Source organism: Pagrus pagrus (assembly GCF_965226575.1).
Source record: "Pagrus pagrus genome assembly, chromosome: 17".
In the NCBI taxonomy this organism is placed as follows: domain Eukaryota; kingdom Metazoa; phylum Chordata; class Actinopteri; order Spariformes; family Sparidae; genus Pagrus; species Pagrus pagrus.
In genome coordinates, this window is record NC_140201.1 from 156,735 (window position 1) to 300,574 (window position 143,840).

Here is a 143,840-nt window from a genome sequence, read left to right on the forward strand (position 1 = left end):
ATGTGGGCCCCCAGCAACAGGTGATGCACTCACGGAGGGATTAGCGGAGGCTAGCATATTGTGGCTAACTCCTGGGACACTGGAGGTCAAAGCTGATGTGTCCGCTGGCTCTGTAGTGGATGTGTCCGCTGTCTCACCCTCCTCACTAGCTTGAGAAGATGATGAGCCGGGTGGTCGCGGTCAACGTCCTCCACCTCCGCATCTTCTTGACCCCGACAACCAGCAGCCTTAAAATATCCCGTTAATTTGGGAATCTTCGCTAATAGTTCTCTGTCCCTTTTTTCCTTTCTCCCGCTGCACTTTTCGCTTCTGTGCCCGCTGGGTTTTGTCAGACATTTTGCCGCTGCAAAATTTTGGTTGACAGGTAACGGCCGGTGATGTAGGTAGGTCAAATCGAATCGATGAGCTTGATTGGATGAGGTGACCCATGTCTGCCCAATCAGTGCTGTTTTGTTTGTTTATTACCCCACGGACCAATAGAGGTCAATGAATTTTTCCATTTAAGTGTATTTAAATTTCTAAAAAATAATCTGACTAATTCAAAGGACCCTCCACACGTGGGGCCCCTAGGCTGCAGCCTAGGGAAGCCTGTGCATTATTCCGCATGTGGGCGTAGCGGTACATTGGCGCTGTAGATCCAAAAGAGGCATGGCGGTACACGCCATGATGTTAAGATCTATGTGTTTCTCCCGGTGTCCTCCTGTTAATCTAAACATGTCTCAGCTGACTGTTTATGATCATATGATGCTGTTATAATGTGTTGTGATGAGATCCTGACCCACCAAACATCCTGGAAAGAGACAAAGTTACTTTTTCACTCTAAATGACACCATCACATGACATCAGCAAACTATAAAATAGACTAAATAAACAAACTAAAAACCATATTTTCAGTATTTACATGAGGTGCAAAAAGCACTGAAACAATATTTCTGTTGTTTGGTTCTGAAGACCATCAGACTGAACACCATCAGACTGAACTGATGAAGATGATTCTGGTCACAAGTCAACATTAAATATTTAAATATTTAAACTGCTGATTGGATTAATTCAAACATTCTGACTTTCTTTAACAAACTCATGTTCATTTATTTTTATTCCCTTCATCATGTTTTTTTTAACGTCCTGAATTAAAATTAAAACAAGTCAAACATGAAACTCACCTGACTGCAGCGAGCTTCAGGTGTCCTCAGAGAGCAGTGCTGAAGTCTGACCAGCAGAGGGAGGCACAGTGACATCATCAGGATCTGAGCAGTGATGTCACTTTTAAATAAACTTCACCGTAATATAAACTCCACCGTTAAATAGACGTCACCGTTAAAATAAACTTCAATGTTAAATAAACATCACTGTTAAATAAACTCCACCATTAAATAAACTTCAATGTTAAATGAACTCCACCGATAAATAAACTTCAATGTTAAATAAACATCACCGTTAAATAAACTCCACCGTTAAATAAACTTCAATGTTAAATAAACTCCACCGATAAATAAACTTCAATGTTAAATAAACATCACCGTTAAATAAACTCCACCGTTAAATAAACGTCACCATTAAATAAATGTCACTGTTATAATATATATATCATAAACCGGATGTGAGTCAACAGACTGAAACAGGAACTTTAATCTTTAGTGCAGCTAAACAGTTTTTTTTTACTTTACAGACTCAAAGAAAAACTAAACACCAAACAATTTGAATCATGCAGGTCAGAAAAACAACACAACAAATTAACAGAATAATAATAATGATAAGCACAGTCATATTAATAACAATAATAATAATAATAAATACACAGAGTCACACCAGGTCAGCGGAGTACCAAAAACAAACATCATAAATACAGACGGTCCGGTTCAATGGCTTCAGTTTGAGGACAGAAACAGGAAGTGGACAGTTCTGTTCAGGAAATGATGTCACAGGGTGTGTCGTGTAAAGACGACTCGTGACCTTTGACCTTTCACACACATGTAAAGTTCTTTAAGCTGCTCTTATATTCTCTCTTCTTAGACAGAATAGTCAGAACTTTTTCTGTAACAGTCTAGAACCTAGTCTTCCCTTTAGAACCAGGCAGAGAACCAAACAAGTCCAACATTAAACACCAGGTGGGAACCAGAACCATGTCCTGTGAGGAGGGTCACATGATCTGTTGAGGTAGCACACCTAGCATTAGCATCAGACTTTAGCAAACTGCATTAGCATCAGTCGTTAACAAACAGCATTAGCATCAGTCCTTAGCAAACAGCATGAGCATAAGTCGTTAGCAAACAGCATGAGCATAAGTCGTTAGCAAACAGCTGTGAGGATGGTTTTATAAAGGATGGCTGAAGTGGGAGTTTGTGTCCTTGTGCTTCAGTTTCAACACGTATTGATACAGAAGTTCATCAATTAAAACGTGTGAGGATGTTTGATGAGGTGATCGTCACATCACACACACACACACACACACACACACACACAGGTCAGTACCTTTAGCTACCTCCATTGGTCACATGACCCTCGTCATTCTTTAAGGGACTCAACAACCAGCACAACAGGGGGACAAATGAAACTGTTGCATTTGATCAGGAGTGCAACGTGTTCCTGGTTCAGAGTTTAATGTTCTCAGTAAGGAACCATCAGTTTGTTCTGTCAGGACACATTTTACAGTACAACAAGCAGGAAGTCAGCGTTCATGAAGTAGTACCGTCTGCCTGCAGGGAGGAGGGGAACGCTTTAACGGACGGACCAGAGAAACAACGCGAGAGTTTTCATAGTCGTACCAGCATCAGAATTCAATCAGTGACATCACTTCCCTCAGTCTCTGATTGGTCTGTTCATCTCTGACATTACTGAGAGCTAACCATTAATCCAGCTAACATGCTAACATAAGGCTGGTTGTTACCCAGGCTAATCTGTTAGCCTGTCTGCTGATTATAGTTAGTATGAGATGTTAGCATGTTGGCTAGCTGTTTGAAGTCTGAGGTGTTGAGTCAGGGTAATATTGGAGGTGTAAGCCAATCAGCTGGCTCATTAGCTAACTGTTAGGAGTAGAGAAGTGTAGTATTAGCAGGATTACCAGACCATGTCAGTTAGCATGTTAGCCAGCTGTAGGTGTTGGGTCAGGGCAGTAATAACCTGTCAGTTAGCATGTTAGCTAGCTGTAGGTGTTGGGTCAGGGCAGTAATAACCTTAGTAATAACCTTTCAGTTAGCATGTTAGCTAGCTGTAAGTGTTGGATCATTGTGGTATTAGTGTTAGCTCGTCAGTTAGCATGTTAGCTCATTAGCAGAGCAGCAGGAGCTCGTCGTCGCTGCTCTCCGTCTTGCCCGTGGCCTCCAGACAGGCGTCAGGGATCTGAGCCGTGTGGACAATCCCGCAGTGTTCGCAGGGGCCGTCCCGCCCTCCTCGACAGCTTTTCCCATGGTGATGGCGGGAGGCGTGGCCTGTGGTGGAGGAGGGGTGTGGCTCCAGCAGCGGCTGTCGGACGTCGCTGATCGAGGGCGAGGAATCCGAGTCGGAGACGGGGATCAGGAGCTCCACGTCTTCTTCTTCTTCTCCGCTTCCTCGTCGCTCGGCAGCCTCGGCCCCGCCTCTTCCCGTTTCCAGCTGGCGAAGTGGGCTGTGATTGGTCCAGGTCTGGTTTTGGTGGTTATGGCTGGTTCTGGTCAGGTTCCTGGCCAGGCGGTGCAGGTTCTGGGCCAGTCGCTGCAGGGCGGATGTGGGCGGAGCCTGGAGCTCTGTGGCATCACTATGACACTCTGGATCTGGACTGGAGGTTACTACGGCAACAGGGCTGGAGGGGGCCGGTGTCTCTCTGGGCCCGTCACAGCCTCTGTTGCGGCCGGGCGTTGAGGTCAAGGAGGTCGCTGACGTTGTCATGGATACCACAGCCTCCACAGCGGTAGAGGGCGGGGTTTTCTGAGGCAGCGAGGCAACAGACCCACCCACTGCGCCCACGCCGCGCTCTCTCCCCCGCTCGCCCTCCGTGTCCGTGTCATCTGAGTCTGGAGACAGCAGGTCTGAACCAGAACTCCCAGTGCTCCCAGTACCAGCACTGTCCTCCAGGTCAGCGGAGACCAGAGCCAAAGATCCGGACCGCCGGGACCGCGAGAAGGTGAAAAGACGGCGCCACAGGTTGCTATGACGGCTGGAGGAGGGGAGTCTGAGGGAGGTGAAGCCGAGCTGAGAGCGGACAGCCAGACGGAGGTTCTCCAGGACGGACGCCTGAGGACGCACAGAGACAAACATATTATATATTATTAGAATATACAAATTTTAAATAAAGTTTTCTGTTGAAAAACATTTATATACAGAACACAGACAGACAAACAGACAGGTGGGTGGTGGACAGACAGATGGGTGGTGGACAGACAGGTGTGTACCTGGCTCCCAGAGCACACTGGGAAGTCCTCCACAGGTGGGATCAGTCCCTGGGCGATCAGCTGACCATATGAGGGCGGGGCTTCCCTCCTCAGTAGCTCCGCCTCCACTCTGGACAGCTGTGTTTCAAACGACCTGTAACGACCAATCACAGCTCATCAGGACCAATTACAGCTGAACAACAATAGTGAGAACGATGACCAATCAGAGGCGTCCGTCCTCACCGGCGTTCAAACATGCGCAGTGAGTAGAGTTTGCAGGTGCAGCCAAGGGCGATGACCAATAGGAGGCCACAGATGAGGCTGCCGATGACGGCGGCGGTGATGACTCTGGTCGGGACGATGACGGGACAACTCTCCTCGTCGCTGCCGTCGCCGCAGTCGTCCTGAGCGTCGCACACCCACGACTCAAACACACAGCGGTTATTCTGCAAGAGGTCAAAGGTCAAACACACAAACATTCAGAACACGGAGAATGTGGAGGACGTGGAGAACATGGAGAACATGGACAACGTGGAGAACGTGGAGAACATGGAGAACGTGGAGAACATGGACAACGTGGAGAACATGGAGAACATGGAGAACATGGACAACGTGGAGAACGTGTTCATTTGTTCTTGGGTTATTTATCAAACATCTTTCTGTGCTTCAGCTTCATGTTCCATAATCAATAATCACTTCTGGATGACATCATACTTGTTGAGTGCCGTAGATTAACGCTGTGCTCTGGTCCTTCAAAAAACAAACAGAACTACAGAACCTGTAGTAAATGGACCTGAAGCAGACCATACAGTCAGTTGACTGAACATTTGTGAGGTTCTTCATCCAGCAGACATTTGGTACCTTGCAGTGGAAGTTCCCTGGCTGGCAGAAGAAGCAGTTCTTCTCATCAGAACCGTTGGGACAGCGGTTCTGGTAGTTACAGCGGTCGGATCGAGGGTAACATGCTCCGTTTCTGGAACAGGGGAACTCGTCCTCCTGACACGAAGAACAGTTCAGCTCATCACGACCGTTCGGACAGTGCCAGTACCCGTCACAGCGCTGCTGCTCGGTGTAACAGCCCCAGTTCCCCCCACAGGGAACCTCCCACGGCAGGCAGAACCCGTCCACCTTAAGAACATGGAAGGAGAGTAGAACCAAGTTAAATAGAACCAGTCCACCTTAATAACATGGAGGGAGAGTAGAACCAAGTTAAACAGAACCAGTCCACCTTAAGAACACACCTGGTAGGTGACATTGAACCCTCTGGCCGCATTGATCTTATCGGCATAGAAGTGAACTCGGAGCTGGCCAGACGATGACACCACGGCGACTGGCGCTCTGGAATCGAAGGCGGTCAGAACCCTGAGGAGACGGCGAGGGTTCTCCTCCAGACCGTCGTAGACCTTCACGTAGTCACCGTAACCGGTCCCATCCAGTTTGAAGTCTGTGAACCGGAGGACGACCTGCAGGAGGAAGAAGACGGCAGCTTTCAGGGAGGAGCTCATGGGAATTCTCCACCAGGTGTGGTGTTAGACGGAGGTCAGGTACCTTCCTGTGGTCTCCGGTGTCGATCAGCCAGGTGCAGTTACTTCCTGGAGGGTAAAAGTCTGGGTAGTTTGGAGAACTGAAGGAACCATAGAAGTTCCTCAACCATTCTCCACACGTGGGAACGTCACAGTCGATCTCATCGCCGAGGTCCTGAAGAAAACAAGATACAAATAAATGAGACGTATTGAAACTGTTCCTGCAGGGTCCAGTCCAGGACCATCTCAGCAGGGAGGAGAACCACTGTGGTCCTGAACGTAAAAGGCAGAACCGGAGGACATTTGTCTCTGAGATCAGCAGGCGGATTACATATCCAAGTGCTGTACCGGACTGTCCTGGTTCAGAGGGATTAGCTCAGGGTTAGGGTTCTCTCTTCCAGTCCTCAGCTCTGTTCCTGGTCCTGGTCTGTTCCAGTCCTCAGCTGTGGTCCTGGTCTCTGGTGGCATCTGGACTCAGAGGAAAACCACTGCTCCTGAATCCTCCTGGACTCCCTGTGGAGGAGGAGACCCGGTGCAGACCAGGACCCACTGGAGGGGATCCTGAGGCGTTCCCAGGCCAGATGAGATATATAATCCCTCCAGTGAGTTCTGGGTCTGCCCCGGTTCTCGGCCCAGGATGGATCTTGTTCTGATGCTTCGTTCAGACGTGGAGGAGCAGCTGAGTCCAGACACCATCAGTTAGTCGGCCGTGTGTGAAACGTTAGCAGCTGAGCAGCTGATATTATAACGGACTCTCAGCTGGTCTGAGCTGAGGGGCGGCCCGCAGGTCTGTAACTGGGTGAACTGGTTTGTTACCTGACAGTCGATGCTGCCATCGCAGCGCAGGCTATGGGGCAGACAGGTGTAGATGCGGGTGTAGCGGGACAGGCAGGGGAACTGGTTCAGGCTGCAGGGCTGGAAGGAGAAGGGCGAGTCCACACACAGCTCCTCGTCCGAGTTGTCTCCACACTCGTCCATGGAGTTACAGCGCCACCAGTCCGGGACGCACTTCCCATTAGAGCAGTGGAACTGGTCCACGTCGCAGCTGGATGCCTCTGGCTTACCTGCAACGGCACAGGATTATTGATCACTAACTGTCTGATGGAATGTCTCTCACATTTTCACCTCAGTCCCTTCAGGGTTCATGGATCAGCTGACACTCATCCTGAGTGATGTCATCCTGCCACTCTGTAAACAACGGCTACATGACAGTAGAGGATGAGCTGCCAGCTGTCCTGCGTCCTCACCAGTGATGTAGGACAGTCTGAAGCCTTTCCCCGTCAGACTGTCATCAGAGTGGAAGTGGATCCACACGTGGTCCTGGGACGAGATGTAGGGGGGCGGCAGGGACGACCCGCAGACCCGCAGCCCATCAAGGCTCCTGTAGCTGCTGATTGACATCCAGTCTGAGGAGCAGCGGTGGGACCCCTGAAGGTCAAAGTCCTGGAAACTACGACAGGAGAGAAGAACAAATTGTTAAAGGTTTTATACTGCATATGTAAATAGAAGACTAGCGTGGTTCTGGTTCCGTAAACCACGGAAACAGGCCGTCTGTCACCTGATGGTGATGGTGTCACCAGGTCGGGCTCTGATGTTCCAGCTGCAGTTCAGTCTGGCCGGATACTGAAAGGGCCAACCGGGGCTGGTGATGACACCGCTGGAGGCCCGGAGGAGCTCCGCCACCTCACCACAGGCTGGACAGACAGACAGGCAGAGAGTCAGACAGATAAAGAAACAGGCAGACAGTCAGACAGAAAGTCAGTCAGGCAGAGACAGACCCCCCCCCCTCCCCCCTGCCGAGGAAGGGGGTGGATGAATGGCTGTATATGTAGTGAAACTACACAAGTGTTATTTTATATCCTGTCCAATATTTTGTGCCCATATTCATTAGTCTAACTAATAGGACGTAGTGTTGTCACGATACCAACATTTTGGTATCTGTACCAACATGTATTTCGATACTTTTTCAAATAAAAAGAGAACGCAAAAAATGTCATTACTGATTTTATGTTAATAGAAAATCTTAGTAAGTAAAATAAAATACCACAAAGACAAGCTTTTCTAATGCACACAATTTTAAAATAAATAAACCAGACTTCTGCAGTGAAAAATAAAATTAAGGTGATACATTTATCATACAAGCTGAGGCCTTAATTACATTGAGATACATAACCTAAAAAATATTTTCATTAGATATAGCCTGTCTTTAGTAGGACCAATGTCTTTAAATGGTACGTTACTAGTCTTTATAACTATTAAATGGCTAAATGTGTAAGTCAAAGTTTGTTACTTTATAAAGATCATGCATGTATGCATTTTACAGCTCTGGAAAAAAATTAAGGGACCACTTCAGATTTATTGTAAATCAGCATGTCTACATGGCAAAAAGTTTAAAAATCACTGTGAAAATATAAATATAATAATATAATATAAATAAACCAGCTCTACTTTTGTTAAGAGTGAAGGGGGTGGCTTTTTTTCTCCCCAAGCTCAGGCTTGCTCCTCGTCCTCTCAGCTGTAGTTACAACACGGTGACGTCACGTGGCGAGGTCGCTGCGCTGTTGCGGGCGCTGCCGGCGGCGCTGCAAGTACCGGTCCCATCCAAATGCAATATAGTACCGTTTTAAATGCCTCAGTACCCCGGTACCAAATTAGTACCGGTATACCGAACAACCCTAATAAGACGCGGAGTGAGCTAATAAATAGGCCTAAGTACTTCTGTGTTAAAGATGTGAGTCAGACCAAGTTAACACATAGCCTTCTTCTGATCACTGAAGGGAAACGAAGTAGTCTAAGTTATGATTTACTCTTAAAGCACCAACTTCATATAGGCCTTAAGCAACTACTACAAAAGCACAAGATTTAAGCCTGCCAGACACGATTATAGGCTAATAAATAACATGCCTCAGATCATTTCAGATAGGCTTTTAAAAGGGTGACATTGCATTAAATGCCTATTGTGTCAGTTGCCATCACACTGGCCTAGATGCTATGCATCATTAACTTGAGCTACAGTAGCTTGTCACAGCTGGACTCCTGTTATGATGTCGTGGTCATTTTTAACGTTCGTAAATTCATTTAGGCAAAAAAAATAAAAAATAGCCTAACTATAACCTAAATCCTGTTCTGTAATTATTCTATTTATTTATCTTACGTTATTCAGCACCTAGCCTGTCTAAAACCTGCCCCCCCATCAGTGGGGAGAGCTGAGGTCCACCCCTCCCCCTCCTCTTCTTCCACAGCCTCTGTATGTGTGAGACTCTCAGCAGCAGCAGACGCACCTTTACAACACAGGGCGCCCAGCCGCCCGCTCTCCACACGACAACATGACATCACTGACTTGGCGTGTAAATGAGCAATACAAAAAACCGGAGGAAATGAATGTAAACAAATTTAAGGCAGCCGGTACAGGTCGGCACCGGGGTCGAGCCACCAAGATAAGCCCAGAGGTGGCTGCTACAGCCAGTTACTGTGGGCAACTGTCTGCTCCGTATTTTTTTTTTTTTTTTTTTTGCGGGCGCTCATGCCGCCCTGGGCAGCTGCACATACTGCCCATATGAGGAACCACCCCTGCCCCCCACTAATGGGCGAAGAGGGATCGGTTATCCGGCCAGCCTTGCTCGCTTGAGGCACTGAATTGAATTGAAGGCGCAAAGCATTTGGCTAGGAGGGGCAGGTGGGCGAGGGTGTTCAATGTAGCCCTCTGATTGGCCAAAAGCTTTTCACTCCACTTACACACAGATTGTTGTGGCTCAGCGGCAGAATCAACTTCATAGATTGAACTTGCATAGAAACTGAAACCGGCGAACTGCGAGGTGCAACAAAATGCAACAAAATTAAACAAAATGCAACAAAATTAAACAAAAAAAAACAAAATGAAGGCAGGCAGTCAGTCAGTCAGTCAGAAAGTCAGTCAGACAGACAGACAGACAGACAGACAGACAGATAGGAAGTCATGCTGCATTCCAGCCTCTATGAGCATTATCTGCCACGAAACTAGTTCATTTCACCAATATTTTGTCATGATACGCTCGTGCTATTCCCCTCTGAGTCCGGGCTCGTCTGTTATCAACATCCGGGGTCAAACTAGCAGCAGCAGCTACAGGTAAACAAGCCGGCTGTCGCAGGTGCGCGCGCAGCTCAGAGACGACATCTTCCAGGTCAGAGGTAGTAGGTCAACCTACAGACCCCGGATGTTGACAACAGACGAGCCCGGACTCAGAGGGGAATAGCACGAGCGTATCGTAACAAAATATTGGTCAAATGAACTAGTTTCGTGGCAGATAATGCTCATAGAGGATGCACTTCAGTGCCCCGTCACTCGCATTGTATGGATATATCGGCGCTACACTGGATCTAATTTCGTCCAAACGACGCCAAATGACACGAAAGTTATCCGGGTGAGTAAATGATCGTATTTTGTGCTAGAAATGCTGGTTTGCTAAAGAGGCTAATGTAGCTAACAATAACAAAACAATGACTAGCTTGCTACTGCCCTGATGGCGTCCATGTTCTTCCGACTTGTCGTGTAGCGATGACAAACGGGAACGCTGAAAGTGCTACAAGCCAGGAAATGACGTCACGTTCTCGCGTAAGAGCAACTCGGGCGAGTGGTCTCCATGTAACTGGAATGCAGCATTACATCCCCACTTTAGATGTTTATCTTTTCCTGGTGTTTGTCTGCTGTGACATCATCGTGGTTGTGACCTCACCATTAGATATTCCGGACACGTAGACGTTGTCGCTCCTCTGAGACGCAGCAATGCATCCTGGGAAACACACAGCGAAAAATAACAGAAGAAGCTAATGTTAGCATTGCGCTAATGCTCAGAATGACATAACATGAAAATACACAAAAACCCAAACTCGCGTTAAATTTAATTTTTTATGACTCACAGCAGATTTAACTCCTAACATGTTACATGGACCCGAGGTTCTGATTAATATGTTCTACACGTTTATTATTTAAATCAGACGGATCATTTAACAGCACGATAAAGTTCAACACACTTTGTATGAAAATCCCAAATAATAAAAAGTAACAGTGACAATGGAAACAGAACTGAGACCAGAACAGAACTGAGACCAGAACAAGTATTAAGTTCACGTCTTGTCTGGCCGCCATCTTTGTTTGGAGGAAACATCTTAAAATACACAAAATGTTTTTCATTCGGATGTTCAAAACTCCAGAACAGGAAGTGATGTCTTTATCTTTTACTTCCACACTTTAATGAGCAGGATGATGATAAATGACAGTCTGGATGAGTTCAGAACCTTGAGCTGGGCCTGAGCCGGTGAACTCACCTGAGAGGATGAGCAGGTAGACGACACTCTGCCTGCAGCCTGATCTCAGGGCCATAGTAACCCTCAAGTCTCCAGCAGATGATGATGATGATGATGAAGGTCAGCACACAGCTGGACGAGCTGACAGCTGCATTTCACCGACAAATCAAATCAAACACTGAAATCTGACCCCAGCTCTGTGCTACTGAATTAGCTGTACGCTTACCATCTGCTTAACTCACTAACCTTAAATATTTCGGTAAACCGGCTGCAAGCTAAGCTAACAGTCAGAGCTAACCTGCTTCACATCGTAAACTGTCCCCCGATGGAAACAAAGACATCAGAGTCTGTTAGCTGCGGCTAACAGCTAGCGTTAGCTCGACAGAACAGAAGCATTAAACAGACATTTCAGATGATAAACCTCTGCTGTCTGAATACAGCGACACATAACGGGAATAACCCGGAATACGTTTTAAAACAACAACACACAGCGTACAGCTAAGCTAACTACAACAGCAGCTAGCTAACGCTAACTGGATAACATACGCTAGCTCTATTTCTATAGATACAAATTAACCCAAGGCTAACGGCTAACCAGTCTCCTCCAGCGGAGCCCGGCAGAAGAGGCTAACATCAATAACACTGGTCGATTAGCTGGAACATGCTAACGGAGCTAGGCGGCTAGCTAGCTCGTCGTTCCCCACAACGACGACATAGAGCCCGGAGAGGGACAGCTAACCCGGGTTAATTTGAGCTAACCCGAGCTAACGAACATCACCGGTGAGAATTTAGCTGCGCGAGCGTCGCGCCGCGTGTCAGTCTGGCGACATCTTCACAGTTTGTGTTAGCTGTTAGCTGTTAGCTTCGGTGTCGAGCTGAACAACAACAGTCCGCAGGCAGCTGCGACCCGTGCGTGAGTGTGTGCGCGTGTGTGTTGATGAGTAGCTAAGCTCCTCCCGTCCGTGTGTGTCTGTGTGACGTAATGAACCATCAGTTTTATTCTCTGATGTAATAAATCATGACGTGGAAACAGTTTAATATTTATTGTTTCAAGTCGTTCAGTGATTTATAAATAAAACTGATTTATTTTGTTAATACCTCATTTTATTTTGAAAATCGTGTTGATGGAAAATGTTACAGTTCAGAAATGTGAGTTTGTGAATATTTATATGAAAATATTTAATATATATATAAATGGTATAACCCTCACCACAGTGAAAATAATGTGCATGAACAATCTGTGTAGCCAAAGCCCTGTGATGTAACTTCTCTGATTAACAACAGGTCGTTAACAGTTAGCAGTGATGAGCAACTCTATAATCTGTCTTTTTAGCAACAAGTTCAGCCTTCAGCTGAGTTAGGCTCAAATTGATGGAGATGAAAGCTGCAGTCATTTTCAAAGCATAATTTAAAAAATTAAACCAATGTGAAAGCTATGGTGGTGTGCTATTGCACCAACAGAAAATAGAAGTGCAGACTGCTCACCACACGGTTCAGTGCATCAATGACAAAACAATCAACAAAAACAGACAAACAAAAAATAAAATATAATCAGCCGTGGCACATTGAGGCCTGTTACTATTGGGCCTGATCAGGACTGCTCTCAGGCTCAAAGGATGTCCATTTCAAAGTGGTTGCTGGACAGGATGTTGTCAAAGTGCTGTCCAGCAGGAGGGGCAAGAACTGTACGTACACGGCACCTCAAGTGTAGCTCCACAGGTATGAGCACTAGACTCCAGGTATGAGCACTAGACTCCAGGTATGAGTGGAGGTAGGAAATGGGAACCCATCCTTGTAAAAAGGTCGAGCAAGTCCTCTTCATCACTTTCCTCCATTGTGCCTTGGAGAGCCTTCTCAGCAGCGGATCTCTCAACTGGAGGAAGGTAGTTGAGAAACGATGACATCAGGATGTCTGCATCACCCGAGTCAAGTCCATGAACGCAGGCTAAAATGAAAGCCTTCGATAGCCTCACTGGCATGACACCATGGTCTAGTAATGCTTTCAGCCTAACAGAAATCTGGTCTCAGCCTTGAACTCGCTCTGTTTCTCCTTCACACTGTTCAAGAAATTGCTCCCAGAATGCAGTGTAGACCTCCCTTGATACTCTAGCATCATCGATAGCTTTTTCATTTACAAAGTCCATGTTTAAAATCTAATTCATTGTGCTGCTGTCCATAAATACAGCCAGAAGATCTTCAACAACCTTTATCCTGCAAATTGACGCACGTCGTGGGCTCTGTGGATTTCCTGGGCTGCCGGCTGCTTGAGTTTAAAGGCAAATGTTGTGGTAAGAAATTCAGTCCACTGTCCTGCTAGAAGAACAAAACATACACATAACAAAAACAGAGTGGTCAGAGGCCAAAGTATCCTAACTGTTAGTATGTTTGTGTCATGGTCGAAATAATACTGGATCCTATGTTTCCCATAATGCAACTCAAAAGCATCTCTTACAAACTGCACACCTCCGGTTTATAACACAGGCTTTCTATTCAAAATGACAAGGTAACCCTGACAACATCAGTATGACATCATCACAGTTACTTTTTCAGACTGGTCCACAGCCTCGCAGGACAGAATATACATGATATAAAAAGCTCATCACATCTTTACAGTTATGTAAACTCATACAGTAGTTTAAAGGATGTGTTCAGGGTTGCTTACCTGTGCAGTGTGCACTGCCTCCTCGTGTATGACTGCACATCTAGTGTAGGCCAGTGGCTGAAGGCAATGGGAGTTGTAAATCCTGCATAGGTACTCCATTCACCTCAGCACTCTGAAGGATATATGTATTTGTTTTTAATACAAGTTGTGCATGACATACCACCATAAAAAAAACATTTGATACAAAATGTGAGAATTTTGAAGTTGTGAAAGCAAACATGGCTGCTGAAGAGGGTAACATCTTACACTTACCCCATACAGTGGCATTCACAGGTTTTCCATCAGCTCTTAATTGATTTTTTGTTATTTAAATGTTTTAAAGTAGCATAAGCAATTAAATGTTAATCAATTATTGCTGCAGCAAAATGAAGCTCTAAATAAACATGGGGTGAACTAAGTACAGTAAGTGTAGGTTATTTCATTCACGTGCCCATGTAGTGCTGGGGGAACAGAACAGTATGAATGCACAATTGAATTTTTGAATTCATAGAATCAAATTTGCTATTAATATAATACTACATTTCTGTATTTTGTCTAGTTTTACTGGTTTTAATACCTGTATTAGTATAACCCCAAAACATTGCTGATCTTATCACATTACCTGTGTGACATCCTCATTGTTGACGTAATTCAATGTTATCACAACTGTCTCGACACCGTCTGCTCCGCCGGATCCCATTCAACTGTATCTGCCTCGTCTACTTCTGGACCATCTTCAAAGGTCTCATGACAGATGTGCTCAGGCTGTTTGTGGGAAGTCATGAGGAACTGCACTGGTCAGATCAATGATTTCAAAGCAGGAGTCCGGGAAATCATTAGAAGGCTGGAAATCATCATCACCATCACTTGTGTTGGTGTCCTGCCCCTCGCCATTGAGTGTTTTTAATGTCTGTTGGGGTTGAATGAGAGGGATGTGATTTTCCTGGACCTTGTGCTGTCACCGTCTCAGATATTGCTCTTTGTTTTTTGGATCTTGGTTGCATCTGGAAATGCAGATTCTGCAACAAATAAGACAAATGTTTTCAATGTTGTTGTCAGCAGTCATTTAAAATCATGGCAAGGAGAAAGACATGTTCCACATTTAATATTAAATGGTGTGCAAAAAATACATATGGCTCAGGGAAGCTCCACTAAAGTCTATTAAGAAGAAAGGACAACTTTTTTTTTAGATTTTCTTCCATCTCCCTCAGTCTGTATGATGCACTCAGCCAATGCATTAATGAATACAACCGAGTAAGCTTTGTACTAATATAGTTATCCAAAAATTAAAAAATGTATTAAGTTGCAACAAAAAATGTATCTGACCACACATGTAAAGAATAAAGTCCACGAGGTGCACGTATATGCAGATAAAGGTTCCTGACACACTGGGTGACTGTCGGCACTCAGGGGAACCGCTCTCTCTCTTATGGATGAATGAAGTTATTACCTGAAGTGCAATCTTTGAGCAAATTCTCTTTCCGTCGGTCCCTATCGCTATCATTACTTTATTTATTACAAATATATTTCCTACTGCCACTAACCTGTTCACTTTTGTCACTGTCGGATGATCCAGCAGATCTGTAATCGAATCATCTGCATCGATGTGAGATCCATCTTCAGTCAACTGTGAATCTGCTCCCTCAGGGACGCTGCAGATAAATCCTCAGATAAGGAATCTTCAATACATTCATCCGCTTCAGATGAGGATCGATCTGTTGAAGGTTCTTCTTCTTTTGTGCAAATGTAAAATCTAAGCAGCTTCAGTTTGCTTTGTTCATACAGTCTGCCAACAGTGTCATCGAAAGGGAATCTTGTTTCTTTTAAAATCACAGACGTCAAAGGTAAACTCATCAGCTCGCCCTTTTGATGAGTGTCCATCTGGGAAAAATAGGTCCTGTCCCATTTCCAAAATCTGAGCAACAGCTGTCGTTTTTTCCACAGTTGCATGTCTTGTTCCTCCGCCATTGCTGGTCCTCACTTGATGGTATTCATCACTGGCAAAATGAAGCCATCCAATTTCAATGTTCCTGGAGGTCTTTTCTCCTGCAGAATTGTTTTGTCTTGCCATCCCTCACCTCTCTTTTGGAACACACCTGATGTACCACACAGCGCTCCTTTTGTCTTTGATTTCATTATCTCTTAATCTCTGTATAAGAGTATCTTTATCGGTGCTGCACTTTGTTTTTTGTTTTTTTAACTTAATGTTTATTCCACATATTCGAAATACATGAAGATGTACATAAGATCATCATATTCATCTCAGTTACAGCCCCTTTATAAAATAACATACACACAATAACACATATGCAAGTCTTGACATTTTGCATACATATAAGCATTACTTGTTCAGTACTCCAACTTCCTCCTGTGTAACACATATAAGTGTACTCTACAACTCAGAAACATCGTTCGCTGTTGAGAATAAATACGTATATACGCAAAGAAAAATAATAAAAGTAAATTAATAATAAAAATCAATAGTCTCAAAGAGCTAAATGATTAAAATACATAAGGAAAATAAAATTAGTAGAGGTGCTTAAATTCCTGATATCATTCGTATTATTGGTTCCCATCTTTCTCAAATGTGTCTAGTTTCAGTTGTAGTCTGGCTGTAGTTTTTTCCATAATGGTCACCTTTCTTACTCTGTCTCTCCATTGTTTTATATTGGGAGGTCGTGGTTTCAACCAAGAAGTTGTGATAGTCTTCTTTGCTATTAGGAGCAAGACTCTCAGCAAGTAGATGCATTCCCTGTCCGTCAGATCATCAGGCATTATACCAAGTATATATATGGATGGATCCAGCTGTAGGTTGATACCCAAAATTCCACTAAATCCCCTTTGAACAGATTTCCAAAAGTCTAGAATTTTAGGGCAATCCCAAAATATATGCGTAAAATCACCCACTTTCCCACGGTTCCTCCAGCATAAATCAGATGTGTTACTATATTTAGAAGTGATAGACGGGGTGTTAAAATCTTCACCTTCCAATCAAACTCCTTCCACGTTGGACTGTTGGTTAACTTATGTCCAGATTCGAATGTTTCCTCCCAGTCATCGTCCGTTATTATTATATTAGCTTCCAATTCCCACTTCTCTTTCACATCCATATTATTCACGCTGGATTCACCCTGTATTGCTTTGTACAATTTCGAAATAAGCCCTCTTTTTGATTCTCCCTCTGAACATGTCATGAACAATTCCTCAACTTTAGTTGGTTCTTGGCACAGTTTTTCCCAATCATTGTGTTTTTGGAGGTAGTGTCTTAGTTGTAAATATTTATAAAAGTCCTTATTTGGTAAATAAAATTCATGTTTGAGCTGTTCGAATGATTTCAAAATCTGCCCTTTAAAAATTTGTGCTATGAATATCAACCCATCATTTGTCCATTTCTCAAATCCTGAGTCTAGAGTACATGGTATGAAATCTGGGTTTTTTGCAATTTTCGTTGCTCTGCTTACAAATCCTGAAATATTTAATTTCCTTCGTATTATTTTCCATATTCTCATCGTTTCTATAACCCAATCATTCTTTATCTTGAAACATATCTTGGACACATTTGGACATGCACTTTGCTCCATTTCGGTGCTGCACTTTGTTTGTTGACAGAAAGAGAGGACAGCTACTCGGTCATTTGCTCATCAGCCATGATGGATAGCACTGCCTTGTCGACCTGCAAACATAAAATAGAAAAAATACATTTAATGCTTACTTTGAACATGAATGATAAATACACACACACATATGCACACACACCGATCCAAAGCCAGGACCCTCCTCATTCAAAATAATGTCCGTGTTTCAGTGGTAGCCAGCCCCTGGACACAGCTGCTCGTACAGTAATAGAGATTGTACACAGACACGCCAGATAGAAAGCTGGCTTACTTCACATGAAGTCATATGCATTTCTATTTAGCAGAAATCTAGTTTTGTTTTCTTTTTAATTTATTGGGTGCAGTTTCCAGTTTAATAGTAAATGAACAGCCCTGCAAGTGGCAGCACATTTATTCATTCTGCTGCAGAAAGGTGTTCATGCTAGTACGTCAGCAAAAGACAGTGCTCTGTCAGTGATCATTTGGTTTATCCAATTGCCTGCAGTTATTTTGATGCAGTTTTGGTCTTGTTAAAGCCTGGCCAATGTTAGGTCATTAATAAAGTAATCTGCAAATGGAGATCGAATTGTGTTATTAAGGTTTCTGCTCACTGCTCCCATTTAAGTATGATCGCTGGCAAGAGTTGCTTCGCTAAATTCTATCTTGTGCAAAGCTTGTTACACGTGGACGAGCAAGATCAAAGCTCTTTAAGCCACCTGTATCACAAAACATGTCACACTATGTATATTATTTTCTCTTTAGTATTTGTAGTCACCGATAAATAACTGGCAGGGAATATCTGTAAGCCTGGTCACAAAAGAACAGTTTCGTGATAGAAGTAACGATATTTAATTAAACTAGCCTCTACAGTAGTTTCTTGCCATGGCGTCCAAAGTTACCATGGTAACCACTTTTGATGGAGATAAAAGACACATAGCTTGACATAAAGCAAAGTACAATTCACCCATCACCTATAACCATAACGACGTAACGTTATGATTGTTGGACTGGCATAACTTAACGTTAGAGCAGGGAAGCATGAGCGCTGACATTAGTTTCAGCTGGCGTAACATTAATGCTAACTCCATTTCCCCCTATAGCAGTCACTATCCCAGGCTCTGTGTTGTTACGTCAATTTATTGAATACATTTTATGCACACCTTGTCTCTTTGCATACGCATAATGTCCTCTTCTGGGACCTCTCTTGACCGCAGGAAATGCTCCAAATCCTCCTCCATGACTCACTTTTTGCTGATTCCCAAATGGCCAAGCGACCAGCAAAGTGTTACAGCTTTTGCGAGATCTACAGGTACCAGAGAATAAACACTGTGTTACAGGTACCAGAGAATAAACACTGTGTTACAGGTACCAGAGTATAAACACTGTGTTACAGGTACCAGAGTATAAACACTGTGTTACAGGTACCAGAGTATAAACACTGTGTTACAGGTACCAGAGAATAAACACTGTGTTACAGGTACCAGAGTATAAACACTGTGTTACAGGTACCACAGAATAAACACTGTGTTACAGGTACCAGAGTATAAACACTGTGTTACAGGTACCACAGAATAAACACTGTGTTACAGGTACCAGAGAATAAACACTGTGTTACAGGTACCAGAGTATAAACACTGTGTTACAGGTACCACAGAATAAACACTGTGTTACAGGTACCAGAGAATAAACACTGTGTTACAGGTACCAGAGTATAAACACTGTGTGGTATTTGTACTTTTACTCATTATTTACTCACACTGACTGTAGCTGTCAGAGAATGTGAAGCAGGTGAGCCAGTGGCGGACCCTGACACCAACCTGCAGCTCCACCACACATCTCTCAAACTGACTCTGATGTTTGAATGTGAACCGTTTTCAGCTTCATGTCTTACACACACACACACACACACACACACATACAAACACACACACTCAGCTGTAATAAAAAGTCTCAGTCAGATTTCTGACAGTGACATCATAAAGATGACATCATCACACAGATATTTGATTCAATGTAAATAATTTAATTTAGTCGGACTGAACACTGACATCATCACACTAAGGCCAGTGACATCATCACACTGAGACAACGAGCATACTTGTTGCCATGGTGACTCTGCTGTACGTTCACTCCCACAGCTCAAGACGGGAAGTAAAACAGGTGAACATGTTTACATGTCAGCAGGGGACATGCTGCTGCTGCTGCTGCTGCTGCTGCTGATGATGATGATGAAGATGAAGATGACGATGATGATGATGATCACGATGATGATGATGATGATGATGACGAAGAGTTTCCCATGTATCTCTGCAGGAAGTGGTCCAGACTGAAGACACGCCCCCAGCCCACAGCAGGGTTCATACTGATGAAGTCATCCAGGTTCATCTGACTCTCTGAGGAGGAAACACATCAGTGATGTCATCATGATGTCACATGGTGACATCATCACACATGCCGACATGTTAGAGGAGGTGTCATGTGACCTGCGGTGTGTATCGGGGGGTATGGTGGGGGGGGCATCCTCCAGGATCCATCAGGGTTCTTCATATGAGACCGATCAGAACCAAAGTTCAACAGGAAACTGTCAGCAGGGACCACACGCAACTTCCTGTTAGAGCATACACACATTGCTGTGATGTCACTTCCTCCACACAGTCAGGGACAGGTTTTCAGGTGTGCTACCTGTGATGTTCAGGTGTGTGTTACCTGTGGTGTTCAGGTGTGTTACCTGTGGTAGGCAGGTTTGATGTTGTGGTCTGACTGGAGGGCCTGGGCTGCGTACAGCTGCAGGCTGCAGGGAAACGACAGCTCAGAGTCCAGATCGTATATCAGAGGCTCCGACTGAACACGGACCTGCAGCAGCACCACGTGGTAGTCCTGAAACACATGATGACATCATCAATGAGATCACTATCCTCAACACCCTACCAGAAAACAGGCAGTGACATCACAGACCCAGATCACTGGCTGGTCTCCTCGTCCAGACTTCTGCTTCCACAGTGGAACCTGATGGAAAACAAACAGAACTTTCAGCTAAAGAACATGACACGTGTTCTTTAGAACCTGCCAAAAACGAGTCACAGACATTCTGTAGAACGTGTCACACACACTCTGTAGAACGTGTCACACACACTGTAGAACGTGTCACACACACTGTAGAACGTGTCTCAGACATTCTGTAGAATGTGTCTCAGACCTTCTGTAGAACGTGTCACACACACTCTGTAGAACGTGTCAGACATGCTGTAGAACGTGTCACACACATTCTGTAGAACGTGTCAGACATTCTGTAGAACGTCACACACATTCTGTAGAACGTGTCAGACATTCTGTAGAACGTGTCACACAAATTCTGTAGAACGTCTCACACACACTCTGTAGAATGCGTCAGACATTCTGTAGAACGTGTCACACACTCTGTAGAACGCCTCACACACACTGTAGAACGTGTCACACACACACTGTAGAACGTGTCAGACATTCTGTAGAATGTGTCACAGACACATTCTGTAGAACGTGTCACAGACACATTCTGTAGAACGTGTCACAGACACACTGTAGAACGTGTCTCAGACATGCTGTAGAACGTGTCACACACATTCTGTAGAACGTGTCAGACATTCTGCAGAACGTCTCACACACTCTGTAGAATGCGTCAGACATTCTGTAGAACGTGTTAGACATTCTGTAGAACGTGTTAGACATTCTGTAGAACGTGTCACACACACTCTGTAGAATGCGTCAGACATTCTGTAGAACGTGTTAGACATTCTGTAGAACGTGTCACACACACATTCTGTAGAACGTGTCACACATTCTGTAGAACGTCTCACACACTATGTAGAATGCGCCAGACATTCTGTAGAACGTGTCAGACATTCTGTAGAAAGTCTCACACACTCTGTAGAACGTGTCAGACATTCTGTAGAACGTGTCAGACATTCTGTAGAAAGTCTCACACACTCTGTAGAACGTGTCAGACATCCTGTAGAAAGTCTCACACACTCTGTAGAACGTGTCACAGACACATTCTGTAGAACGTGTCACAGACACATTCTGTAGAACGTGTCACAGACACACTGTAGAACGTGTCAGACATGCTGTAGAACGTGTTACACACATTCTGTAGAACGTGTCAGACATTCTGCAGAACGTCTCACACACTCTGTAGAATGCGTCAGACATTCTGTAGAACGTGTTAGACATTCTGTAGAACGTGTCACACACACTCTGTAGAATGCGTCAGACATTCTGTAGAACGTGTCACACACACATTCTGTAGAACGTGTCAGACATTCTGTAGAAAGTCTCACACACTATGTAGAACGTGTCAGACATTCTGTAGAACATGTCACACACTATGTAGAATGCGCCAGACATTCTGTAGAACGTGTCACACACACATTCTGTAGAACGTGTCACACATTCTGTAGAACGTCTCACACACACTGTAGAATGTGTCAGACATTCTGTAGAACGTGTTAGACATTCTGTAGAAAGTCTCACACACTATGTAGAACGTGTCAGACATTCTGTAGAACGTGTCACACACACATTCTGTAGAACGTGTCACACACACTCTGTAGAATGCGTCAGACATTCTGTAGAACGTGTTAGACATTCTGTAGAATGTGTCACACACACATTCTGTAGAACGTGTCAGACATTCTGTAGAAAGTCTCACACACTATGTAGAACGTGTCAGACATTCTGTAGAACATGTCACACACTATGTAGAATGCGCCAGACATTCTGTAGAACGTGTCACACACACATTCTGTAGAACGTGTCACACATTCTGTAGAACGTCTCACACACTATGTAGAACGTGTCAGACATTCTGTAGAACGTGTCACACACACTGTAGAATGTGTCACACATTCTGTAGAACGTGTCACACACACATTCTGTAGAACGTGTCACACATTCTGTAGAACGTGTCACACACACTGTAGAATGTGTCACACACACTTTTGTAGAACATGTCACACACACTCTGTAGAACGTGTCAGTGCTTCCTGTTCTCACCATTCTGTTCTCATTAGAGATGAAAACCACAAACAGTTCCTCCAGCGGTGCGGTTCTCTCTGTTCTCACAAACTCACACAGTTTCCAGACATTTTCTTCACTGCAGAACAAAAACAGACAAGAGAGCCAGACAACCAGTGAGACACCAGTAGAACCCTGCAGAACCAGCAACCTATTACGCAGTAGTGTTACAGAGTACATTTTGTAGAATTATGCAGTAGTGTCACAGAGTACATGTTGTAGTATTATGCAGTAGTGTTAGAGTACATGTTGTAGTATTACGCAGTAGTGTTACAGAGTACATTTTGTAGAATTATGCAGTAGTGTCACAGAGTACATGTTGTAGTATTACGCAGTAGTGTTACAGAGTACATGTTGTAGTATTATGCAGTAGTGTTAGAGTACATGTTGTAGTATTACGCAGTAGTGTTACAGAGTACATGTTGTAGTATTATGCAGTAGTGTTACAGAGTACATGTTGTAGTATTATGCAGTAGTGTTACAGTTTACATGTTGTAGTATTACACATTAGTGTTATAGTATAAATACTGCAGTATTTACCAGTAACAGCTGGTATAAACGCAGTTCTCGCGGCTCGGTGTGGTTCTGTTGTCACTCTTCATGTTGGTGTCACACTGCAGACGCTCCGCCGGAACAAAATATGACGTCACATCCAGTGGAGTTCAGAACTGTCAAATTAAAAGCTTCCACGAGCCGGATGTGTTTTTCTTTTCTCTTTCAAATGAGCAGTTCGATTCGGACCTGGGCTCGCGGGGCGGTGAACACATGGACCTGTTGGTTCTGCCCGTGAACCCGGTGAACACATGGACCTGTTGGTTCCGCCCGTGAACCCGGTGAACAGGGACGTTTTATTAAATCGGGTGAACTTCTGTGAAGCTGCTGAACTCAAACAGCCACACCGGAAACCCGACTTTAAGCTTCAAAATAAAAGCGGAAAAACGTGACGCAAAATGGAGTTTAAAACAACTTGTGTGTGCACGAGCTCCTGTCTGTATCCAAACACACACACCTGGCACACCGGACAGGCCCAGTCCCAACTCCTGCACTTCACAGAGCTTTAGCTCGTGACGGACCTCTGGCGGAGAATTACCCACAGTTCATAGTGCTTGAACCATTTAACACAGGGTTACCATGGGAACAGATGATAAATCTGATTCATTTCATTCACAAACAGAAATGTTGTAAAACACGAACATTTCTAATTAAGTGATTCCGTTTATTAAACAAACAAAAAATAAGCTTCTAATTATAGCTGCTGCGCAGCGATGGGTCGGTCCGGGCTATTCTTCACAAATTTAGGCAACTCTGAGCAACAAACAGGAGAATAGGACAAGACAGTTGACAACAATGTTCATTTTGGACCACTTGAGGCTTGAACCCACAACTTCTGGAAGCAAAGACTGTCATCTGTCGCTCTGAGCTAATTGGCATGTGGCAACACTACAGTGGCTTCACACACTGAGTAAGCCAGTCACTGTTGTTGAAACCACTGTAAAAGATTCAGTTATCAAGACAAAAATCTGAAAATACACATATTGCAGCATGGAGATGTTGGTAATTTTAAAAATGATTGATTTGCTCCATAAGTTAATAACTGATGTTTAGTTATGTCATTATTGCATTGACTCCAGTTGTTCCCATGAAAGAAAAATTTAAAAAGCTGTGAAAAATTCAGTTTTTGAGGCTCATTTTTGATAATTCAAAGGAGCAGAGAGGAAATAGGTTTAAATGTACAAAAGTTTCTTCAATATTGAGGCTACAGTTTGATGAAAGTTCTGAAGCTGTAGCAAGTATGGTTGATTTGTTATGAATTTTCAAAGGTTTGAACTTTAGACGCTGGCTGTAGCACCACCATCAGGACTATTGGCTTGGGTTTACAGCTGAGGTAATCTGGCATGAGACTGGACCTTTGTGCAAAATTTGGTTAGCTTTCGTCCATGGTCCAGTCCAAGCTATTTGTTTTTATTTAATTTAGAGGCTTGCTGTGATGCCACCGTCAGGACAATGGTCTTGTGTTTCATGTTGAGGACATCTGGATCTGTCATCATCATCATTATCCTTGCTGGGTCGACTCAGGGAGTCACTGTCCGGGCAGCTGTTGTCAAGGCAGATTTCAAAAATGGTCAAAATGTCAGAAATTCCTTTACCTGAACAAAAATCTGATAATCCATAAATTGCATCTTGACAGCATGGAAATGTTGGTGATTTGTTTTTAACTTAAAGTGTTTTGCTTCATAAGAGAAAATCTGATGTTTAAAAATGCCACTCTTCCATTGACTCCAGTTGTTCCCATGAGAGCAGAATTCAAAATGTTCTCAAAAATTCAGTTTTTGAGATAAAATTCTGATATTTGCCAAACTCCATCAACCATGACTGCAAAATATTCTCAATTTTTTTCAGGAAGATTGAAAATGTATTTAGCAAGAATTTGATAGTATATGTTTACAGTACTGTTTACAGTCAAACATTTTGATGCACTGTAGGCTTAATTTTTGATAAATCAAAAATCCAGTTTTGTGGAGGATGGTCTGAAGATGCTCTCTAGCAAGTTTGGTGACAATTGAGCAAAAATTGTGGGAGGAGATTATAAGTTTTACAGGTTTTGAAAACTGAGTGATGGACTTCATAATTTGTAATGAGTTTAAGTGGACTAAAGTTTCAGCAGTATTGGTGCTACAGTTTGGTGAAAGTTTCAAAACTGTAGCATGTACTGTTGATTTTGTAGGTATTTTTAAAGTTTTTAAATTTAAAACGCTTATTGTGCCCCCCCCAGGAGGAATATTGACATGTCCTTGGAATTAAGTAAATCTGGCATGGGGCCGGACATTTCTGTAAAGTTTGGTGAGTTTTTGCCCTTGGGAAGTATGACTTCCTCGGAAGAAAGAAAGAAGAAAGAAAGAATTACTAGGAATACAACAGTGTCCTGGCAGCTTACACAAGACTTAATCAACTTTGTAGTTGTCATTTTCACTTTCAATCAGCTGCTCTGTGCTCAACAGTGTCTCTGAGTCTGTCCGGAGCGACTCCTCCCGTCTCTACCTGTTCAATCAGCTGCTCTGTGCTCAACAGTGTCTCCGAGTCTGTCCGGAGCGACTCCTCCCGTCTCTACCTGTTCAATCAGCTGCTCTGTGCTCAACAGTGTCTCTGAGTCTGTCCGGAGCGACTCCTCCCGTCTCTACCTTTTCAATCAGCTGCTCTGTGCTCAACAGTGTCTCCGAGTCTGTCCGGAGCGACTCCTCCCGTCTCTACCTGTTCAATCAGCTGCTCTGTGCTCAACAGACACACAGTCTGTCTGTCACAATCACCATGGTAACAACAAACAGCAGCTGATGCTACTAACTAACAAACAAACAAACAGGTCAAAATGTTTCAGTTTAATTAAAAACAGACAAAAAAGTTACAAGGTCAAAGGTCAAACAAGGCAGCGGGTGGTATCATAGCAACCTGTCAGTGGCAGGCAGGTTGCTAGGATACCAGTGGTGGAGATCAGGTTGCTAGGTGAAGAGGCGGATGGTGGCATCAGCTCCGGAGGAGAAGATCCACGGCTGGGAGGGGTGAAAGGTCACATCGAGGACGCCGAGGTCATGAGTGATCACGTGACCTCTGAGGACCTTCACTGGGACGATCAGAGGGTTCTGCAGCAGGTCACTGAGGGGGGCAGACAGGAAGTGAGACAGCAAGTCAGTGTGTAGTGCTGTGTGTAGTACTGTGTGTAGCACTGTATGTAGTGCCGAGTGTAGTACTGTGTGTAGTACTGAGTGTAGTGCTGTGTGTAGTACTGTGTGTAGCACTGTATGTAGTGCCAAGTGTAGTACTGTGTGTAGTACTGTGTGTAGCACTGTATGTAGTGCCGAGTGTAGTACTGTGTGTAGTACTGAGTGTAGTGCTGTGTGTAGTACTGTGTGTAGCACTGTATGTAGTGCCAAGTGTAGTACTGTGTGTAGCGCCGAGTGTAGTACTGTGTGTAGTACTGAGTGTAGTACTGAGTGTAGTACTGTATGTAGTGCCGAGTGTAGTGCTGTGTGTAGTACTGTATGTAGTGCAGAGCGTAGTGCTGTGTGTAGTACTGTATGTAGTGCAGAGCGTAGTGCTGTGTGTAGTACTGTATGTAGTGCCGAGTGTAGTACTGTGTGTAGTACTGTGTTTAGTACTGAGTGTAGTGCTGTGTGTAGTACTGTGTGTAGTGCCGAGTGTAGTACTGTGTGTAGTGCCGAGTGTAGTACTGTGTTTAGTGCCGTGTGTAGTGCCGTGTGTAGTACTGTGTTTAGTACTGAGTGTAGTGCCCAGTGTAGTGCCGTGTGTAGTACTGTATGTAGTGCAGAACGTAGTGCTGTGTGTAGTACTGTATGTAGTGCCGAGTATATTACTGTGTGTAGTGCCATGTGTAGTGCCGTGTGTAGTGCCGAGTGTAGTACTGTGTGTAGTGCCGTGTGTAGTGCCGTGTGTAGTGCCGAGTGTAGTACTGTGTGTAGTGCCGAGTGTAGTGCCGAGTGTAGTACTTTATGTAGTGCCGAGTGTAGTACTGTGTGTAGTACTGAGTGAAGTACTGTGCGTAGTGCTGTGTGTAGTGCTGTGTGTAGTGCTGAGTGTAGTAGTGTGTGTAGTGCTGAGTGTAGTACGGAGTGTAGTAGTGTGTGTAGTAGAGTGTAGTACTGTGTGTAGTACTGAGTGTAGTGCTGTGTGTAGTACTGAGTGCAGTACTGTGTGTAGTAGAGTGTAGTACTGTGTGTAGTACTGAGTGTAGTGCTGTGAGTAGTACTGTGTGTAGTACTGAGTGTAGTGCTGTGCGTAGTAGTGTGTGCAGTACTGTGTGTAGTACTGTGTGTAGTACTGTGTGTAGTACTGAGTGTAGTACTGAGTGTAGTACTGTGTGTAGTACTGAGTGTAGTACTGTGTGTAGTACTGTGTGTAGTTCTGTGTGAAGTGCTGTGTGTAGTACTGTGTGCAGTACTGAGTGTAGTTCTGTGTGTAGTACCGTGTGTAGTACCGTGTGTAGTACTGTGTGTATTAGTGTGTATTACTTGTAAACAGTCCCGTGACAGACGATGACAGATCCATCGTCAGATGCAGAGGCAAACAGTGGGTAATGTCTGTGATAGGCCACGCCCCTTACCGCCCTTTTATGGTGTCTGCAGACAGGAATCAATCAATACCATCAACAGTATCACTATGCTCAATATGATTAACATGATCAATACCATCAACAGTGTCACTATGCTCAATATGATTAACATGATCAATACCATCAACAGTGTCACTATGCTCAATATGATTAACATGATCAATACCATCAACAGTATCAATACAACGCTGATTCCTAAAAGTTGGACGCTGTCTAAAACATACCAAAAGAACCTGGAATGCTGCGGTTGATTGATCAGGTATCAGGGTGATTGATCAGGATGATTGAACACGTACCGTAACATCTTGTAAGGTTTGGTTGAGAGGTCGAGGTCGAACCAGCTCAGCCTGCAGTCATAACTCCCACAGATCACATGATCACCTGCAGACAGACAGAAAGGTGAGAAAGAGGCTCCGCCCCTCAGCACTGATGTCACCTGATTACTGTCCAATTAGACTTTACAATGATTAATCAGCTGTGTTGTGGTGATTCTAGTGCTGTGGGGATTCTGGTGTTGTGGGGAATCTGGTGCTGTGTGGAATCTGGTGCTATGGGGAATCTGGTGCTGTGGGGAATCTGGTGCTGTGGGGAATCTGGTGCTGTGGGGAATCTGGTGTTGAGAGAGAGAGAGGGAGAGAGAGAGAGAGAATCTGGTGCTGTGGTGATTCTGGTTACCCCCGGGGTGGACAGCTATGCTGGAGATCCACTTGGAGTTGGCCTGTAGTTTTTTGGTCATTTCCTGTTTGACCAGGTTGTAGATGCGGACAGAGCGCTGCGTCGCCACGAAGAAGTAGGGCCTGACGGGGTGGAAGAACACGCACTGAACCAGACCTTTGTTCTTCCTGAAGGGATTCTGGCTCCGCCTCCGGCTCACCTGGTGGATGAACACCTGCAGGTGGCTCGAGTGATCTGGCATCACTGAAGCCAGGTAGTCTCCTTTTGCATGCCACACCACCTGGTGAACAGCCTGCAAAGATCAATACTGATCAGTTGGTTGTGGTCAAGTATTGATCAGGTATCAACAATCAAACAGGCGTGTCTCTCACTTTGGGATGTTGTATTTTCAGACGGATCCCCTGGTTAAGCTCCTCCCCCTCCCCCTCAATCCATGTGACAGCCCCCTGCCCCTCTGTAGGCTCCGCCTCCTGGTGGCCTGCCAGGAGTCGCTCTGAAGACGAGACAACCTGTCTGTCTGCCAGAGACGGAGACAGGATCAACACCAAACAGTCCCTGAAACGGAGAGAGAGACGGGTCATCAGAGAGAGAGAGACGGGTCATCAGAGAGAGACGGGTCATCAGAGAGAGAGACGGGTCATCAGAGAGAGAGAGACGGGTCATCAGAGAGAGAGACGGGTCATCAGAGAGAGAGAGACGGGTCATCAGAGAGAGAGAGACGGGTCATCAGAGAGAGAGACGGGTCATCAGAGAGAGAGAGACGGGTCATCAGAGAGAGAGACTGGTCATCAGAGAGAGAGAGACGGGTCATCAGAGAGAGAGAGACGGGTCATCAGAGAGAGAGAGACTGGTCATCAGAGAGAGAGAGAAGGGTCATCAGAGAGAGAGAAGGGTCATCAGAGAGAGAGAGACGGGTCATCAGAGAGAGAGAGACGGGTCATCAGAGAGAGAGAGAAGGGTCATCAGAGAGAGAGAGACTGGTCATCAGAGAGAGAGAGAAGGGTCATCAGAGAGAGAGAAGGGTCATCAGAGAGAGAGACGGGTCATCAGAGAGAGAGAGACGGGTCATCAGAGAGAGAGACTGGTCATCAGAGAGAGAGAGACGGGTCATCAGAGAGAGAGAGAAGGGTCATCAGAGAGAGAGACGGGTCATCAGAGAGAGAGAGACGGGTCATCAGAGAGAGAGACTGGTCATCAGAGAGAGAGAGACGGGTCATCAGAGAGAGAGAGACGGGTCATCAGAGAGAGAGAGACTGGTCATCAGAGAGAGAGAGAAGGGTCATCAGAGAGAGAGAAGGGTCATCAGAGAGAGAGACGGGTCATCAGAGAGAGAGAGACGGGTCATCAGAGAGAGAGACTGGTCATCAGAGAGAGAGAGACGGGTCATCAGAGAGAGAGAGACGGGTCATCAGAGAGAGAGACTGGTCATCAGAGAGAGAGAGACGGGTCATCAGAGAGAGAGACGGGTCATCAGAGAGAGAGAGACGGGTCATCAGAGAGAGAGACGGGTCATCAGAGAGAGAGAGACGGGTCATCAGAGAGAGAGACTGGTCATCAGAGAGAGAGAGACGGGTCATCAGAGAGAGAGAGACGGGTCATCAGAGAGAGAGACGGGTCATCAGAGAGAGAGAGACGGGTCATCAGAGAGAGAGACGGGTCATCAGAGAGAGAGACGGGTCATCAGAGAGAGAGAGACGGGTCATCAGAGAGAGAGACTGGTCATCAGAGAGAGAGAGACGGGTCATCAGAGAGAGAGAGACGGGTCATCAGAGAGAGAGACGGGTCATCAGAGAGAGAGAGACTGGTCATCAGAGAGAGAGAGAAGGGTCATCAGAGAGAGAGAAGGGTCATCAGAGAGAGAGACGGGTCATCAGAGAGAGAGAGACGGGTCATCAGAGAGAGAGACTGGTCATCAGAGAGAGAGAGACGGGTCATCAGAGAGAGAGAGACGGGTCATCAGAGAGAGAGACTGGTCATCAGAGAGAGAGAGAAGGGTCATCAGAGAGAGAGAGACGGGTCATCAGAGAGAGAGACTGGTCATCAGAGAGAGAGAGACGGGTCATCAGAGAGAGAGAGACGGGTCATCAGAGAGAGAGACGGGTCATCAGAGAGAGAGAGACTGGTCATCAGAGAGAGAGAGAAGGGTCATCAGAGAGAGAGAAGGGTCATCAGAGAGAGAGACGGGTCATCAGAGAGAGAGAGACGGGTCATCAGAGAGAGAGACTGGTCATCAGAGAGAGAGAGACGGGTCATCAGAGAGAGAGAGACGGGTCATCAGAGAGAGAGACTGGTCATCAGAGAGAGAGAGACGGGTCATCAGAGAGAGAGACGGGTCATCAGAGAGAGAGAGACGGGTCATCAGAGAGAGAGACTGGTCATCAGAGAGAGAGAGACGGGTCATCAGAGAGAGAGAGACGGGTCATCAGAGAGAGAGACGGGTCATCAGAGAGAGAGAGACGGGTCATCAGAGAGAGAGACGGGTCATCAGAGAGAGAGACGGGTCATCAGAGAGAGAGAGACGGGTCATCAGAGAGAGAGACTGGTCATCAGAGAGAGAGAGACGGGTCATCAGAGAGAGAGAGACGGGTCATCAGAGAGAGAGACGGGTCATCAGAGAGAGAGAGACGGGTCATCAGAGAGAGAGACGGGTCATCAGAGAGAGAGACTGGTCACCAGAGAGAGAGAGACGGGTCATCAGAGAGAGAGAGACGGGTCATCAGAGAGAGAGAGACGGGTCATCAGAGAGAGAGAGAGAGAGAGATAATTGCAGTGAGATTGTGTGTCAACATGCCACAACCCGAAGGACAGTGAGTGACCGACATGCACACACACACGCACACACTGTATATACTGTATATATAATAAATCAATCTTGGTGTTGTGTTTGTGTTGTTATTTGTTGTGTTCTGTCCGAGTGTTTGGACAAGTTGTGTTTTGATGCTTTGGCAACATTGTTGTTAAACTTTCATGCCAATAAAGCTCCTTTGAATTGAAAAAAAAAAAAAAAAAGATTTGAGAGAGAGACAGGTCATCAGAGAGAGAGAGACGGGTCATCAGAGAGAGAGAGAGAGAGAGACAGGTCATCAGGTCCTTACAGGGCGACAGCCAGCAGGCAGACAGACGGGTTTGGGTTCCAGGCGACACTCTTCACGGCTCCGCCCACCTGAACCGTCTTCATACAGCGAGATGAACACACCTCCCAGAACCTCACAGAACCATCATCACTTCCTGTACACACAGTACACACAGAGTACACACAGAGAGTACACACAGAGTACACACAGTACACAGTATAAGTACTCTGACAGGTGAGTAATATTGATCATGTGAGGAACTTGTTCACACACACACACACACACACACACACACACACACACACACACACAGTGTTACCTGAAGCGAGCCACTGTCCTGATGGAGACACACTGATGGAACGGACCAGAGCACTGTGACCTCGATACACCTGAAAACACACACACACACACACACACACACACACACACACACACACACACACACACACACACACACACACACACAGGTGAGTCCTCACTAACATGGTGTGTGTGTGTGTGTGTGTGTGTGTGTGTGTGTGTGTGTGTGTGTGTGTGTATACCAGAGACTGTGTTGTTGGAAACGGCTGCAGGTCTTTTGGTTTGGGAAGTTTGGGGATCAGATCTTCAGGATTCACGTTCACCTGCAGACAGGTAGAGAGACAGACAGGTTACTGATCATATGTAGCTGAGTTGTGGCTCAGGTGTGGCTCAGATGTGTCTCAGTTGGTCTCAGGTGTGTGGTTACCCTCATCTTCCTCTGACGGGGACACAAGTAAAGGTCGAGGCAGCGTTCAAACCTCTCGTGGATGAAGCGAGAGAATGCAGGAACCTGACGGAGGCTCGAGAACTTCCTAGGAACAAACGGGAACTTCCTGTCTGACGGATCCTGCTGCTCCCACAGAGCATGCTGCAGAGGGTGAGACAGGTAGACAGACAGGTGTCCTCTTAATAGAGTGAGACAGGTAGACAGACAGGTGTCCTCTGAATAGAGGGAGACAGGTAACTCTCAGGTGACGTACCTCCTCGTCGGTGAACAGATACTCAGGTGGGGGGTTGTAGGACTCGTGGTGACCAGGTAGAGGGGTCTTGGGGGCGGGCAGGTGCATCCTGTGCTTGGCGAGGATGGACGAGTCCTCAGAGGCCCACAGGTCGTAGTAGCGCCCCCTGCTGTCGTCGTCCTGCCGCCGCGGTTTGATCCAGCCCATCTTGATGGCGTGGACCAGTTTAGACACCTTCTCCTTCTCCACCAGCGACGGGATGAAGCTGCGTTTGTGTTCCGGTCTGTTGGTGACCGGGTGGATCATCAGGTCGCTGCTGAAGAACTCCACCTGAGGCTGGGGGCGGGGCACACAGGTGTGACACATTAACAAAAGGTTCACCTTAGAACAGAAAACATGTTAACAGATGGGGGCGGGGCTTCGCCTGAGTCACCTCACATACCTGGTGCTCGTTGAAGTTGACGTCTCCAAACTGTCCTCGCTGCAGACGGTTCACCAGCTCCACCTGCTCGTCCGACAGCACGATGTCACTTCCTGTCTGCTTGTCGTGGACCGTTCTCCTGCGAAAGACACAGTGCTGTTAGAGCTGCACGTTAGCAGCTTTAGCATCCCACCTTTAAACAAATGGAAGGGGCTAGCATTATGCTGGCTGGCTCACCAGTAGTCTGGGTTCTCCATTTTGTCCAGGAAGTCATCAAGCTCATCCTTGTTCCTGATTGGTTTGTAAATCTTCTTCCCGTCCAGGTCGTAGCCAATGTGAGGGAAGTCTTTGTACCACTCCATGGGAATGTTCCCCACCGTGTTCCTTATGTCCTGAGAGTACAGACCATCAGAGAACAGCTAACGTTAGCACAAAAAAAAAACCTGACGGAGCAACATTCCCCACGGAGGTTGGCAAGATGGCGTCGTAGCGTGAACACCTCGTCTTGTTAAGCTCCGGTGAGGTTTACTGAATATCTGTCTAAAATACGTGTTCACCTGGTGAAACGTTATAAGCGCGCGTGGGAGCAGCTCTATAATGAGCCTGGATGACTATTTTTTGAAAATGCCTCACACCAAGTCTAAGAAAAAGGCAGCTTCGGCTATGCATGCTAGCGGCATTGTGGAGCCTGTTGTGGATGAGCCCGAAGAAGCTAACGCTAGCGAGGTAGAAGCCACTGCCGAGGCTGAGGAAACTGGGAGCAATGTTAATCCGAGTATTCTCTTGGCTTTGAGTAAGATAACTGATAACATTACAAAGTCATTGGATGCTAAAGTTGACACAGTGCTTGCTGCTATCCGTGAACAAAACATCTCGGATGCAGGCTTTGGCAACGCGGGTTGGTGATGCCGAGATACGGTCAATGGCACGGAGAAGAGATTCAACACACCGGAGGCAGCTGCGACTTACATGGAATCGCTGGCCTAAACTTCTGTAACCACCGGACTATTCCTTTCATTTAACATTGTGCCTGGACTGTGCTTTATGAAGCAATGTGAGTACCTGCCAAATTCAGGCGTGTGACTATGCCCATTTTCTTTTCTACTGCTTATAATCAACCAGGTGAAATGTCCCACTTCATCGTCTGCTTGACAGACTGTGTTTTTGTCTATGAGTAGGCCTGAGTTAAGTACATGTTGCACCTGTCGGCTCTTACCAGCAGGCAGGAGAAGGTCGATTTCTCCCTACATGTTCAGTAGGGTTGTTGCCAAATTACTGTTTTTTTGAATGTTTTGTTACACAGCTCTTTTTTTTTTCTTTCTTTATTTGCTTGTTTTATTCTTACCCAGAGTGTGGTGAATCTTTTGGCTCAATATGCTTTGTATGATATATGAATAATACTAATAATGAATAAGCTGCGAGTATGCACCTGGAATGTACAGGGTGTCCACAGCCCTATTAAGAGGAGAAAAATACTTGCATGTCTAAAGAAGGGTTGGGTTAGGGATGATATAGATGTTGCTATGTTACAAGAGACACATCTTGATGACACAGAGCATTTGAAGTTACAACAAGGGCCATTCGGACAAGTATTTTTCTCATCCTTTACAACAAGAAGTAGGGGAGTGGCAGTGTTGATTAGGAAAAACCTACCTTTTATAATATCTGACTGTGTTAAGGATCTGAAGGGTCACTATGTGATAATCAAAGGAACTTTGCAAGGTCAAAATATTGTAATGATGAACGTGTACTTTCCACCTGCCTTACCAAAATGTTTCTTGACTTAGCTCCATTCCTTTCTAACTCCACCGTTATGGTTGGTGGTGATTTTAACTTATTACTAAATCCGCTTATTGACAAATTTCTACATACTACTGCACCGCCCTCTCCTCAGGCCAACACGCTCCATGCTCTGTGTGAGGAGTTTGGGCTTATTGATGCTTGGAGGTGCCCCAAACCAGAATTGATTACTTTTTTCTGCCAAAAACTGACTTATATTCAGTTTTATCATGTGACATAACCAGTATAATTATCTCAGATCACGCTAGAGTAATTATGGACCTTAATCTTAAAACAGCGCTACATCAGTCTCGTCACTGGAGACTTAATACCATTATTCTTAAAGATGAGGAATTTACTTCTAACTTTTCTACTGAACTTAAAGCATTTCTGAAAATCAATACTCCATCAGTCAGTAATGCCTCCGTCTTATGGGAAACGTGCAAAACTTATGCGAGAGGGTTAATTATTTCGTACTCTGCAACAAAGAAGCGTTGAAGACTGGAGAAACAAAAATCTTTAGAGAGTGAATTGATCGATAAAGAAAAAGCATATATTGCCTCTCCGTCACCACCATTGTGGCAAGAAATCACGACACTCAGATCAGCTCTGAATTGCCTTCTTACTAGAGATGCAGAGAAGAAAATGAAGTATACTAGACAGGTTTTATGAGCATGGAGATAAAGCGGGTAAATGTCTGGCCTACTGTGTTAAGAAGCATGCAGAATCCAATACCATCGCAGCTGTATCTGATAAAGAAGGCCACAAGGTACACGAAAATAAACTGATAAATAATTTTCTAATTTTTTTTTACAAAAACCTGTACTCTTCCGAACAAGCTCCAGAGGGGAAGCAACTAATGCACAATTTCTTTGCTCAATTTGACTTACCAAATTTGTCAGAAAAGCAGAAGACTGCCCTTAATAGTCCCATTACTAAAACTGAAGTGATCAAAGCTATTAAAACATTACAACATGGAAAGTCACCAGGACCTGACGGCTTCTGTTGTGAATTTTATAAACAGTTTCAAAGTATTCTTGTAGAACCTCTTCTTGATATGTTCAACCATTCCTTCACTACTGGAGAATTCCCACAGACACTGAGGGAGGCCAATATAACCTTAATTTTAAAGAAAGGGAAGTGTCCTGACTTTTGTGGATCCTAAAGGCCCATAGCCCTCTTAAATGTGGATAGGAAGCTGATTTCTAAAATCTTAGCCTCTCGTTTAGAAAATCTCTTACCAACACTGATAAAGGAAGACCAGACAGGTTTTATAAGGGGTCGAGTTCAGCCACCAATGTTAGACGTTTGTTGAACGCTATCCTAGCTTTTAAACAAAAATCTATTAACGGTCTGGTGCTTTCTCTCGATGCACAGAAAGCACCAGACCGAATTAAATGGTCTTTCTTACTGTATACACTGGGTAAATTTGGTTTGGGGGAGAACTTTATAAAATGGGTCAAAATTATCTATACTAGTCCACAGGCAGCAGTCCTGACTAATGGATTCAGGTCTGAATACTCCAATACTTACAGAGGGGTGATGCAGGGTTGCCCTTTATCGCCCCTCCTATTTGCTTTGGCCATAGAGCCACTTGCTGAGGCCATAAGGGTGACACCCACAATACGTAGTTTAGAGATCGGACAGTTGAGTCATAAAATAACCTTATACGCGGATGATGTTCTAATCCTTCTGACCGACCCTGAAACATCCGTACCAAGTCTTATTGATGTGATTGACAGATTTAGTTGTTTCTCTGGTTATAAAATCAATTTGGCTAAATCAGAGGCTATGCCTCTTGGTACTCTTTCAACAATACCACCTACTGTACCTTCCTTTCCTTTCAAATGGTCTCCCAATGGGTTTGTGTACTTGGGAATCTTCATCACCCCATCCTTCGATCAACTATATAAAGCCAACTTTGCACCCTTAGTTTGTAAAATTAAGCAGGACCTAGAGCAATGGATGTCACTTCCTGTTTCCTGGTTAGGACGCATTGCCCTGGTCAAAATGAATGTGTTGCCTAGGCTACTGTATCCTATCCAAATGATTCCTGTTTTGTTTTCTAAAAGGGTATTGAAGGACATAAATGGATGGCTCAGCTCTTTTATTTGGAACAAGCGTAGGCCTAGGCTTAAGATGGCAGTATTACATCTACCAAGTTCAATGGGTGGCTTGGACTTACCTAATATTAAAATTTATCAACTCTGTGCTCATTTAAGATTTGTAAATGACTGGGTTAAGGGTAAAACCTCAATCTGGTTGGATATTGAGACAGCATTATCACAGTGCAAACTAAGCGACCTATTATTTTTTAATAATTTTAAAGAAATTAAAGCCTTTTGTACAAATCCTGTAACAATCAACACTATAAAAGCATGGCGGCTTGTCCGCCGTCTCGAGGGAAGATCAAATATAACATCCATCTTTACCCCAATAATAAATAATCCTGCTTTCCCCCAGGTTCTACAGACCCCGGTTTTCGACAATGGTCTTATAAGAATATTAAATCTCTCAGTGACCTTTTCTCAGATGATAAACTTATGTCATTTGAACAGCTTATTAACAGTTACAAATTGGCCAAACAAGATTTCTTTCACTTTTTGCAAATAAGGCATTATATCATTCATAGCACAACCCTTATTGATCACCCTGAAATATCTTTCAACAACAACTGAAAGTGTCTTTGAGCTCATTTTACCATGTACTTAATGTTTTTTCTACTACTGATGCGCAGGGGGTCAGAGGTGTGTGGGAGAAGGAGCTGTCTGCGACTATAGATAAAGAAATGTGGGATACCATTTGGTCTCTTGCAAAAAGGATTTCAATTTGCACTCTGACAAGAGCAATACAACTTAAGATTTTACACAGATTACATATATCCCCTCACCGCAGGCACTTCTTCAACCGCTCTCTTTCCCCTTTGTGTCTCAAGTGTAAAACTGATGTGGGAACTTTAACTCATTGTTTCTGGTCTTGTCATAAACTTGAAAGATATTGGGTTGAAATTATAAGTGAAATGGAGAGAATTTTTCACATTAATATAGAAATGGATCCCATGTCCCTGATTCTAGGTCTTCCAAGTGACTGTTTAAAAATAGCAGTCAACAAAAGATTGTATAATATCTTAACGTTTGCAGCTAGGAAAAATATTCTTTTGCAGTGGGTCAGTGACGAGATTCCCTCCGTCTGTGGTTGGCGTAAAATAATTTTTGAACTGATCCCTCTAGAATATCTTAACAACGTCATACATCACAGCATAGATCAGTTCTACAGAGTGTGGCGCCCGTTTTTGGACTATATTGGACCGGACCTTTCCTCCATTCTATTAAAAGGACTGATGTGCACTTGAACGACATTCGGGTACTGTAAGACTGACCGACCACCTCTTGTATTACGCCATATGTTCATCTCCCATGTAAGAGCTGTTGTGTATGTTTTGTGTTTGTTCTGTTGTGTGTCTAGTTTTTTGTTGACAGTTTGTTTTGTTGAATGGAAACAAAAAACTGCAATAAAAACAATGAAGAAAAAAAAAAAACATTCCCCACGGAACCCAACAGAACAAAATGCCTGATGGTTGATGAAAAACCTGACAGAACCTTTTGGAGACCATGGGATAATATTTTACAGACTGACAAAGAACGTTAGTGAACCAACAGAACATTGTGGAGAACCCTGAAGAACATCTGCAAACTGACAGAAGGTTGTGGAACCCACAGAAAACAGAACGTAGAACATTAGAGAACCCGTTAAGAACATGAAGTAACACAGAAGAACTGATCTGACCTCCTCGTCTGAAGAGTCTCGCTCGTACTCGTCTTCTTTCTTTTCTTCTTCTCTCTCTCCTCCCTCCTCTCTCTGCAGGTGGACCAGAACACAGGTGATGTTCACAACCAGCCAATCAGCTGTCTCACACACACACACACACACACACACACAAAACTCTACCTGTTTAGTCTGCTTTGGCTCAACTTTCAAACCATCCTCCTCCTCGTCATCATTTGATCCCTTCTCGTCTCCTTCCTCCTCCTCCTCCTCCTCGTCGCTGTCACTCCCAGAATCCTCGAGTCCTGAGTAGACGCTGTCCTCGCTGTCTGACAGATCTTCATCCTCCTCCTCCTCCTCAGCTGGTTTCTTGTTGAAGTTAAAGATCTGAAGAGAACCGACAGGTACATACAAAAATCTGCTGATTTAAGAAGATCCATTATGAAGAATTTCCATTGAAGCTATGAAATATTTAAATATGAGAAATTGTTTGACATCACCTCCAGAATAAAAACATATAGACTGGATGTTACCAGTTACAGGTGAAGACAGACTCTGTCAGCAACAATTAAGACGCACAAATAAATCTAATGTGCAGAACAGTGTTGAATCGATCATGAATAGGTCCGTTACTGTTTCACGACACACCAAACTTGTTAAATTGTCAGATTATGACTGGAGTTTGGTGTGAGTCTGTCTCAGAGGGGGATGTCCTGAGGTAAACAGGGCTTACATGCTAACAGGCAAAGCTACGCTGTAAAGCATTATTAGCTAGCTAGTTGTCTAATGCTACAGTGTTACTGTTAATAGCCAACAACGCCGCAGCTTCCAATATAACATTAGCTAACTGACTCTGCTGCACCAGACTCCCATTCAGAATATGACCGTTTTGAGTTGGTGTGTCTCAGCACACTGAACACACGCTGGACATTTACACAGTTTGTTGTGTGTTTACAGCTAACAACATCATCATCGAGCTTCAGCACAGATTAGCATGTTTACTTCCAGGACGGTCGGCTGAGAGATAATCCATTCAGAACTCCATTGAGAATCTGACCATTTTAAGCTGCTCTGCCTGTTTTTTAGCTTTAACCCGTCCAGTGCGGAGCAGCTGGGCTCGGTGAGTTCTGCTCTTCAGTTCGGCTCATTTATCTCAACATCACCGCCGTCACTCGCTCAACATTCACGGTTTTATCTCCAGCAGCGTGTTTTGGTGTAGCCTCGTCCTGTTAGCATGCTAACAGCTAGCTGCCAGTTTCTCCCCAGTTAACCCAGTCACTGTCTGTCCTCTTGTCTCTCTGTCCTCCTGTCCTCCTGTGTCTCTGTCTGTCTGTGTTACCTCGTCCTGCTCCTCTTCCTCCTCCTCTTTACTCCGCTTCTTCACAGTTTTCTGCCGGACTTTCTTCATCTCTTCGCTCCTCCGCGTGTTTCCGCTGCTGCTCTCCTCCATCACACAGCACGTGGGGCTCTGCGGGGTGAAAGGTCACACGTCACAGCCGGGAGGGAGGAGTTTACTGCTGGCGCCATCTTGTGTTCGGCATCTTCATCATCATCCTCATCATCTTCTTCATCATCATCATATCCATCATCACTGCTGTGTGTCAGTCTGCGATTTAATCGTCATAAATTAAAGAAATGAATAACAAACAAACATCAGCCTGTTGTTGTTGTTGTTGTTGTTGTTGTAAACACATTGTTATGTAAACAAGTGACCTGGGGGCTCTTCCAGAAAGGAGGTTCAACAAACTCTGAGTCTATCCCTGAACTCCGAGTTGACTCACCCTGTGAAGTGAAACTCTGAGTTTTCAGTTCCAGAACAGCTGATCTGAGTTCGGTAAGTGGACTCTGAGTATGTAACTCTGAGCTGAGCTCGTGCCTGACGACTAGTAAAAAGCCATCATCAATGGAGCTCCGATACTGTGATTCACCATGGCAACAGGGGAGAAAACAGGAAGCAGACATTTTCTGGGGACAAAAAAAAAAAGTAACACGGCTGCGGCCGTAATAAAAATCACTGACAGAGTTTTAGATGCGATCTTCTTTTCATTTGGAATTTAACATCAGTTTCTTTCATATTAGCCTTTGGGGAAGTGGTTGAATGTTGTTCAATGTTTTATTTTATTTTATTTTATTTTAGGCTAGCCTACCTATAAAAACAGTCTCACGGTGGCTCCTCCTCCTTCTGGCTGCTGGAAGGTGATTGATTAACCTGCGAAGTGATTAAAAAAACAAAACAAAACAAAAAACGAAGAGGAGAGAAGAAGAGAGGACTGATATTCGCTGTGCGGCCGGAGAATATAAATGACGGACTGATGAGGAGCGGTCTACTGTTCGGTTCAGTCCTCGTCAGGGAGCGAGAGCTCATCTAAACTAGAGAAGGCAAGTCCTGAAGAACTTGCGGTTGTGAATGCACCCTGCTGAGAAGCTGACGCCAAATGCGGATTGCTGGCGTTGAAAACTTTGAATAATGTCCAGAATATATGAAATATGTTGAATATTTTAAGGTTTTTGAAGAGCTGATGCTAAATGCAGATTGCTGACGTTGAAAACTTTGAATAATGTCCAGAATATATGAAATATGTTGAATATTTGAAGGTTTTTGAAGAGCTGACGCCAAATGCGCAATGGTGACGTTGAAAACTTTGAATAATGTCCAGAATATATGAAATATGTTGAATATTTTAAGGTTTTTGAAGAGCTGACGCCAAATGCGGATTGCTGGCTGTGAAAACTTTGAATAATGTCCAGAATATCTAAAAACTGTGAAATAATTTAGGGTTTGTTGAAAAGCTAAGGCCAAACTGAATTGGTGGCTTGAATTTATTTGAAGTCTCGTCTGAAGACAATGAAGCTTCCTAATAGTTGGGTGAGAATGAAGGATTAAAAATAGAATATAAGCTGTGATCCAAACAGGAGTATGAAGAGATGTTACAGTGAGAATGGATCAAATACTCTGAATGGGACTGAAACGTTAAATAAATGTCAATGTGTCAGTGATTGGGAACATTTCAATATTTAGATGGAGATTCTGGCTTGAATGAATGAAAAGATAATAGTTAAATATAGTTGAAATGTTGGGAAATATACTCTGTAATACACTGTGTGTAGTAAACTGACTCATTGATAAATCTGTCTCTCTATCTCGGTTGCCACAGTGACGGTAACCAGGGTGGTCGCGGCAACGGACTGTGGGAGTTGATTTAATAGTGATTTCTGCTGAGGTTCACCTCACATTAACATGCTTCTCCCTCCAAAACAGTAACTGCTATCACTCAAATAATGATATGGTCGAAACTATGAGAGTCTTGTCAACATTTAGTGAAATTTTTGTGTGTGTGTGGTCAAAAATGTGTCTTGTGGAGCAGTTCAGAAAAGTGGATGTGTTTGCCTGCCTCCAGATATTTTTCCTATCAATTACATGGGACTTGATGCGGCAGTTGGTCGGTGTTGCTTTCAGTTAAACGCCCACTGAGCCAAGAGTTTTTGTCCGATTGGCTCCAGAGAACCACTCTAGCGACCGGCACGAATTTTCCTACAAGCTGATGTGGTTATTTTTCTGCTGGAGTGAAAATTGTGGATGCAAGCGCGAGTTGAAGACGAGATTTTCTGAATTTTTTTGAGGTGCTCCCCACTCTGTCAGTTGGCTCCTCCACTCTGGCTCTCAACATTCCACCCCATACACACCAATGCAAAAATCTGAAAGTGCCTGAAAAGTTACCGATGTTTGAACTGCGACTGTGCAAAAAGTATGAATGCTGTGAGAAAGATGAATACAGGCTTGAATGTAGACACATAGTTGAATATTTCAAAGTTTGAATGGAGTTTCTATCTGGAAGTGTGAATGATTAGCTGAGCTTTGAAAATGCTTGAAAAAGTGTGATCCACCCAATACACACCAATGCAAAAATCTGAAACGTTACCGATGTTTGAACTGCGACTGTGCAAAATCTATGAATGCTGTGAGAAAGATGAATACAAGATTGAAAGTAGACAAATAGTGGAATATTTCAGAGTTTGAATGGAGTTTCTATCTTGAAGTGTGAATGACTAGATGAGTTTTGAAAATGCTTGAAAAAGTGTGAAATTTGAGATTTTTTGAACATTCCGTAATCTGCTTGAATGGGAAAAAATGGCCGGAAAACGCTGAATATCTCGGAAATTATGAATGATATGAATGAGAAAAATAGACGCGGTCGATTCCCAATTGAGATGAATATTTTGGTTTTTGAATGGAGTGAATACGTTGAAAAATGTTGAAGGAGTTAAGGGCCAAACTTTCTGACCCGGAAGATATAATAATAAAAATAAAAATAAAGAATTCCGTGCGTAGAAGAACATATGTTGTGAATGCCTCCTGCATTCACAACCAATGAATCTAAATTCTCCTCCTGGTGTAAAACTGTGAATTATTTCTGCTTCAACATGATCGGACTGAGAAGGAAAGGACAGCCGCTGTCAGACAGCTCCGTCAGACTCAGGGTTTCTTCAGGTAAACCTGCCAGTGAGCAGGTTATGTTCACAGAGTAAGTTACCTCAGTAACAGACCCAGAGTTTAAGTTTCCTCTTTCTGGAACTGAAAACTCAGAGTTTCTCTCATCTCAGGGTTAACAAACTCAGAGTTTTCACAAAACCCGCTTTCTGGAATACCCCCCTGATGTTCATATTTAGATGTCAACAGTTTCTGTGAAGATAAAAAGTTGAGAAGACGTAAAATAAACTGTGGAGCAAAATCTTTTGATCTCTGATCATCAAACATTAAGATAATGATTGATGACATCACTGATCATTAAACTCTCATGTGTCATGAATCTCACATGATGTTTGTCAGTTTGTTGTGTTAAAGTCAAACCTCATGTAGTTTTGTGTTAAAGCGCTCAGTGAACTACATCTTCTCATCAACACCAGAACCAACACCAACATGGAGCCAACTGGGCTCAGAAAAGCTCGTAAACAAGATGAACATCAACAATAAACAACAATAAATTGACTACTGCAGTTCTGGTTCTGGTTCAGTTCTGTGAGCTGCTGATATACAGGAGCAGCTCTACAATGTTTCAGTCAGGAGACGACGTCACTAACGACACCGTCGGCTGTGTCGTCACTAACGACGCCGTCGGCTGTGACGTCACTAACACCGTCGGCTGCGACGTCACTAAGGACTCCGTCGGCTGTGTCGTCACTAACACCGTCGGCTGTGACGTCACTAACGATGCCGTCGGCTGTGTCGTCACTAACGACGCCGTCGGCTGTGTCGTCACTAACACCGTCGGCTGTGTCGTCACTAAGGACTCCGTCGGCTGTGACATCACTAACGACGCCGTCGGCTGTGACGTCACTAACACCGTCGGCTGTGTCGTCACTAAGGACTATGTCGGCTGTGACGTCACTAACACCGTCGGTTGCGACGTCACTAAGGACTCCGTCGGCTGTGACATCACTAACGACGCCGTCGGCTGTGACGTCACTAACACCGTCGGCTGTGACGTCACTAACGACGCCGTCGGCTGTGACGTCACTAACACCGTCGGCTGTGACGTCACTAACGACGCCGTCGGCTGTGACGTCACTAACACCGTCGGCTGCGACGTCACTAAGGACTCCGTCGGCTGTGACGTCACTAACACCGTCGGCTGTGACGTCACTAACGACGCCGTCGGCTGTGTCGTCACTAACACCGTCGGCTGTGACGTCACTAAGGACTCCGTCGGCTGTGACGTCACTAACGACGCCGTCGGCTGTGTCGTCACTAACACCGTCGGCTGTGTCGTCACTAACGAGGCCGTCGGCTGTGTCGTCACTAACACCGTCGGCTGCGTCGTCACTAACTCCGTCGGCTGTGACGTCACTAACACCGTCGGCTGTGACGTCACTAACGACGCCGTCGGCTGTGTCGTCTTTATAAGGACGTCTGAGTCTGATGACAAACTGACAAACATTCTGTGATATTCAATCAGGATCAATACATCATCTGTCTCTCTTCACTACAGACAAAGCTCTGATCAATAAGCTCCATGAGAGGAACAGGAAAGGGCGGGGCTTCAGCTCTGTAGTACATGATGGGCGGGGCTTTAGCTCTGTAGTAACCTGAGGGGCGGGGCTTCAGCTCTGTAGTTTTGTTACTTATTGGTTTTACACAGTTCAGGCTCAACGATGATGTTTGTAAACATGTTTGTATTTGTGTCTTATGTATATATATATATATATATATATATATATATATACTATATATGTATACTTTATATACTGTATAGGGTTATAGAACATCTGCAGACAAAGTGATTGACAGAACATTATATTACAGACTGGACCGCAGGGGAACCATCCCAGATAGCAAACTGACTCCGCCCCAGAAGTTTCTCACGGTCCGCAACAGATCCACAAAGTCGATCTGGATCAGAGTCCACTTGCACAACGGGACGGACCCGGAACAGATAAGGATCACGGATCCAGACCGACCCTGACCCAGACCCAGACCCTGAGGTCAGTACAATGCAAAAACTCTTGTATTACTGGTGACCAAACAGAATCAGTAACTCTGTAACTTCCTGATGTTTACAGATGTTGTTGCTCTGTTAATCAGTCCAGTGGTTTAATGGTTCAGTAAGAAGTCGTCTTGTTTGTTCAGTTTATTTAGTTTATACTCACAGTTAAGAAGCTGGAATTAGAGAATTTTTCTTTTTTCTTTTAAAAAACAGATTAAACGATTATAAAAACAGTTGCCATTAATTCAAACGACTCTTTTGCTAGAAACCATCAAAACTGTAACTTCAAGAACCCACTCAGACCTGCAGGACATCTAACTTGAAGAACCTGTTTCAGGACACACTTTCTTGAGCTTCCTGTTTGTGCAGCAAGTTGTATGACATCATCATCAGCAGGTTTCATGTTGAAATGAATTCTCTGTCTTTGTGAGCAGCAGCTTCATGTCACTGAACAGTAACACATTTTTAAAACAGTCCCCTTCTTCAGACATTTTCATCCAATGAGGCTTTAAATCAACATTATTCCTTATTTAAAATTCCCCAGTGAGCAAAAAGTCTAGAACACGTCTAAAAGGCGTGATTTATGGACGTCCAGACGTCCTCCAGGAGCCAGAATTTACGTCTTTTCTGGACATAGTATAAATGTCAAAGACAGACGTGTTAAAGACTTGCATGAAGTCCCAACTGTCCACATCTGCAAGGATCCATGTTTAAACCAATGTGAACTTGTAATAGTGTCATTGAGTCACTGACATGCACCTGTTGATTGAATTGATGATTAAACTACAGAATTGTGTTATTTAAGAGTGAAATATAACCTCAAATGAAAGAGTGAAATCATGTGACTAAGTATACCACACTTTTATTATTGTTGTTAAAAGAGATGCAGTCAGTAGAACATATAATGGAGGAGAGGAAAATAGGTCCACAGAGAAGCCGAGGCCAAATGTAAGATAAAGCAGTGCAGCTGCCAGCTCGGATTTTCCCGGCCTCAGAGATCTCAGGGCGCCGTGATGGTGAAGTTTTGCCGAGCAGGGAAGATCAAGGAAATGCCGGATGTCGGGCAAATGCAGACATGGGGGGGTGCACATGTTTTAGCCTCGTGCAGGAAAATACCAGAGTCAGCAAAATTTTTACATAAACAAAAGAACGAGCCAGGATTGGACCAAACATGGTGCCCAGCCCCCGAATTAGTGAATATAAGGAGTATGTTTTGAATTGAGAATTTGGATCTTATTGGATGAACGTTTGTCTGTATGATCTCATGCTTTAATTGTCGACAATCAAACTCTACTGCACTCAGCTTTGGAGGACTCCTGGAGATTATTTCCTTTTTATTGGTGACTTTTTGAATCTCTGAAAAACCTTTTTGGACAAACGACAAAGATTAAGAAGTCGATACACGACAGTTCTCATGTCACGGACCTGCAGACACACACAGACTTAAATAAGATTTTGCCCAACGGACCCTCGGAAAGATTATTGATATTGATTCAGTATTCAACTGTTGTTTGTGTACGATCAGGATGGCTCCTATTGGATCAATTTTCCGATCCAATCCTCGCTCACTCTCCTGCTCCTGCTCACGTCTGGTCCCGACCCACTTCCGCATTTGAAACTACAAGTGACAAGAGGTTTGTTTTGCCCTGAGCAGTTCAGCTGCCTCTGCTCGCCCCACCGACAAAGAGTCAAAGAGAGAAAGTGTCACTGAAAAGACACAAAGCGAGATGTGAAACAAAGAGGGCTCAAACCGAGTAAACATCGGGTCATCGTTTGAACGGTGGCCAAAGGTCCGTGAAGATATGGACCCGGTGCTGATACAGCGAGTTTCTGTTGAGCAGGTAACCTTCGTCTTTATTGTGGATGTTGACACAGATAAGTTTCATGCCGATGCTGCTGATGACTGTGAAGCTGCCGTTACTTTGTTTCTGTCACCTGCGTGGTACCAGTACCAAAGATCCCTCACCCAAAGGACTTCAACAGCTACAGACCAGTTGCTCTCACTTCACACCTGATGAAGACCCTGGAGCGGCTGGTCCTTGTCCATCTCCGCCCTCTGGTGGGTCCTTTTATGGACCCACTCCAGTTTGCCTACCAGCCTGGCATCGGAGTGGACGACGCCATCATCTTCCTCCTGGACAGATCACTGTCCCACCTGGAGCAGCCTGGAAGCACTGTGAGGATCATGTTCTTTGATTTCTCCAGTGCTTTCAACACCATACAGCCTGCACTGTTGGGGGACAAGCTGGAGCTCACGGGGGTGGACCAACACCTCACGTCCTGGATCCTCGATTACCTCACCAACCGGCCACAGTATGTGAGGACTCGGGACTGCGTGTCGGACACGGTTGTCTGCAGTACAGGGGCCCCACAGGGAACAGTCCTGGCCCCTTTCCTGTTCACCCTGTACACTGCTGATTTCTCCCACCAAACACCCCACAGCCATCTACAAAAGTTCTCTGACGACTCTGCTATCGTCGGCCTCATCAGGGACGGGGATGACGGAGCCTACAGAGAACTTATTCAGGACTTTGTGGACTGGTGCCAGCGGAACCACCTCCAGCTCAACGCCGGGAAGACCAAAGAGCTGGTGGTGGATTTCCGCAGGCGCAAACAACCCTGCATTCAGGTGAACATCCTGGGAACGGACATTGAGATGGTGACGTCTTACAAGTACCTGGGAGTTCACCTGAACAACAAACTGGACTGGACTCATCACACTGCAGCAATATACAAGAAAGGCCAGAGCAGACTCCATCTGCTGAGGAAGCTCAGGTCCTTTGGAGTGCAGGGGGCACTCCTGACTTCTTTCTATGACTCTGTGGTGGCATCAGCCATTTTCTATGGTATAGTCTGCTGGAGCAGCAGCATTTCGGCAGCAGATAGGAAGAGACTTGATAAACTTATCAAGAAGGCCAGCTCCATCCTGGGATGCCCTCTTGACCCAGTGCAGGTGGTGGGAGACAGCAGGATGATGGCCAAGCTATCATCGCTGCTGGTGAAGGAGTCCCACCCCCTACAGGCCACTATCACAGCACTGGTCAGCTCCTTCAGTGACAGGCTGATACACCCCAAGTGTGTGAAGGAGAGGTATCGCAGGTCCTTCCTTCCTGCTGCTGTCAGAGTCTACAACCAGCACTGCTCCCAGTAGACCTCACTGTGCACTGTGCAATAAAAAAACTCTGCACATATCCACACACTTTCTGGTTTGCACAAATTGGACAATTTTTAATATCCATATTTATTATTTATTGTTTGTAAATAAAAATACCAACTGTTTAAACTTACACTGTCCATATTATAAATAATAAATACTATGTCATATTGTAAATACCAATTTCATATTGTAGATATTATGTATATACCAGTTAAATTCTATTTCTTATGTCTTATTATATTGTTTATTTTTTACTTTTATTACTGTTTAAGTGTGATACTGTCCTTTGGCTGTTGTGACAAAGAAATTTCCCCATTTGCGGGACAAATAAAGGAATTCTGATTCTGATTCTGATTCTGATTCTGATTATTAGACGGTGTCTGTCTCTGCAGTGTTGTCAACACTTGTTTACTTGTTCGATGGAGACGTTAGCCTCTATGCTAGCATTGTAAGCTAACAACAAGCTAACATTGCTAACATGTTCACACCAAATCAGCCTATTTATTTGCTCGTGGCAGCTAAATGAAGCAGCAAGTAAGATGAATGAATGGAGGAATGAAACCCCAACGTGAAGCGGAGAGGTTTCGGATTTATTTCTCCATAACAACCTCTCGCCCGGTCACTGCTCAGCTGTTTTGCTAACCCTCCTCCTGGTCTTGTCCGTTTGTGTTCAACGAAGCCTTTGCTAAATCAATATGATGAAAGGAAGAAGCAAGCTTCAGAGAATAGTAAACCTAGCCTCAAAAATTTTAGGGAAGAGACAGAAACAATTAAGTCGCATGTATCAGGAAGTGCTTAGGAGAAAAGCTGTCAAAATAGCAAACGATCCCTTTCATCCACTCATTAGGGAGTTTGAGCTTCTTCCCTCTGGTAGACGATACAAAGCACCAAAGGCAAATCGTAATATTTAAAAAAATTCCTTCATCCCTAATGCCATTGGTGCATTGAACACCATGTCCCGTTGATGCGTTTCTAATGTAACGGCCACTGTTGTCCTGCTTTTTGCCCTGAAGATGTTTGTGTGTTGTTGTTGTTGTTGTCGTCCTGCTTGTTGTTTTTTTTATGAGACCAAAGACAAATTTCCACATTGTGGACAATAAATGAAACTAACTAACTAACCAACTAACATTATCATACACGCGTTACGATGTGTGTATTTGTGTGTCTTATCTGTCATAAACAAGAGATCACGGTTTACGGCACGTTTGTGTCGCGGTGCTGCTCAGACAGCAGCTGGGACACACACAGCTGGTCCGAGGCTCATGCAGGTTTGTTTTTCAGCCACAATGTGGAAGCGATCGTTGTGATGAAAGCTGACGGCAGCATCTGTGAGTCTCTTGGCCCTCAGTAACTTTTAGAAGTGGCTAACTTAGCTGTTGTAACTTATTACGTAGCTGTAAGGTAACGTAGCTGTAGCATGCTAATGACGTTACGCTAGCTTGGCTGTGGAGCTCAGCTGTGGACATTGTAATGACTTACAAGAGTTACGTGAGTGTCAACGTGCATTGTAATAACTTTACCTGTGAATCTGACATCGTTACTCCGCAGTCACAGCTGCTGTATTTGGTTTCTGCCGGCTTGTTGCTCTTGGTGCTTGTTGGGGGGGGGGGGGGGCTCCGAGGGGAGAGCGGTACGAGCTCGGAGGGGAGGGGTGTGTGTGGGGGAGGGGTGCTTTTTTCAAACCTTTCTCAGATCGTAGACCAGAGCTTTAAATATGACCGTTAATGTAAAATGTATCATGCAATATAATGTTTTCACTGTTGATTAGTTACTTGTCATCTAAAATCTTAATACACTCGACATAATTAGCACAAAACACATCTGTTAGCTTGTTTTGGTAAAAACCTTATGACCTTTGGTTAAATAACATCGTACACTACTGAAAAATTCAATGTAAAATATATACAAGGCAAAAGTTGTATGTAATATTTTAATGAACATTAAGCACATTTTTTAAATAAAAATAAAAGAGTGCTCAGTTTAATACTTACAGATGATCATGATAATACCCTGGCTTACTACCAGAGTCCAGGCAGGTAGAAGTCCAAGGTTTTGAAATGTCCATTGGCATAAAAGTGTCTTTAATTAGTCAAGATGTTTCCAAGGTGCTACCTCCTCCTGTCCTTCTGTCCCATCCTGTAGCTGGCGATGTAGGGGCTCCTCACAGAGGATGGAGCAGGGCTGGGGCTCCTCACAGAGGATGGAGCAGGGCTGGGGCTCCTCACAGAGGATGGAGAAGGGCTGGGGCTCCTCACAGAGGATGGAGCAGGGCTGGGGCTCCTCACAGAGGATGGAGCAGGGCTGGGGCTCCTCACAGAGGATGGAGAGGAGCTGGAGGTCCTCACAGAGGATGGAGCAGGGCTGGGGCTCCTCACAGAGGATGGAGCAGGGCTGGGGCTCCTCACAGAGGATGGAGAGGAGCTGGAGGTCCTCACAGAGGATGGAGAAGGGCTGGGGCTCCTCACAGAGGATGGAGCAGGGCTGGGGGTCCTCACAGAGGATGGAGCAGGGCTGGGGGTCCTCACAGAGGATGGAGAGGAGCTGGAGGTCCTCACAGAGGATGGAGAGGAGCTGGAGGTCCTCACAGAGGATGGAGCAGGGCTGGGGCTCCTCACAGAGGATGGAGCAGGGCTGGGGGTCCTCACAGAGGATGGAGCAGGGCTGGGGCTCCTCACAGAGGATGGAGCAGGGCTGGGGGTCCTCCTAGCCACTAATTTGGGCTTTACTGAGGCCGACTGTGCTCCACCTGAACCTCTCACACACATTCCATTCCTTCCACAAGCCTCTCACAGTAGTTTGCTGGAATTCTGGCCCAGTCCTCCTGACAGAACCGGTGTAATCGAGTCAGGTTTGTAGGTCACATGCCTTTTCAGCTCTGCCCACACATTTTCTATAGGATTGAGATCAGGGCTTTGTGATGGCCACTCCAAAACATTGACTTTGTTGTCCTTAAGCCACTTTGTAACTGATTTGGTGGTATGCTTAGTGTCATTGTCCATTTGGAAGACCCATTTGCACCCAAGCTTTAACTTCCTGGCTGACGTCTTGAGATGTTGAGTCAATATTTCTACATAATGTTCTTTCCTCATAATGCCATCTATTTTGTGAAGTGCACCAGTCCCTCCTGCAGCAGACCACCCCCACAACATGATGCTGCTGATGCTGTGATGTACTTCAGAGTTGGGATGGTGTTCTCAGGCTTGCAAGCTTCCCCCTTTTTCCTCCAAATGTATCAATGGTCATTACGGCCAAGTTTCATCAGACCACAGGACATGTCTCCAAAAATTAAGGTCTTTGTCCCTGTGTGCATTTGCAAACTGTAATCTGGCTTTTCATGCTGCTTTTGGAGTAATGGCTTCTTCCTCACTGAGTGGTCTTTCAGCCCATGTCGGTACAGGACTGGTTTCACTCTGGATAATGACTCTCTTACCAGCTTCAGCCGGCATCTTCACAAGGTCTTTTGCTTTTGTTCTGGGGTTGATACGCACATTTCGCACCAAAGCACGTTCATCTCCGGGACACAGAACCCGTCTCCTTCCTGAGCGATGTGATGGCTGGACATTCCCATGGTGTCTATACTTGTGTATAATTGTTTGAACAGATGAACGTGGCACCTTCAGGCATCTGGGAATTGTACCCAAGGATGAACCAGACTTGTGGAAGTCCACAGTTCTCTTCCTGATATCTTGGCTGATTTCTTTTGATTTTCCCATGATGTCACACAAAGAAGCAGTGTGTTTGAGGTGTGCCTTAAAATACATCCACAGATGTGTCTGTAATTAACTCAAATGTTGTCCGTTAACCTATCAGAAGCTTCCAAAGCCATGAAATCATCATCTGGGCTTTCCCAAATTGTTTAAAGGCATAGTAATCTTAGCGTATGTAAACTTCTGACTTTGAAGAAAGTAATAAAAAAATGTCTCAAAAATTCTCTCTCTCATTATTCTGGCATTTAGCAAATATAAATAATGTTGGACAGGAAACGTTTAGTCTGATTTTATGTCAGACAGTGAGAAAAAAAAGGTTAGGTGTCTTTTTATACAGTGTATGTAAATTTCTGGTTTCAACTGTACACTTTATATTATATATATAATGTAAAGTATATATATACACACACACATATATACACAGATACATATATACTTTATATATTATAGATATATATTGTAAAGTATATATATATACATACATATACAGTATATATACATATATACAGTACAGACCAAAAGTTTGGACACACCTTCTCATTCAATGAGTTTCCTTTCTTTTCATGACTATTGACATTGTAGATTCACACTGAAGGCATCAAAACTATGAATTAACACATGTGCAAATATGTACTTAACAAAAAAGTGTAAAACAACTGAAAATACGCCTTATATTCTAGTTTCTTCAAAGTAGCCACCTTTTGCTCTGATTACTGCTTTGCACACACTCTGCATTCTCTTGATGAGCTTCAAGAGGTAGTCACCTGAAATGGTTTTCACTTCACAGGTGTGCCCTGTCAGGTTTAATAAGTGGGATTTCTTGCCTTATAAATGGGGTTGGGACCATCAGTTGTGTTGTGCAGAAGTCAGGTGGATACACAGCTGATAGTCCTACTGAATAGACTGTTAGAATTTGTATTATGGCAAGAAAAAAGCAGCTAAGTAAAGAAAAACGAGTGGCCATCATTACTTTAAGAAATGAAGGTCAGTCAGTCCGAAAAATTGGGAAAACTTTGAAAGTGTCCCCAAGTGCAGTCGCAAAAACCATCAAGCGCCACAAAGAAACTGGCTCACATGAGGACCGCCCCAGGAAAGGAAGACCAAGAGTCACCTCTGCTGCGGAGGGTAAGTTCATCCGAGTCACCAGCCTCAGAAATCGCAGGTTAACAGCAGCTCAGATTAGAGACCAGGGGCCTCATGTACTAAGACTTGCGTGGATTTCCTACTGAAACATGGCGTACGCTAGAATCCAGAAACTGTCTTACGCACAAAAAAAATCAGATGTATCAAAGTGTGCGTACGCGTCGATCCAAGCACTTTTACTTTGTACATCCCAATCAACGTGGAATTGAGCGCACATGTAGACGTAAGAAACTCCTCCCTGTCCACGCCCTCATTTAAATATGCAAATCAATTTAAATAGGCGGGGATTCCCCTCTCTGCACCATCAGATTTACACCATGAGTAAAGGGAAGAAGCGCAACTTCACCGAGTCTGAGCTCGAAACGCTATTAAAAAAAGTCGAGATGCGAAGATCTGTATTATTTGGTCGCCTCTCGCCAGGGATAAATACCAAAAAAGAAAAAAAAAAAGAAAAAGAAATGTGAGTGGGAGCGTGTGTGTGAGGCAATGAACGCTGTGGGGTCGGAGCAGCGCACACTCACTGAAATTAAAAACAAAAAATGGTCCGACGTGGCGGTGGAGGTGAAGCGGAGGATTTCTGCCCAATAGCATGTGAAATAGATTTCGTTTCCTTTGTTCATGCACCGCTTGATTGAATCACTATTACTTTTTTCAAAAGGAATAATATATATTTATATATTTATTTTATAATATAAGTGCCACCGTTAGTGGGAAACAAACAGAAGGACAAAACAACTTCATTACAAGGATTGACGAGACGGATCACACTTATATTAATGACTGCAGAAGTGCGTCGTGGCTACTGCAGTGTGACATTTCCAACTTTACGCACACGTTTAATGACACAAATACTGAACACAAGGAGACAATAAAGGGCTTGTTAGATAGCTCTGCCGCTCTATTTTCACCAGGGAAAAACAAATGCACATATTTGAATGCACGTGCCCAAAGGCATTGTGCTGGTTTACATTCGGGGCGCAATTAAACGGATTTAGTCACCGAGAAGCCACCCATCGCGCACCGTGCCAGCCTCCAGCCTGTTACCAACCATGCTATTGGTAAGAATGAACGAGTCATGTTGAACCAGGCCACCTTGCCACGATGTTGGTGAGCTGCATTTGCGCATCACATATTTGAACATTAATTGAATGAAAATGTTTCCTGTTGACAAAAACAAATTATTCCTTTGATGGCGCTTTTATAGCAACATGTGTGCAGGGAAACCGGCTTTTGCTGTACATTTGATGTACCGGGATGACATTCTTATGATCCCACACCTGTGTGGGCACGGACAACCCTGGCTCCTGGCTGTGTTTCGTTCTAGGGCCGGCCGCAGCTCTGCGCACAGCTCCAGTAACACTGGCCTCGGCAACCTAAAACGACTCATGAGCCAGTTGTCGTCATTTGCCAACAGATCTTCCCGTTCTCTAAACACCCTCTCATGTCTGATATTACCATTTGCGATGTCTTCTAACAAGGCCAAGGCTGCCGTTGTTAATGGCATTTTTTCATCACTTTGCGCATGCTTTTGTCATTTATGATCCATATGATTGAAAACGCGTGTGTTAATTGTCCGTCTCTCTGATGTAATGTGCACACATTACTCTGAGGACAAATTGTTTAGACATAATTAACAGTTTCACAGCATCACCTCAGAGTGTCGCCAAAGGAACAATAGCTGCAGAAACGTGCGTACGCCAGCCATGAAGCTGGCGTGGGGCACCGCACATTTCCACGGTCATTTCACTTTTGATACATCTGAACGTTGGCGTGGAAAATGACGTACGCCACTTTTTTGTGCGTACGCAACATTGATACATGAGGCCCCAGGTCAATGCCACACAGAGTTCTAGCAGCAGACACATCTCTAGAACAACTGTTAAGAGGAGACTGTGTGAATCAGGCCTTCATGGTAGAATAGCTGCTAGGAAACCACTGCTAAGGACAGGCAACAAGCAGAAGAGACTTGTTTGGGCTAAAGAACACAAGGAATGGACATTAGACCAGTGGAAATCTGTGCTTTGGTCTGATGAGTCCAAATTTGAGATCTTTGGTTCCAACCACCGCGTCTTTGTGCGACGCAGAAAAGGTGAACGGATGGACTCTACATGCCTGGTTCCCACCGTGAAGCATGGAGGAGGAGGTGTGATGGTGTGGGGGTGCTTTGCTGGTGACACTGTTGGGGATTTATTCAAAATTGAAGGCATACTGAACCAGCATGGCTACCACAGCATCTTGCAGCGGCATGCTATTCCATCTGGTTTGCGTTTAGTTGGACCATCATTTATTTTTCAACAGGACAATGACCCCAAACACACCTCCAGGCTGTGTAAGGGCTATTTGACCAAGAAGGAGAGTGATGGGGTGCTGCGCCAGATGACCTGGCCTCCACAGTCACCGGACCTGAACCCAATCGAGATGGTTTGGGGTGAGCTGGACCGCAGAGTGAAGGCAAAAGGGCCAACAAGTGCTAAGCATCTCTGGGAACTCCTTCAAGACTGTTGGAAGACCATTTCAGGTGACTACCTCTTGAAGCTCATCAAGAGAATGCCAAGAGTGTGCGAAGCAGTAATCAAAGCAAAAGGTGGCTACTTTGAAGAACCTAGAATATAAGACATATTTTCAGTTGTTTCACACTTTTTTGTTAAGTATATAATTCCACATGTGTTAATTCATAGTTTTGATGCCTTCAGTGTGAATCTACAATTTTCATAGTCATGAAAATAAAGAAAACTCTTTGAATGAGAAGGTGTGTCCAAACTTTTGGTCTGTACTGTATATATTTTACATTATATATATTTTTTATTTTATTTAACCTTTATTTAACCAGGAAAAGACTCATTGAGATTAAAAATCTCTTTTACAAGAGTGTCCTGGCCAAGACACATATATATGTATATACTTTACATTATGTGTATGTATATATATATATATATATATATACAGTATATACATACATACACACATATATATACTTTACATTATATATATATATATATATATATATATATTTAATGTATATATATATATGTGTGTGTGTGTGTGTGTGTGTATATATATACTTTACATCACTCAGTTCTGGTTGAGAATACATAACTTTATATTTTCTGAAGCCTCGTTGAATTTTCTCTAGTTTCTGTTTCATTCGTCATTTTTAGTTCTGTCAGCTTGTTGTTTCTGTCACTTATTCGATGTCCTCTCTCCTTTCTCCTAATATTGTTGCTTTCTGAAAAGAAGCTTTTTTGCTATCTATTTCTTTCTTTAGTTCTATAATTTTGGATTTAATCCTGTAGAGTTTCTTCAATTTGTCTTCCAAGTTTTTGAGTTTAATGGTTATTATTCTGATCAGGGCCTTCAGTGCGTCCCTGAGCTCAGACGGTGTCAACTCGTCATTATCATCGTGTCTAAGTATGGTTTAATTTCAATTTTCAGTTTTTCTTTGGTATCTGGATTATTTAAAATGTTCTCCAGAGAGCAATCTTACTCTTAGTATCATGTAAATAGGACTGTGGTCTGAGAGATTCACATGAATCTAATCTGTAAAGGTCTTTCTTAAATGTAAAGAAGTCGTCTATCTGAGAGAAGACTTGATGAGTGGGTTAGTAGTGTTTGTAGTGTCGACCTGTCGGGTTCACCTCTCTCCACGTCTACAAAACCCTTTTCATGCATCAAAGTATTCATTCTTTTAATTCTTTTACTAATGTTTTTTGCTTCAGACTTTCCATTAGAAGAGTATATATACAGTAAATATATAATATTAAAGTCGCCACCACGTCAGGATACTCAGCTTTTTGTTGTCATTAATTCAAATAGATGTTAATAAAAGGACCAGGAGGAACAGACTTGTCAACAGACCCTCTGTTTTGCCTATAATGATAACAAATCTACCTTCTTTATCTTTATATTCAGATATGTGTTCATAATTTACAGCACTAGATATGAAAAAATCGCCACTCAATATTTAAATCCCTGTTTATTTAATTTAGCATGTTCACAGTCATCTAGGCGAGTTTCCTGCAGGAACGCTATTTGGATTTTATCTTTCTTTAGTTTTGATAAAGTTTTGGCCTCTTGGTTGGGTTGATTACCAAGTTTATATTGAGTGAAACCATTTTTATAGGTGTATATTGCATCTAAGTGACTCCCAGCTCAACTGCACACTTGAACTTGGTGAACTTGAACCCAAACTCAAAGAGAGCTGGAAAAAAGAAAGGATGTGAAGCACAACAAGAAGTAAAGTTAAGGGTACATAGTCCGTTGAAGATCTCCTGAAGGCTCGGAGTTTCTCCTTGTAGCTTGAACCGCTCTCCTCGAGGTAGCCTCTGCTCGCCAGGTCCTCAGCTGCATCCTCTATTGTATTGTACATTTTGGTTCTGTCTTTGTGTCTCACCCGTAGCCTGGCCGGGAAGAGAGTCTGGAATTGAACTCTGTTTTCTTTCAGGACCTTACGGACCTCTGCATGTTCTCTTCATTTTTTGAGGATGAGAGGACGATAGTCGTGGTCCAGGTTTATGTATTGATCTTGCCAGGTGAATCCCTTCCCTGCATGATGGAGCGTGGCGGCGGGTCCTCCAGTGGTTGTGGCCCCACTGAACAGTGTGCTCTTCAATCTGTAAATCGGGTCCGTCCTCGAATAGTCCGAGACCCTCACTTAGTAAATTTTCCACGAATATAACGGCTACATGCTGCTATTCCGACATGCCGCTATTTAGACAGTGACCTCTAATTGTCGGAATAGCAGCATTAAAGTTATTTTTCAAGCGTCCCACTTTTTCGACATTGTTTTTTGTCATTGTCGGAGACATGTCGGAATAGCGGCATGTCTAAATAGAGACATGTCAGAATAGCGGGATGTCGGAATAGCGGGCGGACCCCGAATATAACCATCGTTGGTGACTCCTTCTCCTCTCTGGCACCCCATAAGTCCTCATGTTCTCACGTCTGGAGCGACTCTCCAAGTCTATTAGCTTAGCCTCTAGCTTCACGTGTAGCTTTAGCATCTCCGTCATGACTTCTTCCACTTTTTGAATTCTCTCCTCCGCTTCATCCAATCTTCGCCTTTAAAATGTCTTCTTTGATTGTCCCTAATTGTTCTCTGGTTCTCTTAATTCTTGCAGAATAAGATCCAAATCAGCCATTTCTCCACTCGGGGCTAATGTAGTTTATCCCACCATGCCGCTTGTTAGCTTTGACTGCTAATTATTAGCTAGCTGCGCCTCGTCTTCTTCGTCCACCTCTGCTTTCTGCTGGCAGTTCTTGCTCGGTGTCTTACCCTCTTTCTTTCTCAACTTTACTGTAAAATATAATATTTGAGACGACAATCAGTCTGATTTTAATGTAAACAAAAACAATTGTTTGTTTGTGAAGGACACACATCAACAATATAATCAACATAAAGTATTCATTGTTTTCTGTTCTCACGTCTTTATTTTCTGTTTCTTCTTCTGTTCATCTGTTGTTATTATAATTTATCGTTTATTATTATTATTGATCTTCTATATAAATCTGTGATCTGTTTATGACTCCATGTTTGTTTTTGTTTCTGTCTGCAGACAGCTCAGCTGTGGGAGCTGCAGAAGTGAAATGCATGATGGGAATCGAGTCTCCAAAAGGTAGTCCAACAGTGTGTTATTGATGAAGCTCGCACTCTCACTCCCCTCGGTGATCAGTTCTGATCATTATTGATCAACATGAACTGAAACAGGAAGTCATTTATTAATAAGGACACTGGATATTGATCCTTGATCGATCGACGAGCCTCTATCAGTTCTCAGACGGTCGATAAAAAACTGGATCATTTTGATGTAAACTGACTTCAACTGATTTATTGATCATAATAATAATCAATACATTCAGACTGATAACAGATTTGAACAATAAAACTTGTTCTCATTGATTTTCTGTTTTCTGTGACGTCACATTAATGATCATAATCAATGTTGTTTAGTAAACAACAAAATAAACTTCAAATCAACGTTTAAATTAAAAACATAAGTCTTTCATTCTGGATTTCAAAATGGACTCTGAACTGAACTCAGTTCCCCAGAATGCCCTTGGCCAGCTTACTCCATGATCAAAGGAACATAAAGCAAGTTAGCACGGAGCTGCTATCTGCAAAGGAAAGGAGCGACCAGTTTCCTCCGTCCGCTGTCTTTCATCAGACACTGCACAGCCAGAACAATGGTCTCCTCATCAGTCACGGAACCACCAGCACCTTGTCTTCAAAGACTGGTAACATTGAACTGGGCCTAGATAGCACACAACATAGCATAGCATAGCTAAGCACAGGACTTTTAACTCTGGTTGACTCACATGTGTTCAGTCTCTGTTTGTTCACTGTTTGGTGTTATTGCGATCTCAGGTCAGTTTACTGATGGTTTGTTTTGCTACACGGCTAATTTGACATTAGTTGAATGATGTTTCACACAAACTCACTGAACTAATCACACACACACACACTCACACACACACACACACACACACACACATACACACACACAGACACTCACACACTCACTCACACAAACACTAACACACATACACACACACAGACACTCACACACACACTCAGACACACACACACACACACACACACACATACACACACACAGACACTCACACACTCACTCACACAAACACTAACACACATACACACACACAGACACTCACACACACACACACACACACACACACACACACACTCACACACTAACACACACACTCACACACTCACACACTAACACACATACACACACACAGACACTCACACACACACTCAGACACACACACACACACACACACACACATACACACACACAGACACTCACACACTCACTCACACAAACACTAACACACATACACACACACAGACACTCACACACACACACACACACACACACACACACACACTCACACACTAACACACACACTCACACACTCACACACTAACACACATGCACACACACAGACACTCTCACACACACACACACACACACACACACACACACACACACACACTCACACACCTGTATAAAGTACATGTTAGTTAGATTGTGTGTTAAAGACTGTTGAAGCTTCATGTTGTCTGTTTAATAGTTTCCAACTTCGACTGTCAGAGACTCTGAAGTCCTTCAACCGTTACAGCTGTTGTGTTAATAATGATTGTCATTATTAAGTTAATTATTAATCAGAGTTACAAACTGACAGTTTAGTACCTTTTTATGAGACTGAATTATTGAATTGGCTCTTTTCCCTTCTTCAAGGGTGGTGACTGAGGTGATCTAATGTAAATTGGATCTGATTAATTATTATAATTAATAATTATCCCTGATAATCATTAATTATTATTGATATTTAACCCACATTCCCCATAAACGTTGCGTAAAAGCACAACAGTAATTAATTCAACCGTCAGTGTTTCTGACCAAACACAAACTGCTGACTGAAACTCCTCCTTTAATCACCGCTCTGCACACTGACTGAAGAACCTCACAGACTCTCAGAGAACCTCACAGACCCTCAAAGAACCTCACAGACCCTCACAGGACCTCACAGACCCTCACAGAACCTCACAGATCACTGATGTCTGTTAAAGACTCTCAGCTTTACAGTCATTCTGATCTCATCAGCGCTGCAGCTTAACGTGACTCTGATGTCATAACGTGTGTCGGTGCTGAAGCTCGTCCACGTTCTGAAAGTTCTGCTCATTGCTTGGTCACTGAGCTCATTCGTAGTACAGCCCCCACTTTTAATTTGAAATTTGAACATTCCTTCAAAACTGGGAGGAAAAGTTTGCATTTGAATGTAACGACCTGTTCAAATAAATCACTAGTCGTTTAGTGCAACAGACCGTTTGAAGTATATTGACCGACTGCTGCTCTGTTGACCTGCTAGCAACGAAACAGAGGACAGTAGCGCGCAAAGTCGTCCTGAGTGGACAAGGCATCTGAGAATTAGCGTGTTGAAGTATTTTGGCTTCTACACCGTCGATGGAAAAGTAACTCACAAAGATCAGTCAGCTGTCTGACTCCCTACAATGACAACACATCTGTAGACTCGCCTGCCAGCTCGCCACAAACCTGAGGCACCGCAGACGAGCCAAGCTGTCGAACTGGCCTAATATACGCTCAGCTGCAGAAGCTCATAAAAACTCCATCACCGACAAGATAGCAAGATTTATACGTAAAGATATTCAGACAGTCATTCAAAAAATTGTGTGTCATTTTTTGAAAGTGACAGCCCTAATTCATACTTTAACACTATAAAGCCTGACAGTCACAGACGTACAGAGATGTTGCCATGGAGACAAAACGCTGTCTCATCCAGTCACATTAGATCCAACTGACATTTTCAGACCGAGTCCGAGCGACAGACGGTGAGTCGTGTCGTGGTGATTCTGGTGTTTCTGCTTAAGCCTGAACGTCAGAGACTCTACGTCTGACATTAACAGTATTTTTTTTAAAAATAATGATATATGCTCGTATTAAATATATATAGTAAATATATGTTCTGTCAGCCGTCAGTGGCTGTATACACTCTGTGGCTCATCAGCTGACTCCTCTGTCAGATCTAAACCAATCACAGCTTCACTTCCTGTTTCCTGTGGTGGTGCACCTTGACTGGCGGCGTGCTGCATCATGTGACGCTTCATGTTGGACACCTGTGTGAATCTCTTCCCGCACGCGGAGCAGCTGAATGGTTTTTCTCCTGTCTGTCCCGTGTGCTGCATCATGTGTCTCTTCAGATTTCCTCCCTGAGTGAATCTGAGGCTGCACACGGAGCAGCTGAACGGTTTCTCACCTGAATGAGTCCTCAGGTGTTTCTTCAGAGCTCCGCTCGCTGTGAAGCCTTTCCCACAGACGGCGCAGCTGAAGGGTTTCTCTCCAGTGTGAATCCTCATGTGAGCCTTCAGGTTGTGTTTGTGGTTGAATCGGTTCCCACACTGACGACAGCGGAACGGTTTCCCTCCTGGTTCCACCTCTGGGTTCTCCTCTGTCTGACTGTCGTCCAGCTCCGAGTGCTCGCTGCCACACTTGTGTCGTCTGAAGCCGGACAGCCAGGTGAACTTCCTGTCGCAGACGCTGCAGCTGAACTGTTTCTCTCCGGTGTGGACAGCCATGTGCTGAGTCATGTGGACCTTCTGAGTGAAACCCTTCCCGCAGAACGGGCAGTTGAACGGACGCTCACCCGTGTGAAGCCTCTCGTGTGTCTTCAGGTTGACCATCCGGCCGAACCTCTTCCCGCACTGAGAGCAGCTGAAGGGTTTCTCTCCGCTGTGACTGGTCATGTGACCCAACAGCGACCTCTTACAGCCGAAGGTTTTCCCACACTCGGAGCAGTTGAAGGGTCTCTCTCCGGTGTGGATCCTCACATGAGTCTGCAGATGTTCCTTACGACCAAACACCTTCCCACAGTCAGAGCAGCTAAATGACTTCCTGCTGCTGTTACTTCCTGTTTCAGCGTCAGAGACCCTTAGAGAGTTTAAACCTGTCTCAGGTCCTCTGGTCTCTGTCCAATCATCATCAGCATAAAATCCAAAAGAGTCACCAGTCTCAGGTTGTAGATGTCCATCTGGATCAGAGGTCCTTACTGGTTCTGGTCCTCCACAGTCCTCTCCGTCAGCTTCTGTCTCCATCTGTGAGGACTGAGGTCTCTCTTCATCATCATCTTCACTCCTCACAGAGACAGGAGGGATATGATTGGTGCACAGCAGTGAGGACTCACCTCCACAGGTGTGTCTCTTGAGCTGGTAAAGCCAGGTGAATCTCCCGTGACAGACACTGCAACTGAACCTGTTCTCCTTGTTGTGGACGGACATGTGTTGAGTCAGGTGTCCTCCGTGTTTGAAGCTCTTCCCGCAGACGGAGCAGCTGAACGGTCTCTCTCCGGTGTGGATCCTCAGGTGGATGTTCAAGTTGTCTTTGCGGCTGAATATTTTCCCGCACTCTGAGCAGCTGAAGGACTTCTCTCCGGTCTCTGTCTCTCTGTCGTCCTCAGCCTGACTCTGATTTGACGCCTCACAGATGCACTGATGACTCTTCAGCTGAGTGTACCAGGTGAATCTCTCATCACAGAACCGACAGCGGAAGCGTTTCTCCCCCGTGTGGACGGACATGTGATACGTCAGGTTCACCTTCTGAGTGAAGCTTTTAGAACAGAAGGAGCAGCTGTAGGGTTTCTCTCCGGTGTGAGTCCTCATGTGGATCTTCAGGTGAGGACTGCGGCCGAAGATCTTCCCACACTCTGAGCAGCTGTAGGTCTTTTTACCTGTTCTACTCCTCACACCACTGACAGGAACCTCAATGATCTTCAGGGAGTTCAGAACCAACTGAGGTTCTCTGTTCTCCATCCAATCATTGTCACTGACTTCAGTCTTCAGTTCTGAACTTTCTGACGTCTTCTCAGTGTCAGGTTCTAAGTGTTGATTTAAATTCCAGATTGACTCTGACTGACTCCAGAGTTCCTCCTGTTCCTCTTTAATGTGTGGAGTTTCTGGGTCCTCCTGGTCCAGACTGGGGTTCCACTTTTCATAGAGAACCTCTTCTTTACTCACCAACAGCTGCTGGACGTCTGCAGGAGGCAAAGAGAAGAAACGATTTTATAATTCAGTGAGATTGTCAACCCCATGGAGAACCGTTCTTATATAAGATGTTCCCTCGTTTAAGGTTGGTGGATAGCAAAGTCCAGTAAAATCTGCCACAGGTGTTCAAGAACCCTTAAATTAATTAACAAACCACTAGAACCTCCTTCATGAACCCAAGCACCTCTTCAATGATCAGTAAGACCAAGACCTCCTACGACCCTGTAAAGGAGAACAAGAATTACCGGAACATCCACTAAAAACCCAGAGAAGAAAACTAGAACCACCTAAAGTACCACTAGAACCAACTCAATGAATGATAGAACCTCCTAAAGGACCACTAGAACCTACTAAAGGAACACTAGAACCTATTAAAGAAACACTAGGACCTTCTAACCCCTCGATTCCACCAGATACGTGTCCGGTCCGGCTCCACTCCGCCACAGCAGCAGAGCTTATAGGTTTCACTCTAGTCTATGTGTTAACTTCCACTGGGTCTGCTGCGCTGCGTGTCTGCTCCATCCCAGCTCCGGCAGTCCGCAGAAATGCAGGACTTCTATTTCTGGCGGATGCTGGAGCACGACGCAGCAATTCAGCCGAATTCAGCACAGAGCAGACAGGAAGTCAGACACGAAACAACAACATAACATCAAGTTAATTTTCAACAGAAAACACTCCGTGTTGACGCAGCACAATAACCTCAAAAAAGAAACAAATACAAGCTCTTCTTCTAATCCTTCGGTTGGAAAAACTTTGTGTTGTTGTTAGGGATGTCCAGATCAGGTTTTTTTTACCCCGATCCCGATCCGAATCATTTGATATTTAGTATCTGCCGATACCGAGTCCCGATCTGATACTTAGCCCTAACTAATATTTTCCTAGATAATACAGCTGCATTAAGAAAAAATGACCTGCATCCAAGCTGTTCCTTAATAGGTTTTTTTATTTTGTTGAAACAAAGTAAATACTTTCATATGGCTCTTTCTTATTCTGCAATGCTATTGCAACATTAGTTTTCATTTGTTTTTGAGTTTCCGGACGACGGTGCAAAACCGTACCACAGCCGGAACACAGTGGACATGCATCCAGTGGAATCTTAGAGGTAGTGTCAGAGGTAGAGTCAGAGGGAGAGTCAGAGGTAGTATCAGAGGTAGTATCAGAGGTAGTATCAGAGGTAGAGTCAGAGGTAGAGTCAGAGGTAGAGTCAGAGGTAGTGTCAGAGGTAGAGTCAGAGGTAGTATCAGAGGTAGTATCAGAGGTAGAGTCAGAGGTAGAGTCAGAGGTAGTATCAGAGGTAGTATCAGAGGTAGAGTCAGAGGTAGTGTCAGAGGTAGTATCAGAGGTAGTATCAGAGGTAGTATCAGAGGTAGAGTCAGAGGTAGAGTCAGAGGTAGTATCAGAGGTAGAGTCAGAGGTAGTGTCAGAGGTAGAGTCAGAGGTAGTATCAGAGGTAGTATCAGAGGTAGTGTCAGAGGTAGTGTCAGAGGTAGTATCAGAGGTAGTATCAGAGGTAGAGTCAGAGGTAGAGTCAGAGGTAGTGTCAGAGGTAGTGTCAGAGGTAGTACCAGAGGTAGTATCAGAGGTAGAGTCAGAGGTAGTATCAGAGGTAGTATCAGAGGTAGAGTCAGAGGTAGAGTCAGAGGTAGTGTCAGAGGTAGTGTCAGAGGTAGTACCAGAGGTAGTATCAGAGGTAGAGTCAGAGGTAGTATCAGAGGTAGTGTCAGAGGTAGTATCAGAGGTAGAGTCAGAGGTAGTATCAGAGGTAGTATCAGAGGTAGTGTCAGAGGTAGTGTCAGAGGTAGTATCAGAGGTAGTATCAGAGGTAGTGTCAGAGGTAGTATCAGAGGTAGAGTCAGAGGTAGAGTCAGAGGTAGAGTCAGAGGTAGTGTCAGAGGTAGTGTCAGAGGTAGTATCAGAGGCGCAGTATTGGCGAACCGAACCTGTGTGAATGGATAAGCCGGCGGCGCAGAGTGAGGATGTGTCGATCTGATAACTAAACAGATCCTTCACTCAACAAAATAAAGAGAAATATCCCACAAAGCAACACTACAGGACCAAACAACAGTAACTTAGTAACTGGTCGTTTCTTTGGCAACTTATATGAGGAAAAAATACTGCAGTTATTCGTGAAGAAGTGTCTGTTCTCCTGTCTGTCCCCCTGTCTATCCTCCTGTCTGTCATCCTGTCTGTCATCCTGTCTGTCCTACTGACTCTTCGTCACATTTCTGCCCGAAAAACAGTGTCTGTCCCCGGCAAAAAACTTTAACTCACCATGTCTCTGTCTCCTTCACTGTTGTGTTGTTGTAGTTACTGTTGTCATGGTGACAGTCAGCCCTCCCGACTGAGACTTCAGTGAACTTTCCCCCAGAAAACAGCCTCCCTCCCCGCAAGTGACAGAGTCAGACAGCTTCCTGTTTACTGATGGTGATGATGTAATTATGTAATTTAGAGTGAAAAACGTAACTTTGTCTCTTTCCAGGATGTTTGGTGGGTCAGGATCTCATCACAACACATTATAACAACACCTATGATTATAAACAGTCAGCAGGTACAGGTTGAGATTAACAGGAGGACACCGGGGGGAACGTCATGACGTGTACCGTCACACCTCTTTTGGATCCGCAGTGCCGTCTTTCTGTGTGAATTACACGCTGGTGCGTCTTTACGTCAGAGCTGCTTGGTTCTGTTTGAACAAACAATAGCGGAGAATTGGTGAAGGTAGCGGAGAGAGGTTCTTCTTACGGCCCTTAAATTCTGCTATAGGCCTGCTAGAACCTCCTTCATGACCCCGAGCACCTCCTCAATGACCATAACTTTATAAAAAAAGCTGCCTCTAACCCTCTAAATGACCACGAGAAACACATAAAGATCCACTAAAACCCTCTATAAAAAACTGGCACCACCTAAGTAACCTCTCAAAACCATCTCAGTGACCCACAGGAACCTCCTGAAGGTCCACTAACACTAACTGAATCATCCATAGAACCTCTTCAATGACCAATAGAAGTTAGGAAATGTAGAACCACCTAAAGTACAATTAGATCTACCTCAAGAATCGTTAAAACCATCTCACCATCTACAGGCACCACCTACAGATCAATCAGAACCTCACAAAGCAAAACGAGAACCACCTAAACAACTCGTTGAATCTCCTCTAAAAACATACACATGGATGACAAAGTTCTCTCAAGTTTAACTTTTTGTGTGGAACAAATTCCTGTTTTTATACTCCTCAAACACACCAAGTTCTCATCACTTTGTTCTCCCCTGTTCTTCACAGAACACGTTAATTAAACATGCCATGTTGTTCCCACCTGAACCTTTGTCATCTTCACTCTTCACAGGAACAGGATTGATATCACCCTCCTCCTGATTGGTCCACAGTTCCTCCTGTTCCTCTTTAATGTGTGGAGGTTCTAGGTCCTCCTGGTCCAGACTGGGGTTCCATTTTACAGGGAGAACCTTATCTTTACTCACCAACAGCTGATGGATGTCTGCAGAAAACAGGAGACACAAACAAATATCAGGAAAGACGTCTCCGACCTGAAAATCCTCCTAATGGACCACTAGAATGTCCTCTTGAAGAACCTCTGAGAACCTCTGTGATGACCACTAGAACGTCCTCAACTACATGTTTTCATCTTCATCAGTTTGTTTTTACTTTCATAACTTGTTATTTTTTGTTGACTCATCATCATTAAAACATCAGAGAAAAAATAAACTATAACCATATTTATATTTATATTAATTTACAAACTGATGAAGTTTCTACTTTTACTCTTTACTGACCTCATTTTTCATCAGTAACGAGCTGATTATACTTATTATTATTATTATTATTATTATTATTATTATATTGTTATTATTATTATTATTAGTGTTATTATTATATTGCTATTATTATTATTATTATTATTAGTTTTATTATTATATTGTCTGGATTAATCAAATGTTTAATTTCTTTAGTTTTTCTTCTTTATCGACCAAAGGTTCAAAACTGAATTTTTTTTTATTTTTGATGGATCAAATCAAATGTGATGAAAGACGAGCAGCATGTATCGATCAGTCGTTATCACTGATCACAATCAGAGATGCTTTATTGATTGATTATCTGCTCATTGATTTTCTGTTCGCTGATCCATCATGAACTACAGACCGGTTGCCATGGTGACGCACTCGGGTCAAAGGTGAGCTGACAGAGAACTGTGCTAAGCTAACGATAGCATTCAGACTTCACAGAGAGTGAAGCTGTGACTGAGGCCGGCCAACGTTAGCTTAGCATGATTAGCTGTGAGTAAAGTGTGCAGCAGCAGAAACAAACCTGTAGTTCTGAGCTCCGGTTCCTCCATCAGCTGACGGTGCGGCTCCATCTCTGTCTACACTCAGTCTGACAGGCTGTGTCCTGATGCAGCCTCAGCTAACGGCTCGCTGCTAACGGCTCGCTGCTAACGGCTCACTGCTAACACGCCTCTGAGTCAAAGCTGCTGACGTACACACCGTCACTTCCGGGGACAGCTTTCAAAATAAAAGAGTGGTGGCCGAGCTGTGATGTGATCACACTAAAGAGTTTCTGATATTAAAATCAATAATTAGAGTCGATGTGACTGAAGCTTATGTTAGAATAAAACACAACGTGACACATTAAAATGTGATATTAATAAATAAGGTTATGAAGGCGAGAGATGCACCAGAAGCTCTGTTACGGCTTTAAAGATGGCGTCCAGTGCTTTTTTTAAACAACTTTATTATACCAAAAGAACAATGACAAACTGACACTGGACACATGAATCACACGTCCTGTCCAACAGATGAAACAAGGGGACAGTAACGGGTCAGAGGTCACAGGTCTTTTACCTGTCTTGTCACTGTGGTGACACCCAGCTGCATGTTTTTAAAAGAAATCTGTATTTATGTATTAGTGTAAAAATGTCCATCAGTTGTGATTCATCACAGAATAAAACAGCTGTTGTGTTGTTTCTACAGGTGTGTGACGTCCAGGTGTGTGACGTCCAGGTGTGTGATGTTCAGGTGTGTTACATTCAGGTCTGACAGGCTGTGTCCTGATGCAGCCTCAGCTAACGGCTCACTGCTAACGGCTCACTGCTAACGGCTCACTGCTAACGGCTCACTGCTAACGGCTCACTGCTAACGGCTCACTGCTAACGGCTCACTGCTAACGGCTCACTGCTAACGGCTCACTGCTAACGGCTCACTGCTAACGCACCTCTGAGTCAAAGCTGCTGACGTACACACCGTCACTTCCGGGGACAGCTTTCAAAATAAAAGAGTGGTGGCCGAGCTGTGATGTGATCACACTAAAGAGTTTCTGATATTAAAATCAATAATTAGAGTCGATGTGACTGAAGCTTATGCTAGAATAAAACACAACGTGTGCTCGTGTTGTGAAAAGACAAATTGGAAGCGGAGGAGCTGATGGAGAGGACTGTGGAGGACCAGAACCATCCAGGACCTCTGATCCAGATCAACATTCCGAGACCGAGGACTGATGGTGAGTGGACGGAGACCAAAGGACCTCCATCAGGTGCAAACTCTGTGACAGGAAGTGATGGAGCTGCTCCAACTGTGGGAAGGTGTTCGGCTTTGAGGAGACCGAGGGCAGCAGGCTGCAGGGTGGAGCACAGAACCTTCACCGGACTCTGCGGTCCTCTGGAGCTTCACCGGACTCTGCGGTCCTCTGGAGCTTCACCGGACTCTGCGGTCCTCTGGAGCTTCACCGGATTCTGCGGTCCTCTGGAGCTTCACCGGACTTATTGTTCTGTTCTGACACATAAAATCTAAAAAGGACTAAATAATTGTCCTTGTGAGTCTTCAGAGTCTGAACGGATCAAAGTGTCTTCATCATATGTATTGACTATTGACGAGTCAGCAGAATATGTTTGATCACGTGATGTGTTCGAGGACCGTCAGAGTTTCAACCTTCATGTTTTTTAATTCAGCTGTTTGAATTTATTGAATTGCCTCAAAATAAACATCAAAACGTATTAAAATGAGAAACTTTATTTGTGAAATCTCAGATGAAGTTTATTTACTGAACTTTTAATTTGAAAGAATGAACTCAACATCCGGTTTACTGACATGTTTCATGTGCTGCCCTCTAGTGTTTCTGCTCACACGTTACATGACGCCACTAATTTGATTATTTCTACTGTACAAAGTTCATCAGCTGATTTTTAAGATTTTTCTTCATAAATAAATCAGTTAAAATGAGACGTGACAGAGCAGCCAATCAGACGACAGCGTTGATCTGATGATCTACTCAGACTGGACATGAGATATTAAATCAGACGTTAGAACAGAAGATCACCTGTTTCATTAACCTGAAGCTCGTCAACAAACAAACAAACAGCAGAGTAACAACAACATCAAACTGAATGTTAGAGGACAAAAATATTTAAACTTTTATTAACAACGTAAACACAAAAACACCACTTCATAATGTGAAGGAGGTGCAGCTCCTCCTCCTCCTCCCGTCAGGACTGATGGAGGTGCAGCTCCTCCTCCTCCTCCTGTCAGGACTGATGGAGGTGCAGCTCCTCCTCCTCCTGTCAGGACTGATGGAGGTGCAGCTCCTCCTCCTCCTCCTGTCAGGACTGATGGAGGTGCAGCTCCTCCTCCTCCTCCCGTCAGGACTGATGGAGGTGCAGCTCCTCCTCCTCCTGTCAGGACTGATGGAGGTGCAGCTCCTCCTCCTCCTCCCGTCAGGACTGATGGAGGTGCAGCTCCTCCTCCTCCTGTCAGGACTGATGGAGGTGCAGCTCCTCCTCCTCCTGTCGGGACGCTTTACCAACCCAACATGTGGCTATTTGACGTCCTGGGAATGAGACTCAACAATCAACTATCTTTGTGGTGCGTTCAGGAACAGCTGGGACAAATCCTACTGACTCTACCTTTAACTTTAATAGTCTGAATTATATTAATATGACGTGAGCTTCAGTTGGCTTTGACCACAAATGTCCTTCAGAGGGAGACTTTTTACTCTGATACTCTGAGTACATGTCAGAGCCTGTACTCGATTACTTTTACTGGAGTAAAGAAGCTGAATCAGCACTTCTACTTTTACCAGAAGAAGTATGTGGAGTTGTCGGTGGACAGACAGTGGACAGACAGTGGACAGCGGACTGTGGACTGCTCTGATCATTATGAAACATTGCATTAAGTCTGAAACGTGACGACAGAAGAAGAGAAGACGTCTCCGTCAGCTCGGAGTCACTTTGTTCTGGTCGGTGTCGGCGGGCCTCAGGCTGATCACCTGTCCCACAGGTACGCTCACTAACACCACCAGCTCGTCGCTGCGGGGGCGGGGCATCAGGACTCTGTTCCTGGCTGAGTTTGCGGCGACACACTGATGTTTGCGGAGCTGCTGGTGTCGGGTGAAGCTCAGGTGACAGAGTGAACAGCTGAGTCGGTTCTCGTGGGTCTTCATGTGGTTCCTCAGGTTGGTTCTGTTCACAAACATCTTGCTGCACTCGGAGCAGCTGAACGGTTTCTCTCCCGAGTGGCTCCTCAGGTGTCGCAGCAGATACGAGTTCTCCGAGAAGCGTTTGCTGCACAGAGAGCAGCTGAAGGGTTTCTCCCCGGTGTGACACCTCAGGTGACTCCTCAGGTGAGCTCTCTGACTGAACCTCTGCTCACACAGCGAGCAGCTGAACGGCCTCTCACCTGTGTGAGTCCTCGTGTGTCTCTGCAGGTACGCCTTCTGAGAGAAACTCTTACTGCACACTGAACACACGTGACGCTTCTCTCCTGACGCCGCCTGCACACCTGCTCCAGCCCTCCGACCTTCATCATCATCATCGTCATCATCACTGACGTCAGTCTCAGAAGAGTCTCCAGTCTCAGGTCGATCTGGTCCTGGTCCTCCACAGTCCTCTCTGCTGTCCTCAGGTGGCCTCTGATCAAACTCTTCATCATCTTCATCTTCACTCTTCACGGTGACGGCAGTGACGGAGAACTCAGTGATGTCAGTCTCCTCCTCTTCCTCTTTGATGTGAGGCTGCTGCTCTTCACCAACAACCACGGCCCGAACACCTGGAGGCAACCCTGACACACACACACACACACACACACACACACACACACACACACACTAACGTTAATATCAGGCCTGATGATGTCACATTCATTCAGAGGTGTACTCAAGTAAAAGTATTGTTACTTTTCACATTTACTCAAGTAAAAGTAAAAGTAGCCATCAAAGTAACTACTTAAAAAAGTACTTACTAAAAAAGTACTTGAGTAGTGAGTGACTTCAAAATAAAGAGAAGAGACACAGAGACACACGTATGTCGTCCTGTAGCATTTCCTGTCTCGTCTCAAAGTCTGAGTTCCAGGTAATGTGTGAAATAAGGTGCGTTACAGGCTGAACATATAAAATCCATCATTAAATGTCCCACAGTTTAGTTATAAAAAACATTGACCAGTTTACAGAAAACCTGGATAGTAATTGTGCAGTAAGACGCTCAGTGGTGGAGACGTTTAAGTCATGTGAGCGGGATGTCGTCTGTTTGTAGCCTAGCATTAGCTTTTTACTGCTACACATTTAAGTTACACTTCAAACATCACAGAGTGGAGTTCATCTGTGGAGATTATCTGGATGAACAGAACCTGGACGGATCAGAAACTTGAGATTATTTACTGCAATAATCAAAAATACAATTTAATATTCCCACATAGGAACCAGAGTGATGCTAACTTCAGTTAGCTACAGACAAACATCATCCTGCTGCTGTCTGTACAGTAAATATGTCCACATGTTACAGATGTTACAGTCAGGTGTGAACCCTTCATCTCCAGGTCTGTCCAATCACAGGAGGACAAGAAGATGACAGGAGCTGCCGCTGATCATCAGTGTGTGTTCACTCCAGGTGTGTTCAAACATCTCCTGTCTGTTCATGAGGTCACAGCTGGTCCACAGGTAGAGGGCGCTCACACAGGAAGTGAGTGTTAGTCGGGGTGGGTCCGTCTACATAATGACGTCACATTAGGCTCGTCTGAGATGAGCCAGGCCTGCGCAGAATCGATCACCGGCGACCACCGCACAATGCATGCTGGTTAGATTTGTGTCCGACTTGATCCTGACTTGCTCTGACGTCATTGACGCGCCGGCAACGATAACCTCACGAGATCAAGGCGCCGCAGTCTGTAGAGCCAGGCGCCGCAGGTGCTCCCACTGACTGCAAGGCCTCAGGGCATGATGGGAAACGCCTGGCTGTCGCCTGATCGAAGAGCTGATTGGCTCTTAGTTAGGACTACAAACTCTTAGTTAGGACTACAAACTACGTTTTGTCGAAAATCCCAATTTTCTGTGTAATTGTTATATTTAATGCTAGATTATATGAATCTCATGTTGCGCAATGAAGTTTAATCTGTTAACAAACACATTGTGTGTGGTTGATAATAATAATAATAATAATAATAATAATAAAGGTTATTTATATCAAAACAAGCAATCACTGCTTTACAAGGCGGACAAAAAGAACAAAGGATAGAATATGCCAGATACACACATATTCCCACATATATACTGCAGATAATTACAAATATAAATACATCAGTAAATAAAGATTATAAGAAACCTTTGCTGCTCGTCCTCCCCATGTGTAGCCTGTATATGTAGCTGTGAGAACGTTTGGACTGTTAATTCAGTCGTTCAATTTCTTAAATTTAGGGATTGTATCATGGGCGTAACCACCATATACTTTGGGGGGGATGTGTCCCCCCAAAGTATATGGTGGTACCAAAACCAATCTGTCCCCCCCAATAATATATCTAAATATGTGACATATGTTGTGTTCTCCTTTTATGAACCCTGGCTGTAAGTGGATCCGTCTCTTGTTATTTCCAATTTATTTTCAATTTAGGAAAGACAAGGAAAACAAAACTGTGTGACCACCCCCCTCCCGATTGCACACTTGGTTGCACCCGTAAACGCTGGCTTCGTTTGAAAAACCGCTCAGTCCGACTGTCACTGGTGGTCATGGGCACATAAACAAATGGAGGGAGGAGCACCAAAGCGGAAAAAGCAGGACCAACAGGCGGACATTCGTCTTTTTTTTCAGACGGTAAGCAACTAGACACCTAAAACGCAGTGCTATGGTCAAAATGAGCGCGCTAATTTTTGAATGAATGTGAAACAATTATCGCGTTTAAAAGGCTCAGTATTAAAGCTAGAATGAAGATACAGATCATATGAAACTAGAATATATGAGGCATCCATCGGTGCCGTGGCATGATAGCTTGTGTGTTGGGCTGAATAATGCTCCAAAGTTAGGCTAAATTATGGTGGGGGGAAACTTTACAAGAGGTCCATTTGAACTCTGTATCATTCGTGTGTGTGTGTGTGTGTGTGTGTGATTGATTGATGGTTTTAAAATTCAATTGGCACTTAAGCAGGCTTGGTAAGGTTAAAGCAAATAACACTAGCAGCAATAAATGCAGAATATTCAATGCATCAAATTAAAATGATCACTAGAGTCAGTCATTGTTCCTCTAGTACAATAATGGTGTCTGGTCACAATGCAGGCAGCACAGAGACGCAGAGAGGGACAGTCACAGGCAAGATGGAGGGAGAGGACACAGAAAATATTACCCCCCAATATCTACACCATGGTTTCGCCCTTGGATTGTATGATTTATAAATGACAGTGCGTACGCAATTTCTTCAGCCACAGCTACCCGAGCGTGTTCTGCAGACTACAGGTAGCCTACAGCTGGATCTAACAGGAAGTACATGTTTCTGTCACTTCCTGTATCTTCTTTGTCAGCGCCCCCTGCTGCCGCCGCCTGGTCTCGTCCACCTTCCAGGCGCAGTTCATCTCGAACGAGCCTAATGTGAACGTCCAGGTCAACGTGTGTGATCGTTAGCAATCATTCACCGCAGAACCAAACAGAACCACAGCCGGGAGAGGAACAGGAAGAAAAATCTGTTGAGTCAGCAGAGATTGGATGAACGTTGTGATGACCCGGTTCTGACAGATTCTTCTTGTAAATGTTCCAGCCTCGTCACACCGACCGCAGGAACATTAACATGGTGTTCTGATTACACGCATTACTCCTGCTGCTGCTGTACTCCATTACACGTTCTCAGGAACATGTAACAGAGTAAATGTAACTCGTTACTCCCGACCTCCGCTTCATTGTTGAACTGCAGCTGATTAGCATGCTAGCAGTTAGCACAGTGAACAGAATGGAAGCTGGAGAGTGACGCGGTTTTCTCACCGGAAGTTACTGTAAACAAACATCGGAATCCAGTCTTTTGATTTGTTCTGACGTCACTTTGAAACTCAGATGTTTATACATATTAAACTGACATTGTTGTGTGACGTCACACAGTCGGTAGTTGTAGAGGAAGATTTACTGTCAGAAGTTATTAATATTAAAGTGACTGAAACAAGCTAGCTACGGCTAACTGCTAACGTTAGCTTAGCATGATTAGCTGTGAGTAAAGTGTGCAGCAGCAGAAACAAACCTGTAGTTCTGAGCTCCGGTTCCTCCATCAGCTGACGGTGCGGCTCCATCTCTGTCTACACTCAGTCTGACAGGCTGTGTCCTGATGCAGCCTCAGCTAACGGCTCGCTGCTAACGGCTCGCTGCTAACGGCTCACTGCTAACACGCCTCTGAGTCAAAGCTGCTGACGTACACACCGTCACTTCCGGTGACAGCTTTCAAAATAAAAGTCAGAGTGGCGACCGAGCCGTGATGCGATCACACCAAAGAGTTTCTGATATTAAAATCAATAATTAGAGTCGATGTGACTGAAGCTTATGTTAGAATAAAACACAACGTGACACATTAAAATGTGATATTAATAAATAAGGTTATGAAGGCGAGAGATGCACCAGAAGCTCTGTTACGGCTTTAAAGATGGCGTCCAGTGCTTTTTTTAAACAACTTTATTATACCAAAAGAACAATGACAAACTGACACTGGACACATGAATCACACGTCCTGTCCAACAGATGAAACAAGGGGACAGTAACGGGTCAGAGGTCACAGGTCTTTTACCTGTCTTGTCACTGTGGTGACACCCAGCTGCATGTTTTTAAAAGAAATCTGTATTTATGTATTAGTGTAAAAATGTCCATCAGTTGTGATTCATCACAGAATAAAACAGCTGTTGTGTTGTTTCTACAGGTGTGTGACGTCCAGGTGTGTGACGTCCAGGTGTGTTCTGGAGGACTTGGATTGTTTTTATGAAATGGTATTTTAATTAGTACAAACAGTGTAGTTTACTGGCTCATAAATAAACTACATCGAACTGTCGACTTTACTTCCTGTTAATGATCGCAGTGATTTCATCTTCTCCTTCAATACTTCATCAATACTCCATCAATACTCCATCAATACTCCATCAATACTTCATCAATACTCCATCAATACTCCATCAATATTCCATCAATACTCCATCAATATTCCATCAATACTTCATCAATACTCCATCAATACTCCATCAATACTTCATCAATACTCCATCAATACTCCATCAATATTCCATCAATACTTCATCAATACTCCATCAATACTCCATCAATACTTCATCAATACTCCATCAATACTCCATCAATACTCCATCAATATTCCATCAATACTTCATCAATACTCCATCAATACTCCATCAATACTCCATCAATATTCCATCAATACTTCATCAATACTTCATCAATATTCCATCAATACTCCATCAATATTCCATCAATACTTCATCAATACTCCATCAATACTCCATCAATACTTCATCAATACTCCATCAATACTCCATCAATATTCCATCAATACTCCATCAATATTCCATCAATACTTCATCAATACTCCATCAATACTTCATCAATACTTCATCAATACTCCATCAATACTTCATCAATACTCCATCAATACTTCATCAATATTCATCAATTCTTCACAATAAGAGCATGTTCAGTAGTAAAAGTCAATAAACAACAGATCAATACGTTTATTAAACAGAAAGTGATCTGAACTTCTTCTGCTGTCTCTCAGTGACCTCTAGTGACCTCAGTGTGATGTCATCAGCTGCTGGTCATGTGACTCCTGAAGCAGACTAAGAGGATTATCACTTCCTGTTTGTATTCACACAGAAGAAGAGGAAAAGAGGAGCGCGAGCCTGTGGATGAACAGATGATTGATTGATTGATTGATTGATTGATTGACAGATGAAGCTGAGTGTGTGTGTGGTGTGTGTGCTGCTGATCAGCTGTCTGCTCTCAGTCGACTGTCGTCTTCTCGACATCACACCTGCAACACATCAGCAGCAGGTAGGACAGGTGCATGCTGGGAGAACATGTGAGGCAGATCAATAACACTAACTCTCTGGTCCACTGACTGACAGGTCCACTCACTGAGAGGTCCACTGACAGGTCCACTCACTGACAGGTCCACTGACAGGTCCACTCACTGACAGGTCCACTCAATGACAGGTCCACTGACAGGTCCACTCACTGACAGGTCCACTCAATGACAGGTCCACTGACAGGTCCACTCACTGACAGGTCCACTCACTGACAGGTCCACTCACTGAGAGGTCCACTCTCTGACAGATTGATTGACATGGTTCTAGTTCTTTTGTTTTAAATCACACACACTGAAGTGACCTGAGTACCTGAGGTCATCCAGGCCAAGGTCCGATCCCATGTCTGCAGGACGCTGGTCGGCGTCTTAAACCACTGGACCATCTTCAGCGCTGACAGCAGCAAACAACCAGAGAGAGACAGAGGACGAGACTGGAGGAGGAACGTGAAGAAAATTCAGCATGAACCTGGACAAAACAGAACAGAACAGTCCAAACTTCAGACTGGACTTCTGACCTCCTCAGACAGTCTCAGCTTAAGAAACTGATCTGTCAACTTCAAAGATTCAGTTTGAAATTCTGTCTGAATCTGAACAGCTGCTCCAGTTCTACCTTTATCTGTACAGAACTGTTCTCCTGCTGAGGAACCCGCAGAACATTCTGCATCAGTCTGAGAGGAAACTTTACAAGTCAAATATCAGAACGAACAAAAATGTTCAAATGTGTTTAGAGACAGAAACATTTTCAAAGTCTTCAAATCATTTAGAGGTTTAATGATTATGTGTGAGACTCACATCAGCTGACCCGCTGTGTTCCTCATGTTGTTCCTCATGTTGTTCTTCATGTTGTTCTTCATGTTGTTCCTCATGTTGTTCCTCATGTTGTTCCTAATGTTGTTCCTCATGTTGTTCTTCATGTTGTTCCTTATGTTGTTCTTCATGTTGTTCTTCATGTTGTTCCTCATGTTGTTCTTAATGTTGTTCCTCATGTTGTTCTTCATGTTGTTCCTCATGTTGTTCCTCGTGTTCCTCCTCAGGTTGAAGTGAAGTCAAACATGAAGGATGATGTCAGTCGTCTTCCTGGAATCTGTCGACGGCTGAAGAGACGCAGAGTCACCGTCCTGGTAAAACCCCAGATGTCTTGTTAGTTTTGACGCAGACTCACATGACATCACGTGACATCATGACAGCTTCCTCTGTACAGTCGTACTCCCCCAGACTTGTAAACAGACTTTGATGTGTAAACTTGGTGGAGTTCCCCTTTAAAGCTGCATTGTTGTTTTGTTTGAAATGCAGAAACTTTCATATTTCAGTGTCCTCTCTCAGTCGGTCTCAGTTCAGGTTCAGGTCAGGTCAGGGTCAGGGTCAGGGTCAGGTCCCGGTCAGGTCCAGGTCAGGTCAGGTCAGGTCAGGTCAGGACAGGTCAGGGTCAGGTCCAGGTCCCGGTCCAGGTCCCGGTCCAGGTCCCGGTCCAGGTCAGGTCAGGTCAGGTCCAGGTCCCGGTCAGGACAAGTCAGGTCAGGTCCAGGTCCAGGTCCCGGTCAGGTCCAGGTCAGGTCAGGTCCAGGTCCAGGTCCAGGGTAGGTCAGGTCAGGTCAGGTCAGGTCAGGTCAGGTCCAGGTCCAGGTCCAGGTCCCGGTCAGGTCAGGTCAGGTCAGGTCAGGTCAGGTCAGGTCCAGGTCCAGGTCCAGGTCCCGGTCAGGTCAGGTCAGGTCAGGTCAGGTCAGGTCCAGGTCCAGGTCCCGGTCAGGTCAGGTCCCGGTCAGGTCCGGGTCAGGTCAGGTCAGGTCAGGTCAGGTCCCGGTCAGGTCAGGTCAGGTCAGGTCCCGGTCAGGTCCGGGTCAGGTCAGGTCAGGTCAGGTCAGAGTCACATACAGACAGTAGAATATAATAAACAGTAAATATTAACGGGGGAAATTATCTTTTTCTTTCTCAGTGTAACCTGCAGAAGTACTGTTGGCAGGGGCGGAGTCAGAGGCGTAGTCGGGGGCGGGGTCAGAAGATTCAGTCTGGCCAGGTGTGTCGCTGTCCACGGGGCTCCAGGTGTTCACATTTTTTTGTCCACAGTCTCTGACAGACAATGTTACATCCTGTCTTGATGTTTTCATTTTGTTTTTTGAAGACAACACATTTTTGTCCTCGTGGTGGCGCCGCAGGGACGACTCAACTTTAAGAAATGTAACAAGTTTCCAATAAAGATCGTTTGTTTCATGTGTCAGGACTGAACAGCTGATTACTGACAGGTTATTGACAGGCTATTGACAGGTTATTGACAGGTTACTGACAGGTTATTGACAGGTTACTGACAGGTTATTGACAGGTTATTGACAGGTTACTGACAGGTTATTGACAGGTTATTGACAGGTTACTGACAGGTTATTGACAGGTTATAGACAGGTTACTGACAGGTTATTGACAGGTTATTGACAGGTTACTGACAGGTTATTGACAGGTTATAGACAGGTTACTGACAGGTTATTGACAGGTTATTGACAGGTTACTGACAGGTTATTGACAGGTTATTGACAGGTTACTGACAGGTTATTGACAGGTTATTGACAGGTTACTGACAGGTTATTGACAGGACTGAACAGTCTGTCTGTGGAGTTTTCTGCTGATGCAACATGTTTCTGAAGCAGGAGGTCACTCTCAAAAAAATGGATATTAAAATAAATCACTCTGATAAGAAGGAATGTTTCAGTTGTGGAGGAGTCCTGAAGAAATAATGCAGCTATTATATTTTTATCATTGTGAAGTAAATATATAAAAACAACGTGGTGAAGTGTTTGTCTTTTCACCAAACAAACAGGTTTTTAATTAAATCTGAGGAGATGCTGTTTTTATTTTGAAAAATCCCCTTCCGGAAACATTACCTGTGTTATTTGACGCTAACCTGTCGCGTCATTATGAGCCCGCCCTACTGTACCTCTGATTGGTTAGGTTTAGGCTTGATGCGTGCTGATTTGTGAGGCTCAGGGTTAGAATGTCAGGATAAGCCAATCAGAGTGAGAGCAGGGCGAGCATTTGGGAGAAAACAGCAGATCGATAATCAGTGATCAGTGATCGGTGAGGCCGCGGACTGATCGTCCACAGCTGCTGATCAAAGCTCCACTTTTACCCTCAGCGCGTCTGTGAGACGCTTCTCTGCTCCTCTCTCTTACCGCGCTCACTCTAAGATGGCGGCTGTTCACGGTGAGTGATCTGATCTAGAGCTAAGCTAACTGCGAGCTAACTTTAGCATGTACCATTGTAAACAATGTTAGCAGGCTAACTGTTAGCATCAGCAGGCAAACAGCTGGACCGTGTTCTCACCGAACAGTGTTAATTATTGGGTTTTAATTAATATTTCATTTTAAATCGTTGGATTTGTCTGTTTGTCGTCACTCGGTCTGTTAAAGGCTCGAGGATCACGCGATTAGCTCTGTTAGCTTGTTAGCTTAGCTGCTAACTGATGGAAACAAACGTCAAATTCAAACAAAAAGAACCAAAGTGAAGTTTCCTGAAAAACAGTTGAACTGATCATCAGGACACTTTGATAAAGTTTGTTTGTGAATGTTGATCAATAATCTGCTCTTTGCTTTATTAGATTATTAATCAAACTCAACAGTGCTGATGTAACTCAGCTGTATCGATCTGACTGATCGTCTGTCAATAATCAGTTACTGAGTCACACTATAGCTCCATGTGTGACGTCATGATTACATCACGTTTCTGTCGTGTTGGTGTGTCAGAACTAAACATTTACATCATCAGACTCATTGATCTGTGACGTGAAATATTGATGAGCTGAACTTGAGTCACAGCTAATCGGAGGACATAAACGACCAGATGTGTTTTTTAATAATGAAGTTGTGTGAAACGATGAGGTCATCAGTGATGATCAGCTGATTTCTTTGTGTCCTGCTCTTTTCATTATCAATGAATCTGCTGATGTTTGTATTGATTAACGAGCTGACTGGACTGTGATTAAACTCATTTGTGACTCGATTCATTAATCGACTCGTCAGCCTGAACTCTGCCTGACGGATGGAAGATTTTCAAATCAAGATAATCAATCTTCTGATTGATTTTTGTTTTAACCTCTTCTGGACTTTGTCGTCATGAACCCGAGACAGACATGAAGACAGTCCCCATCAGATCAGAGAGAAGTCTGAGTCCTGATCGTTACTGATCAACACACTGAAGGTGATCACACTGATTGATCTGTTTGTCTCTCAGCATTCAGCAGCCTGCAGCCCTGAAACCCTCAGAACACCATGTGACCAGGAAGCAGCTGTCAGCCAGTGAACCAGTCCAGGGCCGGAACCAGTCAGTAACTGGTCTGTCACCAGAGCCGGAACCAGTCAGTCACTGGTCTGTCACCAGAGCCGGAACCAGTCAGTCACTGGTCTGTCACCAGAGCCGGAACCAGTCAGTCACTGGTCTGTCACCAGTATCAGAGTCAGAGTGGCTGTGGTGTCATCCTGGTGGAAGAGCCGCCTGATGGAGAGCGACTGTCGGATCCCTGTGGCCTGCTGCCGGCCCAGAGTCCTCGTCCTCCACGCCCTGTTCTGGGGCCTCGTGTCCCTCAGGTCAGTCTGTAATGAGAGGTCAGTCTGTACTCAGAGGTCAGAGGTCAGTCTGTACTCAGAGGTCAGTCTGTACTCAGGTCAGTTCTCCTTCAGAAGGTTCTTGGTGTTCTGTGAATGTATCTATTAGAACGTTCTTCATAAAGAACTTTAATATGATACAAAACACTGAGCAACATTTCACAGTTTGTAATACAGTACTTGTGTGGAAGGATTGTTCAACAAGATGTGGATTACCAGATGCATTTCTGTATCTTCCATTCATCAGAACCCTGATTTAAAAAAAATTTTGTTTTTGAAATATATGTAAATTCAGAGCGTTTTACGCTCACTCACTAATGAAAAAAAAAGTAGCTTTGAAGTGTCTGACTTGGAAGATATACTCATTAACTCAGATACAATTAAAGGCAAAATCGGAGAAATATACGACATTTTAATTAAAGGATGGCACTCAAGTTTCCCTAGCTTACTAAAAACTGTGAGACAGACACAGCAACAAAGCCGGATGAAAATGCCAGAACATTTGCGAACGAATACACTTCCCATTTACGAGTCATAAAATGAAAGAAACAAATTATAAATTCATTCATAAATTTTATTTGACTCCTGTAAAAATGCACAAAATTTCAAAAGAAAACTCACCAAATTGTTCACGATGTAAAACCAAAGAGGGAACATTTATGCACATGTTCTGGCATTGCGACAAATTAAATAGTTTCTGGAACACGATTCATTTATTTACAAAATCTGTTCTAAGGCTTGAATTTGAATTATCCCCTCGTGTTTACTTACTAAATGACATTTCCAACTGTCATTGAGACTCAAAGAAATGCAGATTATTGATTACTATCACTTTTTTTGCTACGAAATGTATTCTTCATTTATGGAAAAACGAATCACCTCCAACATTCCACATGTTTCTGGATTTCATAGCTCAATTTCTTCCCCTGGAAAAATTAACATTGGAAAAATATAACCAGGGTCACTTGTTCCATGACCTATGGTACCCTTTGTACACTGAGCTGTAAATGTATTTATGAATTTTGTCACTGTTCATGAATTGATATTTTGTATTTTCCCATTTTTATTATCACAATTATTTATTTATTTTTTAATTTTGTTGTTGTTGTTGTTGTTGTTGTTTGTTTGTTTGTTTGTTTGTTTGTTTGGGTGTGTGTGTGGTCAATGGAGTGGGGTGGGATCGAACCACAAAGGTGTCTGTGGGGTTGAATGGAAATAATAATAAAAAAGAATTTGAACATATTTAACGTTCTGTTGTGTTTCAGAGTGTTCGGAGCGGCTCTGCTGAGTGACGAAAAAACTTCAGGTACCAACACCAAGACATTTTAAACAGCAGCAACAAATCCTGTATTTCCTGCTCAGTCTGACCTTTGACCTCCTCCTCCTTCTTCTCTTCTTCCTGTAGCAGTGAAGGCAGAGGGCCCCCCCTGCTGGCAGCTGGAGGAGTTTGTGGTGACCACAGAGTGTTTGCAGTGTAACGCCTTCCAGACCGTGAGTGTCAAAAACTGTTTGAAGCACATTCAAAGACCCGGTCCTGAAAACAGCTGATGGTTGTCATGACAACAGAGTGTGTTACTGCTGTTGTATTTCAGAGGTCGTGGTCGGCCTGTGAACTGACCGGGTACGTGGAGCGGGTCAACTGCACCAGATCCAACAGAGATGAGCACAAGAGGTGACATAAACGCCGTTGATACACAGACTGAGACGCCGTTCACACACAGACTGAGACGCTGTTCACACACAGACTGAGACGCCGTTCACACACAGACTGAGACGCCGTTCACACACAGACTGAGACGCCGTTCACACACAGACTGAGACGCCGTTCAGGTTATTGACACACAGACTGAGACGCCGTTCACACAGACTGAGACGCCGTTCAGGTTACTGACAGGTTATTGACACACAGACTGAGACGCCGTTCACACAGACTGAGACGCCGTTCACACAGACTGAGACGCCGTTCAGGTTATTGACACACAGACTGAGACGCCGTTCAGGTTACTGACAGGTTATTGACACACAGACTGAGACGCCGTTCACACAGACTGAGACGCCGTTGACACAGACTGAGACGCCGTTCACACAGACTGAGACGCCGTTCAGGTTATTGACACACAGACTGAGACGCCGTTCACACACAGACTGAGACGCCGTTCAGGTTACTGACAGGTTATTGACACACAGACTGAGACGCCGTTCACACAGACTGAGACGCTGTTGACACAGACTGAGACGCCGTTCAGGTTACTGACAGGTTATTGACACACAGACTGAGACGCCGTTCACACAGACTGAGACGCTGTTGACACAGACTGAGACGCCGTTCACACAGACTGAGACGCTGTTGACACAGACTGAGACGCCGTTCACACAGACTGAGACGCCGTTCAGGTTACTGACAGGTTATTGACACACAGACTGAGACGCCGTTCACACACAGACTGAGACACTGATCCCGCCTCCTTTCTAACCTCCCCTCTGTGATGCCCTGCCCCCTCAGCTGTCGCTCTGCAGTGATGGAGGAACATCTCTTTTGGAAGTTCGAGGCAGCCATGTTGGCTCTGACGGCTCTCTTTGCCATTCTGGTGGTCATCCGTCAACGTTGGCTTGACCGCCTCGCCTCAGAGAAGGTCCGTCGTCAGATCGAGTCCATCTAGGACACCAGAGGGACCTGGGCCCGGACCAGGACTGAGTGTGTTTTTATACTTCAACAGTATTTTAACTTAATGTGGGGTGTAACTGGTCTCACTGAGGTCCATCAGGGACCAGGACTAATGACAAACCTGCAGAGACCTGGACTGTTTGTTCTCATCCTCAACTTTATTGAAAATGGATCCAGAAACAGGAAGTGACGGAGCCCAGAACGACGAGTTCCTGTCAGAGAACTAAAGCTCAGGATGACGAATCATCATGATTGGGTGAAATTTACCTTGAATTTAAACAATTGAACAAAGTGCAACAGCCAATCAGAGTTCAGCATCATCTGAATTATTGATCAACCTCTAAATTTAACTCTTACTGAGCTCAACTGGCTCAAACTGGACCTGAACTAGTCTGAAGTGGATCAGAACCGGACCTCAGTCCAAATTCTGTCAGTAATGCAGCAGGAGCTTTTCATAGGTCACAGCTGGATCGACTGATTGATCGTTCAATGTCGTCGTCTCATCCTGATGAAACAGGATGTCTAGCGATCCATCCAGACCATCACTGTCCAATGAGAACATTTGTTTTCCTTCTCCTTTTCTTTGGAGATCCGTGGTTTCACCTCTGTGTGACCGTCTCTGGTTGGTCAGAATTTAGTTCTTAATGTTTCCTTCAGCAGCCGACGCCCAAACGTCTGAGTGTCTTTGAATGCAGCAGCTGGTTTCATTGTTTAATTTGGGGTTTGATTGTAAATAAGTTTGTTCTGTTTTTCTGAGACGAAAAATAAACTGAGACATCATCCATCAGCTGACTCATCCTTCACCTGCACAGGTAACCAGTAGGAGGGGGCAGGGTTTACCTGCACAGGTAACCAGGTGAACCTGTTCAAACCGGTCTGTGACCCCCCCCTCAAACATTAAACATGACAAAAACTCATGAAGTCAAACTACTGTACAAACTGGACCTGAAGTAATCTGATTACTTCATCAATAAACATGTTTGATATTTTTATTAAAGTGAAACTTTACAAACTCGTAAAAACACAAATGATCAAACTTTCGAAATAAAAGTTTCAGCAGAAAACATTCACCAATGTGTTTGAACATGAACGCAGCCTGTTTACATCTGTGTGTCGCTGCCACCTGCTGTCCACCAGACAAACAACATCCCTCCACCTTTAATCAACCACACAGCAGGAAACTGGAGCTCCTGATTGGTCGACTCAGGTCCTGTTTAAAATACGAAGCTTTATATTTGTGATATTTAGAGACGCACCAACGTGTTGTTTAACGTAAACAAAATGCAGATTAATGCTGAATCATCATCGCTCATTAATTATAAATTATCAGATTTTTTCGAATCATTTTAATTTAAAAAAAAAAACGTTTTTAAAAATAAAAGTTCTAAAAGTCTCCCTCATGTCAACATGTCATGTCATTTCAGTCTTTAAAAACAAACTCCTCCTCGCCATCAGTTGATTGGCTCGTAGGCCGCGGCCATGGCGGCTGCCCTCTTACGTACGCAGACGCAGACTCCGCCCAGCAGCAGGAGGATCATGGGAGTCCCGAGGCCGACCGCCATCATGCTGAGAACCAGTGGAGAGAACGAGTCGACGGGAGGAGAACCGGAGCCCAGCAGCACCGTCCTGCCGGAACACATGAAGAAGAGTTAGTTAATGTTCTTATTAGAACCTTCAGAATAAAATAAACGGTCTCAATAGAACCTTCAGACTAAATGGTGAAACAGGACAGACCAGCTGAGGAACTTTGTGCTGTTGTAGAACGGGTCTCCTGCCAGCCCGAAGCTCACGTTCAGGCCGAATGTTTCTGGTTCTGTGTAGAACGCACTGATGAGACGGGACGTCGCTGCCGTAGCCTCGCCGCTCTGAGGCCGTGGCTCAGAGTGACGGCACGGCGTGGCGTCCTCCAGAGCTGGATGAGGCTGACGGTACGCAACCGGCTTCCACTGAAGGAACCCCAGAACATCAGAGCTGCTGTTCGCCGACGGAACCCAGCGAGACACCTGAGAGGTCAGAGGTCAAGACATTCTCATAAGACAGCAGCCTGACAGACAGCGAGCAGCAATGATGTCGTCATCATCATCATCAATGTCAGATGATGAAGAGGACAATCAGTCGTATTGATCAGTTTAACTTCCTGTTGGCTCAGTTATCAATCACCTGGAATATTGATGGCGTGAACTCGTCGTCGATCGATCGATGAACCTCCACTCTGCTCAGAGGATAAGCTCCACCCACTGCCTGCAGCTCCAATAGGAACCTGGAATGAGTTGCCCGTGGTGACACACCGTCAAGCCACACCCCCAGCTGTGAGGAGTTAGCTGTGTGGAGGAGGCGGGGCCATGACTGACCACGCCCCTCCTCATCAAACACTGACAACTGAAAAAAATAGACATTTAATAATTATTGAATTCATTGATCGAAGTTACTGAACAGTTATTGGACGTCTGCTGATGACATAATCACACGATAATGACTGACCTGCAGGCAGAGCGATCCGTTGGTGAAGGAGGCGGCGGCTCCACAGAGCAGAGCGTTGGCTCCTGATAGGTTGAGACGAGACCAGGTGAATTCGTCCAGCTGGTACGGAGGGAAGAGGTCAGAGGTCGGGTCGGCTGTGTCATTACTGTCATCGTACTCCAACAGCTGAGACACAAAACTCATTAAATCAACATGTTCTACAGGTTCTAACAGGAACGTTGTGTTAGAACCAGAGAGAACCTCCTTAAAAGAACACAAACACAGCAGCTCCTGAACTCTGCATCAGAGAACCACAGTTACACAAAATTGTCAGTTACTAAAGTTGACAGACTGATTTAGGCATACAGACTGATTTAAGGCATACAGACTGATTTAAGGCATACAGACTGATTTAGGCATACAGACTGATTTAAGGCAGACAGACTGATTTAAGGCAGACAGACTGATTTAGGCATATAGACTGATTTAAGGCAGACAGACTGATTTAGGCATACAGACTGATTTAAGGCAGACAGACTGATTTAGGCATACAGACTGATTTAAGGCAGACAGACTGATTTAGGCATACAGACTGATTTAAGGCAGACAGACTGATTTAGGCATACAGACTGATTTAGGCATATAGACTGATTTAAGGCAGACAGACTGATTTAGGCATACAGACTGATTTAAGGCATACAGACTGATTTAGGCATACAGAGTGATTTAGGCATACGGACTGATTTAAGGTAGACAGACTGATTTAAGGCATACAGACTGATTTAGGCAGACAGACTGATTTAGGCATACAGACTGATTTAAGGCAGACAGACTGATTTAGGCATATAGACTGATTTAAGGCAGACAGACTGATTTAGGCATACGGACTGATTTAAGGTAGACAGACTGATTTAAGGCATACAGACTGATTTAGGCAGACAGACTGATTTAGGCATACAGACTGATTTAAGGCATACAGACTGATTTAGGCATACAGACTGATTTAGGCATACAGACTGATTTAAGGCAGACAGACTGATTTATGCATACAGACTGATTTAAGGCGGACAGACTGATTTAGGCATACAGACTGATTTAAGGCAGACAGACTGATTTATGCATACAGACTGATTTAAGGCATACAGACTGATTTATGGCGGACAGACTGATTTAGGCATACAGACTGATTTAAGGCGGACAGACTGATTTAGGCATACAGACTGATTTAAGGCGGACAGACTGATTTAGGGGGATAGACTGATTTAGGCATACAGACTGATTTAAGGCGGACAGACTGATTTAAGTTCTGACCCGGCTGAAGACGATGGCAGTGCTGTACACAATGCTGCTCTCTGGCTCCACCTTCAGGCCGCCACTGTGGTTCCCATCTAGAAACTGATTCCAGTTCACCTGAAAGACATACACAAGAACATCAGGTGCTCAGGACAGGTGTGACCAATCAGAGACTACAGGACATTAAACAGGTGGAGGCTCCTTGTTGATGATTGGCTCGTGGGTCTGTAAACACCACGCTGTCACTTCATACTAACAGACAACAGGAGGACCAGCACAGATCTGAAGACATTTTAACCACTTCTGTGATGTTCGATCAGACCTGGACAGTAGAAGAAGAAGTGTTGGTGTGGACGAGCAGCAGCGTCGGTGCCCCCAAGCTGCAGAACAGGAAGTGAAGCGTGTCGTTGTTTCCCACGGCTCTTATGTGCAGCAGGTCGCCACCAGGAGGTGGCGAGGAGGAGGAGGAGCCAGGGTTCAACTCTACCGACAACTGAAGGAGAGAAGAAGAAACAGATGTCCAATAAGCAGTGATCAGAGACCAGAACCAAACTAAAGAACCATGTTTACACACAAATATCAACCCACTGTAACACACACACACACACACACACACACACACTCACACACACAGAGTAAACCATTTTAAATCAATTCATAGTTTTATTAAAGTCAATGAGACGTTCACAGCTGAGGTGATTTAATTCTTTACGTCCTGCTGAGAAATAAATTAAATGTAGCTCTGATGAGACAAACAACATTTTTTGTAACTTTGATTATCTTTCACTAGCTATTATAACCATCAGCTGACTGAAGTAATAAACCTATATAAACTTTTTAAATAAACTTTGTCACATCAGGACAAAAAGATGTTCACATGAACTCTTTGTGTCCGAGCTGTGACGATGGAGCACTTTCACTTCCTGTTTCCTGTCGTCGTCTCATTAACATTAAATATGAACATGAACATGTCTCAGGTGAGCTCACCTGTCGCCTGAAACTCGTCGCGCAGTGACTCAGTGCGAACACCGACACAATCAACAGCACACAGCCGAGCCCGCGGTTCCGCTCCTGCACCGCCGCCATCTTTGTTGTGACTGCGCGGCTCCGCGGGTCACATGACCTCCTGCTCCACGTCAGCTGACCGTGACAGGCCCCGCCCAAATGATGTACATTTAAAAAGAGCTTTATTGACAACGGTGATTTTAACAAAGAGCGATAAAAACTGTCAGAAGCCACAAAGCCAGCCAATCAGCGCTGAGGTGACGTCATCTCCCCAGCGACCTCTTTAAATGACGTCACAGTATAATCAGCAGGTTTGTCAGTTATTTTATTTCTTACTTGATTAGTTTGATTAGTCACTGTAGTGACATCAGCAGCTGGTTTATATGATACTATATGAATTATTGATTACATATTGATTCTTTCTAAGAGCTTCACTGAATCATTTATTGATCAGCAGTGAGTTCATGAGAGCGTGTCCGACACTAACTGGTTCGAAACAATCGGTTTGTGACAAAAAACTTTTTTGAAAGAAGAACAACAGAGAGCAGGAAGACGTTCAGAACTTTAACTTTATTGACGGTTTATTAAGTTTCAGTGAGTCTTCTGGTCCCACACACACACACACACACACACGCACGCACAGACAGACAGACAGACAGACAGACAGACAGACACACACACACACACGCACGCACAGACAGACAGACAGACAGACAGACACACACACACACACAGACTGTCGGAGTGACTCTGATGTGGATCTGGATCAATGTGGATCTACTCGGCTCCCTGTCCTCCCATCTGACCGTCTTTATCTTTCTTCTTGTGACCAGAGACGATGTCATCGATACGCAGCAGCAAGATGGCTGTCTGCCGACAGAGAGAGACAGAGAGGGAAGTGTTACAAAGAGCATTGATAAGCTATCGGTAATCAATAATCAGTGACCAGATGGTGTCCGACCTCGACGGCGGTCTTGTAGGTCTGAGCTTTAACAGCCAGCGGCTCCCAGATCCCCAGAACAGACATATCGGACAGAGTGCCGGTCTCACCGTCTACGCCCCAACACACACTGTTGTCCTGAGTGTGTTTGGCCTGAACACACACACACACACACAAAATACATAATACATCAATACAGAATCAATAACAGAAACAAATAAGTGAGTAAAGTAGAAACACCCTCTGTAGCAGAAGTCTACCTGTAGCAGCCGAGTCAGCACCATTTACACTCAGCTGTGTTTTCACTGTCAAGGACGGTGTTTAAGTAAAGTTCTGTTCCCTCAGTGATGTTGTTAATAAAGTTACAGTTTGAATAAAGTTCTGTACCCATAGACGCCACCGCCATATTGGATGGAGCAGATCTGCCCCGTGAACTAACACAAGTCAATGAGTGAACTTTATAAAGCTCCTGCTGCAAAGTGCTGTAAGTTAATGTCTCATTTACACATTAAACACCAAACCACCGGATGTATTTTTATAATTTTATAAAAACATCATAAAAATACATCCGGTGTTTTGGTGCCCACCTGTTTGCTGAACATATAAAGAGTAGTTAACGTTTATAATCATCAGAGAACGTTACAGACGTTGTTTCTGGTTCCTGTCTGTTTCCTGAATATATTTGTACGTGTTTAATGTGTAAATGAGACATTAACTTACAGCACTTTGCAGCAGGAGCTTTATAAAGTTCACTCGTTGACTTGTATGAGTTCACGGGGCAGATCTGCTCCATCCAATATGGCAGCGACGTCGACTTATCGCAGCAACGGGCCAACCCGCTCAGTGAGGCGTCTATGTATGTCTATGTATGTACCCTCAGTCATGTTGTTAATAAAGTTACGGACAGTTTGAATAAAGTTCTGTACCCTCAGTGACGTCAGCACTCTGATGGTGGAGGCTCCACAGTTCTGGATCAGAGTTCGGGGGATGACCTCGAGGGCCTGGGCCACAGCGCGGTATGGCCACTGTTCGATGCCCGTTAAAGCGCGGGAACGCTCCATCAGACGCTTCGACACCGCCATCTCCACGGCGCCGCCGCCGAGCAACAGCAGAGGGTCCAGCAGCACGTTACGACACACCTGCATGGCGTCCTGCAGGTTCCGCTCCACCTCCTGAACACACACAGTTACACAGAGAGATGATCACAATTGATGTTCATCTGCCTCTGACTGACAACCCAACACACACCATGTGTTTACACAGACTGAAACAAGTTCATGTAGAACATCTGCTGAATTTACAACAAGATCCAAATAATGAAGAATTAGTCAGAGACAGAGTTTCACAAAGTTTATAAAGTTTGTTTTAACTCAACAACTCTGAAAATTACTACATTTGTTAATGGAGTTCAATTCTGACACTTGATGCTGTGACCTGAGACTCATCAGTACTTCTTAGAGAGTTCATTTAAAGTACAAAGTATTTACAGAGTGGAGTGACTCAGTGACTCAGTGGAGTGACTCAGTGGAGTGACTCAGGGACTCAGTGACTCAGTGGAGTGACTCAGTGGAGTGACTCAGGGACTCAGTGACTCAGTGAAGTGACTCAGGGACTCAGTGAAGTGACTCAGTGACTCAGTGAAGTGACTCAGTGACTCAGTGGAGTGACTCAGTGGAGTGACTCAGTGAAGTGACTCAGTGAAGTGACTCAGTGAAGTGACTCAGGGACTCAGTGAAGTGACTCAGTGAAGTGACTCAGTGACTCAGTGAAGTGACTCAGTGACTCAGTGGAGTGACTCAGTGACTCAGTGGAGTGACTCAGTGACTCAGTGACTCAGTGGAGTGACTCAGTGACTCAGTGGAGTGACTCAGGGACTCAGTGAAGTGACTCAGTGAAGTGACTCAGTGAAGTGACTCAGTGAAGTGACTCAGTGACTCAGTGGAGTGACTCAGTGACTCAGTGGAGTGACTCAGGGACTCAGTGAAGTGACTCAGTGAAGTGACTCAGTGACTCAGTGAAGTGACTCAGGGACTCAGTGAAGTGACTCAGGGACTCAGTGAAGTGACTCAGGGACTCAGTGAAGTGACTCAGGGACTCAGTGAAGTGACTCAGGGACTCAGTGAAGTGACTCAGTGAAGTGACTCAGGGACTCAGTGATACACATGACAGACAGTGTGTGTCCTCACAGCCAGGATCTCCTTGCTGGCTCCTCTCAGCAGGATGGTGCAGGCTTTAGGGTCTTTGCACTCTGTGACGAAGGTGAAGTACTCATCACCGATCTTCTTCACCTCAAACAGCCCCGCCCCTGCCCCGATGTCTTCCTCACGCAGCTCGTCGGTCCGACTGACGATACGAGCCCCGCACGCCCTGACACACACACACACACACACACACACAGACAGAGGTTAAAGATGTGTCTGCTGAGAGCTGATTGGCTGCAGACTGTGAGGTGAGCAGATTACCTGGCGATGCGGTTGTTGTCAGTCTTCCTCACGCGGCGGATGGCGGTGATGTTGGCCTTCATGAGGTAGTGCTGAGCCAGATCTGACACAAAGAGGCATGACGCATCACATCACACTGTGCTCCTGTGTGTGTGTGTGTGTGTGTGTGTGTGTGTGTGTGTGTGTGTGTGTGTGTGTGTGTACCTGAGATGCCCTTCTCAGTGAACAGCAGGTCTGGTTTCAGGCGGATGATGTCCTCACAGATCTGCTGGATGTATTCTTCCTCCATCTGCAGGATCCTCGCAAAGTCCTCCTCCTTACTGATCTCTATGTCCGTCTGCGCGCGCACACACACACACACACACACACAGTGTGTACACACACACACACACACACACACACACACACAGTACACACCCTGAAACATGATGAATTGCCCTGTGTGTGTGTGTGTGTGTGTGTGTGTGTGTACACACTGTGTGTGTGTGTGTGTACACACTGTGTGTGTGTGTGTGTGTGTGTGTGTGTGTGTGTGTGTACACACTGTGTGTGTGTGTTACCTGGCTCTCCCCCTTCTTGTACTCCAGAGAACAGTCGAGCAGAACGATGCGCGGCTCTTTGATCATCCGTCTCATCCTCGGGTGAGTCACGTCTTTGTTCACCATCACTCCTCTGAGGACACACGAGTCCTCAATGATCCCACCTGGAACCTGAACGCATCCAAGAGCCATTACAGGAAATGTTACGGGAAGTGTTAGAGGAAGTGTTAGATAGTCAGACAGGAAGTGGTACCTTCTCCACTTTGGCGTACTTCTTGATGTCGATCTCTTTGCGTCCGTTGTCGTCCAGCTCGACGGTCTTGACAGCGTCCAGCGCAATGCTGCAGGCGAGCTCAGACCAGCGGCTCAGAGCCTTGGTGTTGATGGCAGAGTGGACAATCTTCAGCATCATGGAGCGGTCCGACGTGTCAACGGGGGTGCTGACGGGACAGACGAGAACCAATCAGGAAATCACCGCAGCATCATCAGCTTTAACATTTAGATAAACTCACGATCAATGACAGCTTCCAGACAGCATGTTAGCACTCCAAAGCTAATGCCAACAGTGACAAGCAGGAGTCCTTCCGGCTGCCCTTTCACAGTAAAAGCTGGTGTGTGTACCTGATCTCCTTCAGGGTCTCCAGCATGTCCTCCAGAGCCTGTCTGTAGGCACTGATGATGATGGTTGGATGCATCTGCTGCTCCAGAAACTGCTCCGCCACAGACAGCATCTCTCCAGCTGCACACATTTATAATGATGACATCAACAGAACTGACGTGATGATGTAATCAAGTAACATCCTGCATGTTTTTCAGCTCAACTTTAATAATCATTGTGTTTTTAGTCTCACCCAGGATGATGACAGACGTGGTCCCGTCTCCCACCTCTTCATCCTGCGTGCGGCTGATCTCGATCATGGACTTGGCTGCAGGATGCTGGACCTGGATCTGTTACCATGGAGATGCAGGTCGTTAGTAACAAGGACAGATTAATAACCAGCCGACTGTCTGATCTACAGCCAGGTGAGCTCACCTCTCTGAGGATGGCGTTTCCATCGTTGGTCATCACGATCCCTCCCATAGGGTCGAGCAACATCTACACACACACACACACACACACGTCAATTGACAGAAAATCAATCAATATTTACTAATTCATTGTTTTAGTGTTTTTTAAGCAGAAGTTTCAGCTCTGAGAATGTGGACACAGAAAAAATGTTGTAATCAATAATCTGATCGACTCATTAAAGATGAAACAACCAAAACATTCTGTAGTTTTGAACTGAACTGTGACGAACTCAGTATATCAGTTTCCTCCCTCATCAGAACCGTTCACGTCTTAATGACATGTTTGTTAACGTGTCTCACCTTCATCATGGCCCGCGGGCCGAGGCAGGTCCGGATCACATCTGCGATGGTCTGAAAAACACACACACACACACACACACAGCAGTTAGTCTTTACACAAACAGCTCATCCATAAACAACAAACCATCACAACCACTCAGCTTCTACCAAGACACAGACCAACACTGTGACACCGGATGAGACGATGAGGTTTTAAATCCATGTTGTCCTGATAAAGTGTTTCAGAGCTGCTGTGGTGTCGTTGTGACACCTCGTCACTGGTTTCGTCCGTCTGCCAGTTTGACCAGTTTAAATCAAAAGTATGAGATTTAACCACTGATCCAAACACCAAACTGTGTGTGTGTGTGTGTGTGTGTGTGTGTGTGTGTGTGCCAGAGACTGACTGTTCAGTATGACCCTCTGAGACTGACCCTGAGACCCTGATCAGGGCCTCGACCCTTAAGTTGGGAACAAGTGTTCTGCTGTCCAATAGAAACTGACCTTTGCAGCATTGATGTTTCCGGTCTGGACTTTACGACCGGACTCTCTCTTTATGTTCTGGTCTGCAGAGAAAGCAGGATGTTAATGAAGCATCACACACACAAACACTCAGATCTACATTACTGAGATCATCACGTCACTGATGTTGTCTGCAGTTTCACTGTTTCTTTAGAACAAAGACACAAAAATATTAAACTGATGAAGTGAAATTATTCAAATATCTTGTTATAAATAAAGTGAGGAGGTGAAACTGATCATTATCTGATCAATATAACAGACTGAATCACCTGATCGTGAAAATAATACATTAAAACCATATCCTCTCTCAGTCAACTGAGTTTTAAAGTCGTCACTTTGGACATTTTATTTACGATCAACTGATTATAAAATGAATGATGACAGTTTATCACTAATGTAGATAAAATCACTGAGCAGTTTATATTTCTGTCAGAATCAAACATAAGAAGCACGTCAACACAATAAGACCGGATTTAACGTTTCAACGTGACGTCATAATCAATAACTGACTCCATCAATACCGATCAGTTATTCATGATATCAGCAGTGAGGGTGTGGCTGCTTAACAAAAGAGCATTAAAACTCTCCTCTGACCAGTTAGCTACCGTTAGCATGTTAGCATTGGCAGCACACTGTCCAGTCACTGAGCGGTTAGCTGCTGTAGCATTCAAACAGCGCAGTGACGCTGAAGCTTCGCCGCTAAACGACTGATGACATAAAAAGAAGCGTTAGCTTTTTAGCTTGCTAGCGAGCCAACTACGTTACATTTTCATGCTGAGTGACGAGGCTAAAACAGCTTAGCCTAGCATCCTAACATGCTCTCATTTGCCCCTAAACACATACGACACAAGCTAAAGATGCTAACACTGGTAGGATTTAGCTGTTAGCTCGTTGTGAGTAATGCTAACGTTTAGCATATTAGCACACAGACGGGAGGAAGCACATGCTCCGCCGCTGGTTAGTAACCGGTCTCCGCTTTGTGTCGCAGCCGGGCCGTTCTGACGGTAAACGGCTCCAAACCGGAGACAGTGACGGTAACAAACAGCGGCGATGTTGTAGCAAAAGCGTTAAAGCAGCAGTTGAGGTGTTTTCTGGTACTTACTGAGCACTAAAACCTGCTGGCCGAACATTTTGACAGAGCGTCCCGGACTGAGGCGGCCTGGAAGCTTCTGAGAGGAACGGCAGGAAGGAGGGCGGAACGGCAGGGGCGGGGAAACAACCACCGCTCCGACCAATCAGATGAGAGGATCAATGTGACGGACAGTGACTTTAACCAATTGAGTCAATGAGATAAAAGAGTCAAAGTGATCAGTGGAAATGAGCCTTTTATGGAGAAAACCAACCAGACTTCATTTAGATTTTACAGGATTCTAGAGTTTAATATTATTTCATATATTTATATAAAACCTTATGTTAATGTGTCCATATAAGTCGTCACGAGGACTTACAGTATATTAAACTAAACCATCTACAAACTGAGCTCCTGCTGCCTCTTTGTAACTGTTCATAAATACAAACTTCACCATTTTTCAGATTGGAGTTGTCATGCAGGCGATGTACGCAGGGGGCTGAAGTTAAAAATAGCCGCATCATTATCAAATATGGAATTATTTACACACAAAATAATGAGAACAGATTATAATAATGAATATATTGAATCGGATTAATGACCAAACACAAACACAAATGTCTGATGAAATTATAAGGTCATCAGCTCACATCTTCAAATGAAAAGCTTGAAACTATTATTTGAATTTTCTTTGTTGACTAAAGTTATTATTGTATTACGGCTGTATTCATTATCAGATGGGTAAACTTTACATTTACATGGATGTTGTTATTAATGTTGTCATCAGTCACATGACAAGTTGTGTATTTAAACAAGCAGACGCTGTGATCAACAGTCAGTTTATTAAACAGCAGAACAGATTTCTGCATCAGTTTGTCACCACATGTACAAAAAGGCTCGAATAATGTCATAAATTATAAATAAATAAATTAGATAACATGTATCCACAGATGATCAATAAATACGTTGCATCATTTCTGTCATAAATAAATCTGAATAAAATCAGTTCAGAAGATTCACAGCAGCAGTGAATCATGTGAGACAAACAACTGCTTTTATTTTGAAAAAAAAGACATCAAAGTAAAACAACTGAACTTTTAAATTGTAACAGGAAGTGAAGTGTGATGCACTGAAGATGTGGATGTTTTCTTCAACAGCAGACTGAGGTTTGATCTTTTGCTGAAAACTTGTCAATGAATTGATTTTACTGATTTGATTGACAGAAAACAAATATTGAAGTGTTTCAGTGAAACATCACTTTGTCACTTCCTTCTGAAACTGAATCTGTTTTAAAGACTAAATAACAAATAGAGACAATATAAACACGTTGTGTCTGTTGTGTTTCAGATCAGCTGACAAACAAACGTCTCATTAATGAGAACAAATGTAAACAAACTTCATTTAAAGGATTTTTAAAGAAAATGTTTATGTGTTTGTTAAAAAATGAATTTTGGCTGACAACAGCATTATTGTTGGTATCAGCTGTTACTTACTCACTTCATTTCCCAGAATGCATTTCCACATCCTGGTGAACAGTGACCACGCCTCCTCGTCCCAACACATCTCCAAGAACAAATAAATAATAAAAAATAAACCATTTTCTAATCAGCAGGCAGCCTGGTGATGTCATAGATGATGTCATGTATGGGGGAATCTGATTGGACTCTTTGACCACCTCTGGTCCAGGTGCAGGTCCAGGTCTGTCCACTCCTCTCTCTACATGTCTGTTGTCATGGAGACCAGCTGGTCCGTCCCGATTGGTGGATAAAAGTGTGTCAGAGTTCGTCCTTCGACCCGCCGAGCGGCAGGTTGTGACTCGCCTCGCGCTTCAGGAACTTCAGGAAGTCTTTGAGCTCGCGACCGCCCTGAGAACACAGAGCAGACGTCATGTGACCAACGGGCACCATGTGATGTCACGGTGTATGACCTTGTTTAGTTCAGAGTTATTATTGGTTATCATTATTGATGACGCTGTGTGTTACCTCGTATCGTATGGGCTCGTCTTTTCTCCCCACTGGAGCAAAGTAAATGGTGGGATACCTGCAGACAGAGACAGGAAGTGAACACCTGGTCCCTTGTTAACATGACACCTGCACATGAAGACTGTCCTCACCCGTGGACGTCGTAACCCAGCGGGACGTCGTTATCAGCAGCGTTCATCTTGGCGATGACGATGTTGGGATCAGAGTGCATCTGACAGAGAAGAGAAATACGACATATTAAAATGAGACTAAAACTAAAACAGTTACGACTCAAACACCAAACATTTGATTTGTTTTACTGATGATGTGAAATTCAATCTGACTGAACGAGCTGCAGAATCACTGAAACTCCCGATTGGTCCAACAGTTTCCTCCAGCAGCCAATAAAATCTCTTGCATGCTGGGATATTAGAAATCAGCTCCTGAAGCATGCTGGGTAAAAACAGGCGGAGCATGTGGACTGCAGAGTAGAGTCGTGTTCCTACCTTGTCAGCCAGCTCTCTGTAGACCGGCTCCAGTTTCTTACAGTGTGGACAGGACGGAGAGTAGAACTGGATCAGGACGTCTTTACCTGGATCATTGACGACGTCGTCAAAGGACTCTGCAACAACCACCTGCAGCACAGCAGGGTCAGAGGACAGAGGGTCAGAGGTCAGAGGGTCAGAGGACAGAGGGTCAGAGGGTCAGAGGTTAGAGGGTCAGAGGTCAGAGGGTCAGAGGACAGAGGGTCAGAGGTTAGAGGGTCAGAGGTCAGAGGTTAGTGGGTCAGAGGTCAGAGGGTCAGAGGACAGAGGGTCAGAGGACAGAGGTTAGTGGGTCAGAGGTCAGAGGACAGAGGGTCAGAGGTCAGAGGGTCAGAGGGTCAGAGGACAGAGGGTCAAAGGTTAGAGGGTCAGAGGTTAGTGGGTCAGAGGTTAGAAGTCAGAGGGTCAGAGGACAGAGGGTCAGAGGTTAGAGGGTCAGAGGTCAGAGGGTCAGAGATTAGAAGGTCTGAGGACAGAGGGTCAGAGGTTAGAAGGTCTGAGGACAGAGGGTCAGAGGTTAGAAGGTCTGAGGACAGAGGTTCAGAGGTCAGAGGGTCAGAGGTCAGAAGGTCTGAGGACAGAGGTTCAGAGGACAGAGGGTCAGAGGTTAGAAGGTCTGAGGACAGAGGTTCAGAGGTCAGAGGGTCAGAGGTCAGAAGGTCTGAGGACAGAGGGTCAGAGGTTAGAAGGTCTGAGGACAGAGGGTCAGAGGTTAGAAGGTCTGAGGACAGAGGTTCAGAGGTCAGAGGGTCTGAGGACAGAGGGTCAGAGGTTAGAAGGTCTGAGGACAGAGGGTCAGAGGTTAGAAGGTCTGAGGACAGAGGTTCAGAGGTCAGAGGGTCAGAGGTCAGAAGGTCTGAGGACAGAGGGTCAGAGGTTAGAAGGTCTGAGGACAGAGGGTCAGAGGTTAGAAGGTCTGAGGACAGAGGTTCAGAGGACAGAGGACAGAGGGTCAGAGGTCAGAAGGTCTGAGGACAGAGGGTCAGAGGTCAGAAGGTCTGAGGACAGAGGGTCAGAGGTTAGAAGGTCTGAGGACAGAGGTTCAGAGGACAGAGGACAGAGGGTCAGAGGTCAGAAGGTCTGAGGACAGAGGGTCAGAGGTTAGAAGGTCTGAGGACAGAGGGTCAGAGGTTAGAAGGTCTGAGGACAGAGGGTCAGAGGACAGAGGACAGAGGGTCAGAGGTCAGAAGGTCTGAGGACAGAGGGTCAGAGGTTAGAAGGTCTGAGGACAGAGGGTCAGAGGTTAGAAGGTCTGAGGACAGAGGGTCAGAGGACAGAGGACAGAGGGTCAGAGGTCAGAAGGTCTGAGGACAGAGGGTCAGAGGTTAGAAGGTCTGAGGACAGAGGTTCAGAGGACAGAGGACAGAGGGTCAGAGGTCAGAAGGTCTGAGGACAGAGGGTCAGAGGTTAGAAGGTCTGAGGACAGAGGGTCAGCGGTCAGAACGGTATCTTCAGTCTGCATTAGCTACATTAGCATCTGTGAGGAAGGTAAAAATAATAACTACGTGATGTTAGAATGAATTAATGTTACAGAAATACTGACAGCTTCAGTACGGACCAATCCGGAACCAGTACCAGTTCAATACTGGTCCATCCCTACTGATCAGGTAACACACCCTCATCATCTCTGTCACCTGCTCACCTTGACAGTAGCAGCGTTCCTCTCAGGTAAAGGTTCAGACTTCACGTAACGTTTCAGAAGACCTGCAAAGTAATCGTCTAAAAACCTCTCCAACGACTGACCGTCCCTCCTGAAACACACACACACACACACACACACACACACACACACACACACACACACACACACACACACACCTTATTTTAGACTGGTTGGGCCTGGTTTAGCTCAGGTACGTACGTGAACTCCTCTCTCATGGTGTTTTATTATTATACCAGGTGTTGGGCCTGGTTTAGCTCAGGTACGTACGTGAACTCCTCTCTCATGGTGTACTTGTGGCCCAGTTTGGTCCGGATGGTGATGAACGGCAGTTCTCCTCCGTCTGATGTTCCCAGACCGAAGTCGTCCTCCAGCTCAGACAGGAAGTCCTTCTTATTGGCCACTGAAAATGTCAGGCCACGCCCAGCATACTTGGACGCCACCTTCATCACCCTGACAACAAGACACGGGGGCGGGGCTTAACTAAAAAGTAAGTAACAGGGTGGTCGAGTGTGTGTTCACCTGTGTGTGTTTACCTGTTCCTCCAGTAGTTGGAACCCTGGGGGTTGTGGTGGTAGTCCAGGTCGTAGTACGCCGTCAGCAGGTCTCGGACTCTCATGCGGTCTCTGTTCTCCACGGTCATGTGAGGACACAGGCCGTACCTGTAGAAAGGTGAGACAGACAGGTAGTTCCTCTGACGTCCACCAGGTGCTGTTGTGATCACACTGTGCTGTAGTGACGGTGAAAACCTACAGGTGATCTCTGATGAAGCGTCTCAGGGAGCCGATGGTCAGATATTCAGTGAAGACGACAACGCTGTCCTCAAACTTGTTGTTCAGTCTGGGAGGTCTGAACAGCAACACACACCTGACGCACACACACACACACACACACACACACACACACACACACACACACACAGGTTAATACTGTATGTTTTTATGCCATAAAAGTGATTTGAGACAGACACCAGAGTCACCAGGCACTCCGATGTCTGTAAGCTAAAATCAGCATTTTTCTTAATGGAGTCTGGTGTAATGACTGAACTCACTCTGACTTGGCTCTGTACTTCTCCCCCAGCTTCACATCAGTACTGTGAGCGAATCTGAACTGTTCTCTGAGCAGAGCTGCAGCTCTCACAAACTCTGACAGGTGAGAGCTGTCTGCACCTGAGAACATACCTGACACACACACAGAGACAGGTCACATGATGCTGCATGTAGCCTGACCTGATACATGACATGAAACATGCCATCAGAACACAGAATAGTCAGGTCACATAGTGCTGGGCGGTATACCGGTTCACACCGAATACCGGTGTATATTTTCGTTATGATATGAATTTTTAATGTACCCCCATACCGGTGTATTTGATTACACAACGTCCGGAACGCTACGCTGCGCCGCGCGACACTGTTTCAGAGCGGACCCTTTTCAATGTTGCGCTTGTAAACACGCATGGTGCGACTGCGTGGTGAGGGTGAACAGTAGTGCTCTGGCGCTACCTTACGGTGAAGATGGATAGGATAGACATTAGCCCCATTCACACTGCCGTTTGTATGCGGGGATCCTGCGCCAATTCTCCGCATCCTCCTTTGTGTGAAAGTCTCAGATGCGGCGAGGGGTGAAATTTCTCTGCGCCTCTGATTCGCCTCCGGAGGTAGTATCAGAGGCGCAGTATTGGCGAACCGAACGAGTGTTCACTGTCTGATAACTAAACAGGTCCTTCACTCAACAAAATATAGATAAATGTCCCACAAAGCAACGTTACATGACCAAACAACAGTAACGTAGAAACTGGTCCTGTCTTTGGCAACTTATATGAGGAAAAAAATACCGCAGATATTCGTGGAGAAGTGTCTGTCCGACCGACTATTTCTGCCCGAAAAACAGTGTCTGTCCCCGGCAAAAACTTTAACTCACCAACTGTTTGTCGCGGTAAAAAAAAATCACCACAATGGCCAGCTCTCCCGACCGAGGCTTCAGTTATCTTTACCCCATAAACAGCCTCCCTCCCCGCGAGTGAAAGAGTCAGACAGTGTCCCGTTTACTGATGGCGATTATGTAGGCTAATTATGTAATTAAGAGAAAAACGTAACTTTGTCATTTTCCAGGGTGTTTGGTGGGTCAGGATCCCAATCACAGCACATTATAACAGCATCCATATGATTATAAACAGTCAGCAGGTACATGTTTAGATTAACAGGAGGACACCGGGGAAACACATACGTCATCATCATGACGTGTACCGTCACGCCTCCTTTGGAGCCGCGGCCTCTTCACTAAGTCACACTTGTTTTAGATTTCCTTTTTAGATTTACTTGAATACTGTGTAGTGTACCTGGGCTTGAACTTGAAGCAAAAGTATAATTATTGCAAGTTGCACTACTTTTTGTATTGGTTTTATAAAAGATGTTTGCACAGTAAACGTTCTGTATTTTGACTGCAGTCGTCTTTGCATTCTGATTCCTCACTTCATTAGAATCATGAGTGGCTCTTCTTTGTAAACAGCATCATTTTCTGGGACCATGCAAACCTGTATTACTACTAGTGTGGAATTATTCTACAATATTCACTCATCATGACAGTAAAATAGACCATCCTAAGTCAGTCTACTGCAGTAATTCCTCTCTCAACCAGTAGATAATGCTGTGAACACCTGATTATACATGAAAAAAAAAATACCGTCATATACCGTGAAACCGTTAGAATTTAGAAAAATACTGTGATATACAATTTTGGTCATACCGCCCAGCACTAAGTTCACATGGTGTGTCGTTAATCACACAAGGTAATGCAACTTAAAGGTGACATATTATGCTCCGTTCTGCTTGTTGACATGGGTCCTTGGTGTCTAAATGGAATGTTAGTAACATGCTTTGGTCAAAAAAACCCGAAGGATTGAGCACAGCAGGGTTCACCAGTTTCACAGCCCTGCTCTAAGCGGCTGGTTTGAGTGCCTTCCCCTTTAAATGCTAATGAGCTACTGCGTGCGCCGCCCACCTCTTCCTGCCAGGCAGAAGACGTGAGGACGGCATCGTGTGACCATGGCAACGAGCAATAATAATAATAATAATGATAACTTTATTTATATAGCACCTTTAAAAACAGGGTTTACAAAGTGCTTTGACAAACAAAGCAGAAGCAGGATACTCAGGAACAGTTGAGACAGAAACAGAGCAATAAAGAACAATGGAAACATAAAGGAATGTTACATCAGTAAGTAATTGCATAGAGTAAAATACAGGGGAAAAAACGACTGGGAAGATAAAAAGAAATGAAGAAATGAAGAAATGATAAAATAAAACTTTAAAAATTTAAAAGTAAAAAGGAGACGACATCACAAAAAGGCGAGTCTATAAAAGTGGGTTTTAAGGAGTGATTTAAAAGAAGTTACTGATTCTGCAAGCCTCATCTCCTCAGGCAGGTCGTTCCAAAGTCGGGGGGCTGCCACAGAAAAAGCTCGGTCACCTTTAGATTTAAGCCTCGACTTTGGAACCGCCAGGAGGCCCCACCTGGGGATCTAAGGCTGCGAATTGGCTCATATGGGATCAACATTTCAGATATGTAGGTTGGAGCCAGACCAAGGCGAGCTTTAAAAGTGATCAGTAAAATCTTAAAATCAATTCTAAAACGAACAGGGAGCCAGTGAAGCGAAGCTAAGACTGGGGTGATGTCGTCTGTTAAAACCAGTGACCAGTAGACAACGCGAAGCAACTTCTCTGTGTCCATTCCTCCATAACTGATAGTAGCACAGCAGACATGCAGCAGGTAGCTCCTGTCTCCAGCTCCAAAACAAAGTAGTGACGGCTTCACTGCAGGCAACGTTTTGGTGCTCTCAGGTTTGGTCTCTCATGCCAGCAGCCAACGCTACACACGTAGTTACATCTATACCAACACACAGGAAGTTGTTCGACTGCCAAGTTACTCCTGGGCGTCTAACACACTGTCCTTTAGCACAACATGCTAATTAACGTAGCTCACCATCCGCGAACAACTGAGACCATTTCATACCGTCTCCTCTGCGTGTTCACGGCCGAGCAGTGGTTCACCGGCCGGTTAGAAGCGATAAAATCTCAATATCCTAATTCATTTTCTCAATTCACTGTCATGTTTTAAAAGAGCGCTGATATGACACGTTAACATTATCGTGAATCCTACGGCCAGTAAGCCCAACGTTGATAACTTCACATGTAACGTTAGTTCTTGTGCTAAATGGCCAAAGTAACACAAACTACACTGTTTTTTAAATACTTACAGTTCATCATCGACAGCGGGTATGGATCCATGTTTTAGGGACAATCTCGTTGCCAGTCCAGCGTTGTACTGACCCTGGCTGCTGAAACAGTCCGGCGTTCTGCTCACTGAAGCTGGGACCCTGATAAATAAAAAGTAGCCTCTTCGCTCTGATATCCTCTTTGGTAGGGAGGCGATGTAGCGAAACATGAGGATCCGTGCATCCGACGACAGAGCAGCAGTGCTCGGCTTTCGGGTCGTACATGGTAGCGGTCAGGCTGTCGCGTACAAGCGAAGCGAGAACGAGAAAATGGCGGATCCTCGTTCAGGTAGCTGGCGTAGTGTGGGAGGAGATACCCAGCGCGGGGGTATTCAAATCACCCGGACTGTTACGTAACAGTCCGGGTGAAATCCAAATGGCTCCTTTAGAGACTCATTCCTGACTCCGGCAGCTACAAAACATTGACTGAGTGGTCGAAACTCAAGCTTAAGGGGGGGGGGCACTCCGGATACGCAAATATACGTACTAAAGCAAGGAAAACGTGAGTTTTACATAATATGTCCCCTTTAAAGTAATGTAACTTAAAGTAATGTCACATGAAGTATTACGGTGATGTTGTTTAGTGTCACGTGACGTAAGATAACAGGGGATGTAACTAAAGTAATCAGAGTACAGTACCGATGATACTGGCATCATAGTGGTTGATGAAGGTGTGCAGGTCTTCATCGTTCTTCAGGTGGACCGAGTCTGGACCCGTCTGCTTCTTCATGTACTGATAGATCCCATCTACACACACACACACACACACACACACACACACACACACAGGGGTCAACACTCACACACTTGCTTGTTTGTTTGTTTGTTTGTGGTTTTGTTTGTTTACCTGCGCTGCGAGGTCCGTCGTAGGGGGCGGAGTCTCTGCCATTCCTGAAGATCTTTAGAGTCGGATAACCTGAGACCCCGAAACGACTACAGGTCTCTGAGTGAGCCGTACAGTCCACCTGAGACACACAGGTGAGACACACAGGTGAGACACACAGGTTAGACAACGACAACAACAACAACATCATCTCATCATCATCATCAACAACAACAACATTGTTTGTCACCTTTGCCAGCTGGACGGTTCCCTTCAGTCTGGTTGCTGCCTTTTCAAACTCTGGAGCTAACTTCTTACAGTGACCACACCTGAAAGGACAGAGAGGACAGGAGACACAGAGAGGACAGAGAGGAGGCGAGGACCGGAGACACAGAGACGTCAGGAGACACAGAGAGGAGGCGAGGACAGGAGGCACAGAGAGGACAGAGAGGAGGAGAGGACCGGAGACACAGAGACGTCAGGAGACACAGAGAGGAGGCGAGGACAGGAGGCACAGAGAGGAGGAGAGGACCGGAGACACAGAGAGGACCGGAGACACAGAGAGGAGGAGAGGAGGAGAGGACCGGAGACACAGAGAGGACAGGAGACACAGAGAGGAGGCGAGGACAGGAGGCACAGAGAGGAGGAGAGGACCGGAGACACAGAGAGGACCGGAGACACAGAGAGGAGGAGAGGAGGAGAGGACCGGAGACACAGAGAGGACAGGAGACACAGAGAGGAGGCGAGGACAGGAGGCACAGAGAGGAGGAGAGGACCGGAGACACAGAGAGGACCGGAGACACAGAGACGTCAGGAGACACAGAGAGGAGGAGAGGACCGGAGACACAGAGAGGACAGAGAGGAGGAGAGGACCGGAGACACAGAGAGGAGGAGAGGAGGCGAGGACCGGAGACACAGAGAGGACAGAGAGGAGGAGAGGACCGGAGACACAGAGACGTCAGGAGACACAGAGAGGAGGCGAGGACAGGAGGCACAGAGAGGAGGAGAGGACCGGAGACACAGAGAGGACCGGAGACACAGAGAGGAGGAGAGGAGGAGAGGACCGGAGACACAGAGAGGACAGGAGACACAGAGAGGAGGCGAGGACAGGAGGCACAGAGAGGAGGAGAGGACCGGAGACACAGAGAGGACCGGAGACACAGAGAGGAGGAGAGGAGGAGAGGACCGGAGACACAGAGAGGACAGGAGACACAGAGAGGAGGCGAGGACAGGAGGCACAGAGAGGAGGAGAGGACCGGAGACACAGAGAGGACCGGAGACACAGAGAGGAGGAGAGGAGGAGAGGACCGGAGACACAGAGAGGACAGGAGACACAGAGAGGAGGCGAGGACAGGAGGCACAGAGAGGAGGAGAGGACCGGAGACACAGAGAGGACAGGAGACACAGAGAGGAGGCGAGGACAGGAGGCACAGAGAGGAGGAGAGGACCGGAGACACAGAGAGGACCGGAGACACAGAGACGTCAGGAGACACAGAGAGGAGGAGAGGACCGGAGACACAGAGAGGAGGAGAGGAGGAGAGGACAGGAGACACAGAGAGGAGGCGAGGACAGGAGGCACAGAGAGGAGGAGAGGACCGGAGACACAGAGACGTCAGGAGACACAGAGAGGAGGCGAGGACAGGAGGCACAGAGAGGAGGAGAGGACCGGAGACACAGAGAGGACCGGAGACACAGAGAGGAGGAGAGGAGGAGAGGACCGGAGACACAGAGAGGACAGGAGACACAGAGAGGAGGCGAGGACAGGAGGCACAGAGAGGAGGAGAGGACCGGAGACACAGAGAGGACCGGAGACACAGAGAGGAGGAGAGGAGGAGAGGACCGGAGACACAGAGAGGACAGGAGACACAGAGAGGAGGCGAGGACAGGAGGCACAGAGAGGAGGAGAGGACCGGAGACACAGAGAGGACCGGAGACACAGAGACGTCAGGAGACACAGAGAGGAGGAGAGGACCGGAGACACAGAGAGGACAGAGAGGAGGAGAGGACCGGAGACACAGAGAGGAGGAGAGGAGGCGAGGACCGGAGACACAGAGAGGACAGAGAGGAGGAGAGGACCGGAGACACAGAGAGGAGGAGAGGACAGGAGGCACAGAGAGGACAGAGAGGAGGAGAGGACCGGAGACACAGAGAGGACCGGAGACACAGAGACGTCAGGAGACACAGAGAGGAGGAGAGGACCGGAGACACAGAGAGGACAGAGAGGAGGAGAGGACCGGAGACACAGAGAGGAGGAGAGGAGGAGAGGACCGGAGACACAGAGAGGAGGAGAGGACAGGAGGCACAGAGAGGACAGAGAGGAGGAGAGGACCGGAGACACAGGGGGATGAAGACAGACATGTTAACACACATTATTTCCTGAGTTAGCTATGCTAAGCTAACGTCCCACTCGGTTACCATGGAGCGTAGAATTTCACCAGCATGGTCTCGTGCTCTGTTGCCAGGTAGTCGAAGTCTGCGTCCCCGAGCTCGAGCACGTCTCTGCGCGCGAACACCACGGCGGGAAAACAAGACAGCAGCGTGAAGGTGAGGGCGGGAAGGAGGCGGACAGCGGCCGCCATGATGGAGAGAAACGATGAATGATTTTAGATGGAGAGGGAGAAATATGAAGCAGACCGTGAGAGCGAGCGGACCGTCCGGACCGGAAGAAATACTACTGTTTCCGGTCATAGATTACAAAATAAAATGCTTATCTGTGACAGAGGATGAGTATTTCAAGGTGTCGCAATGCAGAGATCATAAATCTTTAAAATAAAATCTAATCTTTTCAACATTTCGCTCTCACTCACACAACTGAGACACTAAATGACCTTATATAATTCATATATTATGATTCTGCTTTTATTGTGAAGGCAGGATTACTGCCACTGTCTAACTTGACCTCTTCTCTCTCCAGCTATCAGACGAAAGGCGGGGCGTCAAGAGAAAATACCGGAAAGCTGCTCTCTGATTGGTCCTCAGCGGCTAGAGCTGACGTGTGTAGCCGTCTCATTGGTCCAATAACCTGTCAATCACTCCAGTTCCGTCCCCTGTATGATGCTCATATAAACATTGTTCCACTTATTGAACATGAAGTTTAAAGTCAGTTAAGAGACCAAAGATTAACAGAAATATTCTGCATGTGATATCTGATTAAACTTATTAAATCAATTTAACTTTATTAAAGGAATAGTTCACTCTAAAACAAAATTCAGTCATTATCGACTCCCCCTCCTGCTGATGAGAAGTCCGGTGTAGTTTCTTATTCCTCAAAGTGCAGCTGGAGACCCGCAGGGTTCCCTCCGGCAACGATAATCCATATAACGAGCATAAATGGTGTCCGAGAAGAAAAGGTCCATAAAACTACACAAAAACTTGTAATTTGTAATATTCCTCCATACTGCTCGTCCGCTGCAATCCAAGTGTCCTGAAGTGGCGACATCCAGAGTTTACTCCAGACGACGTCATTTAGTACATTTTTACAGCCTAAACAGTCGCTATGCTGTTTACACGGAGGCACGCTCCACGTTCACGCGAGTCTCCCTCACAGCGTTTGCACTACGGAAGCTGCACCGGACAAGATGAACGAGACTCGCGATAGATACACACCGGTATTTACTTCCTGCTGTGAGCGACCAAGCGACACACAGACACATGAGGGATCTGCTGCACTAGTGATTTGAAGCTTTGACACACACAGCAGGAAGTAAATGCTGTTGTGTATCTATCGCGAGCAGCAGGTTGAATGAGTCTGTTGCTTGTCCAGAGTTTTGTGGAGGGCTGAGAGACATTGTCTATGATAGCCTGCAGTTCTGCCAGTATCCTGTCCTCCACCACCTCCTCCAGGGAGACGAGCTCAGAGCTAACAACAGACTCTGTCTTCTTGATGAGTTTGTTCAGTCTGTTGGCGTCCTTCACTTTGATGCCCGCACCCCGGGACACCACAGCCAAGAAGATGGTGCTCACAACAACAGACTGATAGAACATCTGGAGCATCTGGTTGCAGACATTAAGGACCTGAGCCTCCTCAGGAAGTAAAGCCGGCTCAGGCCCTTCTTGTAAACTGCCTCTGTGTTTGTAGACCACTCCAGTTTATTGTCCAGCACCACACCCAGGTCTTTGTACGAGTCCACAATGTCAACATCTTTCACACCAATGCAGACTGGAGAGGGCGGGGCTGGTTCCTCCTGAAGTCCACCACCATCTCTTTCGTCTTCACCACGTTCAGCTGCAGGTGGTTCTCCCCACACCACTTAACAGAAACTGTCGACCAGGTCCCTGAACTCACCGTCCCTCCCGCCCTCTACACGCCCCACAATGGCCGTGTCATCAGAGAATTCATCAGATGACAGACTCAGTGCGGTACTTAAAGCTATAGTTGGTAATGTTGGAGAGCTAGCAAGATTTGAAAGTGGCACCTCCTCTAAGCCCCACCCCCTCCTCCCCCCGTCAGTGCTCCGTCCAAAGCCCCGCCCCCACAAACTTGAACGTGCATCTGACAGTCGTCAGCAGGGCAGAGGAGAGCCGAGTATTTCAGCACATTTTGGACATCACAAACTACCTCGTGTACCATCAGATGCGTCGAGTACAAACGCTCAATGCTCCTTGCAGGAAGCACAGATCCTATAAGTTAGATATGTACCGACGACCTGTAAAGTTACTGGCTTACACCGACAGAGAAGCTAATGTTAGCATTGGGCTAATACGAGCTACACAAGTAGCTAAGTTGGCTAACGTTACATATTTCATGAAAATAACAAATCCCCCCAAAGCAAAACAAATAATTACCTGTCCAACAGAAAGACAGCAGCCTCTGCATCACTTCTTGGGCCTTCAGCACCCTCAGTTCAAAAGCTGATCCGATGTTGACCCTGGTTTTACCTCTGGCTTTATCCAAAGCCTTCTTCGTTGCAGCCTTTTCTGCCTCCGGCTTTCTTTTCTTAGCCCGTTTAGCGGGCGAGCCGTTACAAGTAGCGCTGGCAGTGCTACTGTTGGCTGCATTTTCTCTGCCATTGTTCTCTCCTGCTAACTCCATATGCAGCGTGCTGAATATCTCCGGCAACGGTGACACGTGATGAGTGCACGCAGGGAGGAGGGGGGACAGAGGGGGGCGTGGGCAGGACGAGACATGAAGGCATCTGATTGGTTCTTTCCACTCGGACCGAGAGGCAGGGATTGGTCAGTCTTTACAGGCCTGCAGCTGCCACAGAGGTCTGATTTTTTTCCTTCCTTTTTCTGAACACATTATGTTTGGACTACTCTCAGGGTGGAAAGACCATTTGACCCAGTATAACAAGAAGTGTTTCTGAACAGGATTACCAGCTATAGCTTTAAAGTCTGCAGTGTAGCTGGTGAAGAGGAAGGGAGACAGCACAGTTGCCTGGGGGGCGCTGATGTTGCCGATCAGACAGTCAGACACACGGTTCTGTAATCTCACAAACCGTCAGATAGTCATCGACCCATGTGATGAGCGGATAATCCACCCGCATGTTCTCCAGTTTGGCCTTCAGCAGCCTGGGCTAGATGGTGTTGAAGGCGTTCGTTGGAGAAGTCGAAGAACATGACCTGGACAGTGGCGTTGGGTCTATCCAGGGAGGAGTAGGCTTCCTGCAGCAGGTAGATGGTCGCATTGTCGACCCCAACATGGGTCTGATATGTGAACTATAGGGGGTCTTGTGATGGGCACACTAGGGGTCTGAGGTGTGCTAGAACCAGCCTCTCCATGACTTTCATGATGAGAGGAGTCAAACCTGTTAAAAAACTGGTTGACAATTTGGAGAGGGAAATCAAAATCTTGACTTGGGTGGCCCATGATCCTACATTTAAACCAGGGACAATTGACAGTAGTTTTGAAAGGTGGACAAATACTGGTATAACAGCACTGTGTACAATGATTGACAAGGGCAAAATTAAAAACTTTCAGAATCTCAAGAGGGAACATGGCTTGGAGGATTTCAACAAGTTTAGGTATCTCCAAGTTAAAGATTTTTTTAAGAAAGAAATCAAACCAGATCTTCCCCAAGACCTGAATAAAGTGACTGTGACATTATGTAAGGCATATAAAAATAACACTGAGAAAGTGATTTCATTATTATATCAAGGTCTAGTAAAGAACAGAGGAACCTCCACATTGTATATTCAAGACAGATGGGTAAAAGAGAGTAGGACACCGCTAACAGAGGAGGACTGGTATAACATATGTGATAAACAACGAACCACCACAAGCTCCAGGATGTGGAAAGAATTCTGCTGGAAAAATATAGTCAGATTCTTTATTACTCCTGAAACTAAAAACAAATTCTTATCCCACAACAAGCATGCTGGAGACAGTGTGGGGAGCAGAAAGCAGGTCATACTCATATTTTTTGGGAATGTACTAAGGTAAAAAAATACTGTAATGATATATGGGTTGAATTGGGGAAAATACTGGGATACAAACTACCAATGTCATTTGAGGTGTTATATCTATGTAACCTGACAAGGGAAATTGTACAGTGTGAGGACAACTATCCGGTCAAGATACTTCTGGCTGCGACCAAGAAGGCAGTCACGAGGAAATGGTGTAGTGAAGGTTCTCCCACTCTGAGGAACTGGTTGGACACAGTCGAGGAGATATACAATATGGAAAGACTCACATATATACTGAGACTCCAACAAACGGAATTCAACACTAAATGGGACAAATGGACAACGTATAAATCTCACTGCAGAGGCGCCACTGGAGACTCTGAATGAAGTTAAAAACATTGTAATACCGCAGCAAAAGTCATGTATCCCTCTGACACTGTTGTTTTTTTCTCCTCAAAATTAAATAAAGAATGAGTTATAAAAAAAACTAAAAAAAAACTGGTTGAACTCGTTTGCTCGTTGTTCATTTCCCTCAGCTGCTCCTCCACCTTTCCTCTGGAAGCCAGTTATCTCTCTGATCCCACTCCATACGTCCCTGGTGTTGTTGTTCTCCAGTTTGTGTTCCAGTTTTCTCCTGTAGTTGTCTTTACTCTCCCTGATGCTGTGTTTAAGTTCTGACCTAAAGGCCCTCTTCTTCTCATTGAGTAGGGCCTTTAGGTCGCTGGTAACCCAGGGTTTGTTGTTGGGGTAGCAGTGGACCTCTTTAGTGGGGATGGAGTTGTCCATGCAGAACCCAATGTATTCAGAGATGCCGTCTGTTGCCCTTTTCACACAGAGATGCAGCATTATTGCCGCAGCAGCGGTTCGCCAATTCTCCGCTGTTGTTTGTTCAAACAGAACCAAGCAGCTCCAGCGTAAAGACGCACCAGTGTGTAATTCACACAGAAAGCCGGCGCTGCGGATCCAAAAGAGGCGTGATGGTACAATCATGATGACGTTTGTGTGTTTTTTCAACGTGTTTCTGCTGACTGTTTATGATCATATGATGCTGTTAAAATGTGTTGTGATGAGATCCTGATCCACCAAACATTCTGGAAAGAGACAAAGTTACGTTTTTCACCCTAAATTACATAATCACCATCAGTAAACAGGAAGCTGTCTGACTCTACCTCTGACTCTACCTCTGACTCTACCTCTGACACTCTGACTCTACCTCTGACTCTACCTCTGACACTACCTCTGACACTACCTCTGACACTCTGACTCTACCTCTGACACTACCTCTGACTCTACCTCTGACACTACCTCTGACACTCTGACTCTACCTCTGACACTACCTCTGACACTCTGACTCTACCTCTGACACTACCTCTGACTCTACCTCTGACACTACCTCTGACACTCTGACTCTACCTCTGACACTACCTCTGACACTACCTCTGACACTACCTCTGACTCTACCTCTGACACTACCTCTGACACTCTGACTCTACCTCTGACACTACCTCTGACACTACCTCTGACACTACCTCTGACACTACCTCTGACTCTACCTCTGACACTACCTCTGACACTCTGACTCTACCTCTGACACTACCTCTGACACTACCTCTGACTCTACCTCTGACACTACCTCTGACACTCTGACTCTACCTCTGACACTACCTCTGACACTACCTCTGACACTACCTCTGACACTCTGACTCTACCTCTGACACTACCTCTGACTCTACCTCTGACACTACCTCTGACACTCTGACTCTACCTCTGACACTACCTCTGACTCTACCTCTGACACTCTGACACTACCTCTGACACTACCTCTGACACTACCTCTGACTCTACCTCTGACACTACCTCTGACACTCTGACTCTACCTCTGACACTACCTCTGACACTACCTCTGACACTACCTCTGACTCTACCTCTGACACTACCTCTGACACTACCTCTGACTCTACCTCTGACACTACCTCTGACACTCTGACTCTACCTCTGACACTACCTCTGACTCTACCTCTGACACTACCTCTGACACTCTGACTCTACCTCTGACTCTACCTCTGACTCTACCTCTGACACTCTGACACTACCTCTGACACTACCTCTGACACTACCTCTGACTCTACCTCTGACACTACCTCTGACACTCTGACTCTACCTCTGACACTACCTCTGACACTACCTCTGACACTCTGACACTACCTCTGATACTACCTCTGACTCTACCTCTGACTCTACCTCTGATACTACCTCTGACTCTACCTCTGACTCTACCTCTGACTCTACCTCTGATACTACCTCTGACACTCTGACTCTACCTCTGACACTCTGACACTACCTCTGACACTGACTCTACCTCTGACACTCTGACTCTACCTCTGACACTGACTCTACCTCTGACACTACCTCTGACTCTACCTCTGACACTACCTCTGACACTGACTCTACCTCTGACACTACCTCTGATACTACCTCTGACACTACCTCTGACTCTACCTCTGACACTGACTCTACCTCTGACACTACCTCTGATACTACCTCTGACACTACCTCTGACTCTACCTCTGACAATGACTCTACCTCTGACACTACCTCTGACTCTGACACTGACTCTACCTCTGACTCTACCTCTGACTCTACCTCTGACACTGACTCTGACACTGACTCTACCTCTGACACTACCTCTGACACTGACTCTACCTCTGACACTGACTCTACCTCTGACACTACCTCTGATACTACCTCTGACACTACCTCTGACTCTACCTCTGATACTACCTCTGACTCTACCTCTGACTCTACCTCTGACACTACCTCTGATACTACCTCTGACTCTACCTCTGACACTACCTCTGACACTACCTCTGACTCTACCTCTGATACTACCTCTGACACTACCTCTGACTCTACCTCTGACACTACCTCTGACACTCTGACACTACCTCTGACTCTACCTCTGACACTACCTCTGACTCTACCTCTGACACTACCTCTGACACTCTGACACTACCTCTGACTCTACCTCTGATACTACCTCTGACACTACCTCTGACTCTACCTCTGACACTACCTCTGACACTCTGACACTACCTCTGACTCTACCTCTGACAGTACCTCTGACTCTACCTCTGATACTACCTCTGACTCTACCTCTGACACTCTGACACTACCTCTGACTCTACCTCTGACTCTACCTCTGATACTACCTCTGACACTACCTCTGACTCTACCTCTGACTCTACCTCTGACACTACCTCTGACACTCTGACACTACCTCTGACTCTACCTCTGACACTCTGACACTACCTCTGACACTACCTCTGACTCTACCTCTGACTCTACCTCTGACTCTACCTCTGACACTCTGACACTACCTCTGACTCTACCTCTGACTCTACCTCTGATACTACCTCTGACACTACCTCTGACTCTACCTCTGACTCTACCTCTGACACTACCTCTGACACTCTGACACTACCTCTGACTCTACCTCTGACACTCTGACACTACCTCTGACACTACCTCTGACTCTACCTCTGACTCTACCTCTGACTCTACCTCTGACACTACCTCTGACACTACCTCTGACTCTACCTCTGACACTCTGACTCTACCTCTGACTCTACCTCTGACTCTACCTCTGACACTACCTCTGACTCTACCTCTGACTCTACCTCTGACACTACCTCTGACTCTACCTCTGACACTACCTCTGATACTACCTCTGACACTACCTCTGACTCTACCTCTGACACTCTGACTCTACCTCTGACACTACCTCTGACACTACCTCTGACTCTACCTCTGACACTACCTCTGACACTACCTCTGACTCTACCTCTGACACTACCTCTGACACTCTGACTCTACCTCTGACACTACCTCTGACTCTACCTCTGACACTACCTCTGACACTCTGACTCTACCTCTGACACTACCTCTGACACTACCTCTGACACTACCTCTGACTCTACCTCTGACACTACCTCTGACACTACCTCTGACACTCTGACACTACCTCTGACACTACCTCTGACACTACCTCTGACTCTACCTCTGACACTACCTCTGACACTCTGACTCTACCTCTGACACTACCTCTGACTCTACCTCTGACACTACCTCTGACACTCTGACTCTACCTCTGACACTACCTCTGACACTACCTCTGACACTACCTCTGACTCTACCTCTGACACTACCTCTGACACTACCTCTGACTCTACCTCTGACACTACCTCTGACACTCTGACTCTACCTCTGACACTACCTCTGACTCTACCTCTGACACTACCTCTGACACTCTGACTCTACCTCTGACTCTACCTCTGACTCTACCTCTGACACTCTGACACTACCTCTGACACTACCTCTGACACTACCTCTGACTCTACCTCTGACACTACCTCTGACACTCTGACTCTACCTCTGACACTACCTCTGACACTCTGACACTACCTCTGATACTACCTCTGACTCTACCTCTGACTCTACCTCTGATACTACCTCTGACTCTACCTCTGACTCTACCTCTGACTCTACCTCTGATACTACCTCTGACACTCTGACTCTACCTCTGACACTCTGACACTACCTCTGACACTGACTCTACCTCTGACACTCTGACTCTACCTCTGACACTGACTCTACCTCTGACACTACCTCTGACTCTACCTCTGACACTACCTCTGACACTGACTCTACCTCTGACACTACCTCTGATACTACCTCTGACACTACCTCTGACTCTACCTCTGACACTGACTCTACCTCTGACACTACCTCTGATACTACCTCTGACACTACCTCTGACTCTACCTCTGACAATGACTCTACCTCTGACACTACCTCTGACTCTGACACTGACTCTACCTCTGACTCTACCTCTGACTCTACCTCTGACACTGACTCTACCTCTGACACTACCTCTGATACTACCTCTGACACTACCTCTGACTCTACCTCTGATACTACCTCTGACTCTACCTCTGACTCTACCTCTGACTCTACCTCTGACACTACCTCTGATACTACCTCTGACTCTACCTCTGACACTACCTCTGACACTACCTCTGACTCTACCTCTGATACTACCTCTGACACTACCTCTGACTCTACCTCTGACACTACCTCTGACACTCTGACACTACCTCTGACTCTACCTCTGACACTACCTCTGACTCTACCTCTGACACTACCTCTGACACTCTGACACTACCTCTGACTCTACCTCTGATACTACCTCTGACACTACCTCTGACTCTACCTCTGACACTACCTCTGACACTCTGACACTACCTCTGACTCTACCTCTGACAGTACCTCTGACTCTACCTCTGATACTACCTCTGACTCTACCTCTGACACTCTGACACTACCTCTGACTCTACCTCTGACTCTACCTCTGATACTACCTCTGACACTACCTCTGACTCTACCTCTGACTCTACCTCTGACACTACCTCTGACACTCTGACACTACCTCTGACTCTACCTCTGACACTCTGACACTACCTCTGACACTACCTCTGACTCTACCTCTGACTCTACCTCTGACTCTACCTCTGACACTACCTCTGACACTACCTCTGACTCTACCTCTGACACTCTGACTCTACCTCTGACTCTACCTCTGACTCTACCTCTGACACTACCTCTGACTCTACCTCTGACTCTAACTCTGACACTACCTCTGACTCTACCTCTGACACTACCTCTGATACTACCTCTGACACTACCTCTGACTCTACCTCTGACACTCTGACTCTACCTCTGACACTGACTCTACCTCTGACACTCTGACTCTACCTCTGACACTGACTCTACCTCTGACACTACCTCTGACTCTACCTCTGACACTACCTCTGACACTGACTCTACCTCTGACACTACCTCTGATACTACCTCTGACACTACCTCTGACACTGACTCTACCTCTGACACTACCTCTGACTCTGACACTGACTCTACCTCTGACACTACCTCTGACACTGACTCTACCTCTGACACTACCTCTGACTCTACCTCTGACACTGACTCTACCTCTGACACTACCTCTGATACTACCTCTGACACTACCTCTGACTCTACCTCTGACTCTACCTCTGACACTACCTCTGACTCTACCTCTGACACTACCTCTGACTCTACCTCTGATTCTACCTCTGATACTACCTCTGACACTACCTCTGACTCTACCTCTGACACTCTGACTCTACCTCTGACACTGACTCTACCTCTGACACTCTGACTCTACCTCTGACACTGACTCTACCTCTGACACTACCTCTGATACTACCTCTGACACTACCTCTGACTCTACCTCTGACTCTACCTCTGACACTACCTCTGACACTCTGACACTACCTCTGACTCTACCTCTGACACTCTGACACTACCTCTGACACTACCTCTGACTCTACCTCTGACTCTACCTCTGACTCTACCTCTGACACTCTGACACTACCTCTGACTCTACCTCTGACTCTACCTCTGATACTACCTCTGACACTACCTCTGACTCTACCTCTGACTCTACCTCTGACACTACCTCTGACACTCTGACACTACCTCTGACTCTACCTCTGACACTCTGACACTACCTCTGACACTACCTCTGACTCTACCTCTGACTCTACCTCTGACTCTACCTCTGACACTACCTCTGACACTACCTCTGACTCTACCTCTGACACTCTGACTCTACCTCTGACTCTACCTCTGACTCTACCTCTGACACTACCTCTGACTCTACCTCTGACTCTAACTCTGACACTACCTCTGACTCTACCTCTGACACTACCTCTGATACTACCTCTGACACTACCTCTGACTCTACCTCTGACACTCTGACTCTACCTCTGACACTACCTCTGACACTACCTCTGACTCTACCTCTGACACTACCTCTGACACTACCTCTGACTCTACCTCTGACACTACCTCTGACACTCTGACTCTACCTCTGACACTACCTCTGACTCTACCTCTGACACTACCTCTGACACTCTGACTCTACCTCTGACACTACCTCTGACACTACCTCTGACACTACCTCTGACTCTACCTCTGACACTACCTCTGACACTCTGACACTACCTCTGACACTACCTCTGACACTACCTCTGACTCTACCTCTGACACTACCTCTGACACTCTGACTCTACCTCTGACACTACCTCTGACTCTACCTCTGACACTACCTCTGACACTCTGACTCTACCTCTGACACTACCTCTGACACTACCTCTGACTCTACCTCTGACACTACCTCTGACACTACCTCTGACTCTACCTCTGACACTACCTCTGACACTCTGACTCTACCTCTGACACTACCTCTGACTCTACCTCTGACACTACCTCTGACACTCTGACTCTACCTCTGACTCTACCTCTGACTCTACCTCTGACACTCTGACACTACCTCTGACACTACCTCTGACACTACCTCTGACTCTACCTCTGACACTACCTCTGACACTCTGACTCTACCTCTGACACTACCTCTGACACTACCTCTGACACTCTGACACTACCTCTGATACTACCTCTGACTCTACCTCTGACTCTACCTCTGATACTACCTCTGACTCTACCTCTGACTCTACCTCTGACTCTACCTCTGATACTACCTCTGACACTCTGACTCTACCTCTGACACTCTGACACTACCTCTGACACTGACTCTACCTCTGACACTCTGACTCTACCTCTGACACTGACTCTACCTCTGACACTACCTCTGACTCTACCTCTGACACTACCTCTGACACTGACTCTACCTCTGACACTACCTCTGATACTACCTCTGACACTACCTCTGACTCTACCTCTGACACTGACTCTACCTCTGACACTACCTCTGATACTACCTCTGACACTACCTCTGACTCTACCTCTGACAATGACTCTACCTCTGACACTACCTCTGACTCTGACACTGACTCTACCTCTGACTCTACCTCTGACTCTACCTCTGACACTGACTCTACCTCTGACACTGACTCTACCTCTGACACTACCTCTGATACTACCTCTGACACTACCTCTGACTCTACCTCTGATACTACCTCTGACTCTACCTCTGACTCTACCTCTGACTCTACCTCTGACACTACCTCTGATACTACCTCTGACTCTACCTCTGACACTACCTCTGACACTACCTCTGACTCTACCTCTGATACTACCTCTGACACTACCTCTGACTCTACCTCTGACACTACCTCTGACACTCTGACACTACCTCTGACTCTACCTCTGACACTACCTCTGACTCTACCTCTGACACTACCTCTGACACTCTGACACTACCTCTGACTCTACCTCTGATACTACCTCTGACACTACCTCTGACTCTACCTCTGACACTACCTCTGACACTCTGACACTACCTCTGACTCTACCTCTGACAGTACCTCTGACTCTACCTCTGATACTACCTCTGACACTCTGACACTACCTCTGACTCTACCTCTGACAGTACCTCTGACTCTACCTCTGATACTACCTCTGACTCTACCTCTGACACTCTGACACTACCTCTGACTCTACCTCTGACTCTACCTCTGATACTACCTCTGACACTACCTCTGACTCTACCTCTGACTCTACCTCTGACACTACCTCTGACACTCTGACACTACCTCTGACTCTACCTCTGACACTCTGACACTACCTCTGACACTACCTCTGACTCTACCTCTGACTCTACCTCTGACTCTACCTCTGACACTACCTCTGACACTACCTCTGACTCTACCTCTGACACTCTGACTCTACCTCTGACTCTACCTCTGACTCTACCTCTGACACTACCTCTGACTCTACCTCTGACTCTAACTCTGACACTACCTCTGACTCTACCTCTGACACTACCTCTGATACTACCTCTGACACTACCTCTGACTCTACCTCTGACACTCTGACTCTACCTCTGACACTGACTCTACCTCTGACACTCTGACTCTACCTCTGACACTGACTCTACCTCTGACACTACCTCTGACTCTACCTCTGACACTACCTCTGACACTGACTCTACCTCTGACACTACCTCTGATACTACCTCTGACACTACCTCTGACACTGACTCTACCTCTGACACTACCTCTGACTCTGACACTGACTCTACCTCTGACACTACCTCTGACACTGACTCTACCTCTGACACTACCTCTGACTCTACCTCTGACACTGACTCTACCTCTGACACTACCTCTGATACTACCTCTGACACTACCTCTGACTCTACCTCTGACTCTACCTCTGACACTACCTCTGACTCTACCTCTGACACTACCTCTGACTCTACCTCTGATTCTACCTCTGATACTACCTCTGACACTACCTCTGACTCTACCTCTGACACTCTGACTCTACCTCTGACACTGACTCTACCTCTGACACTCTGACTCTACCTCTGACACTGACTCTACCTCTGACACTACCTCTGATACTACCTCTGACACTACCTCTGACACTCTGACACTACCTCTGACTCTACCTCTGACACTACCTCTGACTCTACCTCTGACACTACCTCTGACACTCTGACACTACCTCTGACTCTACCTCTGATACTACCTCTGACACTACCTCTGACTCTACCTCTGACACTACCTCTGACACTCTGACACTACCTCTGACTCTACCTCTGACAGTACCTCTGACTCTACCTCTGATACTACCTCTGACTCTACCTCTGACACTCTGACACTACCTCTGACTCTACCTCTGACTCTACCTCTGATACTACCTCTGACACTACCTCTGACTCTACCTCTGACTCTACCTCTGACACTACCTCTGACACTCTGACACTACCTCTGACTCTACCTCTGACACTCTGACACTACCTCTGACACTACCTCTGACTCTACCTCTGACTCTACCTCTGACTCTACCTCTGACACTCTGACACTACCTCTGACTCTACCTCTGACTCTACCTCTGATACTACCTCTGACACTACCTCTGACTCTACCTCTGACTCTACCTCTGACACTACCTCTGACACTCTGACACTACCTCTGACTCTACCTCTGACACTCTGACACTACCTCTGACACTACCTCTGACTCTACCTCTGACTCTACCTCTGACTCTACCTCTGACACTACCTCTGACACTACCTCTGACTCTACCTCTGACACTCTGACTCTACCTCTGACTCTACCTCTGACTCTACCTCTGACACTACCTCTGACTCTACCTCTGACTCTAACTCTGACACTACCTCTGACTCTACCTCTGACACTACCTCTGATACTACCTCTGACACTACCTCTGACTCTACCTCTGACACTCTGACTCTACCTCTGACACTACCTCTGACACTACCTCTGACTCTACCTCTGACACTACCTCTGACACTACCTCTGACTCTACCTCTGACACTACCTCTGACACTCTGACTCTACCTCTGACACTACCTCTGACTCTACCTCTGACACTACCTCTGACACTCTGACTCTACCTCTGACACTACCTCTGACACTACCTCTGACACTACCTCTGACTCTACCTCTGACACTACCTCTGACACTACCTCTGACACTCTGACACTACCTCTGACACTACCTCTGACACTACCTCTGACTCTACCTCTGACACTACCTCTGACACTCTGACTCTACCTCTGACACTACCTCTGACTCTACCTCTGACACTACCTCTGACACTCTGACTCTACCTCTGACACTACCTCTGACACTACCTCTGACACTACCTCTGACTCTACCTCTGACACTACCTCTGACACTACCTCTGACTCTACCTCTGACACTACCTCTGACACTCTGACTCTACCTCTGACACTACCTCTGACTCTACCTCTGACACTACCTCTGACACTCTGACTCTACCTCTGACTCTACCTCTGACTCTACCTCTGACACTCTGACACTACCTCTGACACTACCTCTGACACTACCTCTGACTCTACCTCTGACACTACCTCTGACACTCTGACTCTACCTCTGACACTACCTCTGACACTCTGACACTACCTCTGATACTACCTCTGACTCTACCTCTGACTCTACCTCTGATACTACCTCTGACTCTACCTCTGACTCTACCTCTGACTCTACCTCTGATACTACCTCTGACACTCTGACTCTACCTCTGACACTCTGACACTACCTCTGACACTGACTCTACCTCTGACACTCTGACTCTACCTCTGACACTGACTCTACCTCTGACACTACCTCTGACTCTACCTCTGACACTACCTCTGACACTGACTCTACCTCTGACACTACCTCTGATACTACCTCTGACACTACCTCTGACTCTACCTCTGACACTGACTCTACCTCTGACACTACCTCTGATACTACCTCTGACACTACCTCTGACTCTACCTCTGACAATGACTCTACCTCTGACACTACCTCTGACTCTGACACTGACTCTACCTCTGACTCTACCTCTGACTCTACCTCTGACACTGACTCTACCTCTGACACTACCTCTGATACTACCTCTGACACTACCTCTGACTCTACCTCTGATACTACCTCTGACTCTACCTCTGACTCTACCTCTGACTCTACCTCTGACACTACCTCTGATACTACCTCTGACTCTACCTCTGACACTACCTCTGACACTACCTCTGACTCTACCTCTGATACTACCTCTGACACTACCTCTGACTCTACCTCTGACACTACCTCTGACACTCTGACACTACCTCTGACTCTACCTCTGACACTACCTCTGACTCTACCTCTGACACTACCTCTGACACTCTGACACTACCTCTGACTCTACCTCTGATACTACCTCTGACACTACCTCTGACTCTACCTCTGACACTACCTCTGACACTCTGACACTACCTCTGACTCTACCTCTGACAGTACCTCTGACTCTACCTCTGATACTACCTCTGACTCTACCTCTGACACTCTGACACTACCTCTGACTCTACCTCTGACTCTACCTCTGATACTACCTCTGACACTACCTCTGACTCTACCTCTGACTCTACCTCTGACACTACCTCTGACACTCTGACACTACCTCTGACTCTACCTCTGACACTCTGACACTACCTCTGACACTACCTCTGACTCTACCTCTGACTCTACCTCTGACTCTACCTCTGACACTACCTCTGACACTACCTCTGACTCTACCTCTGACACTCTGACTCTACCTCTGACTCTACCTCTGACTCTACCTCTGACACTACCTCTGACTCTACCTCTGACTCTAACTCTGACACTACCTCTGACTCTACCTCTGACACTACCTCTGATACTACCTCTGACACTACCTCTGACTCTACCTCTGACACTCTGACTCTACCTCTGACACTGACTCTACCTCTGACACTCTGACTCTACCTCTGACACTGACTCTACCTCTGACACTACCTCTGACTCTACCTCTGACACTACCTCTGACACTGACTCTACCTCTGACACTACCTCTGATACTACCTCTGACACTACCTCTGACACTGACTCTACCTCTGACACTACCTCTGACTCTGACACTGACTCTACCTCTGACACTACCTCTGACACTGACTCTACCTCTGACACTACCTCTGACTCTACCTCTGACACTGACTCTACCTCTGACACTACCTCTGATACTACCTCTGACACTACCTCTGACTCTACCTCTGACTCTACCTCTGACACTACCTCTGACTCTACCTCTGACACTACCTCTGACTCTACCTCTGATTCTACCTCTGATACTACCTCTGACACTACCTCTGACTCTACCTCTGACACTCTGACTCTACCTCTGACACTGACTCTACCTCTGACACTCTGACTCTACCTCTGACACTGACTCTACCTCTGACACTACCTCTGATACTACCTCTGACACTACCTCTGACTCTACCTCTGACTCTACCTCTGACACTACCTCTGACACTCTGACACTACCTCTGACTCTACCTCTGACACTCTGACACTACCTCTGACACTACCTCTGACTCTACCTCTGACTCTACCTCTGACTCTACCTCTGACACTCTGACACTACCTCTGACTCTACCTCTGACTCTACCTCTGATACTACCTCTGACACTACCTCTGACTCTACCTCTGACTCTACCTCTGACACTACCTCTGACACTCTGACACTACCTCTGACTCTACCTCTGACACTCTGACACTACCTCTGACACTACCTCTGACTCTACCTCTGACTCTACCTCTGACTCTACCTCTGACACTACCTCTGACACTACCTCTGACTCTACCTCTGACACTCTGACTCTACCTCTGACTCTACCTCTGACTCTACCTCTGACACTACCTCTGACTCTACCTCTGACTCTAACTCTGACACTACCTCTGACTCTACCTCTGACACTACCTCTGATACTACCTCTGACACTACCTCTGACTCTACCTCTGACACTCTGACTCTACCTCTGACACTACCTCTGACACTACCTCTGACTCTACCTCTGACACTACCTCTGACACTACCTCTGACTCTACCTCTGACACTACCTCTGACACTCTGACTCTACCTCTGACACTACCTCTGACTCTACCTCTGACACTACCTCTGACACTCTGACTCTACCTCTGACACTACCTCTGACACTACCTCTGACACTACCTCTGACTCTACCTCTGACACTACCTCTGACACTACCTCTGACACTCTGACACTACCTCTGACACTACCTCTGACACTACCTCTGACTCTACCTCTGACACTACCTCTGACACTCTGACTCTACCTCTGACACTACCTCTGACTCTACCTCTGACACTACCTCTGACACTCTGACTCTACCTCTGACACTACCTCTGACACTACCTCTGACTCTACCTCTGACACTACCTCTGACACTACCTCTGACTCTACCTCTGACACTACCTCTGACACTCTGACTCTACCTCTGACACTACCTCTGACTCTACCTCTGACACTACCTCTGACACTCTGACTCTACCTCTGACTCTACCTCTGACTCTACCTCTGACACTCTGACACTACCTCTGACACTACCTCTGACACTACCTCTGACTCTACCTCTGACACTACCTCTGACACTCTGACTCTACCTCTGACACTACCTCTGACACTACCTCTGACACTCTGACACTACCTCTGATACTACCTCTGACTCTACCTCTGACTCTACCTCTGATACTACCTCTGACTCTACCTCTGACTCTACCTCTGACTCTACCTCTGATACTACCTCTGACACTCTGACTCTACCTCTGACACTCTGACACTACCTCTGACACTGACTCTACCTCTGACACTCTGACTCTACCTCTGACACTGACTCTACCTCTGACACTACCTCTGACTCTACCTCTGACACTACCTCTGACACTGACTCTACCTCTGACACTACCTCTGATACTACCTCTGACACTACCTCTGACTCTACCTCTGACACTGACTCTACCTCTGACACTACCTCTGATACTACCTCTGACACTACCTCTGACTCTACCTCTGACAATGACTCTACCTCTGACACTACCTCTGACTCTGACACTGACTCTACCTCTGACTCTACCTCTGACTCTACCTCTGACACTGACTCTACCTCTGACACTGACTCTACCTCTGACACTACCTCTGATACTACCTCTGACACTACCTCTGACTCTACCTCTGACACTACCTCTGACACTCTGACTCTACCTCTGACACTACCTCTGACACTACCTCTGACACTACCTCTGACACTACCTCTGACTCTACCTCTGACACTACCTCTGACACTCTGACTCTACCTCTGACACTACCTCTGACACTACCTCTGACTCTACCTCTGACACTACCTCTGACACTCTGACTCTACCTCTGACACTACCTCTGACACTACCTCTGACACTACCTCTGACACTCTGACTCTACCTCTGACACTACCTCTGACTCTACCTCTGACACTACCTCTGACACTCTGACTCTACCTCTGACACTACCTCTGACTCTACCTCTGACACTCTGACACTACCTCTGACACTACCTCTGACACTACCTCTGACTCTACCTCTGACACTACCTCTGACACTCTGACTCTACCTCTGACACTACCTCTGACACTACCTCTGACACTACCTCTGACTCTACCTCTGACACTACCTCTGACACTACCTCTGACTCTACCTCTGACACTACCTCTGACACTCTGACTCTACCTCTGACACTACCTCTGACTCTACCTCTGACACTACCTCTGACACTCTGACTCTACCTCTGACTCTACCTCTGACTCTACCTCTGACACTCTGACACTACCTCTGACACTACCTCTGACACTACCTCTGACTCTACCTCTGACACTACCTCTGACACTCTGACTCTACCTCTGACACTACCTCTGACACTACCTCTGACACTCTGACACTACCTCTGATACTACCTCTGACTCTACCTCTGACTCTACCTCTGATACTACCTCTGACTCTACCTCTGACTCTACCTCTGACTCTACCTCTGATACTACCTCTGACACTCTGACTCTACCTCTGACACTCTGACACTACCTCTGACACTGACTCTACCTCTGACACTCTGACTCTACCTCTGACACTGACTCTACCTCTGACACTACCTCTGACTCTACCTCTGACACTACCTCTGACACTGACTCTACCTCTGACACTACCTCTGATACTACCTCTGACACTACCTCTGACTCTACCTCTGACACTGACTCTACCTCTGACACTACCTCTGATACTACCTCTGACACTACCTCTGACTCTACCTCTGACAATGACTCTACCTCTGACACTACCTCTGACTCTGACACTGACTCTACCTCTGACTCTACCTCTGACTCTACCTCTGACACTGACTCTGACACTGACTCTACCTCTGACACTACCTCTGACACTGACTCTACCTCTGACACTGACTCTACCTCTGACACTACCTCTGATACTACCTCTGACACTACCTCTGACTCTACCTCTGATACTACCTCTGACTCTACCTCTGACTCTACCTCTGACACTACCTCTGATACTACCTCTGACTCTACCTCTGACACTACCTCTGACACTACCTCTGACTCTACCTCTGATACTACCTCTGACACTACCTCTGACTCTACCTCTGACACTACCTCTGACACTCTGACACTACCTCTGACTCTACCTCTGACACTACCTCTGACTCTACCTCTGACACTACCTCTGACACTCTGACACTACCTCTGACTCTACCTCTGATACTACCTCTGACACTACCTCTGACTCTACCTCTGACACTACCTCTGACACTCTGACACTACCTCTGACTCTACCTCTGACAGTACCTCTGACTCTACCTCTGATACTACCTCTGACTCTACCTCTGACACTCTGACACTACCTCTGACTCTACCTCTGACTCTACCTCTGATACTACCTCTGACACTACCTCTGACTCTACCTCTGACTCTACCTCTGACACTACCTCTGACACTCTGACACTACCTCTGACTCTACCTCTGACACTCTGACACTACCTCTGACACTACCTCTGACTCTACCTCTGACTCTACCTCTGACTCTACCTCTGACACTCTGACACTACCTCTGACTCTACCTCTGACTCTACCTCTGATACTACCTCTGACACTACCTCTGACTCTACCTCTGACTCTACCTCTGACACTACCTCTGACACTCTGACACTACCTCTGACTCTACCTCTGACACTCTGACACTACCTCTGACACTACCTCTGACTCTACCTCTGACTCTACCTCTGACTCTACCTCTGACACTACCTCTGACACTACCTCTGACTCTACCTCTGACACTCTGACTCTACCTCTGACTCTACCTCTGACTCTACCTCTGACACTACCTCTGACTCTACCTCTGACTCTAACTCTGACACTACCTCTGACTCTACCTCTGACACTACCTCTGATACTACCTCTGACACTACCTCTGACTCTACCTCTGACACTCTGACTCTACCTCTGACACTACCTCTGACACTACCTCTGACTCTACCTCTGACACTACCTCTGACACTACCTCTGACTCTACCTCTGACACTACCTCTGACACTCTGACTCTACCTCTGACACTACCTCTGACTCTACCTCTGACACTACCTCTGACACTCTGACTCTACCTCTGACACTACCTCTGACACTACCTCTGACACTACCTCTGACTCTACCTCTGACACTACCTCTGACACTACCTCTGACACTCTGACACTACCTCTGACACTACCTCTGACACTACCTCTGACTCTACCTCTGACACTACCTCTGACACTCTGACTCTACCTCTGACACTACCTCTGACTCTACCTCTGACACTACCTCTGACACTCTGACTCTACCTCTGACACTACCTCTGACACTACCTCTGACACTACCTCTGACTCTACCTCTGACACTACCTCTGACACTACCTCTGACTCTACCTCTGACACTACCTCTGACACTCTGACTCTACCTCTGACACTACCTCTGACTCTACCTCTGACACTACCTCTGACACTCTGACTCTACCTCTGACTCTACCTCTGACTCTACCTCTGACACTCTGACACTACCTCTGACACTACCTCTGACACTACCTCTGACTCTACCTCTGACACTACCTCTGACACTCTGACTCTACCTCTGACACTACCTCTGACACTCTGACACTACCTCTGATACTACCTCTGACTCTACCTCTGACTCTACCTCTGATACTACCTCTGACTCTACCTCTGACTCTACCTCTGACTCTACCTCTGATACTACCTCTGACACTCTGACTCTACCTCTGACACTCTGACACTACCTCTGACACTGACTCTACCTCTGACACTCTGACTCTACCTCTGACACTGACTCTACCTCTGACACTACCTCTGACTCTACCTCTGACACTACCTCTGACACTGACTCTACCTCTGACACTACCTCTGATACTACCTCTGACACTACCTCTGACTCTACCTCTGACACTGACTCTACCTCTGACACTACCTCTGATACTACCTCTGACACTACCTCTGACTCTACCTCTGACAATGACTCTACCTCTGACACTACCTCTGACTCTGACACTGACTCTACCTCTGACTCTACCTCTGACTCTACCTCTGACACTGACTCTACCTCTGACACTACCTCTGATACTACCTCTGACACTACCTCTGACTCTACCTCTGATACTACCTCTGACTCTACCTCTGACTCTACCTCTGACTCTACCTCTGACACTACCTCTGATACTACCTCTGACTCTACCTCTGACACTACCTCTGACACTACCTCTGACTCTACCTCTGATACTACCTCTGACACTACCTCTGACTCTACCTCTGACACTACCTCTGACACTCTGACACTACCTCTGACTCTACCTCTGACACTACCTCTGACTCTACCTCTGACACTACCTCTGACACTCTGACACTACCTCTGACTCTACCTCTGATACTACCTCTGACACTACCTCTGACTCTACCTCTGACACTACCTCTGACACTCTGACACTACCTCTGACTCTACCTCTGACAGTACCTCTGACTCTACCTCTGATACTACCTCTGACTCTACCTCTGACACTCTGACACTACCTCTGACTCTACCTCTGACTCTACCTCTGATACTACCTCTGACACTACCTCTGACTCTACCTCTGACTCTACCTCTGACACTACCTCTGACACTCTGACACTACCTCTGACTCTACCTCTGACACTCTGACACTACCTCTGACACTACCTCTGACTCTACCTCTGACTCTACCTCTGACTCTACCTCTGACACTACCTCTGACACTACCTCTGACTCTACCTCTGACACTCTGACTCTACCTCTGACTCTACCTCTGACTCTACCTCTGACACTACCTCTGACTCTACCTCTGACTCTAACTCTGACACTACCTCTGACTCTACCTCTGACACTACCTCTGATACTACCTCTGACACTACCTCTGACTCTACCTCTGACACTCTGACTCTACCTCTGACACTGACTCTACCTCTGACACTCTGACTCTACCTCTGACACTGACTCTACCTCTGACACTACCTCTGACTCTACCTCTGACACTACCTCTGACACTGACTCTACCTCTGACACTACCTCTGATACTACCTCTGACACTACCTCTGACACTGACTCTACCTCTGACACTACCTCTGACTCTGACACTGACTCTACCTCTGACACTACCTCTGACACTGACTCTACCTCTGACACTACCTCTGACTCTACCTCTGACACTGACTCTACCTCTGACACTACCTCTGATACTACCTCTGACACTACCTCTGACTCTACCTCTGACTCTACCTCTGACACTACCTCTGACTCTACCTCTGACACTACCTCTGACTCTACCTCTGATTCTACCTCTGATACTACCTCTGACACTACCTCTGACTCTACCTCTGACACTCTGACTCTACCTCTGACACTGACTCTACCTCTGACACTCTGACTCTACCTCTGACACTGACTCTACCTCTGACACTACCTCTGATACTACCTCTGACACTACCTCTGACTCTACCTCTGACTCTACCTCTGACACTACCTCTGACACTCTGACACTACCTCTGACTCTACCTCTGACACTCTGACACTACCTCTGACACTACCTCTGACTCTACCTCTGACTCTACCTCTGACTCTACCTCTGACACTCTGACACTACCTCTGACTCTACCTCTGACTCTACCTCTGATACTACCTCTGACACTACCTCTGACTCTACCTCTGACTCTACCTCTGACACTACCTCTGACACTCTGACACTACCTCTGACTCTACCTCTGACACTCTGACACTACCTCTGACACTACCTCTGACTCTACCTCTGACTCTACCTCTGACTCTACCTCTGACACTACCTCTGACACTACCTCTGACTCTACCTCTGACACTCTGACTCTACCTCTGACTCTACCTCTGACTCTACCTCTGACACTACCTCTGACTCTACCTCTGACTCTAACTCTGACACTACCTCTGACTCTACCTCTGACACTACCTCTGATACTACCTCTGACACTACCTCTGACTCTACCTCTGACACTCTGACTCTACCTCTGACACTACCTCTGACACTACCTCTGACTCTACCTCTGACACTACCTCTGACACTACCTCTGACTCTACCTCTGACACTACCTCTGACACTCTGACTCTACCTCTGACACTACCTCTGACTCTACCTCTGACACTACCTCTGACACTCTGACTCTACCTCTGACACTACCTCTGACACTACCTCTGACACTACCTCTGACTCTACCTCTGACACTACCTCTGACACTCTGACACTACCTCTGACACTACCTCTGACACTACCTCTGACTCTACCTCTGACACTACCTCTGACACTCTGACTCTACCTCTGACACTACCTCTGACTCTACCTCTGACACTACCTCTGACACTCTGACTCTACCTCTGACACTACCTCTGACACTACCTCTGACTCTACCTCTGACACTACCTCTGACACTACCTCTGACTCTACCTCTGACACTACCTCTGACACTCTGACTCTACCTCTGACACTACCTCTGACTCTACCTCTGACACTACCTCTGACACTCTGACTCTACCTCTGACTCTACCTCTGACTCTACCTCTGACACTCTGACACTACCTCTGACACTACCTCTGACACTACCTCTGACTCTACCTCTGACACTACCTCTGACACTCTGACTCTACCTCTGACACTACCTCTGACACTACCTCTGACACTCTGACACTACCTCTGATACTACCTCTGACTCTACCTCTGACTCTACCTCTGATACTACCTCTGACTCTACCTCTGACTCTACCTCTGACTCTACCTCTGATACTACCTCTGACACTCTGACTCTACCTCTGACACTCTGACACTACCTCTGACACTGACTCTACCTCTGACACTCTGACTCTACCTCTGACACTGACTCTACCTCTGACACTACCTCTGACTCTACCTCTGACACTACCTCTGACACTGACTCTACCTCTGACACTACCTCTGATACTACCTCTGACACTACCTCTGACTCTACCTCTGACACTGACTCTACCTCTGACACTACCTCTGATACTACCTCTGACACTACCTCTGACTCTACCTCTGACAATGACTCTACCTCTGACACTACCTCTGACTCTGACACTGACTCTACCTCTGACTCTACCTCTGACTCTACCTCTGACACTGACTCTACCTCTGACACTGACTCTACCTCTGACACTACCTCTGATACTACCTCTGACACTACCTCTGACTCTACCTCTGATACTACCTCTGACTCTACCTCTGACTCTACCTCTGACTCTACCTCTGACACTACCTCTGATACTACCTCTGACTCTACCTCTGACACTACCTCTGACACTACCTCTGACTCTACCTCTGATACTACCTCTGACACTACCTCTGACTCTACCTCTGACACTACCTCTGACACTCTGACACTACCTCTGACTCTACCTCTGACACTACCTCTGACTCTACCTCTGACACTACCTCTGACACTCTGACACTACCTCTGACTCTACCTCTGATACTACCTCTGACACTACCTCTGACTCTACCTCTGACACTACCTCTGACACTCTGACACTACCTCTGACTCTACCTCTGACAGTACCTCTGACTCTACCTCTGATACTACCTCTGACACTCTGACACTACCTCTGACTCTACCTCTGACAGTACCTCTGACTCTACCTCTGATACTACCTCTGACTCTACCTCTGACACTCTGACACTACCTCTGACTCTACCTCTGACTCTACCTCTGATACTACCTCTGACACTACCTCTGACTCTACCTCTGACTCTACCTCTGACACTACCTCTGACACTCTGACACTACCTCTGACTCTACCTCTGACACTCTGACACTACCTCTGACACTACCTCTGACTCTACCTCTGACTCTACCTCTGACTCTACCTCTGACACTACCTCTGACACTACCTCTGACTCTACCTCTGACACTCTGACTCTACCTCTGACTCTACCTCTGACTCTACCTCTGACACTACCTCTGACTCTACCTCTGACTCTAACTCTGACACTACCTCTGACTCTACCTCTGACACTACCTCTGATACTACCTCTGACACTACCTCTGACTCTACCTCTGACACTCTGACTCTACCTCTGACACTGACTCTACCTCTGACACTCTGACTCTACCTCTGACACTGACTCTACCTCTGACACTACCTCTGACTCTACCTCTGACACTACCTCTGACACTGACTCTACCTCTGACACTACCTCTGATACTACCTCTGACACTACCTCTGACACTGACTCTACCTCTGACACTACCTCTGACTCTGACACTGACTCTACCTCTGACACTACCTCTGACACTGACTCTACCTCTGACACTACCTCTGACTCTACCTCTGACACTGACTCTACCTCTGACACTACCTCTGATACTACCTCTGACACTACCTCTGACTCTACCTCTGACTCTACCTCTGACACTACCTCTGACTCTACCTCTGACACTACCTCTGACTCTACCTCTGATTCTACCTCTGATACTACCTCTGACACTACCTCTGACTCTACCTCTGACACTCTGACTCTACCTCTGACACTGACTCTACCTCTGACACTCTGACTCTACCTCTGACACTGACTCTACCTCTGACACTACCTCTGATACTACCTCTGACACTACCTCTGACACTCTGACACTACCTCTGACTCTACCTCTGACACTACCTCTGACTCTACCTCTGACACTACCTCTGACACTCTGACACTACCTCTGACTCTACCTCTGATACTACCTCTGACACTACCTCTGACTCTACCTCTGACACTACCTCTGACACTCTGACACTACCTCTGACTCTACCTCTGACAGTACCTCTGACTCTACCTCTGATACTACCTCTGACTCTACCTCTGACACTCTGACACTACCTCTGACTCTACCTCTGACTCTACCTCTGATACTACCTCTGACACTACCTCTGACTCTACCTCTGACTCTACCTCTGACACTACCTCTGACACTCTGACACTACCTCTGACTCTACCTCTGACACTCTGACACTACCTCTGACACTACCTCTGACTCTACCTCTGACTCTACCTCTGACTCTACCTCTGACACTCTGACACTACCTCTGACTCTACCTCTGACTCTACCTCTGATACTACCTCTGACACTACCTCTGACTCTACCTCTGACTCTACCTCTGACACTACCTCTGACACTCTGACACTACCTCTGACTCTACCTCTGACACTCTGACACTACCTCTGACACTACCTCTGACTCTACCTCTGACTCTACCTCTGACTCTACCTCTGACACTACCTCTGACACTACCTCTGACTCTACCTCTGACACTCTGACTCTACCTCTGACTCTACCTCTGACTCTACCTCTGACACTACCTCTGACTCTACCTCTGACTCTAACTCTGACACTACCTCTGACTCTACCTCTGACACTACCTCTGATACTACCTCTGACACTACCTCTGACTCTACCTCTGACACTCTGACTCTACCTCTGACACTACCTCTGACACTACCTCTGACTCTACCTCTGACACTACCTCTGACACTACCTCTGACTCTACCTCTGACACTACCTCTGACACTCTGACTCTACCTCTGACACTACCTCTGACTCTACCTCTGACACTACCTCTGACACTCTGACTCTACCTCTGACACTACCTCTGACACTACCTCTGACACTACCTCTGACTCTACCTCTGACACTACCTCTGACACTACCTCTGACACTCTGACACTACCTCTGACACTACCTCTGACACTACCTCTGACTCTACCTCTGACACTACCTCTGACACTCTGACTCTACCTCTGACACTACCTCTGACTCTACCTCTGACACTACCTCTGACACTCTGACTCTACCTCTGACACTACCTCTGACACTACCTCTGACACTACCTCTGACTCTACCTCTGACACTACCTCTGACACTACCTCTGACTCTACCTCTGACACTACCTCTGACACTCTGACTCTACCTCTGACACTACCTCTGACTCTACCTCTGACACTACCTCTGACACTCTGACTCTACCTCTGACTCTACCTCTGACTCTACCTCTGACACTCTGACACTACCTCTGACACTACCTCTGACACTACCTCTGACTCTACCTCTGACACTACCTCTGACACTCTGACTCTACCTCTGACACTACCTCTGACACTCTGACACTACCTCTGATACTACCTCTGACTCTACCTCTGACTCTACCTCTGATACTACCTCTGACTCTACCTCTGACTCTACCTCTGACTCTACCTCTGATACTACCTCTGACACTCTGACTCTACCTCTGACACTCTGACACTACCTCTGACACTGACTCTACCTCTGACACTCTGACTCTACCTCTGACACTGACTCTACCTCTGACACTACCTCTGACTCTACCTCTGACACTACCTCTGACACTGACTCTACCTCTGACACTACCTCTGATACTACCTCTGACACTACCTCTGACTCTACCTCTGACACTGACTCTACCTCTGACACTACCTCTGATACTACCTCTGACACTACCTCTGACTCTACCTCTGACAATGACTCTACCTCTGACACTACCTCTGACTCTGACACTGACTCTACCTCTGACTCTACCTCTGACTCTACCTCTGACACTGACTCTACCTCTGACACTACCTCTGATACTACCTCTGACACTACCTCTGACTCTACCTCTGATACTACCTCTGACTCTACCTCTGACTCTACCTCTGACTCTACCTCTGACACTACCTCTGATACTACCTCTGACTCTACCTCTGACACTACCTCTGACACTACCTCTGACTCTACCTCTGATACTACCTCTGACACTACCTCTGACTCTACCTCTGACACTACCTCTGACACTCTGACACTACCTCTGACTCTACCTCTGACACTACCTCTGACTCTACCTCTGACACTACCTCTGACACTCTGACACTACCTCTGACTCTACCTCTGATACTACCTCTGACACTACCTCTGACTCTACCTCTGACACTACCTCTGACACTCTGACACTACCTCTGACTCTACCTCTGACAGTACCTCTGACTCTACCTCTGATACTACCTCTGACTCTACCTCTGACACTCTGACACTACCTCTGACTCTACCTCTGACTCTACCTCTGATACTACCTCTGACACTACCTCTGACTCTACCTCTGACTCTACCTCTGACACTACCTCTGACACTCTGACACTACCTCTGACTCTACCTCTGACACTCTGACACTACCTCTGACACTACCTCTGACTCTACCTCTGACTCTACCTCTGACTCTACCTCTGACACTACCTCTGACACTACCTCTGACTCTACCTCTGACACTCTGACTCTACCTCTGACTCTACCTCTGACTCTACCTCTGACACTACCTCTGACTCTACCTCTGACTCTAACTCTGACACTACCTCTGACTCTACCTCTGACACTACCTCTGATACTACCTCTGACACTACCTCTGACTCTACCTCTGACACTCTGACTCTACCTCTGACACTGACTCTACCTCTGACACTCTGACTCTACCTCTGACACTGACTCTACCTCTGACACTACCTCTGACTCTACCTCTGACACTACCTCTGACACTGACTCTACCTCTGACACTACCTCTGATACTACCTCTGACACTACCTCTGACACTGACTCTACCTCTGACACTACCTCTGACTCTGACACTGACTCTACCTCTGACACTACCTCTGACACTGACTCTACCTCTGACACTACCTCTGACTCTACCTCTGACACTGACTCTACCTCTGACACTACCTCTGATACTACCTCTGACACTACCTCTGACTCTACCTCTGACTCTACCTCTGACACTACCTCTGACTCTACCTCTGACACTACCTCTGACTCTACCTCTGATTCTACCTCTGATACTACCTCTGACACTACCTCTGACTCTACCTCTGACACTCTGACTCTACCTCTGACACTGACTCTACCTCTGACACTCTGACTCTACCTCTGACACTGACTCTACCTCTGACACTACCTCTGATACTACCTCTGACACTACCTCTGACTCTACCTCTGACTCTACCTCTGACACTACCTCTGACACTCTGACACTACCTCTGACTCTACCTCTGACACTCTGACACTACCTCTGACACTACCTCTGACTCTACCTCTGACTCTACCTCTGACTCTACCTCTGACACTCTGACACTACCTCTGACTCTACCTCTGACTCTACCTCTGATACTACCTCTGACACTACCTCTGACTCTACCTCTGACTCTACCTCTGACACTACCTCTGACACTCTGACACTACCTCTGACTCTACCTCTGACACTCTGACACTACCTCTGACACTACCTCTGACTCTACCTCTGACTCTACCTCTGACTCTACCTCTGACACTACCTCTGACACTACCTCTGACTCTACCTCTGACACTCTGACTCTACCTCTGACTCTACCTCTGACTCTACCTCTGACACTACCTCTGACTCTACCTCTGACTCTAACTCTGACACTACCTCTGACTCTACCTCTGACACTACCTCTGATACTACCTCTGACACTACCTCTGACTCTACCTCTGACACTCTGACTCTACCTCTGACACTACCTCTGACACTACCTCTGACTCTACCTCTGACACTACCTCTGACACTACCTCTGACTCTACCTCTGACACTACCTCTGACACTCTGACTCTACCTCTGACACTACCTCTGACTCTACCTCTGACACTACCTCTGACACTCTGACTCTACCTCTGACACTACCTCTGACACTACCTCTGACACTACCTCTGACTCTACCTCTGACACTACCTCTGACACTACCTCTGACACTCTGACACTACCTCTGACACTACCTCTGACACTACCTCTGACTCTACCTCTGACACTACCTCTGACACTCTGACTCTACCTCTGACACTACCTCTGACTCTACCTCTGACACTACCTCTGACACTCTGACTCTACCTCTGACACTACCTCTGACACTACCTCTGACTCTACCTCTGACACTACCTCTGACACTACCTCTGACTCTACCTCTGACACTACCTCTGACACTCTGACTCTACCTCTGACACTACCTCTGACTCTACCTCTGACACTACCTCTGACACTCTGACTCTACCTCTGACTCTACCTCTGACTCTACCTCTGACACTCTGACACTACCTCTGACACTACCTCTGACACTACCTCTGACTCTACCTCTGACACTACCTCTGACACTCTGACTCTACCTCTGACACTACCTCTGACACTACCTCTGACACTCTGACACTACCTCTGATACTACCTCTGACTCTACCTCTGACTCTACCTCTGATACTACCTCTGACTCTACCTCTGACTCTACCTCTGACTCTACCTCTGATACTACCTCTGACACTCTGACTCTACCTCTGACACTCTGACACTACCTCTGACACTGACTCTACCTCTGACACTCTGACTCTACCTCTGACACTGACTCTACCTCTGACACTACCTCTGACTCTACCTCTGACACTACCTCTGACACTGACTCTACCTCTGACACTACCTCTGATACTACCTCTGACACTACCTCTGACTCTACCTCTGACACTGACTCTACCTCTGACACTACCTCTGATACTACCTCTGACACTACCTCTGACTCTACCTCTGACAATGACTCTACCTCTGACACTACCTCTGACTCTGACACTGACTCTACCTCTGACTCTACCTCTGACTCTACCTCTGACACTGACTCTACCTCTGACACTGACTCTACCTCTGACACTACCTCTGATACTACCTCTGACACTACCTCTGACTCTACCTCTGATACTACCTCTGACTCTACCTCTGACTCTACCTCTGACTCTACCTCTGACACTACCTCTGATACTACCTCTGACTCTACCTCTGACACTACCTCTGACACTACCTCTGACTCTACCTCTGATACTACCTCTGACACTACCTCTGACTCTACCTCTGACACTACCTCTGACACTCTGACACTACCTCTGACTCTACCTCTGACACTACCTCTGACTCTACCTCTGACACTACCTCTGACACTCTGACACTACCTCTGACTCTACCTCTGATACTACCTCTGACACTACCTCTGACTCTACCTCTGACACTACCTCTGACACTCTGACACTACCTCTGACTCTACCTCTGACAGTACCTCTGACTCTACCTCTGATACTACCTCTGACTCTACCTCTGACACTCTGACACTACCTCTGACTCTACCTCTGACTCCCTCTGACACTACCTCTGACACTCTGACACTACCTCTGACTCTACCTCTGACACTCTGACACTACCTCTGACACTACCTCTGACTCTACCTCTGACTCTACCTCTTCTGACACTACCTCTGACTCTACCTCTGACTCTACCTCTGACTCTACCTCTGACACTACCTCTGACACTACCTCTGACTCTACCTCTGACACTCTGACTCTACCTCTGACTCTACCTCTGACTCTACCTCTGACACTACCTCTGACTCTACCTCTGACTCTAACTCTGACACTACCTCTGACTCTACCTCTGACACTACCTCTGATACTACCTCTGACACTACCTCTGACTCTACCTCTGACACTCTGACTCTACCTCTGACACTGACTCTACCTCTGACACTCTGACTCTACCTCTGACACTGACTCTACCTCTGACACTACCTCTGACTCTACCTCTGACACTACCTCTGACACTGACTCTACCTCTGACACTACCTCTGATACTACCTCTGACACTACCTCTGACACTGACTCTACCTCTGACACTACCTCTGACTCTGACACTGACTCTACCTCTGACACTACCTCTGACACTGACTCTACCTCTGACACTACCTCTGACTCTACCTCTGACACTGACTCTACCTCTGACACTACCTCTGATACTACCTCTGACACTACCTCTGACTCTACCTCTGACTCTACCTCTGACACTACCTCTGACTCTACCTCTGACACTACCTCTGACTCTACCTCTGATTCTACCTCTGATACTACCTCTGACACTACCTCTGACTCTACCTCTGACACTCTGACTCTACCTCTGACACTGACTCTACCTCTGACACTCTGACTCTACCTCTGACACTGACTCTACCTCTGACACTACCTCTGATACTACCTCTGACACTACCTCTGACTCTACCTCTGACTCTACCTCTGACACTACCTCTGACACTCTGACACTACCTCTGACACTACCTCTGACTCTACCTCTGACTCTACCTCTGACTCTACCTCTGACACTCTGACACTACCTCTGACTCTACCTCTGACTCTACCTCTGATACTACCTCTGACACTACCTCTGACTCTACCTCTGACTCTACCTCTGACACTACCTCTGACACTCTGACACTACCTCTGACTCTACCTCTGACACTCTGACACTACCTCTGACACTACCTCTGACTCTACCTCTGACTCTACCTCTGACTCTACCTCTGACACTACCTCTGACACTACCTCTGACTCTACCTCTGACACTCTGACTCTACCTCTGACTCTACCTCTGACACTACCTCTGACTCTACCTCTGACTCTAACTCTGACACTACCTCTGACTCTACCTCTGACACTACCTCTGATACTACCTCTGACACTACCTCTGACTCTACCTCTGACACTCTGACTCTACCTCTGACACTACCTCTGACACTACCTCTGACTCTACCTCTGACACTACCTCTGACACTACCTCTGACTCTACCTCTGACACTACCTCTGACACTCTGACTCTACCTCTGACACTACCTCTGACTCTACCTCTGACACTACCTCTGACACTCTGACTCTACCTCTGACACTACCTCTGACACTACCTCTGACACTACCTCTGACTCTACCTCTGACACTACCTCTGACACTACCTCTGACACTCTGACACTACCTCTGACACTACCTCTGACACTACCTCTGACTCTACCTCTGACACTACCTCTGACACTCTGACTCTACCTCTGACACTACCTCTGACTCTACCTCTGACACTACCTCTGACACTCTGACTCTACCTCTGACACTACCTCTGACACTACCTCTGACACTACCTCTGACTCTACCTCTGACACTACCTCTGACACTACCTCTGACTCTACCTCTGACACTACCTCTGACACTCTGACTCTACCTCTGACACTACCTCTGACTCTACCTCTGACACTACCTCTGACACTCTGACTCTACCTCTGACTCTACCTCTGACTCTACCTCTGACACTCTGACACTACCTCTGACACTACCTCTGACACTACCTCTGACTCTACCTCTGACACTACCTCTGACACTCTGACTCTACCTCTGACACTACCTCTGACACTACCTCTGACACTCTGACACTACCTCTGATACTACCTCTGACTCTACCTCTGACTCTACCTCTGATACTACCTCTGACTCTACCTCTGACTCTACCTCTGACTCTACCTCTGATACTACCTCTGACACTCTGACTCTACCTCTGACACTCTGACACTACCTCTGACACTGACTCTACCTCTGACACTCTGACTCTACCTCTGACACTGACTCTACCTCTGACTCTACCTCTGACACTACCTCTGACACTGACTCTACCTCTGACACTACCTCTGACACTCTGACTCTACCTCTGACACTACCTCTGACACTACCTCTGACACTACCTCTGACTCTACCTCTGACACTACCTCTGACACTACCTCTGACACTCTGACACTACCTCTGACACTACCTCTGACACTACCTCTGACTCTACCTCTGACACTACCTCTGACACTCTGACTCTACCTCTGACACTACCTCTGACTCTACCTCTGACACTACCTCTGACACTCTGACTCTACCTCTGACACTACCTCTGACACTACCTCTGACACTACCTCTGACTCTACCTCTGACACTACCTCTGACACTACCTCTGACTCTACCTCTGACACTACCTCTGACACTCTGACTCTACCTCTGACACTACCTCTGACTCTACCTCTGACACTACCTCTGACACTCTGACTCTACCTCTGACTCTACCTCTGACTCTACCTCTGACACTCTGACACTACCTCTGACACTACCTCTGACACTACCTCTGACTCTACCTCTGACACTACCTCTGACACTCTGACTCTACCTCTGACACTACCTCTGACACTACCTCTGACACTCTGACACTACCTCTGATACTACCTCTGACTCTACCTCTGACTCTACCTCTGATACTACCTCTGACTCTACCTCTGACTCTACCTCTGACTCTACCTCTGATACTACCTCTGACACTCTGACTCTACCTCTGACACTCTGACACTACCTCTGACACTGACTCTACCTCTGACACTCTGACTCTACCTCTGACACTGACTCTACCTCTGACTCTACCTCTGACACTACCTCTGACACTGACTCTACCTCTGACACTACCTCTGATACTACCTCTGACACTACCTCTGACTCTACCTCTGACACTGACTCTACCTCTGACACTACCTCTGATACTACCTCTGACACTACCTCTGACTCTACCTCTGACAATGACTCTACCTCTGACACTACCTCTGACTCTGACACTGACTCTACCTCTGACTCTACCTCTGACACTGACTCTACCTCTGACACTGACTCTACCTCTGACACTACCTCTGATACTACCTCTGACACTACCTCTGACTCTACCTCTGATACTACCTCTGACTCTACCTCTGACTCTACCTCTGACTCTACCTCTGACACTACCTCTGATACTACCTCTGACTCTACCTCTGACACTACCTCTGACACTACCTTTGACTCTACCTCTGATACTACCTCTGACACTACCTCTGACTCTACCTCTGACACTACCTCTGACACTCTGACACTACCTCTGACTCTACCTCTGACACTACCTCTGACTCTACCTCTGACACTACCTCTGACACTCTGACACTACCTCTGACTCTACCTCTGATACTACCTCTGACACTACCTCTGACTCTACCTCTGACACTACCTCTGACACTCTGACACTACCTCTGACTCTACCTCTGACAGTACCTCTGACTCTACCTCTGATACTACCTCTGACTCTACCTCTGACACTCTGACACTACCTCTGACTCTACCTCTGACTCTACCTCTGATACTACCTCTGACACTACCTCTGACTCTACCTCTGACTCTACCTCTGACACTACCTCTGACACTCTGACACTACCTCTGACTCTACCTCTGACACTCTGACACTACCTCTGACACTACCTCTGACTCTACCTCTGACTCTACCTCTGACTCTACCTCTGACACTACCTCTGACACTACCTCTGACTCTACCTCTGACACTCTGACTCTACCTCTGACTCTACCTCTGACTCTACCTCTGACACTACCTCTGACTCTACCTCTGACTCTAACTCTGACACTACCTCTGACTCTACCTCTGACACTACCTCTGATACTACCTCTGACACTACCTCTGACTCTACCTCTGACACTCTGACTCTACCTCTGACACTGACTCTACCTCTGACACTCTGACTCTACCTCTGACACTGACTCTACCTCTGACACTACCTCTGACTCTACCTCTGACACTACCTCTGACACTGACTCTACCTCTGACACTACCTCTGATACTACCTCTGACACTACCTCTGACACTGACTCTACCTCTGACACTACCTCTGACTCTGACACTGACTCTACCTCTGACACTACCTCTGACACTGACTCTACCTCTGACACTACCTCTGACTCTACCTCTGACACTG

At 45.9% G+C, this 143,840-nt stretch overlaps 10 protein-coding genes and 2 long non-coding RNA genes across 20 annotated transcripts; 4 read left to right on the top strand and 8 right to left on the bottom strand.

Moving 5' to 3' along the window:
- Positions 1 to 1,611: 1,611 nt before the first annotated feature.
- lrp12 (low density lipoprotein receptor-related protein 12) lies at positions 1,612 to 12,074 on the bottom strand. Of its 3 annotated transcripts, none has more exons than XM_084380253.1 (12): positions 11,931 to 12,074; positions 11,174 to 11,300; positions 10,582 to 10,638; positions 7,428 to 7,563; positions 7,117 to 7,319; positions 6,686 to 6,933; positions 5,895 to 6,044; positions 5,588 to 5,809; positions 5,208 to 5,474; positions 4,590 to 4,792; positions 4,368 to 4,500; positions 1,612 to 4,209 (listed from the first exon to the last, which is right to left on the bottom strand). In XM_084380253.1, the coding sequence occupies exons 2-12, from the start codon at positions 11,226 to 11,228 to the stop codon at positions 3,268 to 3,270; spliced, it is 2,616 nt and encodes an 871-aa protein (XP_084236379.1). In that variant the 5' UTR covers positions 11,229 to 11,300; positions 11,931 to 12,074; the 3' UTR covers positions 1,612 to 3,267. The 3 variants fall into 3 exon arrangements, with proteins under 3 accessions (XP_084236379.1, XP_084236378.1, XP_084236377.1); XM_084380252.1 differs by having other exon boundaries at positions 11,912 to 12,074; XM_084380251.1 differs by having other exon boundaries at positions 11,399 to 12,074.
- Positions 12,075 to 19,388: 7,314 nt separating this feature from the next.
- ntaq1 (N-terminal glutamine amidase 1) lies at positions 19,389 to 23,446 on the bottom strand. The gene is made up of 6 exons (XM_084378630.1): positions 22,976 to 23,446; positions 22,415 to 22,514; positions 20,342 to 20,392; positions 20,115 to 20,263; positions 19,870 to 19,994; positions 19,389 to 19,779 (listed from the first exon to the last, which is right to left on the bottom strand). Exons 1-6 carry the CDS (start codon positions 23,035 to 23,037, stop codon positions 19,646 to 19,648), a joined length of 621 nt encoding a protein of 206 aa, XP_084234756.1. The 5' UTR covers positions 23,038 to 23,446; the 3' UTR covers positions 19,389 to 19,645.
- Positions 23,447 to 25,794: 2,348 nt separating this feature from the next.
- Positions 25,795 to 39,705, bottom strand: bop1 (BOP1 ribosomal biogenesis factor). Its single transcript, XM_084379946.1, has 15 exons — positions 39,591 to 39,705; positions 38,435 to 38,638; positions 38,273 to 38,344; positions 32,945 to 33,099; positions 32,729 to 32,846; positions 32,308 to 32,622; positions 32,034 to 32,195; positions 31,849 to 31,929; positions 31,626 to 31,695; positions 31,328 to 31,460; positions 28,604 to 28,787; positions 28,233 to 28,524; positions 27,854 to 27,938; positions 27,457 to 27,564; positions 25,795 to 26,083 (listed from the first exon to the last, which is right to left on the bottom strand). Exons 1-15 carry the CDS (start codon positions 39,699 to 39,701, stop codon positions 25,930 to 25,932), a joined length of 2,244 nt encoding a protein of 747 aa, XP_084236072.1. The 5' UTR covers positions 39,702 to 39,705; the 3' UTR covers positions 25,795 to 25,929.
- A 66-nt stretch (positions 39,706 to 39,771) lies between these two features.
- On the bottom strand, positions 39,772 to 67,812 carry LOC311273070 (uncharacterized protein). Of its 3 annotated transcripts, none has more exons than XM_084379945.1 (4): positions 67,641 to 67,812; positions 66,634 to 66,813; positions 61,540 to 63,309; positions 39,772 to 39,857 (listed from the first exon to the last, which is right to left on the bottom strand). In XM_084379945.1, the coding sequence occupies exons 1-4, from the start codon at positions 67,687 to 67,689 to the stop codon at positions 39,853 to 39,855; spliced, it is 2,004 nt and encodes a 667-aa protein (XP_084236071.1). In that variant the 5' UTR covers positions 67,690 to 67,812; the 3' UTR covers positions 39,772 to 39,852. The 3 variants fall into 3 exon arrangements, with proteins under 3 accessions (XP_084236071.1, XP_084236070.1, XP_084236069.1); XM_084379944.1 differs by lacking the exon at positions 39,772 to 39,857 and adding an exon at positions 58,551 to 58,988; XM_084379943.1 differs by lacking the exon at positions 39,772 to 39,857 and having other exon boundaries at positions 60,900 to 63,309.
- Positions 42,626 to 58,384, top strand: LOC311273094. The gene is made up of 3 exons (XR_014624636.1): positions 42,626 to 42,774; positions 44,553 to 44,731; positions 58,293 to 58,384. It is a non-coding gene; the product is annotated as an uncharacterized lncRNA (long non-coding RNA).
- LOC311273090 (uncharacterized protein) lies at positions 45,192 to 51,952 on the top strand. Its single transcript, XM_084379970.1, has 2 exons — positions 45,192 to 46,574; positions 50,033 to 51,952. The coding sequence occupies exon 2, from the start codon at positions 50,061 to 50,063 to the stop codon at positions 50,595 to 50,597; it is 537 nt and encodes a 178-aa protein (XP_084236096.1). The 5' UTR covers positions 45,192 to 46,574; positions 50,033 to 50,060; the 3' UTR covers positions 50,598 to 51,952.
- Positions 67,813 to 69,714: 1,902 nt separating the features above from the next.
- LOC311273086 (uncharacterized protein) lies at positions 69,715 to 75,106 on the bottom strand. Its single transcript, XM_084379965.1, has 2 exons — positions 74,808 to 75,106; positions 69,715 to 71,380 (listed from the first exon to the last, which is right to left on the bottom strand). The coding sequence occupies exons 1-2, from the start codon at positions 74,854 to 74,856 to the stop codon at positions 70,536 to 70,538; spliced, it is 894 nt and encodes a 297-aa protein (XP_084236091.1). The 5' UTR covers positions 74,857 to 75,106; the 3' UTR covers positions 69,715 to 70,535.
- Positions 72,797 to 78,795, top strand: LOC311273096. The gene is made up of 3 exons (XR_014624638.1): positions 72,797 to 73,401; positions 77,678 to 77,764; positions 78,577 to 78,795. It is a non-coding gene; the product is annotated as an uncharacterized lncRNA (long non-coding RNA).
- Positions 78,796 to 79,602: 807 nt separating this feature from the next.
- jtb (jumping translocation breakpoint) lies at positions 79,603 to 84,678 on the top strand. 4 transcript variants are annotated; one of them, XM_084379972.1, is made up of 6 exons: positions 79,603 to 79,832; positions 80,859 to 81,229; positions 82,495 to 82,535; positions 82,638 to 82,720; positions 82,822 to 82,901; positions 83,733 to 84,678. In XM_084379972.1, the coding sequence occupies exons 2-6, from the start codon at positions 81,123 to 81,125 to the stop codon at positions 83,887 to 83,889; spliced, it is 468 nt and encodes a 155-aa protein (XP_084236098.1). In that variant the 5' UTR covers positions 79,603 to 79,832; positions 80,859 to 81,122; the 3' UTR covers positions 83,890 to 84,678. The 4 variants fall into 4 exon arrangements, with proteins under 4 accessions (XP_084236098.1, XP_084236097.1, XP_084236100.1 ...); XM_084379971.1 differs by having other exon boundaries at positions 79,604 to 79,832; positions 82,635 to 82,720; XM_084379974.1 differs by having other exon boundaries at positions 79,606 to 79,832; positions 80,859 to 81,211.
- A 191-nt stretch (positions 84,679 to 84,869) lies between these two features.
- On the bottom strand, positions 84,870 to 88,757 carry glmp (glycosylated lysosomal membrane protein). The gene is made up of 7 exons (XM_084379960.1): positions 88,635 to 88,757; positions 87,970 to 88,140; positions 87,666 to 87,764; positions 86,376 to 86,540; positions 86,055 to 86,273; positions 85,629 to 85,897; positions 84,870 to 85,520 (listed from the first exon to the last, which is right to left on the bottom strand). Exons 1-7 carry the CDS (start codon positions 88,731 to 88,733, stop codon positions 85,346 to 85,348), a joined length of 1,197 nt encoding a protein of 398 aa, XP_084236086.1. The 5' UTR covers positions 88,734 to 88,757; the 3' UTR covers positions 84,870 to 85,345.
- A 446-nt stretch (positions 88,758 to 89,203) lies between these two features.
- Positions 89,204 to 95,645, bottom strand: cct3 (chaperonin containing TCP1, subunit 3 (gamma)). The gene is made up of 14 exons (XM_084379956.1): positions 95,541 to 95,645; positions 94,421 to 94,482; positions 93,941 to 93,991; positions 93,606 to 93,668; positions 93,424 to 93,520; positions 93,194 to 93,311; positions 92,826 to 93,012; positions 92,594 to 92,743; positions 92,238 to 92,370; positions 92,055 to 92,136; positions 91,779 to 91,959; positions 90,519 to 90,764; positions 89,614 to 89,745; positions 89,204 to 89,522 (listed from the first exon to the last, which is right to left on the bottom strand). The coding sequence occupies exons 1-14, from the start codon at positions 95,566 to 95,568 to the stop codon at positions 89,430 to 89,432; spliced, it is 1,623 nt and encodes a 540-aa protein (XP_084236082.1). The 5' UTR covers positions 95,569 to 95,645; the 3' UTR covers positions 89,204 to 89,429.
- Positions 95,646 to 96,332: 687 nt separating this feature from the next.
- On the bottom strand, positions 96,333 to 107,988 carry LOC311273081 (protein disulfide-isomerase A3-like). Of its 2 annotated transcripts, XM_084379958.1 has the most exons (14): positions 107,723 to 107,988; positions 107,188 to 107,271; positions 105,023 to 105,101; positions 104,797 to 104,914; positions 104,589 to 104,696; positions 100,725 to 100,854; positions 100,427 to 100,540; positions 100,210 to 100,335; positions 99,944 to 100,126; positions 99,656 to 99,764; positions 97,975 to 98,103; positions 97,621 to 97,700; positions 97,490 to 97,547; positions 96,333 to 97,372 (listed from the first exon to the last, which is right to left on the bottom strand). In XM_084379958.1, exons 2-14 carry the CDS (start codon positions 107,211 to 107,213, stop codon positions 97,283 to 97,285), a joined length of 1,350 nt encoding a protein of 449 aa, XP_084236084.1. In that variant the 5' UTR covers positions 107,214 to 107,271; positions 107,723 to 107,988; the 3' UTR covers positions 96,333 to 97,282. The 2 variants fall into 2 exon arrangements, with proteins under 2 accessions (XP_084236084.1, XP_084236083.1); XM_084379957.1 differs by lacking the exon at positions 107,723 to 107,988 and having other exon boundaries at positions 107,188 to 107,501.
- Between the last annotated feature and the right edge of the window lie 35,852 nt (positions 107,989 to 143,840).

What these genes read in the sequence shown, in the direction of transcription:
- cct3 (XM_084379956.1), bottom strand. Translation starts at nt 95,568, where the DNA reads ATGTTCGGCCAGCAGGTTTTAGTGCTCA. An exon ending in GAGACCCTGAAGGAGATCAG is followed by an intron (nt 93,013 to 93,193) that starts GTACACACACCA and finishes CTGTCCCGTCAG; the next exon opens with CACCCCCGTTGACACGTCGG. An exon ending in CCTACAAGACCGCCGTCGAG is followed by an intron (nt 89,523 to 89,613) that starts GTCGGACACCAT and finishes CTCTGTCGGCAG; the next exon opens with ACAGCCATCTTGCTGCTGCG.
- bop1 (XM_084379946.1), bottom strand. Translation starts at nt 39,701, where the DNA reads ATGGAGGAGAGCAGCAGCGGAAACACGCGGAGGAGCGAAGAGATGAAG. An exon ending in TTCCAACAACACAGTCTCTG is followed by an intron (nt 31,696 to 31,848) that starts GTATACACACAC and finishes GTGTGTTTTCAG; the next exon opens with GTGTATCGAGGTCACAGTGC. An exon ending in AAACCTTACAAGATGTTACG is followed by an intron (nt 27,565 to 27,853) that starts GTACGTGTTCAA and finishes TCCTGTCTGCAG; the next exon opens with ACACCATAAAAGGGCGGTAA.
- LOC311273086 (XM_084379965.1), bottom strand. Translation starts at nt 74,856, where the DNA reads ATGGAGCCGCACCGTCAGCTGATGGAGGAACCGGAGCTCAGAACTACA. An exon ending in ACCGGAGCTCAGAACTACAG is followed by an intron (nt 71,381 to 74,807) that starts GTTTGTTTCTGC and finishes TGTGTGTGTCAG; the next exon opens with GGTTGCCTCCAGGTGTTCGG.
- ntaq1 (XM_084378630.1), bottom strand. Translation starts at nt 23,037, where the DNA reads ATGAAGAGTGACAACAGAACCACACCGAGCCGCGAGAACTGCGTTTAT. An exon ending in TCTCTAATGAGAACAGAATG is followed by an intron (nt 20,393 to 22,414) that starts GTGAGAACAGGA and finishes GTTTTCCATCAG; the next exon opens with GTTCCACTGTGGAAGCAGAA. An exon ending in GAGACCAGCCAGTGATCTGG is followed by an intron (nt 20,264 to 20,341) that starts GTCTGTGATGTC and finishes CATGTGTTTCAG; the next exon opens with GACTACCACGTGGTGCTGCT.
- jtb (XM_084379971.1), top strand. Translation starts at nt 81,123, where the DNA reads ATGGAGAGCGACTGTCGGATCCCTGTGGCCTGCTGCCGGCCCAGAGTC. An exon ending in GAGTGACGAAAAAACTTCAG is followed by an intron (nt 82,536 to 82,634) that starts GTACCAACACCA and finishes TTCTTCCTGTAG; the next exon opens with CAGTGAAGGCAGAGGGCCCC. An exon ending in AGTGTAACGCCTTCCAGACC is followed by an intron (nt 82,721 to 82,821) that starts GTGAGTGTCAAA and finishes GTTGTATTTCAG; the next exon opens with AGGTCGTGGTCGGCCTGTGA.
- LOC311273090 (XM_084379970.1), top strand. Translation starts at nt 50,061, where the DNA reads ATGGAGCAGGGCTGGGGCTCCTCACAGAGGATGGAGCAGGGCTGGGGC.
- lrp12 (XM_084380253.1), bottom strand. Translation starts at nt 11,228, where the DNA reads ATGGCCCTGAGATCAGGCTGCAGGCAGAGTGTCGTCTACCTGCTCATC. An exon ending in CTACCTGCTCATCCTCTCAG is followed by an intron (nt 10,639 to 11,173) that starts GTGAGTTCACCG and finishes TGTGTTTCCCAG; the next exon opens with GATGCATTGCTGCGTCTCAG. An exon ending in CGTGTCCGGAATATCTAATG is followed by an intron (nt 7,564 to 10,581) that starts GTGAGGTCACAA and finishes CTGTCTGTCCAG; the next exon opens with CCTGTGGTGAGGTGGCGGAG.
- LOC311273070 (XM_084379943.1), bottom strand. Translation starts at nt 67,689, where the DNA reads ATGGAGCCGCACCGTCAGCTGATGGAGGAACCGGAGCTCAGAACTACA. An exon ending in ACCGGAGCTCAGAACTACAG is followed by an intron (nt 66,814 to 67,640) that starts GTTTGTTTCTGC and finishes TGTTTTCTGCAG; the next exon opens with ACATCCATCAGCTGTTGGTG. An exon ending in TGAAGATGACAAAGGTTCAG is followed by an intron (nt 63,310 to 66,633) that starts GTGGGAACAACA and finishes TGCCTCCTGCAG; the next exon opens with ACGTCCAGCAGCTGTTGGTG.
- glmp (XM_084379960.1), bottom strand. Translation starts at nt 88,733, where the DNA reads ATGGCGGCGGTGCAGGAGCGGAACCGCGGGCTCGGCTGTGTGCTGTTG. An exon ending in CTTCTTCTTCTACTGTCCAG is followed by an intron (nt 87,765 to 87,969) that starts GTCTGATCGAAC and finishes TATGTCTTTCAG; the next exon opens with GTGAACTGGAATCAGTTTCT. An exon ending in AGCACAAAGTTCCTCAGCTG is followed by an intron (nt 85,521 to 85,628) that starts GTCTGTCCTGTT and finishes GTGTTCCGGCAG; the next exon opens with GACGGTGCTGCTGGGCTCCG.
- LOC311273081 (XM_084379957.1), bottom strand. Translation starts at nt 107,351, where the DNA reads ATGGCGGCCGCTGTCCGCCTCCTTCCCGCCCTCACCTTCACGCTGCTG. An exon ending in GAACCGTCCAGCTGGCAAAG is followed by an intron (nt 104,915 to 105,022) that starts GTGACAAACAAT and finishes TGTGTGTCTCAG; the next exon opens with GTGGACTGTACGGCTCACTC. An exon ending in GGAACGCTGCTACTGTCAAG is followed by an intron (nt 98,104 to 99,655) that starts GTGAGCAGGTGA and finishes GCTGTGCTGCAG; the next exon opens with GTGGTTGTTGCAGAGTCCTT.